Genomic DNA, 144,179 nt, shown 5'->3' with positions numbered 1-144,179 from the left:
TTTGCAACAGGTGACCAGAGTGAGGAACCCACCAAGAATGTGACAGTGACAATGATTCAATCAACTCGTGATAATCTCTGCTATCTCTGGAAGTCATCTGTCATGTGCTTTCTAGACCAAAAGGTGAAAGCATAGTAAGGCTTAGAGTGGAGGCTTGCGAGACTGCTAAAGAAAAAGGACAGCACAACCTAAACGAGAATTATATACCTTTTCTAAACAGTACTGTTTGCAAAAGGACAGTATAATCTGAAAAAAGAACAGAATCCAGTCAAAGGGAAAAATGCAAAGAGCAAGAATTTAGCAGCACTTTACCAGCATTACCCAGAGATCCTGCGGGGGGATGGGAGGAGACCTGACCTTCCAGACCCCTGCAGTAACAGGAATTGTTCCTTCATTAAATACTTGAGGCACGTTTGTTGCGTGCCTACACTGTGGCAGACACTGTACTAGGCAAGGCAGAGAGCGCTCACAGGCTAGTGAAAAGAAATAGAAAACAGACTTTACACAAATAAATACACAAAATCATTTCAGATAGTGATAATTGCTATGAAGGAAAAAAAGTGGTGAAGTAGCCTGACGCTGACTGGGGCAGGCAGCTTCCGACACATGACCAGGGAAGGATTAGTTGACCTGTCAGGGAGCTAACAGCCAAGAGAAAATACGGGGCGAAAGGGTCAAATCAGAGCAAATGGAATGTGAGGTCCCTAAGGAAGGAATGAGTTCATCCTGCTCAGAGACAGAAACGTCACAGGGGAGGCAGGACAGGGAATGGCTGGGAGTGGTGGAGCTGGAATCACAGAGGCAGCCAATCAGACCCCGCAGGGCCTTGTGGGCCAGAGTAAGAACAGTGGATTTTACCTTAAGTACATGTTGAAGCCAGTGTGAAGTGGTGATGCTGGTGGTTTTAAAGAAGGGAAGTGAGATGATCTGGTTTATATTTTTAAAAGATCACTCTGGCTGCTTTGTGCAAAAAACACTGAAAGGTGGGAAGGGGACAAGGAAAAAACCAGGGAACCTATTAGTGGTGGTGGCAAGGCTTCTCCACGACCCGGATGAAACACAGCCGGCCCGCTCTCCACCGGTTCCACATCTGTGCACCTTTTTTTTTTCCTTAAGTTATTTTTATTTATTTTTTTAATTGGGGTATAGTTGTTTTACAATGTTGTGTTAGTTTCCACCATACAGCGAAGTGGAGTTCCCTGTGCTATACAGCAGATTCTCATTAGTCATCTATTTTATTCATACTAGTGTATATATGTCAATCCCAATCTCCCAATTCATCCCACTACCTTTTCCGCCCTTGGTGTCCATGCATTTGTTCTCTACATCTGTGTCTCTATTTCTGCCTTGCAAACAGGTTCACCTGTACCATTTTTCTAAATTCCACATATATGCATTAATAGACGATATGTTTTTCTCTGACTTACTTCACTCTGTATGACAGCCTCTAGGTTCATCTGTGTCTCTACAAATGACCCATTTTTTATGGCTGAGTAATATTCCATTGTATATATGTACCACATCTTCTTTATCCATTCGCCTGTCAATGGGCATTTAGGTTGCTTCCATGACATGGCTATCGTAAATAGTGCTGCAATGAACATTGGGGTGCATGTGTCTTTTTTTTGGTACGTGGGCCTCTCACTGTTGTGGCCTCTCCCGTTGTGGAGCACAGGCTCCAGATGCGCAGGCTCAGCGGCCATGGCTCACGGGCCCAGCCGCTCCGCGGCACGCGGCGTCTTCCCAGACCGAGGCACGAACCCGTGTCCCCTGCATCGGCAGGCGGACTCTCAACCACTGCGCCACCAGGGAAGCCCACATGTGTCTTTTTAAGTTATGGTTTTCTCTGGATATATGCCCAGTAGTGGGATTGCTGGGTCATATGGTAATTCTATTTTTAGTTTTTAAAGGAACCTCCATACTGTTCTCCCTAGTAGCTGTATCAATTTACATTCCCACCAACAGTGCAAGAGGGTTCCCTTTTCTCCACACCCTCTCCAGCATTTGCTGTTTGTAGATTTTTTGATGATGGCCATTCTGACCAGTGTGAGGTGATATCTCATTGTAGTTTTGATTTGCATTTCTCTAATGATTAGTGATGTTGAGCATCCTTTCATGCGTTTGTTGGCCACCTGTATATCTTCTTTGGAGAAATGTCTATTTAGGTCTTCTGCCCATTTTTGGATTGGGTTGTTTTTTTGAAATTGAGCTGCATGAGCTGCTTGTAAATTTTGGAGATTAATCCTTTGTCCGTTGATTCGTTCACAAATATTTTCTCCCATTCTGAGGGTTGTCTTTTCATCTTATGGTTTCCTTTGCTGTGGAAAAGCTTTTAAGTTTCATTAGGTCCCATTTGCTTATTTTTATTTCCATTACTCTAGAAGATGGGTCAAAAAAGATCTCGCTGTAATTTATGTCAGAGAGGGTTCTTCCTGTTTTCCTCTAAGAGTTTGATAGTGTCTGCCCTTACATTTAGGTCTTTAATCCATTTTGAGTTTATTTTTGTGTATGGTGTTAGGGAGTGTTCTAATTTCATTCTTTTACGTGTAGCTGTCCAGTTTTCCCAGCACCACTTATTGAAGAGACTGTCTTTTCTCCATTGTATATTCTTGCCTCCTTTGTCATAGATTAGTTGACCACAGGTGCGTGGGTTTATCTCTGGGCTTTCTATCTTGTTCCACTGATCTATATTTCTGTTTTTGTGCCAGTACCATACTGTCTTGATTACGGTAGCTCTGTAGTACAGTCTGAAGTAATGGAGCCTGATCCCTCCAGCTCCATTTTTTTCCCTCAAGATTGCTTTGGCTATTCAGGGTCTTCTATGTCTCCATACAAATTTTAAGATTTTTTTTGGTTTTAGTTCTGTGAAGAATGCCATTGGTAATTTGATAGGAATTGCATTGATGAAATACAGCCGGCCCGCTATCCACAGGTTCCGCATTTGTGGATTTCAATCTGCAGCTTTCCACCCACGGTTGGTTGAGTCCACTGATGTGGAACCCATGGAGGGCCGACTGTATTGTGCCACTTTACATGAGGGAGCAACCACGGAGCGTGGTATCCGTGGGGGATCCTGGAAACAATCCCCCACAGGTACCAAGAGATGACTATACCTCTGGGGGTATCCAGCTTTCTTTCCTCCATGTTAATGCTGAGGAAGGCTGCATGAACCAAGGGATGGATCTAGTCAAGAACAGAGCAGTGTTTGCCCTGCATGAGAACAACAGGCCTAGAGGACAGGTCTCTGATGTCCCTAGAAGTCTCTCTGGAGGGCTAGAAATGGTAAATTTGTTCATTATAAAGGCAGAACTGGGTGACGGCCAAGTTCAAAGCTGTCCCCCTTGACCCATGTCCCCCTCCAGTACTGCCCCACTTCTCTGTTCCTTTTACCATACCACTCTGCCTCCTTCTTCCCTTTCCCTCCTGAACCATTCCAAGTAGGCTTTCATCCCCATCACTCCTCTGAACTTGCTCTGAAGACATTGCCGAAGCCAACGGTCATCTCAGTCCTCAGCTTACTCAACTGATCATCAACATCTGATGTGTCAGAGCCCTCTGTCCCTGCTGAATCACTTTCTTCTCTGAGCTTTCCTTGTCTTCTCTTCCCTCCCTGACCAACCCCTCCCTCTGTCCTCCTTCTGGTGTCCCTTCATCTCCTGACCTCTAAATGTAAAAGGTCCCAGGGCTATGTCCCCCTACTTCTTCTCTGTCTACACTCATTCTCGCAGTGATCTTCTGAGTCCTGTGCCTTTAAATACCGTCTATTAACTGAGGTCTCCCCATTTCATACTCCCAGCCTGAACATCTGCCCTGAATCCCAGTCTCCTTTATCCAACTCCTATCTGACATCTCCTCTTAGACATCGAACTGGCATCTCAAATTTAAGATTGTCCAAAATAAAACTCCTGACCTTCCTCCCCAGAAGCGGTCCACCCACCATCTTCTCCAATTCAGTAAACAGCAACCATTCTTCCACACACAGTATATGTCCATTGTCTGTCTTCTCCACCAGAATGTGAGCTCTATGAGTGCAGGGGCTTGTTTTCTTCACTGCTCAATCACCAGGGCAGGAACAGTGCTTGGCACCTAGTAGGAGCTATTTGTTTGAAAGGACAAAACACTTCCTCAAGAAGCCTCCCAACCCCCTTTAACCAGCTAATTTCCCCCATTACATGTTCTCATAGAACTGGTACCATTCCTTGACAGCACTTTCACAGTTGCAATTGTACAGCCATCTGTGTGTGATTCTTTGATTGATGTCAGTCTCCATCATCAGCCTATAAGCTACAAGAGAGCAAAAGCTATTCTGGTTTCAGTTACCAGCATCTAACCTGGAGCCTAAGGTTATAGAATAGGCCCTCAATAGATAAAAATAATAATAAATATTGTTAAATGAATAAATAGGTAATACAAGCTATGTGTCCTCTCTCCAGGAAAATATACTCATATACACACTCAATGTGTGTTAGGACTCCAGGTTAGGAACCCTTTGTCTTAGTCCATTTGGGCTGCTATAACAAAATACCACAGACTGGGTAGCTTATAAGCAACAGAAATTTATTGCTCACAGTTCTGGAGGCTGCAAGTCCAACCAGGGTGCCAGCACGGTTGGGTAAAATCACAGGTCGCAGACTTCTCGTTGTGTCCTCACAGAGCAGAAGGAGCTTCGGGGGATCTCTTTTCTAGCACCACTAACCCCATTCATGAGGGCCCCACCCTCCTAATCTAATCTAATCACTCACTCACACACACACACACACACACACACACACACACACACACACACACACACACACACACCACCTCCTAATACCACCACCTCTGGGGGTTAGGATTACACCATATGAATTCGGGGAGTGGGGTGGGGGGATACAAATATTCAAGCCATAGCACCCTTGCTATATTACAAGGGGCTAAATTTACTCTGCAGTTCACCATGGTGAAATACAGGGGTATGGTGTATCGTTCCTTCCCTCTGTTTCTTCAGTCATGGCCCACAGGGAAGTAGATACCCTGACAAAATGTTCTCATTAGTTGGGACACTTCTGAATCCTCTTCTTAGAAATGGCACAAATAATGTCCAAACAGGATTGGGAGGGAGCACAGTGGGACAAAGGGCAAAAGAATAGGCTGAGAGAGAAGCCCTCCCACAGCGCATTTCTGTCATTTCTCTGCCAAGAGAAAAAACGGTGGTAATAATTGTCTCACAACCAAATTCAACCTAATCGACTGACTGCAGCTGTTTTATGTGCACAACTACACATCATTTCATCGATTTTGTAACTAGCAGCGCTAATGGAAACACACTGAGAGAACCTCATAAATATATATTCGTTCATGTAGCAAATGTTTATTGAGCATCTACTGTGTGCCACATGCTGAAAGATAATGCAGTATGGGGGACTACTTAGCACCTTTTGCCCACACTGAGTATCAGAAGCTGGTCTATAATATTTACAGCACTCAGCCTGAACACCTCACTGCAGTTATAACTAGACAGCTTCTTTCACTCAGTGTCCTATGAAGGTGGCAAAAGGACTTGCTCAGAGAAACTGTCACTAGCCTCCAGAATGAGTACTATAGACTCAACTATGTATTACTGATATACACCTACAACTAACTACTACACAGAAGCAGCAATAGTGCCAACATAAGTCTCCAGCTCTTGCTCACTGAAGAGCTGATGGTAACCCCTAACTAGGGGAACTAAGTGAATAATTCTGGTTCAGGCTGGATTTGTCTTCCTGGTCCTAGGGATGCTCATGTGTTCCCAAATTTTCTGGTTCTGTACTGGAATAATCACTTCTTCCTTCAAGATCCTTTTAAATAATTACAGAAAAGTCCTTCATTTTGGCTTATACATTTGTTCAAAGTGCAATCTTTAAGTACCAAGTCTTTACCAAAAGATTTCTATACAACAGGCTCCTCAAAGGCTGGCCCTCTGCTTTACATGCTAATGAAAGTGAGGTAATAAAAGACATACTAATAAAGGACAGAGGTTCTGTCCCTTGAACCAGAGCACTCTGCATGTCTCCTCTTAGGACAGTTCTGCCTCATTCATCAGGGCCTAACTTTGCAAATAGCAGGCATGTAATACATGCTGGGTGGGTGGATAGAGGGAGGGAGGGAGGGAGGGAACCTGCCTGTAACTTCTAACTCTGTTCTCCAAATATATTCAAGGCAAATGACTATGACTTCCCCTTCCCCGAATGATAAGTACCTGGTATGTCCCAGGCTTCCAACCACCAGTGAGTACAAACTTTTCACTTTTACAGTAATCCCAACTCTTCATGATTTAAGCACATATTCACCAAAATTAAGTCCAGCTTTTTAATAAGCATTCTTCACCAAGAACTTCTATGAATTGTCAGGGGTGCTTGCTATTATAAACTGAATGTACGCAAGCCCCCCACTAGCTTGTGAATCCTATATAAGGTCATTTTCTACTTCGAAGTCCTGATGAGATGGAGACACGCTCAGCCTCCTCGCCTTCACAAGCCCCCGTGCTCCCCGCTGGCATCAGCATCCTGCTCAGGAAGGCCCTCCTCCCCTCTGCCGGGTTCACCCTGGCTGTGCCCAACCCCACACAACTCCCGGAATTCATCACACACCTAGAGTCGACCACTGACCGACCAGCCTTGACCCCTGATCAAGGCAGGCTTCACTGAAGATGAAGAAACTACCACTGACTTGTATTTGGAGAATGTGCAGACTTTCGCTTTATCTACTGAGGTGAAATTACACACCCTGAGCTCTGAGGAAGAAGTCACTGAGGCCACCGCTGATTATCACTCTCTTCCCACAGAGAACTTTTGGAGTAAAGATTGGAGTAAAGAACTTCGGAGTAAAGAAGACGTCATTGCTGGTTTTTCTAAAGAGCCTATGACTGAAGCCCCAGATGAGCCCAGCATCTTCATGGGAAGCAACAAGTCCAGCTCAGTGTTTTGTTTTTTTCAGAAAATGAAGCAGATTCTCCACTAGCTGTGACCATCACTCTACTAACAACTTTCTAAGAAGATTCTGAGCTTCTGAACAAGGTTACCATTCCATTGTAGGAGTTTGAATAACTGTACAAGAATAGTGAGACATATGAGGATAAACAGAGTGGCAGGAATTGTACACAGACAGAAGAGGTGCCTCTCTTAACCATGCCCCCATTTAACATAGGCTCAATAAGTGTTTATTTGAATTGAACAGCAACCAAAAAACAGTCCTGATGAAATGGGGATTCACAGAAAATCAGAGCCACAGCCTTCAGGCTTTATCATGCTTCTGCTCCATTGCTCTGAGCCAACCACTCAACCACCAGAATTCCAACCTCTCAGGCCACTGGCCTCCACTGTTCTCCTTTGATGCCCAAGACCAGCTACTTGCAAGGTTCCCACAGAGCCGTGTTGAGCCCCTAGTGACACAGTTCTTTCCCTTCATTCCCAGAGGACAGGGCTTTCAAGAGGGTGAGAGAGCAAGTAAAGGGGTGCACCGCACGAAGGGTGAGCAATAAGGAAGCACACCTCACACTGTACCTTCCACCAGTGGTCCCTCTAACCACCAGGCCTCGTTGCCAGGTCTGGTCCACTCAGCCAGGTGTCTTCCTCACTTAAGAGTGATTTTCCCTCAGGAATCTGTTTTCCTCTCCTCTAGCTAGGATAGCTCTGAGGACCCCTAGTCCATCAGACAGGCCCACACATGTCTGAACTGTAAATGAGGACAGGATTCATTTGGCTTCTTTCCCACAAGGCTCTCGAACCTCATGCAAAATAAGAGGTATGGATGGATATCTGCATTTGGTGTTCCTGAACATTCTGCAAAGGGCAATAATCCCACAAACACTCCAGGACACTTAAGGGGCAGCTTGCACGAAAACACCGCGGATCAACTCCACATGGAACATCACAAAGTCTCATTTCCAATCAGTGGAAATACCCTGTGACAAGTCCTGAATGGGCACTGTATTAACTGGGGAGGGCTAAAGACTCACCAATGACTCTGTGACTTAAAAAAATACACAAGTGTGTCTCTTATGGAACAGTTCTGCAATATGCTTTTCAGGCAGGCCTGCAGCTCGGCTCCATAGGGTCATTCAGGAACCCAGGTTGATGGTGGCTCTGCCATCTTCAGTGGGTGGCTTCCAAAGGTCATTCTAGTCACCATCATACCACCCAGCAGGAAAGGGGGGAGAGGTGTGAAGGAGTGGGTGGGCAACGTCCCACAAGTCAGCCCTGTAAGTGACACACACCCCTCCCCTTACATTCCTACGGTGAGAACCTGGTCACATGGCGATACCTAGCTGCAAAGGACACTGGGAAATGTAGTCCCTGGCAGAGCAGCCACAAGGCCAGCTGCACCTCTGTGACTCTGAAACAAGGGACAGCAAACTGTAGCCCAGGGGTCAAATCCTCAAGCCCCCACATCAAAGTTTTCCTGGAGCCCAGCTGCATCCATTCATTTACATATCGTCCATGGCTGCTTACCAGCTACAAAGTCCAAGTTGAGCAGCTACAGCAGAGACCTTATAGCCTGCAAAGCCTAAAATATTTACTGTTTGGCCCTTTATAGAAAATATTTGTATCCCTTTTTCTAGAAAAAAAGGAGAATGGATTCGGTGAGACAATTAGCAGTCTACACCTCCAAAATTTATCTCAGAAATTGCTATAAAGACACATGGCCAAAAATACTCCTGGAACCTTTTTTGGGGGGGGGGTCATACCAAAAGACTACAACAACTTCAGGACTGCTCAATTATGGACCATGCACACCACAAACTACAGTGTATCCCCCCTTAAAAGGAGAGAGGAAATTCAACATGTACTGATTGGAAAATATCCAAATATATTAACTTTAAAAAGTAAAATGCAGAACAATACTTTTAGAGTGTTACCATTTGTGGGAAGAAAAAACTCCCAGAATTTAATACATACATAATGCTATATGCTTCCATGGGCATAAAAAAATTCCTGTAAGGATAGAAAAGAAACTGAAAACAGGTTGTTTCTGGGTAGGGAAATCAGAAAACTGAAGGTAAGAACGGGAGGAAAGAGTACTTTTCACTATATACCTTTTTATATCTTTTGCGTTTGTACAATATGCATGTGCCATCTATTTTTAAATAATTAAAAATTAAACTGAGAAAAACCACACACAAAAAAGCGTTTGTCTTTACTTCCACTGCTAACAAACCCTTCCTCTGAAAGACACAATCACTTGTAAAAGCCACGGTAATACCCACAATCAGGTATGGTCAGTTCTATTGACCTGGGAGCCATTTTATATTGTGTATTTGCTTTCCCATCAGATTCTCAGAGATACCTTATTTCTCTTATTTTCATAGACAACTACAAATTCTATTTTAGTCCCCTGCTTTTCTTGAAAGTTCCTCTTTCCAAACAGCATTTATCAGTATTTATTCAGTTCTCTCACACATACTGAGTATAAAGAGAGGCAAACCTGACCTCAGAGAAAAATTAAGCACAGAGAGACAAAAGAAACAGTTCCTGATAAAATCAACAATTCTGAAGAAAAATCTTGCAAGGGAGCTTACATTTCAGTTAAAAATGACAGCGATCCAACTCACACAAACTGAAGAGAAAAAGGAACCCACTGGTTTGTATAACTGGCAAGTTCGAAATTGGGGCTGGTTTGAAGCAAAGAAAGATCCAGGCTCTCAGAAATGTCCTTGGGGCTCCCGCTCTGCTCGGGTGCATTATGCAGGCAGGCCTTTCTTCTGTGGCAGTCAAGATACCCACCAGCAGCCCCAAACTCCCAGTGGCCCTACCCCAGCAGTCCTGATGGACAGAGAATTATCCTCTCTTAATGTCAATACAGCAATTCCAGAGAACACTGTGACAGGCTATTACTAGACTTGTCCAGGGGTGGGGTCTAAGCCTGGCCCGGTTTAGGCTACATGCCTCTATTTATGGGCCACTAGGACTATATACAATATATGACATACACAAAGAAGAGTTCCCCAAAGGGTACTGTAGGAGTGGTAGGTAGAAATAACAGATGTCCTCTATTGCTTCTAACAAGTCATGACAACAGCCACTGGATATGTTAACATAACTATAAACCTTGCTCATCACACTGGTTAGAAGCAGGGGGTTTTCAATTTCAAGGCAAGGTGGCTGGAAAGTTCAAACTTACACACACAAGATTGTCTGACTGGTCTGCACTAGACATAATTTTGAATACCAGATTGGGAACTGCTCATAAATTGGCAGGGGAAAAAAAACAAAAACAAAAAACAAAGCTCCAAAAAATGCAATTTGTAAATCAGATCACAATCCTTTGGGGTCTCTGAATTCCTTTTGCTCAGGGCAAAGTATTTCTGTGGTACAACCTGCCAAAATCTATCTTCTTTAGTGTAGTCACATACTTTTTAAATGACCATCTGAAACTCAACAAAGTTATCTAAGTTTAGGGTCTGTATTTAACTCTAAATTATAAAAATAATTTAGGTTGTATTTGTATTCCTCTTACCGAAGTTGATTCACTTTCTCCCAGCATCTTCCAGGTCAGCCGAGCCAAATGGATATATGGTCTTTCCTTAGACTGACTAAGTGACTCCTGAGGAAATGATTGCAGGTGTCCCTCCAGAGCACAAGGCGGAGGATTTGAATGGAAGTTCCGGAGTAAGCAGAAGACTCATCTAAGAGCAAAAGTTTGCACAGCCCTGTTGTAAGAAACCCGCTCATTTTTACAACAGAACCATGGAGGACGTGAATGAGAGCTAGTGCTATATGCTGGTTTAATGCCAAACATCTTTTATCTGGAATTATATGATGAAAGCCAAATTTCCAAAACATCTTCAGGAAGGAAGACTGATCAAAGTATTTTAAAGCAATGGTTCCCATCTATAATTGAGACATTCTTGGGTATCCCAGATTATCAAAGAGGGACACAAAATCTTCAAAACAAAATTAATTTAGGTCAATTTTATTTAAAAACATATATAAATAGGCCAAGCAACACTTAAGCCTGAGAGGGCTGCAATCTTTGCTAAGAACAGAATGAATGGTCCAGAAAGACTAATACTCATTGCTGATTGGGCTCACAACGCCAGCCCTCTTCAGGCAGCAGCACAGTCACCAGCAAACATTTTACGGGCAACTTTTATGGGCATTAGAGATTCACAGAGCAACGGGCTACAGCCCTACCCTCAAGGAGCTTACAGTATAGCTGGAGAGACATGAACCATCCAAGACAGACACAAAGTCCACACATTTATCATAACAAAAGCAATTACTGGCATAAGTCTTCACATTTTTTAACAAAGGAGCAGTAGGAATATCTGAGCAACTACATCAAGTTTCAACCTGACATACCAAAAAAAAATTTTCTATCTATTCTTTTGTTCACTTATGCTTCAACTCAATTGAATTAAAAGAGGAAAGCATAATTCCAAGCCAAATGTACCATCATAACATTTGCTGTCTCAGATGAAGGGGTGGATTGTTCACGTCCTAGAATTTCTCCATGGCACTACATCCAGAGGTCAAGTTCAGTAGTTCTGACTGCCAAACCGATGTACAAATTCAGACAGTGAGTAGACGGCTCCCCATCCCACCTCAGGATCCATACTGATAAAATCATTCAGGTTCATTTTGGAATCTACAAAAATACATGAAAGAAATGTCCACTGAAAGCACAATTCTGGCTTAACAGCAATAAAACAACCCAGAAGACCAAAAGTAGGGAAAATTATTCAAATGTTTCATAAGGGGTCAATATCACTTCTCTGGTATTCTTGTCTCAAATGTATGACATCAATCTAATCATGACAAAACATCACACAAACCCAAACTGAGGGACACTATTCATAGTCAATGACCAGTACCCTTCAAAAGGGTAAAAGTTGTAAGGAAGAAAAAAAAAAATTGTCACAGATTGAAAGAGAATGAGATGAGGAGACATGACAACTACATGTAATATCCTGAGTTAGATTCTGGACCAGAAAACAGAAATAGGAGGAAAAGTTACAAAATTTAAGTAAGGTCTATACGTTAACAGTACTGTGCCAATATTTTCATACTGATTTATTATTTTCTTGATTTAGATAATTACACTATGGTTTTTCTCAGATCCCCCTGGAATCTGAGTAAGGGGTATATAGGAGCTCTCTGTACTGTTTTAACCAATTCCCTAGCAGTCTAAAGTTATTCCAAAATAAAAAGTTAAATGAAAAAATGCATAAATAAGCAAACTGCCAGTTTACTGGATACAGCTGCCAATTTACAGGAAATACAGAGGATACAAAAGGATACAATCAGCAAAATCCAGACCATTTCTCCCAGATTCATTTCTTCAACAAATAAATTACAAGAAAAAAAAAAAAAAAGAGTGGGACTAGGAATCTCTACATATTAAAAAAGACCCTAAAGAGACACATACCAACCAAGCACGACGGGGGGGCTTTATCTGGACCTTGATTCACATGAACAAACTACATGAAAAAAGATTATGACTTCATGAGATAACTGTGATAATCTCAACACTGACTACAGAGATATATGTTGATTTTAAAGAATTATTGTTAATTTTTTTAGATGTAATAATGGCATTGTGGTCACGTATTTTTTAAATTAATCCTTATATTTTAGAGATCCGTACTGAAATATTTAGAGTTGAAAGGATATAATATCTGGAATTTGCTTCAACATAATACAAGAAGGGGGAAAGTAGATGGGATATAAGTGGATGGGATATCAGCCATGAGCTGATAACTGCTGAAAGTCTACTGTTCTGCCTAGTTTTGTATATGATTAAAATTTTCCATACTACAAATTTTTAAGTGTATACAGGGATGCTTCTACTCATCAAGGAACTGTTATGGGAACTGCACTTCCACCATAAACTGCCAGAAAAGTGGACAAAATATATTTAGCAACTGTTTCCAGACACCAGACAATGGGCAACACATGACTGACTGCTAAGAAAAGAGAAACAAGGGCAGGAGCTGTAGGATCCCTCCAGCTCACTGCCCGGAGGGCTGTTTCCAGACCACAGCACGGAGGCAGGGACACAAACAGCATGGGAGTTTTTCCCGCCAATGGGAAGACAGAGATCTAAGTTCAGGAGGGCCTGGCAGCTACATGTGAGGGACATAGTGTGGGAGAGGAGAGGACTACGCAGAGAGTGTCCTGGATTTCTGCAGAGGGAACTCACTCCTCTACCCCTAAGTCTTTGGTTAAGGACTAATCTCATAAGGCCAGGAAAGAAGCACCGTAAAGCAGTCAGTCTAATAACTCCCAGAACTTCCATGGTCCCCACCAGCCAGGGTAGAGAGAACTCATAACACCTGGGCATTTGGTAGAATCCTCAGAAGGGTCACACCAAAGCAGTGGGGCTAAATTAGCCCTGGGTGAAAGGCTGCTTCAAACCTGCACTAAAAAAGCCTAAAACCAAGCCCTGAAAGGATCCAGCTGACCCCCAGGAATTTAAGTGCATGACAGAACCAAATCCAACACCGTTTTTAAAAGTACCTCAAATTCACAAAGCCCGGCACCCAACCAAGTATTACGAATCACACAAAGAAACAGGAAAATATGACTCAATGCCAGGAGAAAACTCAATCAACATTCACAGACAGAAACGACAGAGATAACAGAATCAGCAGACAAGGACCAGCTATTATAAACATGCTCTGTATACTCAAAAGGGTAGAGTAAAACATGAGCATGACAAAGAGGGAAATGGAAGATATTAAATCAGCCCCAAATGGAATGTCTAGAGATGAAAAAATAAAATATGTACAATGAAAAAAAAAAGCACTGGATGGGGTTAACAGCAAATGAGTTAATGAAGAAGATCAATAAATTTACAGACAAAATAATTATTCAAAATGAAGCACATACAGAAAAAGTCTGAAAAAAAATGAACATCATTGACCTAAGAGAAGTAACAAGCCATCTAACATACGTGTAGGGGAAGGACAAGAATTTTTTTAAAAAAGGGGGAGAGGTCAGAAAAAATATTTGAAGAGGTACTGGCCAAATGTTTCCAAATTCGATGAAAACTATAAATCCCGCAATCTAAGAATCTTAACAAACCCCAAGCTGAATAAGCCTAAAGCAAACTATGCTACAGTCCATCACAACCAAATCCCTGAAATCGAGAGATAGAAAGAAAACCTTAAAAAGCAGCCAGAGCACACTGCATTTAGAGAAGCAAACACAAGAACAACGGCATGCTCCTTGATCAGAAACTCAGCAAGCAGAAAACAAGTGAGACACCTTTAAAAAACGGAAAGAAAAAACATGTAAAACTAGCATACATTACCCAACAAATATATCTTTCAAATATGAAGGTAAGCACTTAGGATACAGGAAACTAGAAACAGAGTCACTCCCACCCTTACAACAAGAAAAACTAGATAATCAGCAAAAGCAGGACTTCTGTTGAAGTCATCAGAGGGCCAGGGATGCACGATGACCAAGGAATCCAAAATAAAGGAAAAACAGGCGCCTCCCAGGAGAGATGGGGCAAAAGTTCTTGCTTACCTGGGGTAGATGCCAGACTCCATGTAAGTCAGCTAAAATCTTTAACAAATGGCTAAAGGAAACCTCAACTTCTGAAATACAACTGTATTCATTTTCTAGGGCTTTTTAATGTAAGTAAATAAAAGAGGATTACGATCTGCAAGCATTCATTACCTAATAACATATAAAAATAAAATAAGAATTTTTTTAATTTTTAAAGATAAATGTATAACAAATCAGCACTTGCCTATAATCTCCCCAAGAGGCACTACAACATTTCTGTTTACATAACACTGGTCCTCCAGCTGGGCTCAAATTAGCCAGTGTTACTATAACACGTCATCTGAGACAAGGAGATGAGAGGTAAATGCGGACAAAAGGCAGCAAAGGGCTCAGAAAGAGAAGGGGACAAATATGGTAGACCCTATAACTCAGCCCAAGACTTGGGAAACGTCCTTAAGAACTGAACCATCTGTAGCTGGTACTGGAACTGAGCCTTCAGAGCAAGGCTGCAAGACTGTGAATCTCCATTTCCTTCTTTTCTCAGGGAGGGGAGGAAAAAAAAAAAGATTTCCTTTATTTAAAATACACTAAATGCTGAATTGAAAATAGTGAGCCTGCAGACACATGACCACCAAAATTATTAAATGTATAGGCTTAATTGTAATGTGCAACACATCAAATGTACTAAATTTTAAGCCCTAAAGGCCAATTCCATAACTAAATGCAGGGGACCAAGGAAAACTGCTATGAAAAAAACAAAGCTGCATCAGTTTAAAGTTTGATGTCTTCTTGAACCATTTTTTTTCTTTTTCAAGCTTTTTTTTTTATATAAAGCAATACTAATTAGCTAAAGGTAATTCCTCTGTCTCCTAACTTCAAATACATTCCTTTGATAAACACAGGGCTTGAAGTAATGGATTTACCACACGAGAGAACATGAACATGTGGTTAAATTACTACACGAGAAACCAGTATGTTTACCCCACATTCAGAGCAGATTCCTTTGAGTTCCAATATCAACCTCAGGAGGCCCCTGATGAGCTAGTTACATAGAAGGGGTTGGCACAAAGCCTGGCACCTTTGCCAGGCACCTCTTGGGAAGTAGTCATTAAAACCCAAAGGAACGACCGGGGCTGACAAGGTGTTTACTGAAGGTCCACGACATGTCAGGCTCTGTGTTAGTGCTCACATGTAAAAGAGAAACAGGGAGCCATGCAAGCATTGTCCAGACCACGCCGTGCAGCAGGGTGTGTGAGACTGAAAGCAAGACCCATGATGCCTTTTCCTGACCTGAGCTATCCCAATTCTAATAATGCTGAAGCTGGGAACCAGGTTGGTGAACCCAAAGAAACTCCAATATAAACTTTAAAAATCATGAGAGCTTTTCACAGAGAGCCTCAAAAATCAGAGCTGGAATCCTCTTTCAGTGTTCACTCACTTCAAATACACCAAATATATTTTTTACTTTCTCCCCTGCTGAACTCTGAACACTAATGTCCTATTTTTCTGGCATCCTTCACGGCTTACAGAGCATTTTGACTCAGAGGATGGTCACCAATAAGTGGCAATGTTTCAAATTAATTCTCACCATAAATAATGTTTCCAACTCAGGTGAATGCCAAACAATAGTAACACGGTGAAGAATCCTTTACCTACTTAAGTCTCAAGAAATTCGTAATTGGACTGATGCCTGAAAGCACAGAAATGAGACGAGTGGGGCAGTAAAACCTGCTAGCTCTCACCTCCTTCTAATGCAGATTTTGTCACAGTCAGTGAAACGACATTTCACATATCCCAAAGATGCACTGGGGACTTCCTTCACCATCACATGACACCCACCACGGCAAGGCGCTACTAGTCCCCCCGTTAAGCGGCACAAACACGCAGATCTCCCCAAGTCCAGGGCGCAAGCAGCAGGTACACCCAACATTCCAGCAACGGGGTCGTGGTTCGGCTCCCTCACGCCTTGCCTCTCCCATGAGTTCTGGTGCCTTCCAGTGCTGCTCTCTGTGCCTTAATTTCTGAATCTGATAAATATAAGAACTATACTCCCTCTTACCTCTTACCACTCAGGGAGTCTTACCCAAAGAACAATGCACTTCTTGTCCTTGGTTAAGGGAACACGCTCATCTGCACAGTGATGGGAAACCCCTCTGAGAGGGCGTCCTTGGCTCACCTCCAGTCTCAATGCAGGGATATGATGGAGGAGGTTCTCTCCAGTTCCCACTGGAGTCTTTCATGTGAGATCGGTCAGAAGCAAAGTTCTTCAAATATGAATCTGCGCGGATCACTCTAAATTTCCTGTACATAAACCAACATTCGTTTATATCACAGTTGAAATTCTAACTCAATTCTCATATAGACTCATTTTCTATGACATGCACAAAACTAGACAGGCATTTCTGTACTATTAGTGACACACAAATATATATATAGCTTTAATACCTGTTAAAGACGCCATGAGAAATGATCAGCTGAAATCCCAAACTACAAAGGCATGGAAGTACAGCCGGTTGCCTTTACTTGCTCAGTGTTATGTACGAGGGGCAGAGGGCGTAATGTCTGGGTGCTGCCGTCACAGCCCTCTGACTTCTGTCATCGCCAGGCATCCAGCTCCGCCACCAACCAACCACCCACCCAAAATGAAGAGTATGAGAGAAATGCCCAAAACGACTGTTGGAAAATGTTCTGGATCTCATCACACAAATTTTTAAAGACTGCCAACCTTTTATACAACGGACAACCTTTAAAACTTTAAAACATTTTGAATCTTCTGTAGAGCACATGATTCTCAAACATCAACTCAATGGTGAAGACAAGACAAGTGATCTTTACAAAACCAATGCAAAAACAAACACCCAAAGTAACTGTCTAATTGTCAAGGTCCAACTTCAGAAAGTAGGTAAATCCACCCTGAATTTCCTCACCTTCTGAACTGTGGATGGATGTCCTCATCAGACTTAAAGGCATCTTCCACATAAGTATCAAAGGGGCAGGGAAATGGCAGGACAGTGTCAAGATCATAAATGAAGCTCTGTCCTCCACTTGAAACATGAAGCAAGACAACATGGTAATCCTAGAAGTAAAAGTTGCTGAAGTTAACCAGGTTACCTTATGATGGTGTATTCCAAGGTTATAGTAATAATGCATATATATCATCAAAAACAGATACAAGGGACTTCCCTGGTGGTCCAGTGGTAAAGAATCCACCTTACAATGCAGGGGACGTGGGTTCAATCCCTGGTCAGGGAACTAAGATCCCACATGCTGCAGGGCAACTAAGCCCGTGCGCCACAACTACTGAGCTCGCACGCCCCAATTAGAGAGCCTGCATGCCACAAACTACAGAGCCCATGTGCTCTGGAACCTGTGCGCCACAGCTAGAGAGAGAAAACCCGCACACCACAACTAGAGAGAAGCCCGCATGCCCCAACAAAAGATCCCACATGCCTCAACGAAGATACCACGTACCGCAACTAAGACCCGACACAGCCAAAAATAAATAAAATAAATAATAAATCTTAAAAAAATAAAGTTGAAGGCTTAAAAACAAACAAAAAACTATATACAAGACTAAGACAGTCCTCCTTATAATAGCAAAATAAAGCAAACACAAAACCCTGAATACAGACCAAATGTCCAGCGACAGGGAACAGTCAAATAGTGGAAATGTTCATGTACATTAAATGTTCACCTTTCGATCCAGCAATTTTACCATCAGGGATCCAGCCTATAGAAAAATGGCCACATGCATGTAAAGGTATATAAACAAAGCAAATCTCTGCAGCACTGTTTATAACACTGAAAATTCAGAAACAACCAGAAGTCCACCAAGAGGGGAATGGTTAACAAACCACGATGCAGCCATAAGATGGAGTCCTACGCAGCTGCTAAAGAGAAGTAGGTAAATTTTTGTGGAAATTGGACTAAGTCCATGTTACACAGTTGGATGGAAAAAGCAAATTGCAGATTATGTATTATATATTATTTTATTATTTTTTTAATTTATGTGTATATAAAGACAGACATGTGCATTCAGAAGTACACATGCATGCATATGAGTACAGAGAAAAAAGTCTACAAGGATATCCTCCAAACCATTAACAAAGGGGACAGCTTGAGGTGAGCCTGGAGAGGGGAAGGACTTTAAAATGTGGTTGTTATTGGTTTTAAGTCAGCCAAGCCCTAATATGTAGCCATTAAGGAAGAAGAATACAGAGAGCTTCTCCTGCACAGCTGGGTCCCAGCGCACAGGTGAATTCTCACTCTCACTCCCGGACACGGGGCACTGCCGAAACCAGCTAAGGGCTGGAAGGGATGTCAGGGAGGTTCATCAATGGACATGAGGGCAGTGTGATGCTTAGAGCTCCTCAGAAGAAAAATGCTCTCACAGAGAACAGCACTGCGAGATAAAAAGTTCAATCACATCAATACAATGTTAGAAATACCATCTGATATTTCTAGTACTTCAGAGCTTACAAAGCACTTTCTCAAACGATGTTTCATTTGACCCTGTGAGGTGGGGAACATAATTGAGACTGGAGATGTTGTACCATCAGAGCTGAAAGTGCTTCCTTTGGCTCCAGTTCTATCTTAGAAATCAGAATAGCATCAGAAATGAAAGCTTATTCCCTGTCCTCCCCTTAATGCATCCTACCCTCCAGATACATGAACTAAGCGCTGCTCCCCCGGTAACAGTCCACGACTCCCTTCCCCCAGGCTTGCTCACGTTACTCGGCCCCATCTGCACCACCTTCTCCTCCGCTCTCCCCACATCTGTCACTCAAGCTCCAACTCAAATGTTTTCTTCCCCATGAGCCCATCTTTCATCTTTTCCCACCCCTGCCAGAAGCAGTCTCCGCCGTATCCAAAATTTGTTTCTCTCTTGACATCTTCTACCTTATATTACAGTTTTTTTTTAAATATGTACTCCTTATTTTTTTGTGGGAAACCATGCTATTAAAATACAGATACGAAGATGAGAAAGATAGGTCCTTACCCTCAAGGAGTTCCTAGAGAAGAGAGGGGGAAACACAGGTCAACTGCTGCAGAACGGTGAGATGATGAGGTAATTCAGCAGAGGTGGGAGAGCGTGCAGGCACAGGCGCCTGAAGCGGGGTCACCTGGCTCAGCCTCAGCCCCACCACTAGCCAGCTTCCTCCTCTACAGGACGGAGATAACTGTGGTGTCTACCTCACAGTATTACTGAGAGAATTAATGAGACTACTATGTAAATAATCAGCCTTATAAAAAGCCAACCAAGGGCTTCCCTGGTGGCGCAGTGGTTGAGAGTCCACCTGCCGATGCAGGGGACACGGGTTCGTGCCCCGGTCCGGGAAGATCCCACATGCCGCGGAGCAGCTGGGCCCGTGAGCCATGGCCGCTGAGCCTGCGCGTCCGGAGCCTGTGCTCCGCAAAGGGAGAGGCCACAGCAGTGAGAGGCCCGCGTACCACAAAAAAAAAAAAAAAAAAAGCCAACCAAGGCAGGGGGTGTGTGGGCGGGGAGGAAAAGGCAGGCAACTGCTAAGGAGCGTTTCACTGAGGAAAGGCTGCCGTCACTGCCTCTTGCCTGAAGGGGAGAGCTTCCCAGAAGGAGGACACAACTTGTGGAAAAGCACAAACAGGGACTCCCCTGGCGCTCCAGTGTTTAAGACCCCACACTTCCACTGCAGGGAACGTGTGTTCGTCCCCTGGTCAGGGAACTAAGACCAGGGAACGAGGCGCAGCCCAAAAAAAAAAGAGAGGAAAAGGCATAAACAAGGAATACCCTTCTGGTTAGCTCGGGTCCATATTCCTACATAACAGATGGCTGGTGAACTCGAGAGGGAAAGCAGGCCTCCACTAGGAGTCACCTTCACGGCAGAGATGCGGAACCAAGGAAGGCAGATTCCAGCAATAGCCTCACTCTCTGAGTTGGGTACAGAGCTTGTCCAAATGCCTGGAAAAGACCCAGTGGGGCTAGAGGCAGGGATGTCCACTTAGAAAGTGATCTGTTTCTCCGGGGATCGTGCCTCTACCCACTTAGGGAAGCCTACCCATTCCCTGCAACAGAACAGCAGTGAGGCCCAGATCAATCTGCCAGAGACTTGCTTCACATAGAAAATCTGTGGGGAGACTTCCTGAAACAAGGTTCCCCACACTGAGCCGCCATGAGCTGCTGTGTAAAGGGGGACAGGTCCTTTCCCTGCGAGTTTCCTGAAGACAGGAAGCAAGACCGTGACTCAAAATCAGCTGAGCACTTCAGCAATGGGCATGATTGCTAGGGCAGATGGACAGTCCGCAACTGGGGTTATTGTAGCTCTGCTAACAATAATAGCTAACTATTCTGGAGCACTGGTACCAGATACCAGGACAATGCTTCAAATGCATTATTTCACTAAAGCCTCCAGTGACCAGAGGAAGACACCGAAGAAAGAGCGTAAATAACCTGTCCAGCTCACACAGCCCACCAATGGGAGGACTGGGGTTTAACCCCCATGTGTCCAACTCAGCCTGCACTCCTAACCCAACACTGCTGGATTTGGGCTTCAATGTTAGAGCAGAGGATCCCCTGCTGGTGAAGGAAGCAAGAGCATGAGGCCAAGGATTTCAGTCTATTTTGTGCCTGGCATATAAGAGGCACTCAATAAATATATGTTAAGTAAATGAATGAAGCCAATTCAAATGATATCTTATTCTAAATAAGCATCAGAAACCTGATGTTTGTTGCATTATCATGAATGGAGTTTTACTTTATCTTCATGTTTCTTAGCATAAACAATTCCATTCTTCAGGGGACCAGTTTAAGGTGACATATGGATGTGTACTGGAAAGGACCCAGCCCTGCCAATGATCAGCTTAATGACCCTGAGCTATTCACTCTGCCTTTCTTGGCTTCTTTCTTCACCTGAAAAATGAAGGGGTTGGCGCAGATCCATGTTTTCCAAATGCCAGTCATGTTCACTCAGAAGTCTACTAAGAACACTAATTCCTGAACCTCTAGATCGACTAGATCAAAAGCCTGTATTTTTTTTTTCTTTTTTCTTTTTTTTTCTGCCATGTCGCACATCTTGCAGGATCTTAGCTCCCCGAACAGGGATTGAACCCAGGCCCCTGTCAGTGAAAACCCTGAGTCCTAAGCACTGGACTGCCAGGGAATTCCCAGAAACCTGTATTTTTAACAATCTCTGGATAATTCTACTGTGCAGCTGGACTAGATAATGCTCAAGTTCCTTCCAGTGCTAAATAGACAAGAGTCTAGATAACAAATATATCTGCTACATCAGCCATTTAAAATCATTCCTATAATAATTTCAAAATTAAAAGAAAACATGCCCATAAGTGCTTCTACCTTAGACCAAATAACATCTATCGTCAAGAAGTCAAATTATTAATAATTATCATAGTCTTTCTCTACTGCCCCATTATTTCTGCTCTACCAAAACATAAAGACCACTCATGGATTACAAGTACTATTGCATCAGAAGCTGTCTGTGTTGACCACCTTACCCAGATCACAGGTCCATCCCCAGGTCTTGCCTGTTGTTTCCAGATAGGTATCTACAAAATACAATAACTCTCCTAAGCCACAACTTCAGTTAAACCACTACTAAATTCTTTAAAGCAATACATACATGAAAAATAAAATATTTCTAGGCAACCAACAATCAAGGTGAAAGAATGAATGGATAAGAAGAAATCCAAATCCTTCCAAGTGTCCTTAACAATGAAGGAGCAATAATTAATTACAAGATGTTTTCTGGAGAGTAGAAAGAGACCTAAACTAGGAACTGGAATTCCTGGCAAGTTCAAATCTTGCTTTCCCACTTAATTATTCATGGGACCTCCCTGAGTCTCTATTTCCTCATCTATAAAACAGAGACAGCTGTCTGGACCTTGTCTACTTCACAGGGTTTCCACTGGGGTCAAACAAGATGATGTTCACAAAAGTGCTTTACAAAATATTAAGGGCTTACTTTTCTTAATACTTCATAGAAGTTTACTACAGTTCCATTAAAACTCCAGAAACAAAGAAACCTTTACTTCAAACCTGAGAATATGTGCCTCTAACTTAATTTAAAAATTAAGTTTAATTTTAAAAGCTCTAACTTAATACCTAAAGAAAGGGGATTTTATTTGCATAAACATACCATCACATATTTCCTTACCTGCAAGTAAGGGACTAAGCTCTACTAACTCAACCATGTCCTGGTAGGGAAAAAATCTCATTCAAAAACAAACTTTAAAATGTTGCTGTATTTTATAAGGCACATTTTAGAACAGTGCTAAACCCATGGTCTATTTAGCTTCTAATGTAATCCTAAATTTCCACAATCACTCCCCAACTTACCATCTTCCTCTCATTAGATATGAAGACAGCATAACACTCTTCTAAAGGATACTGGTCGTGGTTTTTGATGTATTCACAGAGCTTCCAAATATTTTCTTCACTGAAATAAAGTAATTGTTTAATCAATATAATTAAACAAGAACACTCTATGTCTTTCAAATTTGCCCAAAAGACTGATAATGACATTTAAAAAAATTGGTAGCGACCTGAAATACCATCTCATCCAACAACTGGCTAACAGTTGAACCTTCTCAAAAACATCCCCAGCAACGGACTTTGCTGGTAGCGCAGTGGTTAAGAATCCGCCTGCCAATGCAGAGGACACGGGTTCAATCCCCAGTCCGAGAAGATCCCACATGCCGCGAAGCGGCTGGGCCCGTGAGCCATGGTCGCTGAGCCTGCACGTCCAGGGCCTGTACTCCACAACGGGAGAGGCCACAACAGTGAGAAGCCCGCGTACCGCAAAAAAACAACAACGGATGGATGTGAGGGACAAGAACTAACAGGACTGAGGTGGGAGACAGGGCAGAAGAAGCATGGCTCCACCCTTACAGAGGTTCCAGGTTCAGCACCACCACTGGCTAGATGTGTGACCCTGGGCAAACAACAGGCCTCTCTGTGGCTCAGTCTTTTCATGAGGAGAATGATAACAAAAGACCTATCTCCTAAGCATGGATGGAAGTACTTGGCACTAGGCCTGACATGCAGTCAGAGCTGAACAAATGGTGAGCTCCACAGCATCGGTTTGGTGACCATCCGAAGGAGGGAAAGGTAAGTTATAGAGGACCCTAAGGTTTTTTGTGCAGGGACTGGAAAGTGGGGTTAGAAGTCATTATTCAAGCAAGGGAAAGGCAGGTGTGGGTATGAAAAGGACCAAGATAAGAGTGGTGATTCAGCCACAGAGGTGGCCTAGGACAGGGGTGCAGTGTGTGGACTCCAGAGCCGAACTCTCCGTGTAAATCCCCATTCCTTCACTCACAAGCTATGTGGCCTTAGGCAAATTACTTGCATCCCTCCATGCTCCAACGTGCTCACCTTTAAAATGGGGACAACAGTACCGACCTCCTCGTGTAACTGTGGGGCTCACATTACTTCGTTGACATAAACGTCTCAGAACAATTCTTGGCATGTATCAAGTGCTACGTGTAAATGTAACCACTATTATAATGACGACACGGCGGTTCAGATCCTGGTTTCTGGTACAAAAGGGACTGAATTGGATTCCGGGCTGCTATTAGCTGGGTGATCTTGGTAATGTTACTGTAGGATCTCTGCGCTTTCATTCTCTTCCAAAATTAAGATGACCTTCACATCAGTGTGAAACCACGCAGGCTTCAGCAGAATAATTTCCAAATGCTCTCTGCGGTCCACCCTCCGCCTCCAACTCCCCTTCCTGGCCGCCCAAGCCCTGAGATCTGCTGACAAACGTCCAAGCGAAAGAAGCCGGGCAGAAGTAACGTACCACCGACCCTACCACTCCGGGCGAATACCGCCCCCTCCACACCCAAACGCCCACGCTCGACTCAAGGAACAAGGGCTGCCACTCCCGCTCCCCCCTCCCCTCAAACCGGAACACTCGCCCGCCAAGGCCCAGAGCGGCCCCGGGGAGGGGTCGGGAAGAGGCGGGGCTCGGCTACGACGCCGCGGCCGGGCGGGCCAGGGAGACGCTGGGAGCCGACCACGCTCCCCCTCACCAGTAGCAGCTGTTGTAGACACAGGCGTCCCGCGGGGGGCTGGCCGGCTGGTAGTGGGCGGCTGCGGCGGCGGAGACGTCCCCTTCCATGGCGGGCCTCGGCACAGGCCTGAGGCGAACCGACTGGAAGAGCCCCGCGGGCGGGCTTCAGCGAAGGCGTCGGCGCACTAAGCGCAACGTGCGTTCGCGGGGCGGAGTGGGCGGAGCTCGAGGCCGCTGGTGGCGTCCCCGGGTGGTGGGGCCTGGGGCAGGGTAGGCGGAGCCTGGGCGAGCGGGCGCGAAGGATCCCCGCGCAAGAAGTTTGAGACGCGCGTTGCAGATTCCGGAAGGGTGGAGTCGGGGCGGGAGTGGGGGGGGTGTGGTCAGTGGGCGGACGAGAGCTGCCCTGGGTTGGTGGGGCATGTCCTGTTGGGCGGAGCCTGGGCGGGGCGAGCGACGCAATCTCTCGGCGTGCGAAGCTTGGGACGAGGTGGGCGGAGCTCGAGGCGCGCAGTGCTGGTCCCGTGAAGGTGGAGCCAGGGCAACGTAGGCGGATCGGGGTTGGGTGAGCGGCGTGAGTTCACAGTGGGCGGAGCCCAGGGGGAGGAGGACTGCGTGGTTTCTGGTGGGCGAGACCCCCCAGTTGGGTGGGGCCAGGGGCGGGGCGGGGTGGGCCAGGGGCGGGGCGGGGTGGGCCAGGGGCGGGGCGGGGTGGGCCAGGGGCGGGGCGGGGTGGGCCAGGGGCGGGGCGGGGTGGCACATGGTCCTGGGGCGGCACGTGGTCCTAGAGCGGCTGCGGCGCCAGGGTTGCTGGAGGTTTTGGGAACAGCGGGGTTGCAGTCAGCGTGGGGGAAAAGGGGGTCACCGGCTGGCCGCTTGAGACACGAGTCAGGGGAGGGCTTGGAGTTGGTGAACGGTGCTTCATGAGTCTCCGAGGAGTCCGAGACCCTGTAACCTGTTGCCAGCTGTGGCAGATGAGACTCGGAAGACTCCACGTGTGCAAGTGAAGTAAGAGGACCTCTGTGTGAAAAACAAAGGTTTAGTTTGAGTCTGGTGGGGAGGGGTAGCGGAGAGGATGATGAGGGGGGTTAATTCCAAATATATTGGCTCAGAAAGGTATGTTGATTTTTTTAACACAGTAAGAACAGTTTTGAGAGGGTCCTCATGATATCCTTTTTGTGTTAATCATATATTTGCTTATTTGCTGGCAGTCTGGAAGGAAAGACAGCAGATTGTTGCAAGTGTTTATCGCTGCATGCGCCACAATTCCTGAGCCTGCGCTCTAGAGCCCATGAGCGCGCCTAGATCCCGCGCTTTGCAGCGAGAGAAGCCACTGCAGTGAGAAGCCCGCGCACCACAACTAGAGAAAACACGTGTGCTGCGATGAAGACCCAACCCAGCCAATAAGAAAAAACTTTTTTTTAAAAAGTGTTTATCTCTGGTTAATGAGTGGTATGGAGGACTTTCACTTTAGATTTATATCCTTCTGAATGTTTAAATTTGCAAGTGACATATATAGCTGATCAGGGTATTTCCCATTATCAAAACTTAAATTGTTAGTTTATTTTATTGGTTTTTAGATTCTCTCAGTCTCATGAATTGTAAAGCCCAAAAGTCCTAAAGACTTTGAACATAAGTCATTGTGTCAGTTATCAGTGTATTACCTCTGAGGTCCAAATACATACTTCAACATAGGCTCTGTGATAAAAAACTGAATTCCTTTAAGCATTTCTTCTTTAAAGTGAGCACGATGTTAAGCCTTCTCAGTTAAGTTCGCTGGAGGAAGAAGCTTCGTGCAGTTTCTGGGACGTGACCAGAGTTAGGAGTGTGGTTAGGAGAGACCGGACCAGAGGTAGGAGTGTGGTCATGAAAACATCCAGTGGGGTCCACTCCAGCCACAGACCCAAACTTGGTCCTTCTGCAACCTTGCAGCTTCAGCCTGGCAATAACCTGTATGCAGCCCTCTTGACACAGAAACCAGAGCCCTGCGAGGCCTGCAGGCAACCACCTGCCCATTGTCCTTCAAGACTTTTGGGGGTCAGGGTCACACACTGAGCAGTCCTTCCGCCCCCCCACCCCAGTATTCCCCCCAGGCCTCTTGAAGGCCTTCTGTCCCTGCTGGCTCCCAGATTCCCGTGGTTCCCCACAGGGCCAGTTGGTGATTGCTCGCCTCCACCCGCTTCTCTGCCGTCTGCCTAGCAACTCCAGACTGCCTGCAGCCTGGCTAAACCAGCAAACTTCTCTGCTGTCTGGTAGCCAACCCTTGCTTTCTCCAACGAGATCCAGACCCCTCTCAAATTTGTCCTTGCATACTCTCCCTCAGCCCTAGTTACCATATAGTTTCCTTTTATCTTACAGTTCACTTTTATCATAGTTAATTCTTGACATTCAAATTCTCTTGTTTAACCTACCATGTGGTTTCTTCTTATTGGACCCAGACTACTGCAGGACTTTGAAGCCAAACTAGGTAGGTTCTACTACTTACTATTTGTGTGACCTTGGGCAAAATTACTTCACCTCTTTATGCCTCAATTTCTTCATCTAAAATGAAGTTAATGATAATACCACCTACCTCATAGGGTTGTCATGAGGGTTGACTAAATTTATGTATATAAAGCAGTTAGAATATGTGCTGACACATAATAATAAATGTTAGCTGGGACTTCCCTGGTGGCGCAGTGGTTAAGACTCCGCGTTCCCAATGCAGGGGGCCCGGGTTCGATCCCTGGTCAGGGAACTAGATCCCACATGCATGCTGCAACTAAGAGTTCTCATGCCGCAACTAAGGAGCCCGCCTGCTGCAACTAAGACCCGGCACAGTCAAATAAATAGGTTTTTTTTTAATTAAAAAAAAGTGTTAGCAACAACAATTTATGGTATAATTTCACTCCATTATCTCCAATATACCATATACTTCTGTCACTGAGTGTCTTACTACTCCTCAGACACACTAAAATTTTGCAAAAGGTATACATATCTTCTATCTAATGTGTGCTCTTTCACTTTCCTTACTTGCAGCTTTTCCCAGGGAAAATTCATTGCTGCCTTCCATTTTTGCACAGCTTTTTTTTTTCTGTTTTGTCATGACTTTTTAGTCATATGTCTTCAATACTATTATCATCTTAAGTAACTCAACTTGACTCTACCTCTGCCATGAGCAGTTCCATGACACAGTCTTGTCTTGGTGATACAAAATAATAGCTCCAGAGTCAGAGACTCTAGCTCAAATCCTTTCTCAGCTACTTACTATCCTGTATGACCTTGGACAAGTCACCAGCCTTTCTGTGTGTCAGTTTCTTTGTAAAATGAGAGTAATAAAAGTCGAGTGTCTACCTAATGAAGCTGTAGCGAGCATTAAATAAACTAATCTGTGCAAAAAGCATAGTACCTGGCACAACAGAAGTACCCTATGTAGTAAACAACTACAGAGTTTTGCAGTTATGATTATTATTATATTTCTCTGTGAACAGAGTATAAGCACTGTGACTGGGATAAATCCTTGTTGAATTAATGACTTTGTTTTATTAGGATACAGGTGAAGTTACTGTCACAAAGAAACTCAAAAATGTAGTGGTTTAAATGAGATACAAATGCATTTCTCATATAACACCCTGAACATTTACATTCCAGAGCTGATGTAGTGTCTCCACAGTGTCTGTTACCCAGGCTCCTGAGATTTGGATGGAAAGCCATATCTAGGGTGTTGCCCTGGTCCACATATTTCAAGAATGCTCACCACCATATCTGCTATAATTGCATGCTGGCCAGCAAAATCAGGAAAAAGCAGGAGCGGAAGGTTTAAGAACAAAATCCACAAGTTGTACACATCACTTCTGCTCACATTCCACTGCCTAAAAGATAGCCACAAGGTCACACCCAGGTGCAAGGGAGATCAGGAAATGTAGGGTTTATTTTGGGCAGCCCAGCTAACATCTGAGTATGTCAAGCAGAAGGAGGGAATGAATATTGAGAGAGCCAGCAGTCTCTGCCATCATGTGCTTTCTTTATGCTTCTAAACTTTGTCTCATAAGCAGGAATTACTCTTTAAATTGGAAAAAAACAGATCATATTTTTTAAATACATACAATTTCATGGTAAAGGCTATAAAAAAGGATATGGTTTCAGAGGAGTAGGAGGTGCATAGACCCAGATTCTGACCTACAAATCCCAGTGATCTGGCTGTGGAAGAAATAAGAGATGTACTCACACAGCCAACACCCAGTGAAATCAGGATGTTAAAGGGCAGGGGTTTGGAGGAGGAACACATAACAAAGGAAAATATTAAAAAGGGCCATGGATGTGAAAGGGGAGATTCAGGAAGTCTATAGCACACAATACAGTCAGGTTTAATAGCAAAAAGGGCTTTTATTTTTTATTGGGGGAGGGGGTATTTTATGCTCAATATCAAGAGCTAGAAGAAAAAGATATTCCCACTGCTTGAGACCACATGATACGATAATGATCAGACAACTGAAAGAACACAGAAATACCCAATGTCTGTCTATTTTGCTTGCATTTTCTATCAAAGAAAATGATCCTCAAACTGTAAAGAACAAAGAAAATAGCAGTAAGAAGAAATTAAAAGCCAAGATAGGTGCAGTGGTAGAAATCACCAAGTTGCCTTAAATGGGTTAAAAATCTTTAGACTCAAATGAGTTACATTCTAGCATACGGATAGTGCTTTAGATTATGACCCCAAAGCCTTTCTTAAGGATCTTTGAGAAAATATGTTGGAAGAGATAACATAAGACTAAATATGAATAGTTGCTGTCTTCAGTTTCATAAAAGGAAAAATATATATTCCAGACAGTATACCCTGATGAACTTGAGGTCTAGTCCCAGGATGATTTGTGACCATGAAAAAAAAGGTGATTATTTAGAGGCTTCTACTGGTTTGCCAAGCCCACTTCATGCCAAATGGACCTCATTTCATGCTGCTGGAAGAATTATTTGATCGTTAGAATAGGATTATAGCACAAACAGTATAATTTGATTCCCACAAAGCAGCTGTCCCAGTTATACTAGTCATGACTCAATCAGTTAAAAGTCAAGGGAAGAGAGGCTGTTTACTAGCCCATTGAACAGGAAGGACACTGAAGTGGCCCTCACAGTTAAAGGATGAGCTGCAGAAACCAGGGTCTCAAGGGACCAGAAGCAGAACTCACTTCCCCAGGCATTCTTGCTCCCCCCTCTGTCTGCTTCTCAGTGCTTGGCTTCATTCTGAGGTCACTTCACTTCTTGCTGTGGGAGGATGGCTGCTGGCAGCCCCATTTCGTACTTTCCAGGCTTGACAACCCTAGCAGAAAGAGAAAACTTCTTTTTCCTCATGGCAATCACACAGAGTGACTTGTACCTTTATTTTTTACATTTCTGTACTGCTTGAATTTTTCACATGGGTTACTTTCTAATAACAAATTTTTTAATAAAACATTTCTAAAAAGTCAAGTTTATCAACATCAGTATAAAAAGCTACATGGACAGACTATTGCTCACTTAACTTTTCCGCTACTGTTGTACATTTAGTTTGTTTTCAGATCCTACTATTATAAATAAAGCTGCAGTCAACATCTTTGTACATAAATCTTGGTCCATGCCTCTAATTATTTATGTTTGGAGGGAGTCCTAGAAGTGGAATTCCTGGGCCTAAGGTTTTAAATATTTTCCAGTTCTCTTGATACATGTTGCTATACTGCTTTTAAGAAACAAGCATATACCTCAATATCACATTGTTATTAAAAAACAAAAATATAGGCAAAAAACCTGGCATTCCCATTGTTATTTTATTTTGCACTTATCTGATTACTACTTTCCCGTGTTAAAGGGATAACTTCAACATAAAGCAGTAAATGCTAAGGCAGCAATGTGCTATGTGAGCTCTGGGGCGGGGTGGGCGGGGGAAGCACCTCATCATTGAGGGTGGGGAGTTGGGCTGGGTTGGAGCGCAATACGATTATTACTAATCTTACTTAGAATGCAGTGGGAGGGAGGCAATAGTCCCAGGGCCCATGCCTGTGGTATTAGACTGAGGGCTGTGCACCACACCTTACATGGGAAAATTGAGAAATTGAAGTATATTCAGGGGAGGCTGAAAAAGAGGGAAACTCTGAAAACCACATCATAAAATTGTGATGTGTCTTCTTGGCTCACTTCCTGTGCCAACATACCCCCTCTTCTGGTCCTCCATCCTCCAAATCTGATAGGGATATCTGTCTGACATGGCAGTGTCCATTATAGGAAACCACTGGTAAGGGACCTCTGGTCCAGTGGTTAAGATTCCACACCTCAACTGCCAGGGGCACATGTTTGATCCCTCGTCAGGGAACTAAGATCCCGCATGCTACCAAAACAAAATAAACAAAAAAGGAAACCACTGGTACAATTCCCTTTTCTGACCTGAAGCCTCTATACCAGATAGAGTTCTTGACTGTAAACAACAGAAACCGGGCTTCCCTGGTGGCACAGTGGTTGAGAGTCCGCCTGCTGATGCTAGGGGACATGGGTTCGTGCCCCGGTCTGGGAAGATCCCATATGCCGTGGAGCGGCTAGGCCCGTGAGCCGTGGCCGCTGAGCCTGCCCGTCCAGAGCCTGTGCTCCGCAACGGGAGAGGCCACAACAGTGAGAGGCCCGCATACCGCAAAAAAAAAAAAACAGAAACCATCTCTGGCTAACTTAAACAGGAAGTCAAATTTACTAGAAGAATGGGGATGAGGGAGGCTGGGTAGGACTTGGAGGGGAGGAAGCACAGCCAGGTCACACTGATAAAATGCTCCAACAATCCAAAAATCAGATGGTGAGAATGCCACCATTAAATGCCCCTGCCTCTGTACCCTCTGCTGCTGCCACCAAGAATAATCTCTGCCCCTGCATCTTTGGGTCACTTCTTTAAGATGTAATGCATGTCCCAGGTGGGAGCAACCTACTGATTGAGATGAGGTAACATGCCTGAGCCCTAGTTGCCAGATTAACAGGGAAATGAAGTATCCGTCCCTGTTGGATTTCCACTGAAGGAGGTAGGCCCTGCCTAACCCAAACCCACTCAAAGAGAAAATCTCTCAGGTAGGAGAGGTGTCTGTTTAAATTTGGAGTAGCTAAAAAATGGAAAATGTCGACTATGACCCCCACCTCCATGGGATTAATGATTTTCTCCTCTTTCATGTGAAATCAATGAGATTAGCTATCAAATTTAAGTAAGGTCAGATATACCACATTCTTGAAAGAAATCCCTGTTCAAACTGATGTTTACTTTCTATTTTTGTTACTAAACAGAAAGGGACCCACCTATGACCTCATCTCAAATGAGATAATGAATTATGATTAGCTCTTACTTCAGGCCTCTTTTCTGTCACATGTGAGGTAAGAACACTTGACCCTCTTTAGGAAGTCAGGGAGTACGGGAAAGAACTTCAGTTTCTACTGCCCCTCTTTTCCTACATCAAGACATTCCTGTCGACAATAGCTAAGGCTTCAGCAAAAGAAAGAAATGACCTGCCAAAGACCAATTCCAGACCAATTCTATAAGTTCCTAAGGCTGCTGTAACAAATTACCACAAATTGGGTGGCTTAAACCTCCCCCCCCCCGCCACACACACATGCGTGCACGCGCACACACACACACACGCACACAGAAATTTATTCTCTCACAGTTCAGGAGGCCAGAAGCCTGAAATCAAGGTGTCAGCAGGGCTGGTTCCTTCTGGAGGTTCTGAGGGAGAATGTTCCATACTTCTCTCCGAGCTTCTAGTGGTTGCTGGCAATCCTTGGTGGTCCTTGGCTTACAGATGCATCACTCCAATTTCTGCCTCCATCTTCACATGACCTTCTTCTCTGTGAGTCTGTGTGTCAGATCTTCCTCTCCTTTCTCTTATGACACCAGACTTGGATTTAGGGTCCACCGTATATCCAGGATGATATCATTTCAAGACCCTAATTACATCTGCAAAGGCCCTATTTCAAATTAGGTCATGTTTACAGACACCAGAGTTTAGGACTTGGATGTATCCTGTTGGGGTACACAGATCAACCCACTACATCAACTAAAGGCTGAAGCAAATATGGTAATTCTTAATGTTGTTGGAGAGAGAGTAAAGGAACAAAGAAAACCGTTTGGCTGGCTCCATCTCTTGGTGTTCTGAAATTTCTATTTCTTTGCTTATTAAAAAAAAACTATATGGGAACATATATATATGTGTAACTGATTCACTTTGTTATAAAGCAGAAACGAACACACCATTGTACAGCAATTATACTCCAATAAAGATGTTTAAAAAAAGATATTATATTTCTAACACCCTAAAAAAAAACCCCTAAAAACTAGAATGACAGCTATAACTTCTGTGGAGGTCAATTTGGTAATATATAACAAAATCACAAATGTATATGCCTTTTGGGTGGAAGTTCTTTCCATAAATGTTTATCGATGTATAATATGCATAAAGAAAAGTGGACATACCATAATGGTAGACTATGTTACTTTATTTTATTTTTATTTTTTTTGCAGTACGCGGGCCTGTCACTGTTGTGGCCTCTCCCGTTGCGGAGCACAGGCTCCGGATGCGCAGGCTCAGCGGCCATGGCTCACAGGCCCAGCTGCTCCGCGGCATGTGGGATCTTCCCAGACTGGGGCACGAACCAGTGTCCCCTGCATCGGCAGGCGGACTCTCAACCACTGCACCACTAGGGAAGCCCACTATGCTACTTTAAATATTGTTCTTTCTGCTTTCATTTATATTGGGTAAACAATCTTTTTATATATATATTTGAATTTTATTTTTTTATATAGCAGTTTCTTATTATTTATCAATTTTATACATATTGGTGCATATATGTCAGTCCCAATCTCCCAATTCATCCCACCACTACCATCCCCCTAAGCAATCATCTTAAAGCTTTCTTTTCCCTATTGTAAAAGTAATACATATTCAATGCAAAAAAAAAAATCAGAAAAATTGAGAAAAGTACAGAGAAACTACACAACAACCATACTATTACCATCCAGAAATTAACCATTAACATTTTGTTGTAGTTTCTTTGGGGGCTTTTCCGATGCAAGTATACACATATACTTCTTTTTTTTTTGAATTTTTGAATTTTATTTTATTTATTTTTTATACAGCAGGTTCTTATTAGTTATCAATTTTATACATATTGGTGCATATATGTCAGTCCCAATCTCCCAATTCATCCCACCACTACCATCCCCCTAAGCAATCATCTTAAAGCTTTCTTTTCCCTATTGTAAAAGTAATACATATTTAGTGCAAAAAAAAAACAGAAAAATTGAGAAAAGTACAGAGAAACTACACAACAACCATACTATTACCATCTATAAATTAAACATTAACATTTTGTTGTAGTTTCTTTGGGGGTTTTTCCGATGCAAGTATACACATATACTTTTTTTTAAACAAAGATGTAACTGTATGGTATCTATTTCTTTGTACATTCTTAACAAGTTACAATGCACTATGCACAACTTTCTATATAATTAAATTAACACAGAGTTGCATCATAATTTTTAATGACTATTCTTCTTAAGGTCCCACTGAGGGACATTCAAGTTGTTTTCAGCTTTTTGACATTATAAATAATGCTGTGGTAAATATAATTTTTTTAAACTCTTAAAAGGCCAAATTTTAAGTGCTGAATATATAGTAACTTCTGTATCTTAAATGTGCATGGAAAGGAATTCCTGATATTCCCTCCAAACTTACTTTAGCCAGAGCCGTCTCTAAGTTAGGTACAGCTCCATCTTGCCATTAGCTCGAGCAAACAAACAAGCAACCAAATATTGGAGTCATCTTTGACTCTTCTCTTTCCCTCATGCCTAAATCCAATTAATTAGCAAATTTATGTGCTCTTTCTTCCAAAAATACCTAGTATTTGACCATTTCTCATTACCTCCACAGCTCTCATACTGGTCTGTGTCACGTCATCGCTTGCCTGGATAATTGTAGTGGCCTCCTAACTAGAGTTGCCAGATTTAGCAAATAAAAATACAGGACAACCAGTTAAAGTTGAATTTCAGATTAACAACAATTTTTTTTAAGCATAAGTTTGTCCCCAATATTACATTCTCCATGCAGCAGCCAGACGGATTCTTTCAAAAAGTCAGAATAAGTCACTCCTCTGTTCAAAACCCTGTGATGTCTTTTCATCTCATAATAAAAAGCAAAAGCCTGAAAGCTGAGGCCTTGCAGGATCGGCTCCTAGCAGCTTTTTCCTCTTTGATCTCGTACGCCCACTGTCCTCTCCTTCCCTCTGCTTGCATCTCTCTTCTCCCAGTTATACCTAACCTGCTTTAGGTCTTTGTTTACACTTCGTGAGACCTTCCCTAATCGCCGTTTAAAACTGCACGCTTCCCTTCACCTTCCCTACTCTATATTTCTCTGTTAACACTTACTACCTTTTAACAAACGTATCATTTAGTTTGTTGTCTTTCTCCTTTTACCAGAATTTAAGTTCCCTGAGGGCATTTTTGCTCTCTTTGTTCACAGCTGCATCCCCAGTGCTTGGAATACTGCCTGGCACAAAACTGATGCTCAATCATGTCGAATTAAGGAAATGTGGTTATCCAAATCAATAAATAGCTTTTGTTTGTTTCAGTAGGGCTCCTCTCACATTCTGATCATTCAGCATGTTGCTATCTCTTTCAAAGTAGTCACGTTAACTGTTTTAATTTTTTAGAGAAGCCATCTTCTGTAATTCTGTAATGTTGGCAAACATTTATGTGTAGACACGGTTCTAAGGTATAATAAAATCTTAGAACCTCAGGTATTGTAATTAGAGTTAATACACAGATTAGGAAATTAAGACCCGGCGAGGTGAATCATTTGCTCAGGAGCGCGGGATCTGTTGGCTCTAGGTACAGAACCTGCGCTTTAACTATAATACTCTGCCCGCTCTCTTTTATCTCTCTTTTTCTTAACTTGTTTGGGTTAAGCTCTTAAGAATCAAAGTCAAGACCTGTCAAAAGCCAAGTGCTTTCTCCCACTCCAGTTAAGGACTCTGCAATTCGCATTTGAATCCCGCGTGGCGGGAAGCCGAAGGCAGGTGTCGGGAGCAGCGGGGAGGAGCCGCCAGGCCCCGCCAGCCAATCACAGCGGCCGGGAGCCTCCCTTCCCCCTACGGCGTCCAAGCGCCAAAATTCCAAACGGGACGCGCGCCACTACCTGCCGTCTCCCTCCGCCGAGCTCTGCGAGCCGGCACTATCTAAGAAAAAGGAGAGAGTGGTCTCACGTCACTGTCCGCTCGGGTCCTCTACCCTGTCGGTGTGGATTCTCTTCAAGTTCGGCCCAAAGTCCTTTGCTCTACAGATGGGAGGGAAGTTTCGAGCCCGCCGTGATAGGGTGGCGACGTGGGAGGGACAGGCGGCGGAGGGATTCCGGGCGCGCGCGCTGCGGCCGTCGGCGCGGAGCTTGTGGCGCCAGAATTCGGAGCGCGGAAGAGCCTGAGCGGCTGTCGCCTGGCATCGGGTTCGTCTCCCGCCACCGGGTTCGTCTCCCGCCACCGGGTTCGTCTCCCGCCGCGGACGCCCGGGCGAGGAAGGAGAGAAGATGGTGGTCCTCCGCAGCAGCCTAGAGCTGCACAGCCACCCCGCCGCCTCGGCCACGGACTCTCTGGACCTGTCCAGCGAGTTCCTGAGCCTGGAGCAGATCGGCCGGAGGCGGCTCCGCTCGGCCGGCGCCGCTGAGCAGTCCGCCGTCACCGTGGCCGCCGCGGGCGTGAGTACCGGCTTGGAGCGGGCCCCTCGGGGCCGGGCCTGGGGACTGCCGGCGGCCCTTTGCCCGGTGGGGCCCAGGATGGTGGGGTGGGTGGGCGAGCGGTCCGGGTGACAGTTGGCTGGGGGTGGAGGAAGGAGAGGGAGGTAGGTTGGGAGGAGTATTGTCGAGGACAAGTAAAATGGAAGGCTTCTCAAGATCCGAGCCCCGGAGGGGTGTGGGTCGGCTGGAAAGATGGACTGACTGCGGGAGGGTGAGCGGTGCGTTACCACCCACTTTTACTCGAGAGGAAACCGGAGCCCTCCGCATCCGAAGTGCAGCTGGAGGCCGAATCTCGGTTTGGGGCTGCCCCGCCCCCGACCTCACACACCTCCCTGTCCAGTCGCCCGGGCTCCCGCCCTAGGTTTGCAGCGATCGCGAGCCACACGCATTTACTGAGCGCTTCCTGTATGCATAACAAGTGTTTTAGGGGCCGCGGGGGATAGAAAGGTTGTAACTCAGGTTCCCTGACCTTCATTTACGATCCAGAGGGGTTCGGTAACCAGAACGCAGTGAATAATACCAGGTTGCATAATGTAGAGAGATGGAGAGCTACGTTTCATGTATGTCTTCTTCACTTAAGCCTCATAACAGCTCCATGAGAATGGATAGTTACGATATGGCTCTTACAGATGAAAAAACAGACTCAAGAAGCTAACCAGTAAGTGGTAGATCGAAAATTGGAACTTGGATTCTCTGCCGCCACCACCTTTCCCTTTCTGTTATTTCATGCTACGGTTATAAGCAAGGTCTGTAGGTTTCCAAGGAGGTGCAGGTCTTCCTGAAAAAAGTGCTTCTCCTCCCTTCACCTCCCCACCCCAGCTGCTGAAAGAGACACAGGTGGAGGAGACAGCGCTAACAAAGGGTTAGAGAAATTGAGGAAGCAACGTTAGTAAAGTTAAGGCAGCAGGAAGTAGTCTAGTTCTGTTGAAGGGAGGGTAGTCATGGGGGTGGGAAAACTAGGACCAGAGAGAGGGTTAGAACTGGGAAGTCAGAATGAGAGGCCAAGGGGAGGTAACCTGTGGTGGGAGAGAGGGACAAACCACAGGTAAGAGAGAGATCCCGATAGGAAATTAGTGGTATCTTTTGTAGAGGCCCTATACGAGTTGTTCCTCTACTGAGGGGAATGAAATGGTCCAGTCAGTCTCTGAAATTGTGATTCTGAATTGAAAAAACAATTTCCTGACTTTTAGGATCTGTTTCTCAATCACAGGCAGAAGTTGTTAAGGGATCTGGGGAGGCTGGACACTTCTTCAATAAACTCAGTCACTCGACTCACTAACCTATGTTCAGAAACAGCTAATTATTTCAGTAAATATTTGAGTGTTTATTATCTTCAGGAAAGCTAGTTCCTGGGACTGTAATGATGCATTGAATACTGGTTAAGAAACATAGGTGCTTAAAACAACTGTTACTTCTTCCTGTGATAAGCCATAATGGAAAAGAATATGAAAAAGAATGTATGTGTGTGTGTATATATATATACATATATGTATGTATAACTGAGTCACTTTGCTGTACAGCAGTAATTAACACAACATTGTAAATCAACTATACTTCAATAAAAAATTAATTTAAAAAAACAACAGTTAGTTATGAATATCAGTTTACCAATATCAGCAGGTTTCTATGCTTAAAAGGGGGTGATACCCACCACAAGGGTAGTGAGAATTAAATGTGATCAGGCATGTAAGGAGGTTACCTGAACACTTGGCTGATAGTTAGGACTCAGTCATTGTCAGCTGTTGAGACCACAGTCGATTTTAATGGCCACTCCATCTTTTAAGTTCCTCAAGCTAAAAACCTTAGAATCATCCTTAACTCTTCTCTCCGTTCATATTAGCAGATTCTGTTGGCTTTACTTTCAGAATTTTTTCAGAATCCGACCACGTCTCAGCTGCTCCATTGTTGCCATGCTGGTTCAAGCCATCATCTTTTGCCTGGATTATTAATATAGTGTTTTGGTTTTTGTGTGTGTGTTTTGGTTTGTTTTGGTTTTGTTTGTTTTGATCTAGCACTGTGGCTTGTGGGATCTTAGTTTCCCGACCAGGGATTGAACCCGGGCCCTGACAGTGAAAGCTCCGAGTCCTAACCACTGGACTGCCAGGGAATTCCCATGGATTATTAAAATAAATTCTTGACTAGCCTCCCTGTTTACCACCCTTATATGTAATGCCCTCCTCCCTTGAAAGTCAGTTCGCAGTATAGCTTACAGAGTGATCTTGTAAAAAGTCAAAACAGTTGATCACTCCTCTGCTCAAAAATCCCTATCTAAGAGTAAAAGTTTAAAAGTTGAGAAGCAGCCCTGTACCTCCTTGCCCCCTTCTCTTTATGATGACATCCTCTTCCATTCTCCCTTTTGCAAAACCCAGTCTGTTCTACCCTCTCTGGCCTAGCTGCTTCTTGAATCCCAGGGCCTTTGCAGTTGCTCTGCTTTCTTTTGGGAATACTCTTTCCCTGGATATCTGCATGAGCTATTCCTTTACCTTTTACATTTTTTTAATTAAAAAATAAAAAAAGCCTCAGAACTCGTAGTGCTTAATGTGTTCCAAGAATTTTACAAACATTAACTCGATCCTCATAACCTTATAAGGTAGGTGCGATTATCTTTGTTTTGCAGGTAAGAGGACTGAGGCACAGAGACTTTAAGTTGCTCAATTCACCTTTATAGTAAGCAATAGAGCTGCGAGTCCTACCTAGGAGAACCTATGAAACAGTCTCTTTAAAGTGTTTGCTAAAATTTTACCTTTTCAATGATGTTTATCCTAACCACCCTGTTTAACATTGCAAACCACTCATTGACAGGCCCCTTTGCTCTGTTTTATGGTCCCCAGCACTTACCACCTTCTAAATATCCTATAATTTCCTACTTCTAAAATATTTTTATGTCTCCCCAAATCAGAATGTAACTCCATAGGGGTTTGGATTTTGACCTTTTGTTCAGCTGTTATTCCTAGCACCTAGAGCACAGTAGGTGCATAATAAATACTTTGTTGTTGTTTGTCTTGCTGTATCAGTGGTATGTGGTGGTTGAGCAATTAGCACTCACCTGGTTGTTGTAGGGTTGAAAAGATTCTTTTCCAGACTAGGGTTTCCAGTAGGGATTATATCTTTTTGAGACATAGTACTCCTCTCTCAAATCCTCCGTAGAACAAATTGTAATCAGGGTGTTATTTAGTGAGCGTGGGATTGGGTCTTCAGGGGTAATGTATTCATGCTGACAAAGTCCACCAATACCAAAAATGAAACATACCTTTGTGATTGGAATATTTCCTAATTAGGGTTCTTTACATTCAATACATTTGATTTGATTATAGCTTGCTTTTTTACATCAATCATGCATTTCAGAAACTTAACTCCTTGATCCACCCTCATTGTATTTGGGTATTTCCTTGTCTCATTCACACATTTATTGACAGCATTTCTTAGAGTAGGTTCCTTTTAAAGATGGTTGGATTTATTCATATTAATTCATTAACTTGCATTTTTCTTCATCTAATCTTGGAGGCTGACTTTCAAGTTCTGAAGATACCTACAGTTACCTATTTATTAACCACATTTTACTTTTTTTTTTTTTTAAGTTTTTGGGTGCACTGCATGGCATGTGGGATCTTAGTTCCCTGACCAGGGATCGAACCCTCACCCCCTGAAGTGGAAGTGCAGAGTCTTAACCGCTGGACAGCTGGGGAAATTTCAACCACATTTTACTTTTACCTTTTGAATATGATCTCACTCAACTGTGCTTAAGGGTTTGTTTTCCCCCTGACTTGTATGGGTTCCCTGAAAATATTTTATTGTTGTTTTAAATCTGTTTCTTTGGTTTTTAAGCTTTTATTTTCTTCCTATTTATAAGTTTGGATGCCCTTTTCCTCCAGAGTCAGGCTAGCCATTGCCTATTTCTGTGTTTTCACAGGTCTGAGGCTCTTTGATTCATTAAATTTAGGGTTGTTTCTCATGCTGAAGAGATACTTAAGGATGGGTAGTAGGGGTTTTCTTGGTGATGATTGTACGTTACTTTTGGGTTGTGTTTATGTACGTTTTTATTCTTCGGTATGTTTTTAGGTAAAATGAAACACTGTAGTATGTAGAAGGTACTGTTTTTGGTTGTTTTTTTTCAATTGTATGTTTATTTACCCTGGAAAAATATCCCAAACTCGACACTGATATGTACAGCCTATGGGAGATACTTTAAAACTTGAAGCATATCACAACACAAAAATGACAAGTGTACAGTTCAGTGAAGTATGTCAAAGCATGGAGAGGGATATTTTGACAAGTGGCGATGACTATTGCTCCCTGGAGTGGGCTGCTCTGCATTTGAGAGAGTGTACTTGTTTTGTGACAATAATAGTCCATTATTTGTCCATTTTTGTTAGTTTGTGTTGAGCTGGTTCTTGATTTTAGGCTTAGAAGTTGCAACTTTTAGAACAGAGATCTGATGAGATAGTGTTTAGGATGGATTATAGTCAACAAATCCGGAGTTTGGAAGACCAGTTAAAAGATTATAATACTGATAGCTACCATTTACATAGCATTTGCTGTGTTCCAGGCAAGGTACCTAATATGCACACACATATTTCCCCTGTAAAGTAACTATTATTATTTTGTTTGTTTTCCCGAAATTATTATTTTTAAATTTTTATAAATTTATTTATATTTTTAATTTTGGCTGCGTTGGATCTTCATTGCTGTGCACGGGCTTCTCATTATAGTGGCTTCTCTTGTTACAGAGCACAGGCTCTAGGCGCGCGGGCTTCAGTAGTTGTGGCGCACGGGCTTAGTTGCTCCGTGGCATGTGGGATCTTCCTGGACCAGGACTCGAATCCGTGTCCCCTGCATTGGCAGGCAGATTCTTAACCACTGTGCCACCAGGAAAGTCCCTATTTTTAAATTGAAGTATAGTAATTTAAAAGTTTACAAATAAAGTATTATTATACTCATTACAGATATGGAAACTAAGGTCTCTATGTAACTTGGAGAAGATTATACAGTTCAATCGTAGGCAGTCTATCTTTAAAAGGTTGGGCTCTTAATTAGTACATTATTATCACAACAGACCAAAGGAGAGAAAACCAGAGCCTAAATTAAGGTGGTATTAAGAGGCACGGAGAGAAAAAGTCCAAAAGTACTACAAGGGGTCTGAGAGTTGTTCAGATAGAGGCAGCAAAGGCAGTGTTGTTTCCAGCTGAAGAGGTAAGCTGTACATCTTTGGGACTATGACACCAGCGTTCGGTGAGAGGTAAGGACTATTTTTCTTTGTGAGTCACCTATATAGAGTTGAGAGTTGAATCCTTGAAGGTGCATAGCAAAACACAAGAATATTTAAGATCTGGAGCAATGGCTTTATTTTAAGGGTGGGAAGAGGATGAATTAGGTTTTAAAAAAAAAGTATCATGGGCTTCCCTGGTGGCGCAGTGGTTGAGAGTCCGCCTACCGATGCAGGGGACGCAGGTTCGTGCCCCGGTCCGGGAGGATCCCACATGCTGCGGAGCGGCTGGGCCCGTGAGCCATGGCCGCTGAGCCTGCGCGTCTGGAGCCTGTGCTCCGCAACGGGAGAGGCCACAACAGTGAGAGGCCCGCATACCGCAAAAAAAAAAATTATGTAAACAAAGGATCAAAGCAAACAGCAGAGTGATCATAGAAGTGAATGAGGTAGAGAAGGCCATTGGCTTTAGCTATTTGGAGATTTAGATCTACTGGAAGAGCTGTATGGTTAGAAAGCAAATTGCTGGAACTTGTGGAGTAGATCCATGATGAGTAATTGACCACACCAGTGTTTAAATATGAAGCTAACGAGGGCTGTCACAACTATGTAATGTGGGTATAATGTGTATACCATTGTACATTAGAATACACTGCTTTTTAGGCTTCCAAGAAGCCCCAAGTCTGGATGAATACGTTTCATGTCAGTAATATAACTGTGATCTTAAAAATCCTGTTTAAATTTCATTTGTTGAATTGATAACTTGGTTTAACTCAACCAATATGACTCCCATACATATTTTTTATTAATTTAAAGCTTTACTAAGCTTGATCTTTTGTGGAAAAATAACATCAGAATATTTGTTTCTCAATCGTGTCCACTTTGAGGAAAAACTTTTCTTATTGTTGCATGCTCCCTGTTCTAACTTACTGATTCTGCAACATTATAACAGACTTAAAATCTAATGAACTATATTTTTTCTCCTTTTAAACTTCACTTTTAAGAACAATCAGTGCTCTCAATATTAAAGTGGATTTTAGCGAAATAAATGAGGACACTACATCACTAGGTTTAGTTTTCCGACTAAGTATGTTTTCTTTGTTTTTCACTTCTTAGGAAAATTTTTTCTTATAGTGTTGCAAAAATGTAAAAAATAGATAGTGAAAGTACCCATTTCTATCATCCAGTGTTAATTACTGTTACTAGTTGGTGTTTAACTTACCTCTTGAGAATTATTTTGATTAGCTGTATTAAAATGTGACTTCGGGGCTTCCCTGGTGGCGCAGTGGTTGAGAGTCCGCCTGCCGATGCAGGGGACACGGGTTCGTGCCCTGGTCCGGGAAGATCCCACATGCCGTGGAGCGGCTGGGCCCATGAGCCATGGCCGCTGAGCCTGCGCGTCCGGAGCCTGTGCTCCGCAACGGGAGAGGCCACAACAGTGAGAGGCCCACGTACCGAAAAAAAAAAAAAAAAAAAAAGATAATTCATCTAGAGGTATTTATAACACAAAAAATTGCAGATTACCTATACATGATACATTAAGCAGTTTGTTAAATTCATGTAATGGCTGAAATACTATTCATTCATGTAAAAAGATTTTTAGAATGGATTTTATGACATGGGAAAATGGTTGTATCACTAGAAAAAAGTAACAAAGAATAAATAATATTATCGCAATTTTAAAATTGTGTGAATGTGTTTGCAAAGGAAAAGAATGGTTTATGCACCAAAAGGTTAACTGTGGTTATCTGTGGGTAGCTTGGAATTAAGGGTGACAGTTTCATCTTTGTACATTTCTTCATTTTTCTGATTATAATGGGCACGTATTGCTTTTATTTTTATATTGCTTTTATAAAAACCATTTTTGAAAGTTATATTTTTAAATTCCCCAGTATGCGCCTTTATATAGGTGACTCTCAAAAAACCTGTTTTGTTTTTTTCTCCATGCTGTTAAGGAGAGCCTTTCTTGATGCTTAGTGCTTATTTAGGGACGATGAACTAAGCCACTCACTATGCAAATCAAAGATTCACTTATAAGATTAAATCTTCTAAGTTTCTCAAGGAATCTTTTTCCCGGTATTTAGCAACTTCCTCCTTTCTTTTTTCCTATGGAAACAAACTTTTTTTTTTTTATCCCCAGGAATATAGTGACATTTACTTTCTTTTTTTATTGTGATAACATATAGATAACATAAAATTATCATTTTAACCATTTTTAAGTGTATAGTTTTGTAATAAGTACATTCATTGTTCTGCAACCATCACCACCCTCTGCATGCAGAATTTTTCATCTTGCAAAACTGAAACTCTGTACCTATCAAACACTAACTCCCCTGGGAATTCCCTGGCAGTCCAGTGGTTAGGACTCAGCCCTTTCACTGCCGTGGCCCAGGTTCAATCCCTAGGCGGGAAACAGAGATCCCCCCAAAAAAAAACCCAACACCACACACACACACACACACACACACACACACACACACACACACACACACACACACACACACACACACACACACACACACACACACACACCATTTTCCCTCTTCCCAGCCCCTGGCAAGGAGCTTCATAAAAGGAACCTTACTTCTTCTGTGACTGACTTATTTCACTTACCATAACGTATTCAAGGTTCATTCATGTTATTTCAGTGTGTTTAAAATTTCCTTTATTTTAAAGACTGAATAATATTCCACTGTATGTACTATATATATGTATATATATATATTTTTTTTTTTAATCTGTTCATTTGTTGATGAACACTGGAATTGCTTCCACCTTTTGGCTGTTGTGAATATGCTGCTATAAACATGAGCGTTCAAATATCTCTTCAGGTCCCTGCTTTCACTTCTTTTGAGTATATACCCAGAAGCAACATTGCTGGATCATATGGTAATTCTATGTTGAATTTTTTGAGGAATTGCCATATCATTTTCCACAGTGTACACAAGGGTTCCAGTTTCTTCACATCCTTGCCAATACTTATTTTCTTTTTTTGTTTTTGATAATAGCCATCCTAATGAGTGTGAAGTGGTATCTCATTGGGTTTGATTTGCATTTCCTTATGACTACTTATGCTGAGCATCTTTTCATGTGTATTGACCATTTGTGTATATTCTTCAGAGGAATGTCTATTTAAATATTTTGCCCATTTTTATCTTTTTTTGTTGTTGGTGTTAAAAGTATAGGAGTTCTTTATATATTGTGGATATCAGTCCTTTGTCATTGTCAGATACATGATTTGCAAATATGTTCTCCTGTTCCAACAGTTTCCATTTCACTCTACTGATAATGTCCTTTGTACAAAAGTTCTTTAATTTTGATGAAGTTCAACTTATCTGTTTTTTCTTTTGTTATCTGTGCTTTTGGTGTCCTAAGAAATCATTGCCAAATCCAATGTCATGAAAGTTTTCCCCTGCATTTCCAAATTTTTTTAGCTCTATAATCTCTTTCACATTTTTTAAAAAGTCTTTATTGAATTTGTTACAATATTGCTTGTTTTATGTTTTGGTTTTTTGGCCCTGAGGCATGTAGGATCTTAACTTCCTGACCAGGGATCTAACCCGCACCCCCTGCATTGGAAGGTGAAGTCTTAACCACTGGACCGCCAGGGAAGTACCAGCTTTTACATTTTTAAGCTGACCTTAGATGTAAGGTCTCCCCCGCCCCCCCGCATAGGTTTAAGTAGTTACAAAGGGATCATTTCTGTCATTTTTTAAGGTTGACATTAAAAAATAAAACTATTACATCACACTTTTATAAGTATCCACTGGAATGTAAAAATTATAGTTATTTGATACCTGTCTTGAAACATTAAAAATTAATAAATGGGGCTTCCCTGGTGGCGCAGTGGTTGAGAGTCCGCCTGCTGATGCAGGGGACACGGGTTCATGCCCCGGTCCGGGAAGATCCCACGTGCCGCGGAGCCTGCGTGTCCGGAGCCTGTGCTCCGCAACGGGAGAGGCCACAACAGTGAGAGACCTGCGTACCGCAAAAAAAAAAAAAAAAAAAAAATTAATACCTGAACAAGTTCTCTTAGTAGTCAGAAATTTTACCTTCTTTTTTTTCCCTCTTTTCATTTGTATTTTCAATCCACTTAACCCACAGCATTTTATCTTGATATATTTTCATGCTTGAAAGTCAGTTATTAATTATCCTTTCATACTTATAAAACAAAAGTTGGATTTTTTTCCACTTTTCCATGATGACAGAGCTCCAAGAAATAAAATTTTTGTGTATTGAATTATCATTATTAACATTCAATTGATCAAAACAACAAAAAAGTATTTTGATTAAAAATGATTAAACATAGGAAGTAATCTTTTATTAGGATTTCATGTGGTTTAAGTCTCCCTGCCCACCCAGTTAGTTTAAGTATCTGTGGATGAATCTTTTTTTTTGTTTTTTGTTTTTTTGTCTTTTGATTTTTGTTTTACATCTTTATTGGAGTATAATTGCTTTACAATGGTGTGTTAGTTTCTGCTTTATAACAAAGGGAATTAGTTACACATATACATATGTTCCCATATCTCTTCCCTCTTGCGTCTCCCTCCCTCCCACCCCTCCAGGCGGTTACAAAGCACCGAGCTGATCTCCCTGTGCTATGCGGCTGCTTCCCACTAGCTATCTACCTTACGTTTGGTAGTGTATATATGTCCATGCCTCTCTCGCTTTGTCACAGCTTACCCTTCCCCCTACCCTGTGGATGAATCTTATTTATTGCTGAAGAGTGTTTTGTCATTAGTTTCATTGTTTTTATAAAGGTAAGCACTGAGAAACATTGTTCATATAAATAAGTAGATAGTAATGAAGGGAATTATATTTGCAGTGCCACTCAGTTTTTCTGGCTTATAAGCAGAAAATCACTTGCCAAACATTTTTAATGGGCTCTTAGCTTGATTAGATCTCCTTTCAATTTTGTTAAAAGCGGAAGAATTGGAAACCACCTAACAAAGGAAAGGATTTGTTGCCTAGCTTAGTCATTCATTCGCTTAACACCTACATTAGTGTTTTTCTTTGGCTTTAGGAAGGTTTTTAATGCCTTGAAGCAGCCCACAATAGTAAGATTCAGAATGAGTGAGAGTTATGACTTTCTTTTGTAAAATGGGAGAAAGGTAAATGAAAGAGGATGCCTTGTGTTAAGATGCCTTCTTAGATCCGTTTTTTTTTTTTTTGGTTTTTTGTGGGGTTTTTTTTTGTGGTACACGGGCCTCTTACTGTTGTGGCCTCTCCCGTTGCGGAGCACAGGCTCCGGACACGCAGGCTCAGCAGCCATGGCTCACGGGCCCAGCCGCTCCACGGCATGTGGGATCTTCCCAGACCAGGGCATGAACCCGTGTCCCCTGCATCGGCAGGCAGACTCTCAACCACTGCGCCACCAGGGAAGCCCTTAGGTCCATTTTAAGAAAAAAGTACACATGGAAGTTGAGAGAGTGGAAATAGATACCCTTACAATTTTCCTTGGAAAGTCTTATGTTACACTACACCCATCTAAGATGTAGGTAGGTATTCATCTAAAAAATAATACACCTACCTAAATGTATAGCTATTCTTTTTTGAAACATCCTGAAATATAGGTACACTGATAAAAGTAACAAATCATACGTATCACTTAATACCTTTTGAAGAAACTAATTTTTTTAATTGTCCTCTCGTGCCTTTAAGAACCTAATTCTTGCACAGATCCTTGTGGTGTAAATATCCTTACTTTACCTTTGAACCAATCAAATATTCTTCCTGAAACAAAATTCAATGACAAAATATCCTAATAAAATATAAGGAAATGACCAGGTAAAGCCAGCCTGAGGTGCATGGGGTAAGGGGGCACTGATGTTTTATTGTTTTTTAAAAAAAACACTGCCTGTTTTTCTAAAATTATAAGTTTTTAGAGTAGTAAGACATAGGATTATAGAGTTGTCAGGTACATTTGCCTTCTCTTCTAACGTAAAAGTATCCTCTGTATGATTTCTAAGAGGCATGTATGAAATTTTGAATACTTTATGACGGAACCTCTGTAGCTCATAAAGCAACCCAGTAACTTAGAGAGCCTGTAGTCTCTTGAGCAAAAATAAAGTTAAATAGAGCTCTGTGGTTTTTAGAAGAAATTAATGTACCTAAACAGTCTCTAAATTCATTTTTTACATTATGTGGGTGAAATTGGGTGAGATAGTAATAACTCCTTTTTGTCATCCAAGCCAAATTACACTTCTGACAGTCCAGTCATTTTAGGGTTTTTTCCAGTGGTTTCATGGTGTATGCGTATCTTTCTAATTACTGTAGCCTTAAAATAGAGGAGTACTTACCGTTATGAACTATTACAACTTTTTATCAGTGGTAGAAAATTTCACTGGAGACTACTTGTTGTGAAGTAGAACTATAAAACATTAATAAATCTTATACTAGCCGCCTCATAGACATTGCTCATATTTGTTCATTGTAAAATGATTATTCTAGAGATTAATTATTTTCGTTTCTTGGGGAGATGCAAAAATGATACTGTGCACCGAAAGCAGTTGTTAAAACTTTTAATCAGAGACAGATCTTAGGAGTTTAACTTGGGAATTTGACTGAAGAAAAACTTAGATGTCTTTCTTAATTTTTTTTTAAAGGATGGGTCTTCAGTTAAAGAAGTTGAAACCTACCACCGGACACGTGCTTTAAGGTGCTTGAGAAAAAATGCACAGAATTCTTCAGATTCTAGTTTTGATAAGAATATGGAAATAACGGAGAAACATACTAATGGCAGGCATTTTACAAGGTAATACAAGATGCTTAAATGCTAATGCAAAATAGTTTTAAAGTAATAATTTAAGTTCTGCATTTAATTTTTAAGTGTGTTCTTGACCGGTCATCAAGAGTCCAGATTGTAAAATGTAATTTATTTGAGATGAAATTGCACTAAATGAATGTTATTGAATTAAAAATTTAATATGTCCTCCGGTCAGGTTTGTTTTTATTTTCTTGTTCAAAGATTGTATCTGTGATATGTGTGAGTGCAACTGAAGAGGTTGGTTGATATAGGATGAGTTCTGGGTACTTGAGTAATCTAAAGAGAGTTTATGACTATAACTTATGATATGTGGTTCTACTTCATAGTCTGTAAAAAACCTTTATTCAAAATAGTAGTTATATTTCTGATTACTTACTGTCAAGTTTTTCATCAATTCTAAGTCATTTATGAATATCTCTATTGGTATGCTTCTAAGGCTTCACATAGGAGGCAGAACATGGCTTTGTTTTTGTTTTTTGACTTGTTTAGTGGTTCAATAGTTTTTTGACTAGGTGCTTTATACATATTTAAATTTTGTTTCTCAAGAACCCTGAGGTAGATGGCATGAATTACATTTTAATACTCAAGGAATTAATTTCAGTGAATTAGGAAGTATGTACTTCATGGAAATTGGGTTTATTTGGTCCAGGGCAAATTTAAATCTAACTTTAATTAGCTCAAAACCTTCACTTTTGTCCCCATTTTGGTGGGCTTAACAGGAATTGGGAGAGGGGTGCCAATTATAATAAAATTTGATGAAATAATTGTTTTTACATTAATTCTTCTCACAAAGAATTTACTCGTAATGACGTAGAAAACTAGAACCATCTTACTCTCAAATAGAATTTAAAAAAAAAATATTTGTTTATTTATTTTTGGCTGCGTTGGATCTTCGTTGCTGCGCAAGGGCTTTCTGTAGTTGCAGTGAGTGGGCACTACGCTTTGTTGCGGTGCGCAGGCCACTGTGGTGGCTTCTGTTGTTGCGGAGTGCGGGCTCTAGGGAGCCTGATTCCTCCAGCTCCGTTTTTTTCCCCAGCAAGATTGCTTTGGCTCGATTCTTATTTTGTGTAGCAGATTTTCCAGATAAGTGAGGTTGTGCCCTTTTAAGTTTCTTTTTGGTACTGTTATTTTTTTCAATTATATACTTGGTCTTTTATTGTATATATTTAAATCTGCATCTTGTTTCATCCACTATTCATGGAATACCTACTGTATTTCATGGAATCCAAGTTAGCAACAATTGAAACACACAGCATTATTTTATGAGACAGTAAGAAAGAAAAAAACACTGAAAGTTAAACTATGACATACCGTCAGTAGTAAGATATATCCCAATTTCAGAGATGGTAAAATGGGGGGGAAATGTACAATTTTTAGAATCAATGAAATACAATTTAAGCTACCCCAGTATTTCTGAAACTTGAAGTCTTCTTGGGGTGGGGTTGGATTGGTGGGTTCCGTGAATTCTCTATGAGAATTTAAAGATTATTTCATGATCTGAAGAAAAAATATTCTGAATCATCTAAATTGCTACCTCATAGAGAATAGCCATAAAATTTCAGGCACTATTTGGTACCAAGTAGTACTGCTTTAGTTATCTCGGGTTCTGGAGATAAGAACTGAGTCTGGGGACTTCCGTGGTGGTCCAGTGGGTAAGACTCTGCACTCCCAATGCAGGGGGCCCAGGCTCGATCCCTGGTCGGGGAACGAGATCCTGCATGCATGCCGCTACTAAGCAGTCCGCATACCGCAACCAAGAAGTTTGCATGCTGCAACCAAGAAGTCCACATGCCGCAGCAAAGGTCCCACATGCCACAACTAAGACCAAGCACAACCAAAATGAATAAATTAAAAAAAAAAAAAAAAAAAAACTGAGTCTGACCTTAATACATAAAGGATGCATCTGCTTCCAAGAGAAAGCCACGTGATGTGATGTCATGACGTGCTGTTCAAATGAAGATTTGGAGCACTTCAGATAAAGAGAAATGGATGAATTGAGTCATCATGTTACACGATAAACATAATACATAACATGCCAAACTCAAGAGAAACCCATAGCAGTCTGAACCACATTCACACAGCAAATGGCTCATTTGTTTCAGCAAAACCTCCAATGTATTACGTTAATATTTTTGTTGGTAGTTGTTTTTATAGTTTCATTTGTATAAAACCTAAATGAATTTATTTATATCTAGTTAGGCTTGTACATAATCATAAAAAACTTAATATTGGAAATCCTCAACAGTCTTTTTCTTTAAAAGGCTCTGTATGTTACTCAGGTCTGTGAAACACTGTGTTAGGTATTAAAGGAATGTATTAAAGTAAGTACTTTTTTAATCCTGATTTAAAGATGAGTGACTTGGTGGGACTTCCCTGGTGGTCCAGTGGTAAAGAATCCGCCTTCCAATGCAGGGGACTCAGGTTCGATCCCTGGTCAGGGAACTAAGATCCCACATGGCGCAGGGCAACTAAGCCTGCACGCTGCAACTACTGAGCCTGCACGCCGCAACTAGAGCCTGCTTGCTGCAAACTACAAAGCCCACGTGCTCTGGAGCCCGTGTGCCACAACTAGAGAGAGAGAAAACCTGCATGCCACAGCTAGAGAGAAGCCCGCGTGCTGCGACAAAGATCCCGCATGCCACAATGAAGATCCTGCGTGCTGCAACTAAGACCGACGCAGCCAAAAATATAAATAAATAAATAAACAAACAAAAATATTTTTTAAGATAATATTATTTTTAAAAATGAGTGACTTGGTGTTTTTAAATGAGGTTGCTTCTAAAATTTATTGAATTCCTATCTTTATTATTTTAAAATAACAATTCACGTACCATTAAAATTCATGATTTTAAAGTGTATCATTCAGTGGTTTTAGAATATTTGCAGTATTGTACAAGTATTGCTGCTATCTAATTTCAGTATATTTTCATCACCCCAAAAGAAACACCATACGCATTATCCCTCCATCCCCAGCCCCTTGGGAACCACAAGTCTACTTTCTATCTCTGTGGATTTGCCTATTCTGGATATTTTATACAAGTGGAATCATACGACATGTTCTTTCGTGTTTGGCTTCTTTTACTTGGTATGTTTTGAAGGTTCATGTATATTGTAGTATCTATCATCACTTCATTCTTTTTATTGCCAAGTAAGATTCCATTATATGAATATGTTACATTTTGTTTATCCACTCATTAGTTGATGAACATTGGTGTACAAATTTTTGTGTGAACATAGGGTTTTGGTTCTTTTGGGTATATACCTAGGAGTGAATTGCTGGGCTAAACGGTAACTCTGTTTTAACATTGTCCAAAGCAGCTGTACCATTTTACATTCCCACCAGCAGTGCATGAGGATTCCAATTTGTCTACATCCTCAGTAACACTTGCCATAGTCTGTCCTTTTGGTTTTAGCCATGTGGGTATGAAGTATCTCATTGTGGTTCTCATTTGCATTTCCTTGGTGGTTAATGATGTTGAATATTTTTTCATGTGCTTATTGGCTGGCCATTTATATTTCTTCCGATCTTTAAAAGAAGAATTACTATCTTTAAAAAAACTCCCTGTATTCACATCATTATTACAAAGACGATAATTTTATATAGTAGTAACACCAGGATCTGTTTGTATAAGACATATAAAGTGGTCTATAGTATTTTTGAATTCTGCCTTATGTAGTTTTCTTATTTCCTATCATGGTGACCCTTTTTGCTGTTGCCAGTTTGACTATAGTAATCTCTAACTTCCTTTCTATGTTTTTTTACCCCTCACCCCTTTATTTTAAATCTATTTGGGGCTCAAAGACCAGGGGACCAAGACTGTTAGAATAATAAAGATTTGAATAACTGTGCCTTGAGAGCAGGATATATATTTGTCTGGTCCTGGAGTTCTTAACTAGGTCCAGTAATCATGGTTTTCAGGGGGCATATGAAACCTCTGAAGTAATGTTTAAACTTGTATATGTATATGCAGTTTTCTAGGGAGAAAAGATCCATAGCTTTCATCAGATTCACAGGAGTTGACAAAAGTCCAGACTCCTGTTTTGGTAAATAGTTTCATTGGAACACAGCCATGCCCATTACTTCTGTCTATGGCTGCATTCCTGCTTCACTGTTAGAGTTGTATGAGTAGTTATGACAGAAACTGACAAGCCAAAAATATTTATTATCTAGCTGTTTAAGAACAAGTATAGCAACCCCTGCAAGGGTAAAAAGTGCTTCCCTTCCCCTACAGGCAAAAAAAAAAGAAAACCCAGAAAAAAAACACTGCTTTAGTCTTTGTATCCCTAGCACCTGATAGGGGGTCTGGTTTATAAAAGTGTAGACCTACATGGTATGGAGGGAGTGTCTCCTCTATGAGAAAAGTCTGTGAACAAACTAGACCTTGATCTGTAGATGGATTGCTGAAAGGTTTTTTTTGTTGTTCTTTGTTCTTACCTGTGTTCCAAAAGAGATAAGGAATTAATGATGACTTACATTGTTAGGAGGACACATGAGTTATCTCTTCTGGATAAGATGGTTTTGTTTTATTTTAAAGTGTCCCATTTGAAACTCCATGGGTTTAACCAGCACACTTGCAAATATTGCTTGATTCATAGGTTGATTAATATAGCCTATCCAAGTATGGAAAATTGAGCCCCTAAAAATAGGTTAATGAGACATACTGCTTTGTTGCTCAGTGGATTTGGGGAAAAAGATGAGAGAAGGATACTTTGTTTAAGCTTTGGAAGGTGTTCTTTGCAATTCAACAGATTCTGTATACCAGTTTGTAGGTGGGATATCTGATTCACAAATGTGACTCTTTCTACATGTCATGTAAAGATTGTAGCCAGCAAATGTTCGGAGAAGGAAATGAACATGTCACTAAGTTCTGTAACATGTTTATAGGTCCTCAAGGATGTGGGACCACTATATCCCTGTGGTATAAAACACATTGTCTTGTTTTTACTCAGTGCTTAATAGTTTAGTTATACCTAAATACTTAGGCTAAGGATTTCATTTCTTGTTTTAAGTAAGATACTTTGTTCTGATTAATTCTGTTTAGCTAAAAGTTAATGCATACAGTTGGCCCTCTGTATCCACTGGTTCTGCATGTGCAGATTCAACCAACAGTGGATTGAAAATATCCCCTCCCCCCAAATTCCAGAAATCTCCAAAAAGCAAAACTTGAATTTACCACTCACCAACAACTGTTTACATAGTATTTACATTGTATTAGGTATTATAAGTAAACTAGAGGTGATTTAAAGTATACAAGAGGACAGGCTTCCCTGATGGCACAGTGGTTAAGAATCTGCCTGCCAACGCAGGGGACACGTGTTCGAGCCCTGGTCCGGGAAGATTCCCACATGCGGCGGAACACCTAAGCCCATGCGCCACAACTACTGAGCCTGCGCTCTAGAGCCCATGTGCCACAACTACTGAGCCCACGTGCCACAACTACTGAAGCCCGCGTGCCTAGAGCCCGTGTTCTGCAACAAGAGAAGCCTGCGCACCTCAATGAAGAGTAGCCCCCACTTGCGGCAGCTAGAGAAAGCCCACGCACAGCAAGGAAGACACAACGCAGCCAAAAATAAATAAATTTATTAAAAAAAAAAATACAAGAGGATGGGGCTTCCCTGGTGGCGCAGTGGTTGAGAGTCCACCTGCCGATGCAGGGGACGCGGGTTCGTGCCCCGGTCCGGGAAGATCCCACGTGCCGCGGAGCGGCTGGGCCCGTGAGCCATGGCCGCTGAGCCTGCGCGTCTGGAGCCTGTGCTCCGCAACGGTAGAGGCCGCAACAGTGAGAGGCCCGCGTACCGCAAAAAAATAATAATAATAATAAAAAAAAAAAAAGAGGATGGGCAGAGGTTATATGCAAATACTATGCCATTTTATATAAGAGACTTGAGCATCCTCGGATTTTGGTATCCATGTGGGGTCCTGGAACCAATCCCCTGCTGTTACTGAGACACAGCTGTATATCATTGAATTTCACAACAGGGTTCTCAGCCTTTGTTTAGCCATAACAATATATAAGCATAGGTATTCTCACGCTATTTTTTCACTGGTTTTTAGGTAACTGTAAGTATTTACCCTACAAGCTGATTTAATTTTTGGTCCTAGTTTGTAGTATTATAAAATATAGGATTTAAAATTATTTTGAATTATTTGCTATATTTTTTTCATATAGGCAGTTGGCCAGACAGCAGGCTGATAAAAAAAAAGAAGAGTGCAAAGAAGGTAAGTAATGTTAAAGGCATTTAAATTTTTTAAAGCATGTATTTAGTATTTTGTTTACAGGCATATTGTGGTACATACAATAAACTCCATATTTGAAGTGTACAGTTTGTTTGGTTTTGATATAAGTGCATGCCGTCAAACCATCACCACGATAAGGTAGTAAAGATAACCATCACCCTCCAGGGTTTCCTCAGGCCCCTTTGTAATCGCTCCTGGCTCCTCTAGCTCCTCTCCATGACCCAAGATTCCTGAGCAGCCACCAATCTGCTTGCTGTCACTGTAGAGAGTGTGACAGCACTCTACAGAGTGCTGTAGAGTATGGTGAGTTTGTATTGTCTAGAGTTTTATATTAATGGAATTATACGGCATGCATTCTTCTTTGGCTTCTTTGACTCAGCATAATTACTTTGAGTATCATCCATGTTATTGCTTTTTATTGCTGAGTAGTATTCCATTATGTGGATATACCACAATTTTTTTTCCTTAGCTTTATTTTAATATAATTGGCATATAACATTGCCTTAACTTAAGGAGTACATTGCATTGTTGATTTGATACTTATATATTGCAAAATGATAATTACCGTGGCTTTATCTAACACCTGCATCATGTCACATAATTACCATTTCTTTTTTGTGCTGAGAACACTCAAGATCCACTCTCCCAGCAACTTTCAAGTATACACTATGGTAGCAGTCTCCATCCTGTTTGGCAGCAGGGACCAATTTCATGGAAGACAATTTTTCCACGGGCCGGGGGGCGGGGGTGTTGGGGGGATGGTTTGGGGATGATTCAAGAGCATTACATTTATTGTGCACCTTATTTCTGTTATTATTACATTGTAATATATAATGAAATAATTATACAACTCACCATAATGCAGAATCAGTGGGAGCCCTGAGCTTGTTTTCACTTGCCACTCACTGATAGGGTTTTGGTATGAGTCGGCAAGCAATTGATTTATTATGGTCTCTGTGCAGTCAAATCTCTCTGCTAATGATAATCTGTATTTGCACCTGCTCCCCAGCGCTAGCATCACTGCCTCAGCTCCACCTCAGATCATCGGGCATTAGGTTCTCATAAGGAGTGTGCAACCTAGATCCCTCGCATGCGCAGTTCACAGTAGGGTTTGAGCTCCTATGAGAATCTAATGCCACCACTGATCTGACAGGAGGCGGAGCTCAGGCGGTAATGCAAGTGATGGGGAGCAGCTGTAACTACAGATGAAGCTTCGCTTGATCACCTGCTGCTCACCTCCTGCTGTGTGGTCTGGTTCCTAACAGGCTCGTGGGTTGGGGACCCCTGCAATACAGTATTACTAACTATAGCCACTCTGCTGTACATTAGAGCCCCAGAACTTACTCATTTTATGGCTGAAAATTTGTACTCTTTGACTAACAATCTCCCCTTTTTCTCTCACTTCCCAGTCCTTTGTAACCATCATTCTAGTCTCTGTTTCTATGAGTTTGGTTTTTCTAGATTGAACATGTAAATGATATCATTCAGTATTTGTCTTTCTCTGACTTATTTCACTTAGTATAATGCCCTCAAGGTCCATCCATATTACTGCAAATAGCAGGATGTCCTTTCTCATGGCTAAATAATATTCTATTGTGTGTATATTCCACATCTTTATCCATTCACCTATTGATGGACACTTAGGTTGTTTCCCCCAGTTTCATCTTTTGATGGACATTTGGGTTGTTTCCATTTGGGGACTGTCACAAAACTGCTTTGAACATTGTGTACAAGTCTTTGTATTATATATATAGCTTTCATTTTTTCTTGAGAGTGGTATGGCTGGACCTACGGTAGGTGTATGTTGTAACTTTATTTTTGTTTTCTAGTATTTTTGAGAAGGGTAAGTTCAAGAAACTAAAATTTCGTTATATGAAAGTGTAGCTATTCAGTTGTTCATTTTAGAATTGTTTTATAAATGCTGTTATTTCAAATCTTTCTACTTGCTTTTATGTACACATCTATGAAGACAAAGTAATTACAGTTACTCGGTCATTGAGGACTAGAAACATAGTTCAAAAGACAGAACGCTTGCATGAAGAGAATGGTGATGTTGAAGTTCGCCGAAGTTGCAGGATTAGAAGTCGTTATGGTAGCGTGAACCAGTCTGTACTATTTGACAAACTTATAACAAAGTAAGTAAAAATTTAGATCAAGATTATTTAGCTGGCAAAAAACTTTTTGTTGGGGACTAAGTTTTGACTAGCAGGAGTATTTAATGCATTCAGTTTATGTAAAGTATAAAGGAGAGTAATTATTAGAGGACTTTGTAATCTGTATGTGTATTTAAATTCTTACAAAGAATATGAAATATTTTTACATTAGTAAATCAGTGCTTCTATTAAGGGTATTTAAAATCCCAGCACTCAGAGAATACAATGGAAGAAAAATGAAGTTTTTAAAAATATACTACTCTTTTATTTTTTAAATAAATTTCTTTATTTCTGGCTGCGTTGGGTCTTCGTTGCTGCATGCGAGCTTTCTCTAGTTGCATCGAGCTAGGGCTACTCTTCGTTGTGGTGCACAGGCTTCTCATTGTGGTGGCTTCTCTTGTTGCGGAGTGTGGGCTCTATAGAGTGTAGGCTCAGTAGCTGTGGCGCATGGGCTTAGTCGCTCCACGGCATGTGGGATCTTCCCGGACTAGGGCTCGAACCCGTGTCCCCTGCATTGGCAGGCGGATTCTTAACCACTACGCCACCAGGAAAGTCCTAAAATATACTACTCTTACAGTTTTAGCTTATTTTTATATCATTTTTTTTAAAGCACTGCTGAAGCTGTACTTCAAAAAATGGATGATATGAAGAAGATGCGTAGACAGCGAATGAGAGAACTTGAAGACTTGGGAGTGTTTAATGAAACAGAAGAAGTAAATATATTCTTCCACTAAGGGGATGATTTAATAATCTCCAGTTTAACCTTTTTTCTCTAGAACCTATCCATTTCTTGGTTAAATTATTCATCATTTTGTTCAGCATTTGTTTGATCAGTCACTAGTTATTGCTGGAGTTTTAAGAGTTTATAGCTGGAAATATCTTCATTTTCAGTAGGATTGGAAGGCCCTACTGGATTCTTTTAAATAAACATACTAAACTTTAATGGATTTTATTTACATATTTTTAGGGGAACCTTAATATGTACACAAGAGGAAAACAAAAAGGTATTCAAAGAACTGATGAAGAAACAACTGACAATCAAGAAGGCAGTGTGGGTTAGTCTTTTCTCTTGTTCTGTCTTCTGGGTTTTATTTAGCAGAATATAGCCTTTTTATTCAGAAGCTGTGACATTTATGGTAGTTTATGATAAGTTAGGGTTATCATAGTTTCAAAGAAAAAGTGAAGGCAGGGGAGATAAAAGGGTAATATGTTTTGTTGGGAAAGTACTTAAACATGCTAAAACAAATGAAACTGGTTTGCTTGTATAATACATCTACAGACAGCATATCTCTCTCTACCTGTTTGAGTTAAAAGTTAAAGTTGAGTTTTACTATTCTGTTTAGGACTTATTGCTGCAATTTCTTAGAACTTTTATTGAATGAAAAATCAGTTTTCCGAAATGCATTTTAAATGTTTGGTGAGGGTGTTTTACATTATCTTAAGTAGATTATTTGAGTTATACTGCATGTAACTCAGTGGCAGCCAGAAGTCCACTGTATCAATGAAATTAGCAGTAACGCTATAAACTTTAGTTTGGTATGTACTGGTAGTAGCCTTTAAACTACTTCTTTCCTTCCCCTAGTTGTTTTTAATTCTATAGTTTTTTACTTCATTTTTAAAAAATCTTCATTTGATGTTGCAGAATTACAGATTCTTTCTATGAACAACCTAGAAGTAAATAAATTTTAAAAGGAGAGTCTTTTTCTATTCCCCTATTTTAAAAATTGTTAGCATTTGGGTGAGAAGCCTGAAAGTAAATGTTTCTCAATTGTAGAGTCATCCGAAGAGGGTGAAGACCAGGAAGATGAAGATGATGGTGAAGATGAAGATGATGATGAAGAAGATGATGAAGAAGATGACGATGATGAAGATGATGACGATGATGAAGATGATGACGATGAAGATGAAGAGGATGGAGAAGAAGATAATCAGAAACGATATTATCTTAGACAGAGAAAAGCTACTGTTTGCTATCAGGCTCCATTGGAAAGTAAGTGCTATCTTTTTTTTTTTTTTCCAGGAGAAGATGTAAACAGGTTTCCTTTATCTTCACTGCCTTTCTTCTGTTATTCTTATTTTTCATGTTTTCATTTTGCAGAATACCCATGGCTGTTGTCTCTCATAACTTACCCAAGATGTGCAAGAAGTTATTTCTTCTAAAGAAAGTTAAATGTTAGCCTTGATGAAAGTAAATAATTGGATTATTTTGAAATTTCATGTCTGTTTTTAATTATTTTAGTTTTCACAGCTTTGTACTTTATTTTTTTTAACATCTTTATTGGAGTATAATTGCTTTACAACAAAATGAATCAGTTATATATATACATATGTTCCAATATCTCTTCCCTCTTGCGTCTCCCTCCCTCCCACCCTCCCTATCCCACCCCTCCAGGCAGTCACAAAGCACCGAGCGGATCTCCCTATGCCATGCGGCTGCTTCCCACTAGCTATCTACCTTACGTTTGGTAGTGTATATATGTCCATGCCTCTCTCTCGCTTTGTCACAGCTCACCCTTCCCCCTCCCTATATCCTCAAATCCATTCTCTCATAGGTCTGGGTCTTTATTCCTGTCTTACTCCTAGGCTCTTCATGACATTTATTTTTTCTTAAATTCCATATATATGTGTTAGCATACGGTATTTGTCTCTCTCTTCTGACTTACTTCACTCTGTATGACAGACTCTAGGTCTATCCACCTCATTACAAATAGTTCAATTTCATTTCTTTTTATGGCTGAGTAATATTCCATTGTATATATATGCCACATCTTCTTTATCCATTCATCCGATGATGGACACTTAGGTTGTTTCCATCTCCAGGCTATTGTAAATACAGCTGCAATGAACATTTTGGTACATGACTCTTTTTGAATTGTGGTTTTCTCAGGGTATATGCCCAGTAGTGGGATTGCTGGGTCATATGGTAGTTCTATTTGTAGTTTTTTAAGGACCTCCATACTGTTCTCCACAGTGGCTGTATCAATTTACATTCCCACCAACAGTGCAAGAGTGTTCCCTTTTATCCACACCCTCCCCAGCATTTATTGTTTCTAGATTTTTTGATGATGGCCATTCTGACTGGTGTGAGATGATATCTCATTGTAGTTTTGATTTGCATTTCTCTAATGATTAGTGATGTTGAGCATTCTTTCATGTGTTTGTTGGCAGTCCGCATATCTTCTTTAGAGAAATGTCTATTTAGGTCTTCTGTCCATTTTTGGACTGGGTTGTTTGTTTTTTTGTTATTAAGCTGCATGAGCTGCTTAAAAATCTTGAAGATTAATCCTTTGTCAGTTGCTTCATTTGCAAATATTTTCTCCTATTCTGAGGGTTGTCTTTTGGTCTTGTTTATGGTTTCCTTTGCTGTGCAAAAGCTTTGAAGTTTCATTAGGTCCCACTTGTTTATTTTTTGTTTGTTTGTTTTTTTAACATCTTTATTGGGGTATAATTGCTTTACAATGGTGTGTTAGTTTCTGCTTTATAACAAAGTGAATCACTTATACATATACATATGTTCCCATATCTCTTCCCTCTTGCATCTCCCTCCCTCCCACCATCCCTATCCCACCCCTCCAGGCGGTCACAAAGCACCGAGCCGATCCCCCTGTGCCATGCGGCTGCTTCCCACTAGCTATCTACCTTACGTTTGGTAGTGTATATATGTCCATGCCTCTCTCTCGCTTTGTCACAGCTCACCCTTCCCCCTCCCCATATCCTCAAGTCCATTCTCCAGTAGGTCTGTGTCTTTATTCCTGTCTTACCCCTAGGTTCTTCATGACATTTTTTTTCTTAAATTCCATATATATGTGTTAGCATACGGTATTTGTCTTTTGCTTTCTGACTTACTTCACTCTGTATGACAGACTCTAGGTCTATCCACCTCATTACAAATAGCTCAATTTCGTTTCTTTTTATGGCTGAGTAATATTCCATTGTATATATATGCCACATCTTCTTTATCCATTCATCTGATGATGGGCACTTAGGTTGTTTCCATCTCCGGGCTATTGTAAATAGAGCTGCAATGAACATTTTGGTACATGACTCTTTTTGAATTGTGGTTTTCTCAGGGTATATGCCCAGTAGTGGGATTGCTGGGTCATATGGTAGTTCTATTTTTAGCTTTTTAAGGAACCTCCATACTGTTCTCCACAGTGGCTGTATCAATTTACATTCCCACCAACAGTGTAAGAGGGTTCCCTTTTCTCCACACCCACTCCAGGATTTATTCTTTATAGATTTTTTGATGATGGCCATTCTGACTGGTATGAGGTGATACCTCATTGTAGTTTTGATTTGCATTTCTCTAATGATTAATGATGTTGAGCATCCTTTCACGTGTTTGTTGGCAGTCTGTATATCTTCTTTAGAGAAATGTCTATTTAGGTCTTCTGCCCATTTTTGGATTGGGTTGTCTGTTTTTTTGTTATTGAGCTGCATGAGCTGCTTGTAAATTTTGGAGATTCATCCTTTGTCAGTTGCTTCATTTGCAAATATTTTCTCCCATTCTGAGGGTTGTCTTTTGGTCTTGTTTATGGTTTCCTTTGCTGTGCAAAAGCTTTGAAGTTTCATTAGGTCCTGTTTGTTTATTTTTGTTTTTATTTCTTCTTCTCTAGGAGGTGGGTCAGAAAGGATCTTGCTGTGATTTATGTCATAGAGTGTTCTGCCTATGTTTTCCTCTAAGAGTTTGATAGTTTCTGGCCTTACATTTATGTCTTTAATCCATTTTGAGCTTATTTTTGTGTATGGTGTTAGGGAGTGATCTAATCTCATACTTTTACATGTACCTGTCCAGTTTTCCCAGCACCACTTATTGAAGAGGCTGTCTTTTCTCCACTGTACATTCCTGATACCTTTATCAAAGATAAGGTGTCCATATGTGCGTGGGTTTATCTCTGGGCTTTCTATCCTGTTCCATTGATCTATCTTTCTGTTTTTGTGCCAGTACCATTACTGTCTTGATTACTGTAGCTTTGTAGTATAGTCTGAAGTCAGGGAGCCTGATTCCTCCAGCTCCGTTTTTCGTTCTCAAGATTGCTTTGAAAAAAAAAACAGATTGCTTTGGCTATTCGGGGTCTTTTGTGTTTCCATACAAATTGTGAAATTTTTTGTTCTAGTTCTGTGACAAATGCCAGTGGTAGTTTGATAGGGATTGCATTGAATCTGTAGATTGCTTTGGGTAGTAGAGTCATTTTCACAATGTTGATTCTTCCAATCCAAGAACATGGTGTATCTCTCCATCTATTTGTATCGTCTTTAATTTCTTTCATCAGTGTCTTATAATTTTCTGCATACAGGTCTTTTGTCTCCTTAGGTAGGTTTATTCCTAGGTATTTTATTCTTTTTGTTGCAGTGGTAAATGGGAGTGTTTTCTTGATCTCACTTTCAGATTTTTCATCATTAGTGTATAGGAATGCCAGAGATTTCTGTGCATTAATTTTGTATCCTGCTACTTTACCAAATTCATTGATTAGCTCTAGCAGTTTTCTGGTAGCATCTTCAGGATTCTCTATGTATAGTATCATGTCATCTGCAAACAGTGACAGCTTTACTTCTTCTTTTCCGATTTGGATTCCTTTTATTTCCTTGTCTTCTCTGATTGCTGTGGCTAAAACTTCCAAAACTATGTTGAATAAGAGTGGTGAGAGTGGGCAACCTTGTCTTGTTCCTGATCTTAGTGGAAATGCTTTCAGTTTTTCACCATTGAGGACGATGTTGGCTGTGGGTTGGTCATATATGGCCTTTATTATGTTGAGGAAAGTTCCCTCTATGCCTACTTTCTGCAGGGTTTTTATCATAAATGGGTGATGAATTTTGTCGAAAGCTTTCTCTGCATCTATTGAGATGATCATATGGTTTTTCTCCTTCAGTTTGTTAATATGGTGTATCACGTTGATTGATTTGCGTATATTGAAGAATCCTTGCATTCCTGGAATAAACCCCACTTGATCATGGTGTATGATCCTTTTAATATGCTGTTGGATTCTGTTTGCTAGTATTTTGTTGGGGATTTTTGCATCTATGTTCATCAGTGATATTGGCCTATAGTTTTCTTTCTTTGTGACATCCTTGTCTGGTTTTGGTATCAGGGTGATGGTGGCCTCGTAGAATGAGTTTGGGAGTGTTCCTCCCTCTGCTATATTTTGGAAGAGTTTGAGAAGGATAGGTGTTAGCTCTTCTCTAAATGTTTGATAGAATTTGCCTGTGAAGCCATCTGGTCCTGGGCTTTTGTTTGTTGGAAGATTTTTAATCACAGTTTCAATTTCAGTGCTTGTGATTGGTCTGTTCATATTTTCTATTTCTTCCTGGTTCAGTCTTGGCAGGTTGTGCATTTCTAAGAACTTGTCCATTTCTTCCAGGTTGTCCATTTTATTGGCATAGAGTTGCTTGTAGTAATCTCTCATGATCTTTTGTATTTCTGCAGTGTCAGTTGTTACTTCTTTTTCATTTCTAATTCTATTGATTTGAGTCTTCTCCCTTTTTTTCTTGATGAGTCTGGCTAATGGTTTATCAATTTTGTTTATCTTCTCAAAGAACCAGCTTTTAGTATTATTGATCTTTGCTATTGTTTCCTTCATTTCTGTTTCATTTATTTCTGATCTGATTTTTATGATTTCTTTCCTTCTGCTAACTTTGGGGTTTTTCTGTTCTTCTTTCTCTAATTGCTTTAGGTGCAAGGTTAGGTTGTTTATTCGAGATGTTTCCTGTTTCTTAAAGTAGGCTTGTATTGCTGTAAACTTCCCTCTTAGAACTGCTTTTGCTGTATCCCATAGGTTTTGGGTTGTCGTGTCTCCATTGTCATTTGTTTCTAGGTATTTTTTAATTTCCTCTTTGATTTCTTCACTGATCACTTTGTTATTAAGTAGTGTATTGTTTAGCCTCCATGTGTTTGTATTTTTTACAGATCTTTTCCTGTAATTGATATCTAGTCTCATAGCGTTGTGGTTGGAAAAGATACTTGATACAACTTCGATTTTCTTAAATTTACCAAGGCTTGATTTGTGACCCAAGATATGATCTATCCTGGAGAATGTTCCATGAGCACTAGAGAAAAATGTGTATTCTGTTTTTTTGGATGGAATGTCCTATAGATATCAATTAAGTCCATCTTGTTTAATGTATCATTTAAAGCTTGTGTTTCCTTATTTATTTTCATTTTGGATGATCTGTCCATGGGTGAAAGTGGGGTGTTAAATTCCCCTACTATGAATGTGTTACTGTCGATATCCCCTTTTATGGCTGTTAGTATTTGCCTTATGTATTGAGGTGCTCCTATGTTGGGTGCATAAATATTTACAATTGTTATATCTTCTTCTTGGATCGATCCCTTGATCATTATGTAGTGTCCTTCTTTGTCTTTTGTAATAGTCTTTGTTTTAAAGTCTATTTTGTCTGATATGAGAATTGCTAGTCCAGCTTTCTTTTGATTTCCATTTGCATGGAATATCTTTTTCCATCCTCTCACTTTCAGTCTGTATGTGTCCCTAGGTCTGAAGTGGGTCTCTTGTAGACAGCATATATACGGGTCTCGTTTTTGTGTCCATTCGGCTAGTCTATGTCTTTTGGTTGGAGCATTTAATCCATTTACATTTAAGGTAATTATTGATATGTATGATCCTGTCACCATTTTCTTAATTGTTTTGGGTTTGTTATTGTAGGTCTTTTCCTTCTCTTGTGTTTTCTGCCTAGAGAAGTTCCTTTAGCGTTTGTTGTAAAGCTGGTTTGGTGGTGCTGAACTCTCTCAGCTTTTGCTTGTCTGTAAAGGTTTTAATTTCTCCATCAAATCTGAATGAGATCCTCGCTGGGTAGAGTAATCTTGGTTGCAGGTTTTTCTCCTTCATCACTTTAAATATGTCCTGCCAGTCCCTTCTGGCTTGCAGAGTTTCTGCTGAAAGATCAGCTGTTAACCTTATGGGGATTCCCTTGTGTGTTATTTGTTGTTTTCCCCTTGCTGCTTTTAATATGTTTTCTTTGTATTTAATTTTTGACAGTTGGATTAATATGTGTCTTGGCGTATTTCTCCTTGGATTTATCCTGTATGGGACTCTCTGTGCTTCCTGGACTTGATTAACTATTTCCTTTCCCATATTAGGGAAGTTTTCAGCTATAATCTCTTCAAATATTTTCTCAGTCCCTTTCTTTTTCTTTTCTTCTTCTGGAACCCCTATAATTCAAATGTTGGTGCATTTAATATTGTCCCAGAGGTCTCTGAGACTGTCCTCAGTTCGTTTCATTCTTTTTTCTTTATTCTGCTCTGCAGTAGTTATTTCCACTATTTTATCTTCCAGGTCACTCATCCGTTCTTCTGCCTCAGTTATTCTGCTATTGATCCCATCTAGAGTCTTTTTCATTTCATTTATTGTGTTGTTCATCGTTGTTTGTTTCATCTTTAGTTCTTCTCTTCTAGGTCCTTGTTAAATGTTTCTTGCATTTTGTCTATTCTATTTCCAAGATTTTGGATCATCTTTACTATCATTATTCTGAATTCTTTTTCAGGTAGACTGCCTATTTCCTCTTCATTTGTTAGGTCTGGTGGGTTTTTATCTTGCTCCTTCATCTGCTGTGTGTCTTTCTGTCTTCTCATTTTGCTTATCTTACTGTGTTTGGGGTCTCCTCTTTGCAGGCTGCAGGTTCGTAATTCCCGCTGTTTTTCGTGTCTGTCCCCAGTGGCTAAGGTTGGTTCAGTGGGTTGTGTAGTCTTCCTGGTGGAGGGGACTAGTGCCTGTGTTCTGGCGGATGAGGCTGGATCTTGTCTTTCTGGTGGGCTGGTCCACGTCTGGTGGTGTGTTTTGGGGTGTCTGTGGACTTATTATGATTTTAGGCAGCCTCTCTGCTAATGGGTGGGGTTGTGTTCCTGTCTTGCTAGTTGTTTGGCATAGGATGTTTAGCACTGTAGCTTGGTGGTCGCTGAGTGAAGCTGGGTGATAGTGTTGAGATGGAGATCTCTGGGAGATTTTCGCCGTTTGATATTATGTGGAGCTGGGAGGTCTCTTGTGGACCAATGTCCTGAAGTTGGCTCTCCCACCTCAGAGGCACAGCACTGACTCCTGGTTGCAGCACCAAGAGCCTTTCATCCACACAGCTCAGAATAAAAGGGAGAAAACGTAGAAAGAAAGAATTAGTAGAATAAGAAAGAAAGAAAGAAAGGAGGGAAGGAGGGAGGGAGGAAGGAAGGAGGGAAGGAAGGAAAAAAGAAAGAAAGAAGATAAAGTAAAATAAAATAATGTAAAGTAAAATATAATAAAGTTATTAAAATAAAAAAATAATTATTAAGAGAAAAAAACGGACGGATAGAGCCCTAGGACAAATGGTGGAAGCAAAGCTATACAGACAGAATCTCACATAGAAGCATACACATACACACTCACAAAAAAAGGAAAAGGGGAAAAAAATCATAAATCTTGCTCTCAAAGTCCACCTCGTCAATTTGGGATGATCGTTGTCTATTCATGTATTCCACAGATGCAGGGTACATCAAGTTGATTGTGGAGCTTTAATCCGCTGCTTCTGAGGCTGCTGGGAGAGATTTCCCTTTCTCTTCTTTGTTCTCACATTTCCCAGGGGCTCAGCTTTGGATTTGGCCCCACCTCTGCGTGTAGGTCGCCAGAGGGCATCTGTTCTTCACTCAGACAGGATGGGGTCAAAGGAGCCGCTGATTCGGGGGCTCCGGCTCACCCGGGCCGGGGGTGGGGGGAGGGGCACGGAGTGCGGGGCGAGCCTGCGGCGGCAGAGGCCGGCGTGACGTTGCACCAGCCTGAGGCGCGCCGTGCGTTCTCCCGGGGGAGTTGTCCCTGGTTACCGGGAACCTGGCAGTGGCGGGCTGCACAGGCTCTCCGGAAGTGGCGTGTGGATAGAGACCTGTGATCGCACAAAGGCTTCTTGGTGACGGCAGCAGCGGCGTTAGCGTTTCAGGCCCTTTTAGCCGCGGCTCACGCCCGTCTCTGGAGCTCAGTTACGGAGCATCCTTAATCCCCTCTCCTAGCGAATCAGGATACAAAGAAGGAAAAAAAGTCTCTTGCCTCTTCGGCAGGTCCAGACTTTTCCCCGGCCTCCCTCCCTGCAGGCTGTGTTCATGCCTCGAACCCCAGTCCGCCCCCGGCGCTCCGGCCGAAGCCGGAGCATCAGCTCCCAGCCCCACCCGCCCCGGCGGGGGAGAACACAAGCCTCTCAGGCTGGTGAGTGCCGGTCGGCACCGATCCTCTGTGCGGGAATCTCTCCTCTTTGACCCCCGCACCCTTGTTACTGGGGGTTTCTTGCCTTTTGGGAGGTCTGAGGTCTTCTGCCAGCGTTCAGTAGGTGTTCTGTAGGAGTTGTTCCACGTGTAGATGTATTTCTGGTGTATCTGTGGGGAGAAAGGTGATCTCCGCATTTTACTCTTCCGCCATCTTCCCGGAAGCCCTGTACTCTATTTTATAAGTTAGTATAAATAGGATCGCTTTTGATTTATGTTAAAGTTGTACCTCAATACATCTGAGCGTATATATGCAAAGCTGATAATCAGCTATTATGCATCAGTATAATCATAATGGTTGTTTATGGCCAGTGTGTGTTTTGGTTAGTTGTTGTTTATGCTACACATATATATTCAACAGCAACGTTGCAGGCATAAACGATTTAAAACATGAACAGTAAAATATTCTACAGTAGATATGTACTAGTATTTTCATGGAAAGTAGCATCATTGTAAATATTTAGGTGAAGAGCAAAATTGTCTTTATACATATTTATATGTCACATACATATAATTTTTTTTTTTAGAACCTCGTCATCAGAGAAAGCCCAACATATTTTATAGTGGCCCAGCTTCTCCCAAAAGACCAAGATATCGATTATCTTCTGCGGGACCAAGAAGTCCTTATTGTAAACGAATGAACAGGTTTGGTTCTGAAATAGTGACTGATTTATGACAACATAGTTGTCTGTATGTTAAGGTAGGATTGTAGAGTCTTAGGATTAGGTGTATCAGGATAGAATTCTAGAATTGTATATTTGGGAGAGTTAGCTCTATGCCTTTAGTGTTCTAATCCCCACTACCACTGACTAGTTTTTGGTTTTGCTTCCACTGATAGGAATTGTTAACAACTACCATGGTAAGGTAGTTTATTCCATTGTTCTACACTAATAATAGAGAGCTACCTTTGCTTCAGTGTTTACTGTATTCCTGGCTTGGTGTTAAGCATTTTACATAGATTGTTTCATTTAATTTTCACATTAAGTTAGAGTATAGGTTTAGTCTTCTCTTCACATACTATCCTAGATATATTTTCTTACCATGACAAATTCTAAGTTACATAGCTTCTAGACTTATGACTGTGACCATCCATTTTTGGATATATTTTTCAAATTTGCTCTTCTTACATACTGGGAAACATTAATTTTCTATGACTATTCAAATTATTTGTGGGTTTCTTTTCCTTTTACATCCTAACACTTGTTGCCTGTCTGTCATACTTAAGTCTAAAGAGGTAATTCTTGTTATTTCTTCATTCTCCTGAATAATAACAGATTTTCTGATGCATTAGAAATTTTCTGGGTAATAGTAGCATTATAGTAGTTCATGAATGAGAAAGCTTATAGGGTGAAGCCTAAAAAGGCAGAAAAAAATGACACTCATGTGGGGAATGGTGCTTTTTTCCTAGTATTATTAATGTGCTCAGAAGTAAGACTGAGGTCTTATGAGACTTCAACTATTCGAACAGTTTTTAGAAGCCTCCTCATTAGAAGCAGACTATATCTGATCATGTTTTGGCCATGGAAGGCAACACCTCTATAGGTACTGACAAATTTCTCTCTTCTAGGACAAATATGAACCCAGGGTCTTTTAATTTGATGTTCAGAGTCTCAAAATCACAAGTGTACGGTCTAGATTTCTTGTTTCATCATCCCTTTTCACACAACCAGAGCCCAGAAGCATAGAGAATCAGAAAGACAACCTGTCAGGGCTGCCCAAGATAAACTGCACTTGAAAAGAGGCCAGTCACAACTACTGAAGCCCGCGTGCCTAGAGCCCATGTTCCACAACAGGAGAAACCACCTCAGTGAGAAGCCTGCGCACTGCAACGAAGAGTAGCCCCCACTTGCCTCAACTAGAGAAAGCCTGCGTGCAGCAACGAAGACCCAACGCAGCCAAAAATAATAAATAAATTTTAAAATAAATAAATAAATAATAAAATAAAATAGGTAACCAACAAGGACCTGTATAGCACAGGGAACTATACTCAATATCTTGTAATAACCTATAAGGAAAAAGAATCTGAAAAAGAATATATACATATTCTTATATATATATGTATGTATAACTGAATCACTGTGCTGTACACCTGAAACTAACACAACATTGTAAATCAACTATACTTCAATTAAAAAAAAAAAGTTAAACACACACACAAAAAAAGAAAAGAGGCCAGGGACTTTTGTGATGGTCCAGTGGGTAAGACTCAGCGCTCCCAGTTCCGGGGGCCCGGGTTCGATAGCCGGTCAGGGAACTAGATCCCACATGCGTGCTGCAATTAAGAAGTCCACATGCCACAGCAAAGATCCTGTGTGCCACAACTAAGACCCAGTGCAGCCAAAATAAGTTAATAAATAATAAAAAAAAAAAAAAGGAGGCCATGCTGTCAGTACTTTTCATAGGCCCCATAGGATATTGTTAAAGACCAATATTTGGATAGTGTAATTTAATGATCTTCAGAAAAGGAGAGTAAGGTGTAGTGCTCCATGGAGTCCCCATCAAGCATAGGGCCCAGGGCAGCTGTCTTGGTTGACTGACTCACAAAACAGGTCTATGTTTGATCCCACAGAAGTGAGAGGCTGGCAGTTACTTTGAAATTTAATTTCTTTTCCCATATTTAATGTGTTTATATTTCTGGAATTAACATGCTTGTTGATTGACTTACCTCTGTAATCACCACCTACGATATATCTTGCAGTAGGAAGGAATTTTTTTTTCCTGTTTGGTGCTTGAGTTCCCATATTTGGTTCACAGGGTATACTCTTTCTCTGTGGAGAGTGTCTCATGTCATTGCATAGCTCCTTGGGTACAGGATTTTTTCCCCCTCCTATTATTTAACAAATGTTTGAGTACTACTATGTGCCAAGCACTATGGATATAAAAATGACTTAAGTCAGAATTCCTGCCCTTGGATCTCGGACTAGTGGAGGATTCTGACTCATTTAAACTATGAACCAAGAGGTTTAATCTGTACCCTGAGTCACATTATTTGGCTTAATTACCTTGGTGTTGGTTTTGATAATTCCCTTTAGACTTTTTCTTTTTGATAACAACTTTATTGTGATATAATTCACATGCCATATAGTTCGCCCATTTAAAGTATACAATTCAATGGTTTTTATTCACTGAGTTGTGCAACTATCACCACAATTTTGTTTTATTTTTTAATATTAATTTTATTTATTTATTTATTTTGGCTGCACCAGGTCTTAGTTGTGGCACGCGGGATCTTTGTTGCAGCATGTGGAATCTTTTAGTTGCAGCATGTGGACTTCTTAGTTGTGGCATGCAAACTCTTAGTTGCGGCATGCATGCGGGATCTAGTTCCCCTACCAGGGATCAAACCTGGGCCCCTTGCATTGCGAGAGTGGAATCTTACCCACTGGACCACCAGGGAAATCCCAACCACCACAATTTTAGAACATTTTTCTTGCCTCAAAAAGTAACCCTGGGGACTTACCTGGTGGTCCAGTGGTTAAGACTCAGCTCTCCCAATGTAGAGGGCACAGGTTCCATCCCTGACCAGGGAACTGAGATCCCGTACATGCACGGTGTGACCAAAAAAAAGAAAAAAGAAATGTAACCCCGTACTCTTTAGTTATCACTCCCCAATGCTTCCAGCCCTAACCTACCACTGTTCTATTTTCTGTCCATATAGATTCTGGGTATTTCATATAAGTGGAATTCTTTGTGACTGGCTTCTTTTGCTTGGTATAATATTTTCCAGGTTCATCCGCATTGTAGGATGTATTAGTACTTCATTCCTTTTTATTGCCAAATAAGATTCCATTGTATAAATATACTATACTTTGTTTATCCCTTTATTAGTTGATGGACATTTGGGTTGATTCTACTTTTTGGCTATTATGAGTAATGCTATTATGAACATTCATGTACAACTTTTTGTGTGAACAAATGTTTTCATTTCTCTTGGGTATATACCTAAAAGTGGAATTGCTAGATCAAATGCTAGCTATATTTAATGTTTTGAGGAATTGCCAGATTGTTTTTCCAAAATGGCTGCTGCACTTTACATTTCCACAAGCAATGTACTAGAGTTCCAATTTTTCTGCACCTTTACTAACACTTGTTATTACCTGATCTTTTGAATGTAGCCCTTTAAACCTTTTTTTTTTTTTTCAATTTCTTCACCATGGTGGAGTTAACATCTCATTCCTTCTAACAACTTTAATGGTAGTCATTTGGCTTATTAGTCTTTTTACTTTTTCTTGAAGAGACCAGCTTCTGTTTATCATTTATATCCTACTTAGGCAGGGAAAGAAAGCACACATCCAAAGAGTTGTTTGAACATTGCTCTTAGTGAAACTTGCAGCCACAATGTAGGATTTTTGAAGGGTCTTTGGCGTACTTACATAGCAGAACTTCAGAAATGCTGCCTTTAAGTAGGATTTTCTTTCTTCCTTGTGATTGCTAACCTCTAGTCATCTAAAGTTTACTCTTTAGCTTCAGTTTGGAGTTTCTGGAACAAGCCTAGCCCCTTTAAACAAGAAGGTAACATAAATAGCACAATTGCTTCACCGGTATTGCAAAGTACACGTTACTGGTTGTCAAGGAACTAGAACTGGCAACTCTAGACGCTCTGGTTAGGTTCAAAGTGCTGGTTCAGTGCTGTCTGTGCCAAATTTTTCAAAAGTTATTAGTAAAATGGAAAAACGAAAAAGTGAATGTGGGTATATGTATTTAGAATTTTTTTAAAAAACTGAAATAATGGCCTTTCTACAGTGTAATTTTGAAGAACTAGGACTGCCTAGGTTGTGAGTTCAGCTCTACCACTTATTAATGACCTTTTCCAAGTTATTTATCCTCTCCATGCTTTAGTTTTTTGATCTGTAGAATGGAGACAGTAGCACCTATCTCATAGAATTGTGCAAATTAGGTGAGTTAATACCTATAAAATGTTTAAAATAGTATCTGGCATATGTTAAGTTCTATATTCATTTGTAACTATAATGTTCAAAAATAATCCCTACTTTGCACATCAGACGTTGGAAACTTTCTCAGTCCACAAGGTTTTGTTGTTTGCTTATAACTTTATTGGTTTATGAAATAAACAACTGGAGATCATCAATGTGGTAGTGTACAGAAGGTGGATTTTTTTTTAAATAGACAAAGGTTTTGAATTATACCATCATTGACTAATTCTGATATTTTAAGCAAGTTCTTTAAACTATGAGCCACGTTGGCCCCAACTGTGTAATGAGCCTACTAATATGTACTTGTCCAATTTTAATTAAGTTTGATAATATGTCAACCACCTGGTACAAGAAACACTTAGTAAATGTTAGTCCTTTTTATTAATTGTTAGTCTTAATTATGTGAATACCCACTGAATTCACACACAATTATGTATATTACATAATTATAAGTAAGATTCTATTATAATATTAATGATAGTATTAAATAAGTTAGTCTTGCATATAAAACTGCAGACTTGTACTCGGTGGTTTTACAGGCAGATCACAAATATGGTCTTTGGACGTGTTTGAATGGGTAGATGGTGAAGGATTATTTTCTCACTTATATCTGTTTCCACAGCCCCTTATCAAAACCCTGGGGCTGCTTTATATTTCAGAATTCAGATTTGGGGGAGGGATTTACAAAGAAAACATACAACATATATAATGTGCAATATTAACATTTGTAGGTGTGTCTGGGCCAGCACTGTATAGTCAGATATATTAATTTTATAGTAAAATGTATGAATAACCATAGTAAGCAGGACAAATAGAGATTTTGAATTGCCTTTATGACATTTCAGGTCATGTTTTGCTGCTAAGTGAATAATGGAAAAAGTTGTTTTCAGAGGTTTTTTTTAGGTATAAGATTCTGGACCTCAATTTTTCAGATAATAGATTGTGAACCTTTTATATTTTTGGACATACCTACTTAACCATGATTGTACTCTGACTCAGGAAATGCTCTAGACCCTGAGCCAATAGAATGATTAAAGGTTTTCCCAGCCAGATTCTGTTTTTATTCTGTGAGTCTTTGCAACTGTCCAAAGGCAGAAGTGATTTTAAAACTTTTTGAGTATTTGCAGCACTCAGCATTGTATTTTTGTTTTGAATTTTATTTATTTTTTTATACAGCAGGTTCTTATTAGTTTCTATTTTATACATACTAGTGTATATATGTCAATCCCAATCTCCCAATTCATCCCACCACCACCACCCCACCCACCATTGTCCCCCCTTGGTGTCCATAAGTTTGTTCCCTACACCTGTGTCTCTATTTCTGACTTGCAAACAGGTTCATCTGTACCATTTTTCTAGATTCCACATATATCAGCATCGTATTGGATACTACCAACCAGCCTATGATTTTGATTATTTTTATCTTTTTTTTTTGATACGCGGGCCTCTCACTATTGCGGCCTCTCCCGTTGTGGAGCACAGGCTCCGGACGCACAGGCGGACTCTCAACCACTGCGCCACCAGGGAAGCCCTATTTTTGTCTTTTTTTTTTTTAATTAATTAATTTATTTTTGGCTGTGTTGGGTATTCGTTGCTGCGCACGGGCTTGCTCTAGTTGTGGTGAGTGGGGGCTACTCCTCGTTGCGGTGCGTGGGCTTCTCATTGCGGTGGCTTCTCTTGTTGCGGATCACAGGCTCTAGGCGCGTGGGCTTCAGGGGTTGTGGCTCGCGGACTCTAGAGCGCAGGCTCAGTAGTTGTGGCGCACGGGCTTAGTTGCTCCGCGGCATGTAGCATCTTTCTGGAACAGGGCTCAAACCCGTGTCCTCTGCATTGGCAGGCAGATTCTTAACCACTGCACCACCAGGGAAGTCCAATACCTTAATTTTTTAAATATTGATTTTGCATGATTAAATGATAATATTTTGGATATATTGGGATATATAAAATACATTATTAAAATTAATTTTACTCTGTTTAGTGTGGTTAATAGAAAATTTTAAATTACATCTTTGGCTTGCATTTCGTATCTATTGGACAGCAATGAGATCATTCAAAAGTTATGTACTTTGCCTTCATTTCATAAAAAAAAAAACCTTATGGCTTTTTTTTTTTTTTTTTGGCTGCCCTGGGTCTTAGCTGTGGCAGGTGGGCTGCTTAGTTGCGGCTCCCCGGCTCCTTAGTTGCAGCACGTTGGCCCCGTAGTTGCGGCTCCAGGGCTCCTTAGTTGTGGCTCACGGGCTCCTTAGTTGTGACATGCGAACTCTTAGTTGCGGCATGCATGTGGGTGTGGGATCGGAACCAGGCCCCCTGCATTGGGAGCACGGAGTCCCATCCACTGCGCCACCAGGGCAGTCCCAATCCTATGGTTTTTATTATTATGCAGTTCTATTAAGAATTGTTTAAGAAATATCTTTTTAAAAGCCACAGCTGAAAACTGTTCCATCTTAGACTTTACAGTATAAATTCCTTGTGGAGTTTGAGACTAGCAAGAATTGTCACTTGGGGTGAGCATGGTGTGCTTTTACTTGTGTTCAGTTGGAGCAGGCATTTTTTGCTTAGGCATTCTGCTACAAGCATCTTAACTTTTAACATAAGTGTGTTCATTCTTCCAGCTATAAAACAAGCAGGTTTTTCTAGGTATATTTTTTGTAACCTACCATAACTGTTTTTGAAAGTAATTAGGAAAGTAGTGATTCATTCTTGCTTGAAAGGATTGATATGGATCCAGGTGCTGGTAGACTGAGTATTTTGCTGAGAGGTATAGTAGCAGAGTTGTTGCAGATCTGGAGACATGCTGCTTGTATGTGATTCCTAGATTTGCCATTTCCTAGTTGCGTGATCTTGGGCATTACAGTTAACCTTTCTGTGCCTCGGCTTTCTTTTAAAATTGGGGAAAGAATAATACCTACTTCATAAGAATATTGTGAGGATTTAATGAATTTATACATGTAAATCTCCTAAACTAAAACAGTGTTTGACAAATGGTAAACTCTCTGTAGGTCAGACAAGATTATTATAATGTATATTGATACTTTCTGAATTCTCAACCATGAATTACTTTATGTTGCTGTGGTATCTTGAAAACTGGTATTTTCATTTGATTGTATATCTTTAATAATAAAGGTTGAGATATAAATATTACTAACACTTAAGTTCTCAACCTCTAAAGAAAATGAGGAACTTGAAATACATAATCTCATGATTTCCCCATTTGAAATTTTTTTAATTCTTAAGAAAAATGTATATATTCTAACATGGAATTTGGGGAAGGAAAGGGGGTTGATGAATGGGTTTTTTTTTTAATCTTTTTAAAATAGGTGCCTCCCACTAAATTTTCGGAAAGATGAATTAAAAGGAATTTATAAAGATGGAATGAAAATTGGAGGAAGCCTTGCTGATGTTGATCTAATGCAAGTAGATTCTTCAGTAAGTACAGTCTGAAATGTTATTTTTTGCTTCAGTTCAAAGTTAAAAAAGAAATCAATTGTTTTATCAGAAATTTTAATCTTTATAGATTCTTTTCTTTCTTCTTTTAATCTTTAGGCCACAACTAAGATCCTGTTACTCAGTTGACTGTGTGTGGCTTGGGTAGTTTGGGAATGGAGTAAGATTTTAGTTTTGATTCCAAATTTAAGAATGTCAATGTTTCCCTTCCATTACCAGGTGCGATTTGATAGTGTTGGTGGCTTGTCTAATCATATTGCAGCTCTAAAAGAGATGGTGGTGTTTCCACTACTTTATCCAGAAGTCTTTGAAAAATTCAAAATTCAACCTCCAAGGTAATTTAATTATACATTTTATTTTAGCCAAAATCTGAGCTATGCTATGTCCAGAAAGATAATGCTTCTCTGTTGAAAATTTTCAGGTCTACAGTAATTTGTTATATTTGCCCTGCAACATCCTGGGTGTTTCGAATATTTTACTTTCTTAATGTTTAACATGAAAAATGGTTTCAAAATTGATTCTCCATTAAAAAAAAAATCGTTTTCCATGGCTTTTCATACATTTAGTAGAATTCCTCTCATACATGCTCTTTACTTTTTTTCTTTCAGTTTTGTAATTTAGTTTTGAATTTATGTCAAAGTAATACATGTATGTAATTTTTAATATATTCTTTATTTTATAATGAAGTATAGTTGATTATATGTACATAATTTTAAAAGTTAAATAATACTATAAGTTTTACAAAGAAAAAATGGTAGTAGTCCCTTCTGTTTTTTCTATTTTAGACATAATATATAGACTTCCTGTGAACAATGACTATTTGACTCTTACTTTCCCCACCCTCCACATATACACATTTCCCCCTTCCATATTTCCAGTAGTTTATTTATATATAGATAAACTTGATTTTCACTGTTTGCTTTATGACTATGTAAATATTTCTTGCAGTTTAGCCATGTATTATGTAACTTCATTTCCTCTTTTATATCTCTCCTCTCCCCACCATAAAACTCCTAGAGGAAAACATAGGCAGAACACTCTTTAACATAAATCATAGCAAAATTTTTTTGCATCTGTTTCCTAAAACAAAGGAAATAAAAGCAAAATAAACAAATGAGACATAGTTATATTAAAAGCTTTTGCACAGCAAAGGAAACCATTGACAAAACACAAAAACAACATATGGGAGAAGATATTTGCAAATAATATGACTGACTGATAAGGGGTAAATATCCAACATATATAAACAGCTCATATAACTCAACATTAAAAAACAAAAAACCTGATTAAAAAATGGGCAAAAGAACTGAATAGATATTTTTCCAAAGGGGACATGCAGATGGCCAACAGGCAGTTGAAAAGATGCTCAGCATCATTAATCATCAGGGAAATGCAAATCAAAACCACAATGAGATATCACCTCACACCTGTCAGAATGGCTGTTATCAAAAAGAACACAAATATGGCTTCCCTGGTGGCACAGTGGTTAAGAATCCACCTGCCAATGCAGGAGACATGGGTTCGAGCCCTGGTCCGGGAAGATTCCACATGCCATGGAGCAACTAAGCCCGTGCACCACAACTACTCACCCTGCGCTCTAGAGCCTACAAGCCACAACTACCAAAGCCCATGCGCCTAGAGCCTGTACTCCACAACAAGAGAAGCCACCGCAATGAGAAGCCCACTCAGCGCAACGAAGAGTAGCCCCCGCTTGCCGCAACTAGAGAAAGCCTGCATGCAGCAACAAAGACCCAACACAGCCATAAATAAATAAATAAATAAATTTATTTTAAAAAGAACACAAATAACAAATGTGGGGAAAATGTGTAGAAAAGGGAGCCCTCATACATTGTTGGTGGGAGTGTAAATTGGTGCACTACTGTGGAAAACAGTATGGAGGTTTCTCAAAAAACTAAAGATAGAACTACCACCATATGCCCCAGTAATTCCACTCCTGGGTATATATCCGAAAAAAACAAAAACACTAATTCAAAAAGACACATGCAACCCAATGTTCATAGCAGCATTATTTACAGTTGCCAAGTTATGGAAGCAACCTAAGTGTCCATCAGCAGATGAATGGATAAAGAAGATGTGGTATGTATATACTCAATGGAATACTACTCAGCCATAGAAAAAGAATGAAATTTTGCCATTTGCAGCAACACTGATGGACTTGGAGGGCATTATGCTGAGTGAAATAAGTCAGACAGAGGAAGGCAGATACTGTATGATATCACTTATATGTGGAATACGAAAGTACAATACACTAGTGAATATAAGAAAAAAGAAGCAGACTCACAGATATGGAGGACAAACTAATGCTTACCAGTGGGGAGAGGGAACTGGGGAGGGGCAATATAGGGGTAGGGGATTAAGAGGTACAAACTATTAGGTATAAAATAAGCTACAAGGATATATTGTACAACATAGGGAATAGAGCACATATTTTCTAATTACTATAAATGGAATATAACCTTTAAAAATTGTGAATTACTATATTGTATGCCTGTAACTTAGTTAATATTTTATATCCACTATACTTGAATTTTAAAAATTAAAGTAAAAAAATTCAACAACAGATTCCTTCAATTTTTTCTCTTCATTTCCCCTCCCTTACATTTCCCCTTTCTTACATTTCTGCTCATAAAAAATCAATATATGACTATGTTAAACTATTTTCATATGGTATGTTCTCTTTCCATTTTAATGGCTGAATAATATTCCATTTTGTGGATGTATCACATTTTATTTAATTGATTCTGCTATTTCTGGCTATTTTGTTTTCTCCTGTTTTCATTATCACAGATGTCAATATCATGAACATCTCATTGCTTCCTCTTTATGGGAATCATTTTTTTCTTTAAGATACCACCTCACAAATAAGATTACTGTGAGATATATTTAAAAAAAAAAAAATATATATATATATATATATATTTTTTTTTTTACGGTATGCGGGCCTCTCACCACTGTGGCCTCTCCCGCTGCAGAGCACAGGCTCCGGATGCGCAGGCTCAGTGGCCATGGCTTACGGGCCCAGCTGCCCTGCAGCATGTGGGGTCCTCCCGGACCGGGGCACGAACCCACGTCCCCTGCATAGGCAGGCGGACTCTCAACCACTGCGCCACCAGGGAAGCCCAAAAATAGATATATTTTTAAAAATCTGTTTCTGTCTTGACTTTTGTACATTGAAATCACTGGTTTATTTCACTTGTCTGATTGTTTTCTTAACAATTGCTTTGTTTTTTTACCATTTGCATTTGATTATGTTCGTTTCTTATTATTTTTTATTTCTTTTGGCTGCAATGCGCGGCTTGTGGGATACTAGTTCCCTGACCAGGGATTGAACCCGTGCCCTGGCAGTGCAAGCACCAAGTCCTAAACACTGGACTGCCAGGGAATTCCCTTATTTTTCTTTTATTTTTTTCTTGACTTTGAATAGATTTTATCCATCACTTGTGATTTTTTTTTTTTTTTGCCATTCTTATTTTGTCATTTCTGTTTTTCTGGGATCTTCCTTAACTTTTCTTTTCAAGAGCAGTTATTTGATGATCATTTCTAGTAAGATTATGAATATAACCCATTTTCTCAGAATTCTGTCCTGAGAACAATGAATAACTTTGGAAATATGTGAAAAAGCTGTACATTACCCTATGACAGTGCAGTGATGTCACCAAAAATTATCTTGAATTCTTTGTGTTGTCCTAGTCCCTGTCACCCAGCCACTACTTCAAGTTCTCTCTTCTTTTATCTTATTTTCTCTTGTGTCCATTCCCACTGTTTTCTTGCAAAACTTTTGCTGTTATGTTACTGGTGCTCAGACCAAAGATTATACGTGAAATCTGCTGTTCTTTCCCCTGATATGTTATAAAATTAAACAGTCAGGTCTTTTCAATCATAACTTTTATGCAAGATAAGATAATATGATGAGCATGATGAATGAATGAAAGAAAATATGTTTCACATAAAGGGTTTTATTTAGTTTCAATATTAATTTTATAGTATGAATATTAATTCCTAGGTTTTAAGTTGTGCTTTGTGGATTGAAATGATATTTCACTTGTCTTAATTACATTCTTATTCATTAAATGTATCCATGAAATTGGTTTCTAAGTTTTTGTTTGGTCTGTTTTTCAGTATAGTACTAAAATAATACTTATTCTTTTACAGGGGTTGTTTGTTTTATGGTCCACCTGGAACTGGAAAAACTCTGGTTGCTAGAGCACTTGCCAATGAATGCAGTCAAGGGGATAAAAGAGTAGCATTTTTCATGAGGAAAGGTGCTGATGGTCTGAGTAAGTGGGTAGGAGAATCTGAAAGACAGCTGCGGTTGCTATTTGATCAGGTATGATATTAAAATTTACCTATATAGATCTGTAATCAGTGTAGATTAAGTATAAGGATTGGATAAACCTTGCATTTGATCACTTTTCATAGAAATAAACTCATAATAATTATACCAAATATATACTCTTCCTAGATTATTTTCCTTTGTCATGTCATGATTACACCAACGTATGATGAACAGTTTTATAGTAAAAAGAGGAAGGAATAATTGGGTCTAAGTTCTCTGGAGTCTTAGGTCTCATATCTAAAGACTAGAGACAGAGTGGTAGTCTCACTCTTAAAAGAGACGACAGTAGTGAGTTAGGTTTCAGTATACGAGCTGAAGATTAGCTCTGCCCTAGAGTGGCTTTCAGTTTCATATCCCAATTGTATTGACAGTAAGTTGTGAGATAATAGCATTCTTAGCTACTGAGACATATTGTTGCAAATGCTTTTATATCTCTTTGTAGAATTCACTGAGGTTTTTTTGTTTTAACTTTACTGAAATAGATTTTAAACTATGGCATCTTATTAAATAAATGTTTTTTTCCTCCTGACATGGAGGAAAGCTATGTCATTGTCTTCTATTCTTTGTCTTGTTTCGACAGTTGGTCTTCAGTAGATATTTTTTGTGTCCCAATAATTGTAGCTGTATGAAATCTGAGGGATATAACCAGTGGAGTATATTGAATGTTTCCAGCTGAAAATGCAAATAAACTTAAGTTGTATGCTGTTATAATTTATTATGTCTGAATCCTTAAAACATAGTTCTTGAGTTTATATTTTTAAAAACTTCTTATAAGCAAATAGGAATGAAAATGGATTAAAATGCTTTATACTAAGTCTATGTATTTGAAGTTTTTCATGATAACATGCAATCACTGGACTTGCTTCCTAGGCCTATCAGATGCGCCCATCAATTATTTTCTTTGATGAAATCGATGGTCTGGCTCCAGTACGATCAAGCAGGCAAGATCAAATTCACAGGTAAAACTTGCTTGATGGTACTTCTGCCTTTCTTCCTATATTCTGAGCAGTATTGATGTTGCATGAGGGATAGAATGTTAGATGGTGAAAGAAAGTTTATAAACCAGTGTTGTTTGGTAGTAGAAACCAATGTGTAGTACAGAAGAAAAAGAAAAAGTGAACCTGTTCTAAAGGGTAGGGTGTTCTCAAGCACAGTATTGGTTATAGATTTAACTTGTGATACAGACTTAAATGCCCATTGGCCAGTGAGGTAAGGCAAATAAAATGAGTGAGGCAGGCCAGTGATAAGGGTGGGTCTGGGAAATGTGGCTGAGTGTCCAATCATGAAGAGTGTGGCCAATTGTTTTTAGCTCCAGCCTATTACTGAAGTGCAAAAGCTGACTCAGACTTGAAAAATAAATTTTATTTCCTCAATTTTATATTCAGATTTTTGCATTAAATATCTTTTAGGTGTTGCCAACTAATTCAGATGCTTTTTTTTTTTTTACCCTAGTACTAGCCCAACTTCCTGGTTTTCAGAATGTGAAAGTTGCATCTCCCCTGTGATAATTGCTTACCCAAGGGAGCAGTTTTCACTAGTACCACTGACTCAACCTGAATCTAAATTCATTTTAGTCCTAGGTCATCTTCAGTTTTTCACAGCTTCTTTTTAAATGTAATTATTTAATTAATTTGGGTACCCAAAAGCAAATGTTTGCATGCTTTCATTATGCCAGTATTGTTTTTCATTGTAGATAATATAAAAGAGAAACGAGACATAAAATTATGAGTGATAGGTAGGTTTTGGCTTTTCTAACACCTAACAACATTTACTATATTCTGGTCCCCTTCTTTGACTTGATACTATAAAATTTTATTTGTTCTGAGTAAATTAAAATGTTTACTTCTATATAGTAAAAATAGTTGTGTGTGCACATACCCTACCAATAATCCTACACACTTTTTATATATATGACACATTTCATTATCAGCCATACTGTATTCATTGTGTTGATAGGGAAAAATATATTTAACAATACGACCATCACTTTGCAATCAAGTAATTGAGTACTTACTGTATTTTGGAACAGTTCTAAAAGGGATTAGAGAAATTTTAACAAGAAATATAGAATAATTTTAGCAAGCACTTATCATTTCAAATATATATTTTTAAGAGAACTTTAGTTTTTTGTTTTTTCCAAAGACTTAAAAAATCTGAGAGAAAAACATTTTTGTTAAATTAAGCTTATTTATTTATTTACTTTAAGGAAGTAAATCTTTTTCTTTTTTTTTTACAAATTTATTTATTTATATTTTTTATTTTTGGCTGTGTGGGTATTCGTTGCTGCGCGCGGGCTTTCTCTAGTTGCGGCGCTCAGGGGCTGCTTTTCATTGTGTTGCGTGGGCTTCTCATTGCGGCGGCTTCTCTTGTTGAGGAGCACGGGCTCTAGGTGCGCGGGCTTCAGTAGTTGTGGCTCACAGGCTTAGTTGCTCCGCGGCATGTGGGATCTTCCTGGACCAGGGCTCGAACCTATGTCCCCTGCACTGGCAGGTGGACCACTGCACCACTAGGGAAGTCCAAATTCAGCTTTTTTAGAAGTTAGCACATTGAACATGATTAAACTATCCTCTTTATCTTATTGTTGGTAATAATTGTAGGATAATGCAAATAAGTAAGTATGTGAATGCATTAGAAAATAAGATTTTTAGCCTCAGAAAAGAGGATACAAATATAAAGTAAATTAAATTAAAACCCTCAAATCGGGCTTCCCTGGTGGCACAGTGGTTGAGAGTCCGCCTGCCGATGCAGGGGACACGGGTTCGTGCCCTGGTCCGGGAGGACCCCGCATGGTGCGGAGCAGCTGGGCCCGTGAGCCATGGCCTCTGGGCCTGCGGGTCCGGAGCCTGTGCTCCGCAACGGGAGAGGCCACAGCAGTGAGAGGCCCACGTACCACAAAAAAAAAAAAACCCTCAAATCTTTACTTGAATTAGAAATACCAGTATGGACTTACGATGAATTTTATTTTTAAAGAAAAAAATGATTCCTATCTCTGGACACTAAAAAGGCCTAGAAACAATCACAGTCCAGTGGCAACTCATGCCCTTAGTAATCAGAGTGTGATCTCTAAATACTAGGATTCTTTAGTAGAGGAGGTGTTAGGCAGAACTGAGATGGGAAATAGCAAGACAAGCCTGGAACATATTGTAATTCCTGGAAGTGAAGAAGCAATCAGAGACTACTGGGGTCACATCAGAGTGACATAGCCAGTTTGAAGGGGTTTCCATTGGCCAAAGACGGGACAGTTTGAGACCCAGTATACTGAGTCTTTTAAATATGTATACACATATTTAAGAGACTCAGTATATTGAAGTGTATCAAGTACACAGAAATCATCAGTTTTTAATGATCTCTTTAAAAAAAGAACTTAATTGGTCACTCCAAAGGTTGCTAAGACAGTGACTCATTACTCTGAAAATTGATGAAGAGAATGAATCAAGCATTTCTTTTTCCTGTCCTGTAACCATGATTCAGAGTAATTTAATAATAATGATAAAGAGAACTTTGTTCTCTATAGAAAAATCACATTTAATAAATGCAAAGGAAATTATTGAATTAGAAAAATAACCATTTTGCAACCCCTTATGAAATAGTGGATCAAGAACTATGGTTTTCAACTGGGAGTGATTTTGCCCCCCAGGGGACACGTCTGGATATATTTTTGACTGTCACAACTGGGAGGGGGGAGTGCTCTACTGGCTTCAAGTGGGTGAAAACCATGGATGCTGTTAAATATCCTACAGTGGACAGGACAGCTCTCCACAACAAAGAATTATCTGGCCCAAAATGTCAATGGTGCCAAGATTGAGAAACCTTAATCTAAGCAATAGTTATCGGTGGCTGCTATGAAAGCAGATAAGTTGAAAAGGTTAATAGTAAAGTTTATGATGAGTGGAGTAAGCTGATAACACCTCAACTAAACCCAACCTACTGATCTTAAAAATGAAAATATGGTATGGCTTGCCTCCTGATGTATACAGTAGGAAATACATGGAATCTTCCTGTGAAATATGCTATCCCAAATAGTTTAATCTATATTTATTAAACTTGTAGATGTAACTACCAGTTTACAGGAAATATGAAAGCTAAAGGACAAGTTAAATGAGCCTATCAGGAAGCAATCAGCTCAATCCAGATGTGGGAGGGAAATTCTACAAAACAAATGAACCAGTTTCTTCAAAAAATAAATGGCATGGAGGAAGAAAAAAAAAGTGAGGGAAGGGTGATGGGGAACTGTTATGGATTTGAGGGTTGTTTGACCAAGTGCAATGTGTGTAGATCTTGGCTTGAACAAACCAAATGTAAAAAGATATTTTGAGACGATCAGGGAAATTGGAATTAGTGTCATTTACATTGGTGTCATAGTATTGTGGGAGTTTTTAAAAGTCCTTATCCTCAGAAATACATATGTGAAGCACTTAACATGAAATATTTATGGGTTAAATGACCTGAGATTTTTTTGTTTGGTTGGTTTTTTTAAAAGCTATTGGGTGAAGACAAAAAAGGAATACTGATAATTGTTGAAACTGAGTGATGAAGATGTGGAGACTGTTTTACTATTCTCTCTCCATAATGAAAAGTTTAAAATGTAATTAAAACTCTTTTTTTAAAAAATTAATTAATTTATTTATTTTATTTATTTATTTATTTTTGGCTGTGTTGGGTCTTCATTGCTGCGCCTGGGCTTTCTCTAGTTGCGGCGAGTGGGGGCTACTCTTTGTTGCGGTGTGCGGGCTTCTCATTGCAGTGGCTTCTCTTGTGGAGCACGGGCTCTAGGCACACAGGCTTCAGTAGCTGTGGCACGTGGGCTCAGTAGTTGTGGCTCACGGGCTGTAGAGCTCAGGCTCAGTAGCTGTGGCGCACGGGCTTAGTTGCTCCGCAGCATGTGGGATCTTCCCGGACCAGGGATTGAACCTGTGTCCCCTGCATTGGCAGGGGGGTTCTTAACCACTGTGCCAGCAGGGAAGTCCAAATCCTATGTTTTTATGCTTTATGTATATTCTGTTTTATTTTGGGGTCCTTTGATAATGTGTACACAATGAACCATTTTATTATTTTTACTTTCTGTTTGTCTGCCTAGTACTTGTATTTTTTTGATGTTGTATCCCTGTTTGAGAACTCTAAAGTTCCTATGTGAAATTATGCTTTATGAAATGGCTTCCAGGATCCATTTGTAGCATTCTAAAAACTGTGTTTTCCATTGACTTTAAATGTCTATGTGCCATGTAGTATGTTATTTTACAGATTTTCTTTTTAAAAAGCTTATTGAAAGTAGTGGAATGCTCTGAGAAAATTCAGTCACACATTTAATGTATTAAATCTTAGCAAAAAAAAGAAATGATGTGTTCAACTTCCATACAATTAATCTCTTCTCTCTTATTTTTAAATTTAGTTCAATTGTTTCCACCCTGCTAGCTCTTATGGATGGATTGGACAGCAGAGGAGAAATTGTCATCATTGGTGCTACCAACAGACTGGATTCTATCGATCCTGCTTTACGAAGGCCTGGTCGTTTTGACAGAGAATTCCTTTTTAGCCTACCTGATAAAGATGTAAGAATTTAACATCACTCAAATTTTGACAAAGTTGATTGCCTTTATCATGAACAAGTCTTGGTATAGCGAAAAATTGAAGATTGAGTTTTGTATGTTCTGAAGCGAAGTTGTATGATTAACATTCAAACATGTATGTATGTATTTTTAGGGAGGCATTATTTTATTTAAAGAAAATAACTTGGATAAATTTTTATTCTTTTTTTTTTTTTTTTTTGGTTCCCGCGGCTTGTGGGATCCTAGTTCCCCGACCAGGGATGAACCCAGGCCACAGCAGTGAGAGTGCCAAGCCCTAACCACTGGACAGCCAGGAAACTCCCCACCCCACCCCCCTCTTTTTTTTTTTGTAATAAAATAGTGCCTCCCTAGAAATACTCTTAAAATTCTTTCAATTTGAGCACAACATTTGCATGTTAATTATACAGCTTTATTTTGATTCAGAACACGTGGCCTAACAGTCAATCCTTAGCCAATTCATTAGCCTTGGCTTTTTTCACAGATACAACCATATAATCCTATGCAGTTATTTTAAAGCTGCCTAATATTTTGAGAACCAAGTAAGAAAATATGGGTAGAGCTGTCAGTACTCTTAAAAACAGTTCTTAATATGTACCAGAATAAACAATAGTCCAGTAGTTTCTTAATATCTCTCATTCACATTTATGATGACTAGAACTTGAGCTATAAATGTAGATCTGTTTAACATAAAATCCTCAAGCTCTTACAAATACATCTTTTTTTTTCATTTTTACTGTTTCATATTTCTGTTTATATTAGGTATTAAAATCTTTAAAATTTTAGATAAATTATTCTAAATTGAAATTAATCTGAATAATAAAAATTTAACTGTTTTTATTTGTAGGCTCGAAAAGAAATTCTAAAGATTCACACAAGGGATTGGAATCCTAAACCACTGGACATATTTCTAGAAGAACTAGCGGAAAACTGTGCTGGTAAACATTGCTTTAAGCATTAAAAGAAATATTACATGCATTTCAAAGATGGAATAAGTTGTAGTTTTGCCAAGGTTATGTTTAAAGAAATGCAAATTATATTTGTTTCTTATTTATAGTTGCTGGCATGTTTTCTTTTTTTTTTCTTTTGGCCGCGTTGGGTCTTCATTGCTGTGCGGGGTCTTTCTCTAGCTGCAATGAGCTGGGGCTACTCTTTGTTGCGGTGCACGGACTTCTCATTGCGGTGGCTTCTCTTGTTGCGGAGCACGGGCTCTAGGCGTGCGGGCTCAATAGTTGCGGCGTGCGAGTGTGCAGGCTTTCAGTAGTTGTGGTGCATGGGCTCAGTAGTTGTGGCTCACAGGCTCTAGAGCGCAGGATCAGTAGTTGTGGCGCACAGGCGTAGTTGCTCCGCGGCATGTGGGATCTTCCTGGACTGGGGCTCGAGCCCGTGTCCCCTGCATTGGCAGGCGGATTCTTAACCACTGCGCCACCAGGGAAGTCCTGTTTTCTTCGTATAAAGTCCTAGATATTATATAGAGGTAATTGATATTTTGACTGTCAGGGAATATCAGAATGAAGTTAGATCTTTTACTAACTGTTCACATTTTTCTAATTATCCTATTAAGCATTCTACATGTATTATTTCAGGTAATTCTTACATCAGTCCTGCGAAGTAGGTAGCTTTATCCCCATTTTACAGATGTAGAAATGGCTGAGAGAGCATAAATGAATAAAGAGAGCATAAATCTCTAAAGATCACACGTCTAGTAAATGACAAACTGGAATTTGAACCTGATTGATTTCAAAAGTCATGCTCTTGACCCTTGTGCTCTACTTCATGCCTGCATATTTCACTCTCAAAAGTTGATTGATTTGTTAAGGGTTATTATCAACCATGTAAGTTCACTGGGGGAATGAGAGACATTTTAGCCTTATTACTCCTAAATATTTTACTACTATATTGCTAGGCTGATTTTTAATTTTCTTTTAACCATGGTCAAGCTAATAGGGCGGTGGTTTACTTAAAAAAATTTTTTTTGGTTGCCTTGGATAGGATACTGTGGTGCAGATATTAAGTCAATATGTTCTGAGGCTGCTCTGTGTGCTCTGCGTCGACGCTACCCACAGATCTATACCACCAGTGAGAAACTACAGTTGGATCTCTCTTCAATTAATATCTCAGCTAAAGACTTCGAAGTAGCTATGCAAAAGATGATACCAGCCTCCCGAAGAGCTGTGACATCACCTGGGCAGGCACTGTCCGCCATTGTGAAACCACTCCTGCAAAGCACAGTTGACAAGATCTTAGAAGCTCTGCAGAGAGTATTTCCACATGTGGAAATCGGAACTAAAAAGGCATTAGATTCAGGTATGAAACTTGATTGACCATTTAGTTTTCATAATCTGTAAAACTAAATGTTTTGTACATCCCTGTACAGTAATGTTTCTTTATAAAAGAGCCTCTTGAAAGGAATTTGGCCATGCTTTGCCTAGATATTTGAAAGAAATTTACTTCACAGATTGCCCTAGACTTAATCTAAGTTTGGAATGCATTATTTTAATTTACTTGTTATTTATATCTACACAAACATTTTTGATTCTTAAAAAAATGTCATTGAAGTTCCTTGGTTTGCTAACTGAGGCATTACATGAAGATTTACTTTGTAATTCAGAAAAGTTACTAATGCACACTTTTTTGTTTACTTTATAGATATTTCTTGTCCTCTTTTAGAAAGTGACTTGGCATACAGTGATGACGATGTTCCTTCAGTATATGAAAATGGACTTTCTCAAAAATCCTTTAATAAGGGAAAAGAAAATGTTAATTTTCTTCATTTGAATAGGTACACTTCCCTTGAAAATTAATATATTTTTTTCTTGTGTAAATTCCCTAAAACTAAATGAAATGACGTTTGAAAAGATAAAAGATGCCAGCCAATTGACTTTTTTAAAAAGTTAAAATATTAGAAAATTTTTTGTTGTTACAGTTGTCATGATGGTAGAAACTATACTGTATGAAGTATTCCTAAAAATCTGTAGGGGTTGATTCTTTCCAAAAGCCATATGAACCATGATGTTATGACTGGCCATATTGTCAAAACTTTTGACTTCTAAAGTTCATAGTTGGTAATTGGGAGGGAAATTTAAACTTTTTTTCCCTAAATCATAGGTTATTACTCATTTCTTTCAGAAATACTTGTTATCAACCTATGTCTTTTCGACCAAGAATATTGATAGTAGGAGAACCAGGATTTGGGCAAGGTTCTCATTTAGCACCAGCTGTCATCCATGCTTTGGAAAAATTTGCAGTGTACACATTAGACATTCCTGTTCTTTTTGGAGTCAGTGCTACATCTCCTGAAGAAACATGTGCCCAGGTAATTCATTGTTGCCCAGACACATAAGTTGTAAGTCAAAGTAGTCTTCCAAAGACAAAATCTAGAATTGCCTCGTTCTTTTTGTACTGTGTTTTTTGTCTTTCTGATTTCTAACTTCAGGTTTTCAAAATAGAACTATGCGTAAGTGCTTAGTTATTGAAGAGTGTGAGTTTAAATCCCTTTTCCACCACTTACTTGCTATGTGACTTAGAAAAGTTATTAGATCTCTCTGCCCCATTTTCCCCATTTGCAAAATGGAGATAATAATAGTCCTTACCTTGTATGGCTGTTGTGAGAAATGAGTAAAATACTTAAAACAGTGACGGCTATGCAAAATAAAATTTTAATTTTCTTCATTTGAATAGGTACATTTCCCTTGAAAATTAGTATATATATATTTTTTGTGTGTGTGTAAATTCCCTAAAACTAAATGAAATGATGTTTGAAAAGATAAAAGATGCCAGCTAATTGATTTTTTTTAAAGTTAAAATATTAGAAAATTTTTTGTTGTTACAGTTGTCATGATGGTAGAAACTATACTGTATGAAGTATTCCTAAAAATCTGTAGGGGTTGATTCTTTCCAAAAACCATATGAACCTTGCTGCTTCTGTTTTTGCTATATTAAAATTTTTTAAATGTAAAAGTGTTTTATATTTGTATTTTTATATTTAACCTTGGTTGCCATAACAGAAAAGTCTTCTAGATTTCTTGAGCTGTCTTCTAATTGCTTGAAGCAATTATGTTTTTCTAAAAACGAGACTTTTTGTGTGTGTGTGGTACGCGGGCCTCTCACTGTTGTGGCCGGATCTTCCCGGTCCGGGGCACGAACCCATGTCCGCTGCCTCAGCAGGCAGACTCTCAACCACTGCGCCACCAGGGAAGCCAAGCCCTAAAAATGAGACTTTTATAAAACATTTAAAAACAAGATTGTGGGATTGGGGAAGCATTTTTAAAACTTGAGGGTTTTATATGACAATTCCGGGAAATTAAACATTGTTCCAGATTAATAAAGCATATAACTAATGTGCTGACTCTCTAATTGAATGTAATTTTTTTCTCTCTCTACTAGATGATTCATGAAGCTAAGAAAACAGCACCAAGTATAGTGTATATTCCTCATATTCACTTGTGGTGGGAAATAGTTGGACCAACACTTAAAGCCACATTTACCACATTATTACAGAATATTCCTTCTTTTGCTCCAGTTTTACTACTTGCAACTTCTGACAAACCCCATTCCACTCTACCAGAAGAGGTAATTTGGGAGAAATTATTATATTTTAAAAAGAGATATACTTAAGTAATAAGAATTTATGGAAAAAATTCTAAGTGCTACAGAGGTTAATAAAATTAGAAGGAAAAGTTTTCCTATTAAAGATACCATTGTTAGCTATTTGATACATGTGCTTGTTGGGCAGGATGGTATATGTATATGTGTATGTATATTGTAAGACCATATTGTAAATTTTTTTTCTCTAAATGGAATATGATGCATACTATTCTGTAACTTACTTTATATATCTTATGTGTTTTTTAATACATAAGTCTTATTTCTTTTAAGAGCAGCATAGCTTTTTCTGTTTTCTTGATATACCATAATTTATTTATCCAAATCCTTATTAATAGGATTTTAGTTATTTTCCAGTTTTTTTCCTGTTGAACTGCTACAGTGAGCATTCTTGGGTTTTAAATTACATGAGCATTACTATGTGGATTTTTTTTAACATGTATTCCTAAAAGTGGAATAACTATAGCTTAGCCAAAGAGTATGCACATTTGACATTTTTGATAGTACCAAATTACTGTCCTTCAAATTTGTGCCAATTTAGACAACTACCAGTGACAAAGTTCATTCTGCTTCTGCCTGTAATACTCTTCTCCTAGATACATAGAAAATAAAGGTGTGATCCTTTATTTTTCTCAGATGTCTGCCTAGATATCACCTCAGAGGTCTTCCTGATCAGTTTCTCAATTACAGCAGTACCACCTCTGCCTATCACTGTCTTCTCCCTTACTCTGCTTTGTTTTTATCACTACTTGACATTAAGTATTAATTTGTTTGACTCTATCTCTACTAGCAGAATGTAAAATACGTGAAGTCAGGGACATTTTTCCACCTCTCCGTCCCCAGAATACATAATAAGCATGTTGTAGTCTTGTGTGTGTGTTTTTAGAACATTAGTAGGAAGATAATTCAAATATTTTATTTTAAATATATTTACTGAGCACTTATTCTGTGACAGACATGGTTATAGGCATTGGGAATATAGCATTGAACAATATAGAGAAAAATCTGTATCCTCCTAGGGCTTACATTTTAGTTGAGGGAGAGACAAGCAAAAATAAAATATAATACCAAGCTACCAGTATGGGGAAAAATTTAGCTAAGCAATGCCAAAAGAGTGTGGTAGGGCCACAGTGTTAAATCCACTAGGTTAGCCTCACCAAGAAGATGACATTTGAGCAAATACCTGGAGTAGGTAAGGTAGTGACCCATTTGAGTATCTGAGGGACAGAGGCTCCTGGCAGAGGAAAAGCAAGTGCGAAAGCGCTGAAGGAAGAGTGTGGTGTGTTGAAAAAATCGCAGAAAGTCTAGAGTGGCTAGAACAGAGTGAATAAAGGACGGAGTAGAAGGAAATGATGTCAGGGAGTTATCAAAGGACCAGATTGTGTCCCTGATGGCAGTTTTGTAGTTGTTAATTCTTCAACTAAAACTTAAGTAAACTGGGAAATGAACATTAAGTATATATTAATTACAGATTCTTAGGGTGGGAAGAGTCCTTAAAGTTTTCTACTTTAGTCATCTAGTTCTGGACTCTAAGTCTTTCTTTTGTATAGAACACCTTCACAATTCATTTTGTTAGTTCTGACTCCTTAGAAAAATCAACTTATTTTGAGAGGCTTCCATTTCTTAATCTCCATTTGTTTCCCACATAAAATAGAGAGCCCGTCTATTCTGTCTTCATCATGACAAGCTCTTTGTATGTTTGAATATGGTTTTGTGTTCATTTCTATCTCCTTACTCTGACCCAGTCTTCTTCACACTAAAAATTTCTTCTTCTATGATAAGATATATTCCTTAGGACTATTAAATACAATAAAAGTTTATTTCTTGCTCACTTAACAATACCAGGCAGATGAGTAGGTTGGCGGGTCCACCCTCCACCATGTAGTCATACCAGACACTCAGGCTGAGAGAGCTTTCTCATTTTCATCATGTGACTTTCCAGGTTACTTTCATTCCACCCAGCTGAAAGGATTGGCCTTCTTGTGCCTGGTCTGAAAGTGATACATATCATTTCCTTTCACATTCCATTGGCTAAAACTCACATAGCCGTACCTAACTGCAAGGGAGACCAGGAAATATGATATAGCAGTGTGCCCAAAAGGAAGAGAACATGGAGTGTGATAATAGCAGGCTCTGCTACATGTCACACATATTTTTAGTTTCTTCAAAATTCTAGTCACTCTCTTGAATGTCTTTCTCTTTATATTCCTTTTGAAAGGCTGTACTCAGAATGAATTAAGTACTCTAGCAATGTTCTGATTAACAGAGTAAAGAATTGCTATTTAGTAGCCCCATTAACCATTGATTTATTGTACTCACTGTCAATTAAAACTTTGTTAATTATTTCAAAGTTTAAAACAAAGATAAGTTTATACTCTTGGTAATAAGTAAGGCAAACTAGCTGAACTTTATAAAGACGTAGGGAGGTTGAAAAGCTGTCATCAGTTTAATCTTGGATAACTTTATCAAGAATGTGGAAATTTTGGGGCTTCCCTGGTGGCACAGTGGTTGAGAGTCCGCCTGCCGATGCAGGGAACACGGGTTCGTGCCCCGGTCCGGGAAGATCCCACATGCCGTGGAGCAGCTGGGCCCGTGAGCCACGGCCGCTGAGCCTGCGTGTCCGGAGCCTGTGCTCCGCAACAGGAGAGACCACAACAGTGAGAGGCCCGCGTACAGCAAAAAAAAAGAATGTGGGAATTTTGTACTTAAAAAAAATTTTTTTAAAGATAGCTTCTTTGTTTTCTTATGGTAATATTTCCTAAGCATATCACTGTAAACTGAGTAAAGTATCCCAGTATCACACTGTACTGTAGGGTGGAATGGGCACTGGACCAGGAATTGCTCATTTTATAAAATGAATAGTCTATGTGGATACAAATAAGCAAGTCCGCTTTGAGCCTTATATAGTCTATGTAGTCCTTAGTGATCCAGTGATATTGTCTATATAGCATTGGACTATAATATGTGAGAAGTACTGTGTATACCATTATTAGCTACATTAAAGTTTGTCCATCTCAAAACTGCAGTCAGAGTATCTATATGTATGAGTACTAGTGGACCCTAACAACACAGCAGTATGGAAAAATGAGAAAGAAAGTCATCAGTGGATTAGAAACTTTGATGAATCGTGAAAGACAAGCAGTGGGGATTAGATTGATACAGGTAACCACATTTTAAAGCATGTGCATGAAAGGACTGCTTTGAAAGATGGGAGTGGTTTCTAGCTCTGGTTTGGTGCTAGGAGGGAATTGAAAGAGCCTTTGGACAACTTTGGATTTTTTGGCTTTCTTCACTTCTGGCCATTGCCAGACAGCAGTCAGCTGAGTTGTTTGTCCTCAGCTAGAGCAGTGAAGGTGGGCCCAAGGACTAGTGTGGCAGAGCAGTGACTTATGTATAGGTACTGAATGGGAGAAGTAGGGAGACCCTGTGCCCAGAAGACAAATTACAGGCACATTCTGTGTCTAACATAGGCAAGCTTCTTTCATAATCACTGGAAGTAGAAGCTAGAATAAACAGAAAAGGCATCTGTGGACAGTTGAAGATTTCAAAGGCAAAGATAAATTTATAAGTAAGCTTTTGAGGAAGGACAGCTCCATGGAAAATCATATCCATGCATCAGCAACAGATTGTTGTGGAAAATAACCACTGAAGACATTATACATGAAATAACTCCCCCCAAATAAAAAACCCCACAGGGCTAAAAAGAAGCAAACACAGATAAGAGTGAATTAGCAAGATGGAAGATCATGAGATCAGAAATTCTTATAGTAAATAATAAAAACAAGACAAAGATTTGAAAAGTGAGGAAGAAGTTAAAGGAAACAGAGGACATAGATTCAGGTCTAACATCTGTTTAATGGGATTTATGGGAGGAGAAAAATGTACAAGAGAAAAATAGTCACATAATAGAACATTTCATAGAATTAAAGAATACCATAATGTTCAGATTTAAAAGGTCCCCTGTTCTAACTGATGGGTATAAAAAGGCCCACATCTAGATAAAATTTCAGAACTCCAAAAGTATAGAGAAAAATCTAAAAATCTTCCAAGAGAATAAAACATTACTAGAAAGGACTGAAAATCAAATTGCTTCTACATTCTCACTGGTATAATACCAGCTACTAAGGAGGCAACTGAGCAATATTTTCAAAGTTAGAAGGAAAATAATTTTGCACCTGTAATTTTCTTCCCAGCAAAGTTAGCATTTGAGTGAAAGAACAAAATAAAGATATTTTTGAACATGCAGTGCCTAAGAAACTATTACCCATAAACCCGTGACTGAAATAATTATTAAGGGATTATTTCTCCTCTTGGTTTTTTTTTATTTTGCAGAAGTTGCATATAAGAAGCAGTGAGCAAAGAAAACAGTAAAACTCGTCACAAAACTGTGCTAGTAACATTTTTTTAAGGACTGTAAATCTAAGTTGATCTTGGTTCTGAACTCAGAACGGCAGGAAGGACATAGTGAAAGAGAATGAGGAAGTAAAAGCACATTCAGATTTGTATCTGGTATGTAGATATTATTAACTTCACAGTTTGGTAGGAAAAGAAGCTTAGAGATATGTCTGTTAAAACTTGTAACAATAAAAGAATAGAAATACAACATACAACTTCCAGGCCACCAGAAAGGGGGAAAAGGTACATACTGCAATAGAAATATCAAAAAAATAGATTCTAAAATTTAATGTAGAAGAAGAAACTGCTTGAGGGACTTCGCTGCTGGTCCAGTAGTTAAGACTCCATGCTTCTACTGTACAGGGCACAGGTTCAATCCCTGGTTGGGGAACTAAGATCCTGCATGCCACGTGGCATGGCTAAAAAAAAGTTCTTGAATTTCCAAGAAAATTTTGAAAAAGTCCTCCAAATATGGTAAAGCATACCACAATGTTAGTGATTAAAACTGTGCATTTGGGCCAGAAATGACAAATTAATGTAATACAGTTCATTAGTAGACTCTTGTATACATAGTAGTTTAGTAAATGGATTAGCAAAAGGAGAAACTTATTTCATAAATGATGTTGTGTATGTAGTCTTCATAAGTTTGGAGCATGGAAGAACCTACAAAGCAGAAAATGCAAAAGCTGTGAATGTAAATTTCTCTGTATCAGAGGTAGGCTGAACAAAGTACACAAACATCATACAAGGAATAAACATTATCATCCTCTAATAATTCTTGGAAAGATCTAGAGGTTTGTTTAGAAACATCCTTTTGAGACCTGTTTTGCCTTTATTCTTTTTTTGGTGGTAAAATATACCTAATTTACCATTTTAACCATTTTTAAGTGTACAATTCAGTGACATCAAGTACATTGCTTTAAGTTCATTCATGATGTTGTGCAGCCATCACCACTATCCATTTCCAGAACTTTTTCATCATCTCAAACAGAAACTCTGTATCCATTAAACAATTATTCCCCATTCCTTCCTCTCCCAGCCCTTGGACACCTCTAGTAACTTCTGGTCTCTTTGAATTTACCTATTCTAGGTATCCTCATATAAGTGGAACATAAAGTATCTGTCCTTTTGTGACTGGCTTATTTCATTTAGCATAATGTTTTCATTGTTCATCCATGTTGTAGCAGGTGTTCAAATTTCATTCCTTTTTAGGCTGAATAATATTCCATTGTAAGTACATACCACATTTTCTTTATCTCTTCATCTGGTGATGAACATTTGGATTGTCTCTACCTCCTGCCTACTGTAAATAATTCTGCTATGATTATTGGTATACAAGTATCTGTTGAGTCTTTTATTTTTTTTTTCTTGCAGTTTTTTTGCATATACTGGGTTACATGATAATTTTGGGTTTAACTTTTTGAGGAACCATCATACTGTTTTCTACAGTGGCTGCACCCTTTTACATTCCTACCAGCACAAGGGGTCTAACTTCTCCACATCCTTACCAATACTTATTATTTTCCAGCCTTTATTCTTACTGAAGAACCACTCATTCTCATATCTCACTTTGGGTTGTGAAGGTGAATTACTTGATCTCAACAAAACCCATTAAGTAAAATATCACCATATCAGTTATTGTATGAATTATAGTTTGGAGCCTTGAGTTCTAAAGAAGATCCCATGTTTTTAGTTCCTTATCTATTGCATACATGGTTTATATAATACATAAGTTCAATATAAGTAAAAGATTTAAGAAATTATTTCTTTATTACACAATTTAGATTGTCATTAAAAACGTGTACAGTAACCTACTGTGGCATTGAATGATTGATACATAGTAATGTGTGTATATACATACATATGTATATAAAATGCATCTGTTTTCTTTTTTAAGGTACAAGAATTATTTGTCCATGATTATGGAGAAATTTTTAATGTCCAGTTGCCTAATAAAGAAGAACGGACACAATTTTTTGAAGATTTAATTCTAAAGCAAGCTGCTAAGCCTCCTATATCAAAAAAGAAAGCAGGTTAGTTCTTGTATCGAAGTTAATATGTAATAATTTTGAGAAAGTGGAAATGAAATATCAGTTAATGGCATTGCCATCTTCTAATATCAGAAGCTCAAAACCTCAGTTGAGGTTGATACCTCTTACTTACCTCTTAAAATCCCTATGTTTCCCATTAAAATAGACTAAAGTTCTTATTTATTTATTTGTTTGTTTGTTTATTTAGGCTACGTCGGGTCTTAGTTGCAGCATGCAGACTCTTAGTTGCTGTATGCATGCGGGATCTAGTTCCCAGAGATTGAACCCCAGCCCCCTGCATTGGGAGCTCAGAGTCTTACCCAGTGGGCCACCAGGGAAGTCCCTAGACTCAAGTTCTTGAAGCATACAAGGCCTTTCGTAGTGTAGCCCTAATCTATGTGGAATTGGGACTAGAATTCATAGCATAGCCCCAATCTGTCTTTCCAAGCACACCTTTGGCACTTTTCTTTCCCCCACCTTTTTCCTTCCAAAGCACTCTATCTTTAAACCATATACAGCATATTGTGTCTTTTCATAATTTCATTCATACTTCTTTCCAGTATAACTTATTATTTCTTCCCTAACATCTAGACAAAATTAATTTATTACCTTTATGATGCACTGTACTTTTTTCATACTACTAATATGATATTACAGTGATGTTATAATTATGTCTCTTACTCCCTTAATTGATTGCCAACTTATTGGGGCAGCACTCTCATATTCCCTTTTTTATCCTTATTACTTATTAGTGCATATCTGTTTAAACAAAATTAAATTTTTGTTATATTTGAAACATACCACAATTTTTTGTTAGTTTAAAAGTTAACTAGTAAAAATGACTTTTTAAAAAATTAGAATATTCTTGTCTTGGAAATATGCATTTTCAAAATTTTAATAGCCTCTTAAATGATCTTAAAATGGTAATGATTTAGGAATTAGCACTCCAAATTACAAGTTAGCGATTATTGCTGGGGGTGTTGTAGAGGTCGAGATTATGATAGCTGTTTAGTATTCCAAATCCTCTGATTCCTGGCAAATACAAGGAGGATAATCCCTGAGAGCCTGTCTACTTTGTGTACTGAATTGTTTATTACCCTTGATACGGTGGGAGAGTGGTAACTAAAATCTTCCATTCATGTAAAGTTTTGCAGGCCTTGGAGGTACTCCCTGTAGCACCACCACCTGAACCAAGACCATTGACAGCAGAAGAAGTGAAACGACTAGAAGAACAAGAAGAAGATACATTTAGAGAACTAAGGATTTTTTTAAGAAATGTTACACATAGGCTTGCTATTGACAAGCGATTCAGAATATTTACTAAACCTGTTGACCCTGATGAGGTATTAATTTAATCTTTGGATCAAAATGCTTCAGAATTAGAGACTATTTGACTAGTTTATGTGGTTCCCTCTGTATACTGTGATCTTGTTTTCTGTATTTGGAAACATACCAAGTAGTATCCTAAGCACATAGAGGCTTCAAGAGCTATGTAAAGCATTTTCCTTTCCTGCAGAGCATAGACAATTAACTTTGCCCAACTCAAATGTTGTAGAAGTAATTTGAGAATGTCTTAACACTACATGATATTACTGTGACCTACACAGTTAAGAATGAGGTCCTAAGTTGACATTGAAGGGTGGGTGGCATTTGGATGAGGAAAGAGGTTTAGAATGTTACTGGAGATATTGGTGACCAAGAATAAGAATGAATACAAAACAAAACTCGCCTTAAATTGAGTCACAGTTTTGTATTAATATATTTTCATTATATCTTATGTATTTATTCTCTCTCCTTTATTTTGCCTGGTAGAAAAACTTGACTCAAATTTTTTACTGTTCAGAGTTAATTTAGTGATTTGGTCATTTGCTTGAATTTTAGGTTCCTGATTATGTCACTGTAATAAAGCAACCAATGGACCTTTCATCTGTAATCAGTAAAATTGATCTCCACAAGTATCTGACTGTGAAAGACTATTTGAGTGATATTGATCTAATCTGTAGTAATGCTTTAGAATACAATCCAGATAGAGATCCTGGAGGTGAGCATTACTGGTTTTGTTTTTCTTCCTCAGAGGGTGGAATGGGGGCTGCTAATGCTTAGTGGTGGGTGATTTCATACTAGGTGCTATATTATAAACATTTCATATTCACAGTGCCATTCAGTCCTCAACAACAATATCCTCATTTTACAGATGAGAAAAATGGAAGTTTAGAGAGGTTAAAAAACTTACTCAAGGTCATACTATCAGGAAGTGGCAGAGGCAGAATTCAAATGCAGGTTTCTTTCACTCCAAAACAATTATATGATATAGCCTCTAATGAAACACAAAATTGCATAACAACTTCGCTTGTTTCCTTTGTTTATCAATGTTCTTTCTCAAAGTAGAAAAATTAAAGCTCTCTGTAATAAAATAAGTTTGAAAGGATTTTCTTAGTTAAGACCATTATAAATTTTATTACAAAAGTAATACAGCATAATTCTTGCTAACAGTAATACTTAAAAAACTAAGTCACCCATTTCCTTTCTCCGAGGGTGGACACTGTTAAGTTTGGGGATATCTTTCCAGATCTTTTCTATGCGTAGAATGCATTCACGTTCTACCTCACATACCCAGTCCGTTAAATAAAATGTATAAAGTAAGGGATTTTTAAGTGATATATTTGTTCATATTTATAATGATATATTCAAATATCTATATGTTTGTTATAAACGTGTTCATTTCCAAAAAATATTCTCTCAGGTGCTTTTTCCTAGCTTCCTATTCTTGCTTTATGGATGCCGTGCTCTTAACTGTCTTAGTGGATAATTTTTTTTAATAGTTCTATTTCCTGCATTGGCTCTCTCCTCCAGTACATTGGCATTCTGTTTTTAAATTTGTAGTCCTTATGAATTAGATTGATTTCCACCACTAAGCGTTTCCTCAACAATTTAAAAGCTCACTGTTCTTCCCTTGCCAGTCTTCTGCCCACACCTTCCCTAGACTTTATCCTGTAGTTCAGAGTTCTGGAGGTAAGCAGTGGGAAACAGCCTACCATGTTGGGAATACCCCTTAACTGTAGAAAGAAGGACGCATTTATCCTGGAGGAAGAGGGCTTTTTCTGTTTCATTGCAGTCATACTGCCGCTGCTTCCCTTTTCGTCCACTGTGACAACCTAAAATTACTGTAGAGCAGTGGTGTTCACACTTTAGCTACCATCAGTATCTCCTACAGGACATGTTAAGATGCAGCTTGCTGGGCCTCACCTCCACAATTTCTGATTCTGTAGATGCAGGGCCTGAGAGTGATGTGCATTCTGACAGATTCCAAGGTTTTGCCGATGCTGCCACACTCCAGGAACCAATGAACGTCGCCTGGCCTTTCTTCAGGCCATGTTAAAAGCCCCCAGCAACATCCCTTCTGTTATTATAGCTGTTCCTGTCACCTATAAACTGAATATTGTGTGAATTTTGCAGCCTACTGCCCTGTGAGGGGGACTGATCCAGCAGTTCAAGCAAATTTACATTCACTTATTATCTGCCTGTTGCCTCAAGGCATTTTCCAGTTAACAGTGCTTAGGCTCAGTTTTGGATTTTTTTCTAGTGTTTCCTATGTAGAGTTGCTGTTTCATTGTCTTTGTTTAGTTTCTCTGTCAATGTAATAACATCCTCTATATCTCTTCCAAAATTATTTTACATCCCTGGTTCACTCATGACACTGATAGCCTTCCTTGCTGTTTTTGTGTCATTATGTTGTTTAGTTTTGCTACTGATTCTTATAATTTCTCTGGTATTTCAAAGGGATCTGGATAGGACAGGGCCATGAAATTAGGTTGAGTCTGCCATGTTGAATCAGATGTCCAGAACATTAGATTAACATCAAAAACAGAAATAACACAATTCCAGTAACTTTTACTATTCATGGTAGAAGTAAAAAAGGAATTGTAACAGCTATAATCTTAGCCCAATATATGGTGTTAATTTTTGTTACATTAGCAAAAGGAAAACATTTTAAAATTCTTTATTCATTCCATAGATCGTCTTATTAGACATAGAGCCTGTGCTTTAAGAGATACTGCCTATGCAATAATTAAAGAAGAACTTGATGAAGACTTTGAGCGGCTTTGTGAAGAAATTCAGGAATCTAGGAAGAAGAGAGGTAGGAAAATGATTGGATATCAGAAAAAGATGCTTTAGATGTATTGAGTCTTTTTAATTAATTGTTCATGTAATTTTCAAATCTGGAAATTTGATTTGATATTCCACATGTCTGTTTATAAGGTTGTAGCTCTTCCAAATATGCTCCATCTTACTACCATGTAATGCCAAAGCAAAATTCCACTCCTGCTGGTGAAAGAAGACCAGATCCAGAGAAAAATGAAAAGCTGAAGACCCCCAGTACTCCTGTGGCTTGCAGCACTCCTGGTAAGTGCACTTACGTAATTTTTACTTACGAAACTATAGCCTTTATTCTCCTCTAATGCTGTTTACTTTTTCCATCAGTTTCCTTTGTCTATATTGATGCAGCGAATTATGTTGATTTCATTAACAGTAAGACTTTTCATTCTTGAAATAAATCCAGGCTTGCAATAAAGTACCACTTGCAATCCCAGTTTACCTGTCACCTCTCAGGTCACAATCTAATTGTGGTATGACTTGATTTGAAACTGACTTTTATTTCCTATAAATCCTAGTCTGTTTCCTGTTCCTCTTTATTCTTAGAGTATAATTCCATGGAGTACCAACCCAAATCCTGTGGGGTTCCTGAGGCCTCTCTTCTTTGGCAAGCTCTTAATTCCAGTTTTTGCCCTTTAAGCTTCATGAATTTCAGACTGTCCTCAGCTTCTTAGCCTCTCAGCTATTCCTTTGTTTTCCCAGATTTTGGTGCCATAATTCCTCAATGCTTTTAAACAGAATGTTCATAGAGGCAGTATTCAATGGGAGCAACCCAATGCAGATCAACAGCAGAATATGGAAAAATACAGATTATTGTACAAAAGTGAAAATTATTAAACTTCAAGTACATACAACAGTATGGATGAGTCTCCCAAACATAAGGTTGCAGTGTGGTTACACTACATCTAGTCTAGGCAGAATGTTGAATCTCTGTATACTGTAGTTTCTTCATCTGTAAAATGATGTCGATAATGGTAGCAAACCTGATCAGGTTAAAGTGGAATGTCAGTGAGTTAGTACATATAAAGGCCTTAGAAGAGTTCCTACTATACGGTAAGCACTCAGGAAGTGTAAGCTATTTTTAGTCTCACCCTTCCTTCAGTTCATTCCTTATACTACTGCCAAAGCGACCTTTGTAAAATATGCATCAGACAATTCATGTCATTGCCCTCCTCAAAGTTATTTGATTTTTTAAAAAATTATTCAAGATAAAATCCAAATTCCTTAGAATGACAGGTCATTGACCACTTTCTACCTTCTCACAGAACTCTCTACTTTTGTTTGTGTATTCCAACCATACAATACTATGGTGATATCTCAGATTCTCCCCTTAATATCGCAGGAGGTATTTTTTTCTCCCACTTACTTAGACTTTAAAAAATTGTTTAATGTTCTCTTACCCTTCTTCTTTAAATTATTTGAAGCTCCGTTGAAGAGAAAAATCCGCAGAAAGTCGAAGTGGTACTTAGGCACCATAACAAAACGAAGGAGGATTTCACGGGCAAAAGATGATGGCCAAAATGTCGTAGATGACAAAATTGAGAATGATACAGAGGAAAATCAAGACACAAGCGTAGACCACAATGCGGCTGGAGACATAGGGGAGTCTTCAATAGAGGAAAACGAAAAGCAGCAAAATGCCTCTGAAAGCAAAATGGAATTGGGAAATAATTATTCAAGTACTTGTTTTGAAAATCAAGTTGAAGAATCTGGAAAGACTATAGCATGTACAGAATTGAGGAAAGATAGGATCACTTGCAATGGAGATGCTTCTGGCTCTGAGATAGCAGATACTTCTGATGAAAATGAAGCAAAAGGTAAGTCTCAGTCAAGCAACTTACTAAGTTTAAAAGATGTTTCATTCAAAGTTCTTAAATAGTTAATTACCATCTCAGTTTACTCCTTTTTCCTTGTCTTTCAGAGTACAGGAGTTAATTAGGGAAAATAGCATTATCTTTAATAACTATTGAGCTAGTAAATCACTGTTGTTAAAAGCACACTACAGCATCAAACAGTAGTTTACTGCTTAGTAGCTTGTGACCTCGGTCAAGATTCTTGACCCATCAGCGTCAGTTTTCTCATTTGCAAAATTGGGGTAGATAGTTGCTGGGTAATAAGATATTCTGAGGATTGAATAAAGTAATTCATCTAAAGCATGTTGCAAAGTGCTTGGCTATACAATTTTTAAAAGCTGGCAGGATACCCTCTCATTTTTAAGCAAGATAAGCAGTTTCTTATCCTGCGATTTCTTGCTGAGTGATGTAGAACAACTGTTACCCACCCCCATCATTCCTCTATTCCTACTGTAGGTTTAGCCCAAGGTTATTTATATTTATTCTAACGATCCTGCTCCCAAAGTCTTTCATGTAGAATTGTTTCCTGTCTGCACCTTTTTGGACCTTGGGCATTAGATTTGTTTGGTTTTTGGAAAAGCCAAACATTATTTAGTCTTACAAAGCAAAAAAAGGGTAACAGGGTCAAAAATTTATTTTGGTCAAAAACAAGTATTGACTAAGTTAATGAGACTGGTTTTCTTCAGTGGCTTATATGCTGTAGATAAATCTTTTCCAAGGACTCCCTTAAAATGAGTTCTCGTGTGTTTGTGTAATCTTAGAATGGTCTATTTTAAATGTTAATCCTCTGGCTGTATAATTTAGTATGTTTTGTTTAGGTTCGAAGTTTATTTTTTCTTTTATCATTATCTTTTTTAAAAGGACACTATTTAGTGAGACAGGTACCTGTTTCCATGTCAGGAGATTTGGGTTCTTGTCCTGGCTCTTAGAACAGTTAGGTATGTTGACCATAGAAAAGTCTTCACCTTTCTTTGGCCTCATTTTTCTCATCTCTCAGTGAATAGATTGTTCTAGATCAGGGATAGGCAAACTTTGTCTGTAAAGGACCAGATAGTCACAACTATTCAACCCTGCTGGAAAAGCCACATTGACACACATATGTAAAATGGGCATGGTTGTGTTCTAAGAAGACTTTAATTATGCATTAATTAAATCCATATTTAGCCTATGCGTAGTAGTTTGCAACTCCTATTCGAGATTACTGAAGCCCCTTCCAGCTCTTAAATTCTGAGTTTTATGCCTAAGTAGGAGACAGTCTAATCTGTTGAGGATCCCTTGAAATACTCTTATTTGAGAAAATATTTCTGAAATGTCCTTAATTTTTTTTTTTTTTTTGGCCACGCTGTGCGGCATGCAGGTTCTTAGTTCCCCGACCAGGGATTGAACCTGTGCCCCCTGCAGTGGAAGCTCAGACTCCTAACCACTTGGACCACCAGGGAATTCCCTGTCCTTAATTTCTGAGTGTGTAAATGGCAGCATCTTAATCTTACAGCAGAGTCAGTAAACCAGAACAGGGGTTTGTGTCTAAGTAAATATGTCCTGCTATTTAATCTGCCTAATATTTATTTTAGGTATTATAAAATGTCTATGAAACAAATAATAGTTATTTATTTTTTCATTCTAGAAATGTGTGTTCTGCGAATGACTCGAGCTAGACGTTCCCAAGTAGAGCAACAGCAGCTCATCAGTGTTGAAAAGGCTTTGGCAATTCTTTCTCAGCCTACACCCTCACTTGTTGTGGACCATAAGCAATTAAAAGTATGTAAATTGAAATCATAATGCTTTCATTGTGCAGGTTAGAAACATAACCCACCAAAAGAGGGGTTGTAATAGTACATTGCATAAATTTGGCATGTAATAAATAATGATCTTATGAAAGGATAAACTTGGTATAGAATAACTTTCATAAAGGCAGTGGTTGGAGATGGCTAGTATGTTGATATTATTGTTTTTAACATACTTATCTATGTCACTGATCCCATACATTGTTTTTATGACCATTACATATGGCCATTTTAGTTGGTTTTTACTTAACAAAAACATGCAACCGTGGTTAACTATGAGGTAATGGAATATCAAGGTAAGACCAGACTTGAAGAATCACAGAAATTTATCAATAGTAAGTCCATTTCAGTCATGACAAAAAAACACTGAGTGGATGGAAATTCCTTTTTGTAAGAAAAGAACCCTGACGTGGTGAGGTCATTTATGTACTGTCTCTTTTTATTTCACATAACAGAATTGATTATAATGTACTCATAGTGCCATAAAATATTCTGCAAAAATGTTGCCTTTTTTCCTGTTAGTCTAATTTGAGATTATTTTTAAATTTGTCTCTAGTGATGTATGGCTAGAATTGAAATTGGCAACCTCCTCAGCTGTAGTTTTTAGGATGAGAGGCCAGAGTCATAGAATATTGATAACATTAACTTACAGCTGAATGTCAGAGTCATTATCAGAGGCTGCAGTGTCTCATTAGATGACTTGGCCTGCCTTCTCTCTGGCTTATATTCTAAAAATGCCCCCACATCTTCAAAATTAAAATATCTCAGGGAATTTCTCTCACATATGTAACACTTACGTTTTCTTTTAGAATCTTTTGAAGACTGTTGTTAGAAAAAGTCAAGAATACAATATTTCTCAGTTGGAAAATTTGTATGCTGTAATCAGCCAGTGTATTTATCAGCATCGCAGGGATTATGACAAAACAACACTTATTCAGGTAAACTAATATATATAAGTTAACACATTATAAAAATTTTTAAATACCATTTTTTAATGTGTGGCTTATGGATTATTTCTAGGTATAACTGTGTTCTGTGCTTTTTTAAATCTAGCACTTAAATTAGTTTGTGTTTCTTTAATAAGCAATGGAACACTGTAGTATCTGTAAACTATGAAAAATCTATTTTGTGTGTATATTGATGAAGATATATAGTTCCTTTTTAAGACAGACTTAACATAGACCTATTTGTCTTTACTTAATCCTGCTTTACAGTGGGCATTCAAGTACTAATGTTTAAAAATAGAGTTTGGCTGATACCTATATAGTATTTTATATATATATATATATATATAACTGGTATCTACTATATACCTATTAGCATGTAATATATATAGTATTTATTATATCTAATAAAGTATACTATGGTACCTACACAGAATAATATATATGTAACAGTAGTACCTATAAAATATAAAGTATTAATATCTATATGTACACCAGTGCCTTGATTAATAACTGTATGAATTTAATGTAAGATGAAAGCATCTCAGACTTACTTCAAAGAGGTTTAAATAATGAAGTCCCATCAGTGATACCAGTCTATGTGATAGTCATAAACACTGGACAAAGTTTCTGTTTCACTATCAGATATATACATGGATAATAATATCCTTAAGGTTGTTTACTGCAAAAAAAAAACCCCAGCAATGGAGTCATGTTTCTTTGATTTTTTCCATATTGAAACTTACTATTTTTCCTTCCTACCCTTTATCTAGAAAATGGAGCAAGAAATAGAAAACTACAGTTGTTCCAGATCATGAGGTTATGGTACCAAATATTCTTTATATTCCGTTCCTATTTAATTCACCTTTGTCATGCTGACATAACTGATGCAAGATGAAATCCTGTATCTTTAAGGAAAAGATTAAAATAGTAAATAAAAATATTTAAACTTTTCTGGTATTTATGTACATGTGTAAGATAAATTACAGAGATAACTGATAAATATTGGAATTTTCATTGAGTCACTGTAGTATAGTATTCCTGTGCTTATCAGTAGTTAAAGTGTGGCCAACTCTTAATAAAGTTATTTTGATAACTAATGTTTATGGCACTTAAGAGTAATTAGTGGGCTTCCCTGGTGGCGCAGTGGTTGAGAATCTGCCTGCCAATGCAGGGGACACGGGTTCGAGCCCTGGTCTGGGAAGATCCCACATGCCACGGAGCAACTGGGCCCGTGAGCCACAATTACTGAACCTGTGCGTCTGGAGCCTGTGCTCCGCAATAAGAGAGGCGGTGATAGTGAGAGGCCCGCGCACCGTGATGAAGAGTGGCCCCCGTTTGCCACAACTAGAGAAAGCCCTCACACAGAAACGAAGACCCAACACAGCCATAAATAAATAAATAAAGCAAACTGTCAACAAGTAAAAATAAATAGACACTATTATATTTAAGGGCAGTCTGTTCCTTTAAAAAGAAAAAAGAGTAATTAGTGACATTGACATTCTTTTGTTTTAAGCACTTTTAATTTTATCCTTCCTAAAAATAGTTTATTGTGTCAGACTAGAAACTTATTTAACCATTGTCTCTTTGCCATCCTTTGTCATCTTTGTTTTCTTCAATGCCCATCTCCCATCTGCCTTTAGCGTCCCCGCCTGTTCACTTAAAAGCTAGTGTTCGAGTAGTGATTTGCAGGAGGGCCCTTGAACAACTTCTAGCTGCACCACAATTCTGTACTTGAAGGTCAAAATTAATGCTTTTTAGATAAACATTTTTTATAATTCTCATTTGGATTAATAAAAATTTTAAATATTTTTCTGTTTACTTTTATGATATATACAACAAATGTATTAATGACTACTTTGTTAAACATCTTTTTAATAGCACGAAATTTTTATATTTGAAAACTATTTATATCCTTCTAAATGTGTTTAGGTTGTATTCTATAGATACCTTTTATATACAATTATGTAAATATTATAAATTTTGTATTAATGATACCAAAAATACATTTCTTTCTTAAAGAAATAAAAACATTCACTGCCATGCATATTCACTCCCTTCCCCCCCTGCCCATGTTTTTCCTTTTTAGGAGACATTCTACTATTAGTTTGTGAAATAGCTTCTGTTAGAAACTTCTTTTGAGGGGAATAGGGGATAATGATCTCACATGAGAGATTCTGGATTCTAATACAGTTTCTGAGTTAAACTGCCTTTTGTTGTCATTTTATCTGGATATTGTATTTAAAGCCTTCTAAAACTCAACTCAGATACCTTAATTAGTAGATACTGTCTTATGTAATGCGTGATGCAATGCAAGTCACTGAAAACGTTTAAGTACCTGTATATTCCTGGATTCGCATACACACACACGTACTCATTTTTAGTGAAGTTTATTATAACTTATTCTAGATGCATTTTTTATAACTAGGATTTTATTTTATATTTATAGCTTCTGTAATAAATTTTAAAGGTGAAAATTGCTTCTCAATGTTGTTTCTGTTTCTTAATTATTTTAAAATAATTCAGTGCAAAACAGTTGCAAAAATCTGTTTTATTACTGTGCGTAATTTAAAATGCTGTTGACACTGAAATGTGTATATTCTTTAGCTACAAAGACTAATCTGCTTCCTGTCCTTTTCATGACATACTGTCTGCAGACGTGGGAAGTAATATATCTACATTCCTATGTAGACTTTCAAAACCATGCTGAAATTGCAAACCTAGAATTTTTTTTCTCATTTTTTTGCTTAAAAGTGCAATCAGGCTATAGTAATTAGGCAAGAAAAAGAAATAAAAGGCATATTCACAGATGATCTTATATATAGAAAATCCTAAAGAATCCACAAAACATCGGTTAGAGCCAATAAATACCAAAAAGTTTCAGGATAGAATATCAGCATAAAAATCAGTTGTATTTCTGTATACTAGCAATGAACGATCCAAAAAAGGAAACTAAGAAAGCAGGTCCATTTACAATAACACCTAAGACAGTGGAACACCTAGGAATGAACTTAACCAAGGCAGTGTAAACTTGTACACTCATGAGTAAAAAATGTTGCTGAAAGAAATTAAATGAGACCTAAATAAATGGAAAGAGATCCTGTATTCATGTATTGGAAGACTTAATGTTGTTAAAATGGCAATGTTCCCGAAAGCAATCCGCAGATTCAGTGCAATACCTTTCAAAGTCCCAATGGCCCTTTTTGCAGAAATGGGAAAGTCAGTCCTAAATTCATAACGGAACTGCAAGGGACCCTGACTGGCCAAAACAATCTTGAAAAAGAAGAGAAAGTTGGAAGACTCATACTTTCTTTATTCCAAAACTTACACGAAGTTACATTCACAAAACAGTGTGGTACTGGCATAAAGGACAGACAAATTTAAGAGCTAAAACTATAAAATCCTTAGAAGAAAACATGACCTTGAATTTGGTGATGATTTCTTAAATATGGCACAAAAAATACTCTAGCAACTAAAGGAAAGTTGGATAAATGGTATTTCATCAAAATTCAAAACCTTCATACTACTTCTGCAGATAGTATGTATACTATAATTATTATATAATTATGTAATTTAATATGATACTATCTTAAAACTCAACAAGAAAAAGACAATCCAGCAACGGATGTTTCTGATGACTTAACAGTTTTGAGGAGTACTGGTCAGGTATTTTGGAAGATCTCCCTCTGTTGGAATTAGTCTGTTTTTCTCATGATTAGACTGGGATTATGGGTTTTGCGGAGGAAGATCACAGAAGTAAAGTGATCATATCAAGGTTACTTACTATCATGGTGAGTTATGACTGTTGATTGACCTTGATCACCTGGCAGAAGCAGCGTTTCTCAGGTTTCTCCATTGTAAAATTACTCTTTGGGTACTGTGCTCTGGAGGAAGGTCACTGTATACAGCCCAGTCTTAAGGAACGAGAAGTTATGCTCCCCCTTCGCCTTTTTTTTTTTTTTTTTTTTTTTTTTTTTCTGTTTCTATCAGGGATCCCTGTAAGTGTACACCGTGGGATCAACTGAGATTATTTCAGTCTCACTTATCTTCTCTTCAGTACAACCTCCCTGCCACATAACACACAAAGAATACATATTTGCTCAAAGTAATGCAATTGAGAGATTTCCCCATAATAAGAGGGACTTTATTAGGACTTGAGTGTAAGGTAAGTACTTGCTGAGAGACACTATATGTGGGGGTAAAAACTCTATTTATTTTTTACTGACGTAGAGTTGATTTACAAAGTTATGTTAGTTTCTGGTGTAAAGCAAAGTGATTAAGTTATATATATATTTCTGTGCATCTGTGTTTCCTTTTACCTGGTGCCTGGAAAAAATTCATATTTATAGTTTTTCATATAAATTCATATTTCATATAAATAAATTCATATTTATAGTTTTAAAATATATTTATATATTATTATATGTATTAAATATATATATAAGCAGAGAAGGGCAGAAAATGCTCTCACCCCTTTCCTTCCAGAGACCTTTCCTAGAAATTGTGCACACTTCCCTTTTTTATCTCACTGGCTGGAACTTAGTCACATGGCCCCATTTTGTTGAGAGAGAGAGAGAGGGAGAGGGAGGGAGAAAGGAAATAGCTGGAATTCCAGAAGCTATCTTGGACTGTGAGGTGACCTTAAAGATGGCAAGATTCAGGGACTATAATATTTTTAAATTCAGGACTTGTTGCTTATAGGAAGTAACAGCTGAAAAAGTAAGGAGCCACTGAGTCCTTGAGCACACAAGTGGCATGGTCAAATGGACTTGAAAGCTTTTCTTAGATGGCCTAGAAAAGTGACAGGCTAGAGGCAGGAAAGTCGAAAGAAAGACTTACAAGGCATATTTGTAAAGGCTTAGTAAGACCTTGATTAGTAGTACAGTGCATATTAAAGATAATTCCATAGTTGTATACATAAGCCCCTGGGGATTGGTGGGGATATTCACAGTAATACAGAAAAGTTGCCAGTTTCAGAGATGAGTTGAATACAATTAAAAACATTTTGATTTTCAGGTAATATGGGGAGGCAGAAGACAGTACAGTCTTTTTTTTTTTTTTTAACATAATTGATTTTTTTTTTTTTTCTTTTTTTTGCGGTACGCGGGCCTCTCACTGTTGTGGCCTCTCCCGTTGCGGAGTACAGGCTCCGGACGCGCAGGCTCAGCGACCGTGGCTCGCAGGCCCAGCCGCTCCGCGGCATGTGGGATCCTCGCGGACCGGGACACGAACCTGCGTCCCCTGCATCGACAGGCGGACTCTCAACCACTGCGCCACCAGGGAAGCCCCCGAGAGTACAGTCTTTGTAAGTCCATATTTTGAACATAATTGTTGTGGCAGGCTGAAAAACGGCCACCAGAAAGATATCTTCATCCTAATCCCTGGAACCTGTGAATGTTTCCTTCTATGGCAAAACAAAAAAGGAAAGGGTTCTTTAGATATAATTAAGGATCTTGAGATGGGGAGATTATTCTCGATTGTGTGGACCCTAAATGCAATTATGTATCCTGATGAAAGGGAGACAGAGGGAGATTTTAAAGAGAAGGCAGTGTGACCATCAAGTCAAAACTTGACATCAGGGACTTCCCTGGTGGCACAGTGGTTAAGAATCTGCCTGCCAATGCAGGGGACACGGGTTCGAGCCCTGCTCCGGGAAGTTCCCACATGCCGCTCTGAGCCTGCGCTCTAGAGCCCGTGAGCCACAGCTACTGAGCCCACGTGCCACAACTACTGGAGCCCACATGCCTAGAGCCTGTGCTCCGCAACAAGAGAAGCCACCGCAATGAGAAGCCCACGCACCATATCAAAGAGTAGCCCCTGCTCACCGCAACTAGAGAAAGCCCGTGTGCAGCAATGAAGACCCAGCGCAGCCCAAAAAAATGAAAGAAAGAAATTGACATCATGTGGCCACAAGCAAGAAAATGCTGGCAGCCAGCCACCAGAAGCTAGACAAAGCAAGGAACAGATTCTCCCCTCGTTCCTCTAGAGGAGTGCAGCCCTGCCAACATTTTGATTTGGGCCTAGTGATATTGATTTTGTACTTCTTGCCTCCAGAATTGTAGGAGTTATAAGTAAATGATGGTGAGAGGGGCTTCCCTGGTGGTGCAGTGGTTAAGAATCCGCCTGCCAGTGCAGGGGACACGGGTTCGAGCCCTGGTCCGGGAAGATCCCACATGCTGCGGAGCAACTGAGCCTGTGCTCAGCAACAAGAGAAGCCCTCAGTGAGAAGCCCGCGCACCTCAATGAAGAGTAGCCCCCGCTCGCCGCGACTAGAGAAAGCCCTCACGCAGCAATGAAGACCCAACGCAGCCAAAACTAAAGTAGAATTAAAAAAAAAAAATGATGGTGAGAAAGAGCAACTCATCTCCTCTTGAGATGCGTCTTCCTCAGAAGATGAGGTGGTCATAGGAGAGTAAGATGAGGAAGGAAATTAAAGAGGTTCTGAATCAATTTTATATGAAGGGGAATTTCTCACCTTGGAATAGGAGTGCTACAAGTTTCAAAGCAAAAGGAAGGAGGTTTCTGCATTTTAAAAAAATGTTTGTTCAGGGAGAAGGGCATGATTGGAATAGGGCATAGCTGGCTGCTAAAATGCTTCTTCCGACTGCACTCACTAAGGGGACGAGTGACTGCCTTTTTGCTGAATCAAATGTGCACTTCTTGGTCTTTTTCTTACTCTACTTCTCAGCACCATTCTATGTGATAGAACACGTATATGTTTTGAAACAATTTTTTTCTCCTGCCTGTTGGACACTACACCCATGTGGTTTTCTTTCCAGATTCCAGAGCTGCTCCTTTTTTTTTTTTTTTTTTTCCCTTGTGGTGGCCTTCTTTCTCTACCCTTACTCTTCATGTTCTCTAGAGCTTGGTGCCAGGCTCTCTTTTCACTCTGCACTCTTTCTCCACATGGTGTTCCTTGCTCTTAAGGCTTTGAATATCACCTGTATACTACCAACTACTCCCAAATTTATATCTCCAGGCCGTATCACTTTTCTGAACTAAAGACCAATATTTCTTGATCTTTCCTTGAAACCTGCTGCTCCTCCAGAGTTCCTTTTATCAATAACTGCCGCTAGCATCCATCCCAATGCCAAAACCAGAAACCTCAAGCTTCCTTCCCCTTCAGCTTCCAGTCCATTGCCAAGTCCTGATTTTCTGCCTCCCAAATATCTCTCAATTCTTTCCGCTTCCTCTAGTAGCTCTCTCAACCCACTGAAATCACACGCCTGTACTACTGCAAGAGCCTCCTGATTGGTCTGGCTTCTAATCTTGCCGCCTGCCATCCGTTCTCCACTCAGTAGCCAAAATATTCTTTTAAGGAACTCAAATCTGATACCATCATTTTTTCATACTCAGTGTTTCCCATTGCAGATCTTTGTTATGGCCCCTGCCTGCCTCTCAGCTTCCTCTCTCCACTCCTCCCCTGGCTCACGACACTTTAGCCACAATTAGACTTTTTTCACTTCTTTTTTCCTACCTCTGGGCTATTTCATGTATTGTTCCCTTTGTCTAGAATGCCCTTCCCTTCCCCAGTGCATGTCTAACTCCTACTCCTATCCTTTACTTCTCAGCGTGAAAGTAACTGTTTTAGAGAAGGTTTCCTGACCCCCCTCAATCTAAATGCAGTTTCCTATGTTAATCTATCATTTAATCTCTAATAGTCTTACATGACACTTACAATTTTTGCTGTATATTTTCTACTGTTTATTTAATGTTTATCTCACCACAGATCATAGGCTTTTTAAAGTCAGGAGCTAAGTTTGTTTCGTTTTTATGATTATAGATCTAGCACTTACATAATAGGTTCATGGTTGACAATAAATAATCAGTTGACTTAATGATTGTGTAATGGATAAGCAGAGCAGAAGATCTGGGAGCAGAATAGGAAGATATGAAGTTGTTAGAAATAGAGGCCCAGGGGGGCTACGGTAAGGGGAAGCCTACACTTCAGAAAAGGAGAGGGATCTAGCTAATAGCATCTAATTTTTAGAAAGATAAAATCAGGTTTGTATTTTTAGAAGCTGCTTCTGTTAGATTTATCCAATTTCAAGGCTATAAAAAGAGCAGATTTTCACTTCAATTTGCTGGTAGTTAATTGTCCACATATTGGGCACCCTCATGAGATTGAAACCCATCTAATTAACGATTGTATATTCTTAGCTTTGCATAGTCAGAATAAAGAAACTGAATACAGAAACTGAGGTTTAGATTAGGTAATTTATTCAATTTCACACGTAAGTGGGAGAAGCAGGACTCCACTAGGTCTGTTTGATCGAAATCCATGTTCTTAGTCACTTTCCCTGAACACATACTGTAGGTGCCCTACTCATAGGCTCTTGGCATTCAACATTCTGGTATATGCCATGGTTGGCAACCTGCAAATATCTATAACCCCACCTGAGGGTGTTCTCATGATCCATGCTGGATGTAGGCTGGAAGTGACAGGAAGTTAACATCCCTGGGAATAGCTGCCAGCCACACAAAAGTAGGAGTCAGTGAATAATACCCCAGCTCCCTTGCCCCTTGGGTGGGACAACTCTGAGGTGTGTTCTACACTTTGTCTCTAAGTTCTCCATGGAGGTTGAGCCCTAGGTCTCAGAGCAACAACCTGCTTGAAACTGACTCTGTTAACTTTCTTCCCTTCTCTGTCTCACTTCACTCCCCTGCCTGTACTTCTTGGCATCACCTCCCAAATAACCACTTACATCCTTTACTCCAAGTCTGCTTTAGGAAGAATCCAACATAAGACACTCGCTCCATTTATAAAGTAAAGGAGAAAATGTGAAATGCCCCAACAATAGCTATAAATTTTTTTTAGTTTTCTCCACTATTATTGAACCTCACAAACCAACATTAATTTCCTCAGTATTTATTGTGATAGCCTAAACAATTTTATTTTCAAATTCCTTCCCATTTTAAAGATTGTCTTAGTTATCTTGTAGCAATGTTAAATTATGTTTTTACTCTGTTTTTAACAGGAGAAATCTGGAAGCGTCATGTTTAGGCTATGTAATTTTAGTATGCAAAGGTTGGAATTGAAATCACTATATTTGAGCAATCAACCCTGCCAACATCCGAGCTCTGGCTGAGAGTCAGAGACTAGCACTTAACATGCAGCGAGAGGACTCTTGGAATACTACTACCTTCAGAGCACATGCCAAATCAAAATGATTTAAACGTCCAAAAGATACGGGACTAAAACATTTCATGGGTCAAAAAGTGCCAAACGTGGGTACCCTGGACATGCAGACGTTGTGAGCTACAAGTACCATTGTGAAACTTCAACTGGCTTAAAGATTGACTTGGGGAGAAGGCGGGTGTTGCTCATTGCAATAGATAATGTATTCATGAAATAATTTGGAAACTGATTACGTGTGATGAATCCTAATTATAGCTATTTACTGTGGTGACTATTTAAGAAAATCAGGGTCTTAAAAAAAGACACTAGCATCTGCTTTAATTATTTAGGAAGAAAAATAAGTTACCCCCCAATCTTATGTTCTGTAATTATTTTTTACATTCAGTTTACGTGTTTTATATTTAGGACCACAGCATATGTCCCTTTTCTGTTTCTTCCTTAAATTTTCCTTAAGACTCCTTCCCCAACCCATCAAGGAGAAAATGTAAATTACCACCATCACTCAAATAAATTCCCTGGTTTCTTCTGAACCTTCACCTCACAGCTGTTGCATGAAGTATAATCACTAAAGTACTAGCTAAATGAAATTGTCTATCCAAAATGACAGTTTTCTAATATTCTTATACCAAATAACTTTTCAGGAGAAGAAACAGATTATTAAACACATTTTTTTTCCATCTAAAAATAGCTGATCTGGAAATACAACAAAATGCTAATAGTGGTTAGGAAGGGAGAAGCATGAATGAATTCTTATCTTTCTTAAGTTTCTGTGAAGTGATTATTTTATATTGTCCCGCTACTGTCTTTGGGCAAATAGTTCTCAGAAAAGTTGTTAAAAGTCTGCAGATCTTATCTGTGTGATCAGAAAGGAGGTATTCAACCTTTGGGTACATGCATAATATAAGCATAGCATTATATCACCTCGCTGGCTGCAAACTGCATACCTCTCACCCAGCTATGAAACAGGAGGGAAATGTGAAAGGAAGAAGTAAATTACAAAATACCTGAGCTACAAAGTAACTGAAAAGTTAACAATGAGAAATCCAAGCTAATTGGCCTACATTTTCAATTTATAACATTCATAATTAAAATGAGATAATGATAGTTAAACTACATTACAAATGACAAGACACAAAATGAAGATGTTATTAGGATATTTTAATTGTAGTCATGAGGGCAGGGACTATGTGTCTTGTCCAATTAATATTTGCTGAATTTATATATTTATGTATGTATCCTAATACCTATAAGGTATTTGCTGAATTTATATATTTATGTATGTATCCTAATACCTATAAGGCATTAGGGAGATTTTTTTAAAAAAGAATGAGATATGGTCCCTGCCCCCTAAGGAATGTGTAATATGGTGAAATTACATGTTAACACACCCAAATTGCCTCATACCTCACTAAAGAATATGGGTTTGCCTTTACCTTATCCTCCATGGCACAGAAGCACAGACTGTAGGCTTCACTGTGCAGTGGAGAAGCAGAGACTGTGGAGTCAAACATGGGCTTCAATCTTCTTGAAGATGTTCTCCAAAAAGGAAGCCTTTTGTTACAGTAACATGGCAGAGACATTTACCGCTCACCAAAATGTCCTTGTGCTCCCTCACATTTCCTGTGACTAGGGCTGATCAAAGAGCTCTAAGCAGAAGTGCTATGTGTCACTTCTAAACCAAAGCATTTAATAGCTGGCAGAAATCTCTCTTCCCTCTGCCTCGGCAACCTAGAAGAAGGGTATTCCAAATGATATAGCCAAAGAGAGGAAGCAGCCTGGATCCCTGAGTCACTTTTTGGTAAACATTGCCCCGGAGAGTCACTAAGAGCTATAAGAAACCTTGATGAATAATGAATAAATCATTATATGTTAAACAGAGGGTATTTGGGTTTGTTACAGCAGCATCGCCTAGTCTGTTCTGATAAATAGAGATAATACGTTCACTTGATAATTGGTGAGCCAGTGATGGAAGAATCAGTATGAAGGCAAGACTATGAGATCTGCTTTTTAAAAGTAGCCAAGGGATTCCCTGGTGGCGCAGTAGTTAAGAATCCGCCTGCCAATGCAGAGGACAGGGGTTTGAGCTCCGGTCCGGGAAGATCCCATATGCTGCGGAGCAACAAAGCCCATGCACCGCAACTACTGAGCCTGCGCTCTAGAGCCCGCGAGCCACAACTACTTTAGCCCGCACGCCTAGAGCCCGTGCTCCGCAAAAAGAGAAACCACTGCAATAAGAAGCCCGCGCACCACAACGATCAGTAGCCCCCATTCACTGCAACTAGAGAAAGCCCTCGCGCAACAACAAAGACCCAACACAGCCAAAAGTAAATATATAAATTTGTTTAAAAAATTGAAAGTAGCCAAAACTGCTGTGTCTTTCTGTGCTGATTCACTTCACAACAGTGAAAAAGGCCTGACCAACCTCCAGACCTAGACAGGCCCCTGCTACCCAATATTTAAACCCAAATAAACTTTTGGCCTCCACAACTTTTGGGATTTTATCAAAGCAAACAAAGACCCAACGCAGCCATAAATGATAGGATAGGTGGATGGATAAAATCATGAGAGTTTTGTTTTGTTTTGTTTTGTTTAAGTTATTTATTTGGCTGTACCGGGCCGTAGTTGTAGCATGTGGGATCTTCCTTGCAGCATGTGGAATCTTTAGTTGTGACATGTGGGATCTAGTTCCCTGACCAGGGATGGAACCTGGTCCCCCTGCATTGGGAGCACGGAGCCTTAGCCACTGGACCACCAGGGAAGTCCCTGTGAAGCTCTTTTTTTTTTTTTTTTTTTAAAAACCCTGGACACATGTGTGTCTTTTTCTTTTTTAACAAATGTATCTTATTTATTTTTGGCTGTGTTGGGTTTTCATTGCTGTGCACAGGCTTTCTCTAATTGCATCAAGTGGGGGCTACTCTTCATTGCGGTGCACAGGCTTCTCATTGCAGTGGCTTCTCTTGTTGCAGAACACGGACTCTAGGCACGCAGGCTCCAGTAGTTGTGGAGCGCGGGCTCAGTAGTTGTGGCTTGCAGGCTCTAGAGAGCAGGCTCAGTAGTTGTGGCGCACAGGCTTAGTTGCTCCGCGGCATGTGGGATCTTCCCGGACCAGGGCTCAAAACTGTGTCCCCTGCATTGGCAGACAGATTCTTAACCACTGTGCCACCAGGGAAGCCCTGGGAAGCTATTTTTTTAAAAAAAATAATACCTGTATCCCACCCTAAAACAAGTAATCAGAATCTGTGGAGGTGAGGCTGGGGCAGATGGTTTTTAAAAGCACCACGTGATTCTGTTGTCCAACCACGGTTGAGAACTATTGCCTTAGGCAATGTGTAGGCAAAATATTTGATTACACATAATTTAAAATAAAGCCTTCATCATCGGGCTTCATCATCATCTTAATAATAGAAAAAAAAACTTCAAACAATACAGAGAATGGCCACTTTTTCACAGACTTGGAGCTTTAAAAAAGGCTTATTTATAAATGACAGACACGGAGTCAATAAGTAGTTACTAGATGCTGTCGGGACTGAAGGACCTTCTGATAAGCCCAGCGATGTTGCAATGGAAAGAACAGGCTCGAGATACCATTTATGTTGTTTATAGTGATGACTGTTTTTCTGCTGTTATGGGCTGAATTGTGTCTCTCTCTGAATTCATATGTTGAAGTCCTAGCCCCAGTACCTCCTAATTTGTATCTAGACGTAGAGTCTTTGCAGAGGGAATTAAATTAAAATGAGGTCATTAGGGTGGGCCCTAATCCTATATGATTGGTGTCCTTATAAGAGGAAGTTGAACACAGACACGTACAGATGGAAGATGATATGAAGACACTGGGTGAAGATAGCCATCTGCACGTCAAGGAGAGAGACCTGGGACAAATCCTTCCCTTACAGCCCTCTGAAGGAACCACCCCTAACAATGCCTTGATCTCGGACTTATAGCCTCTGGAACTATGAGAAAAATAAATTTCTGTCACCCAGCCTGTAGTACTTTATTACAGCAGCCATAGCAAACTAATATACCTGTGTTATAGCTAAAGTGTGTGGTAGGTTTTTGGTGAGTGGGTGGGAGAAATAGCCACCCTGCCTCTGTTTTATTAAGAGATGTTCAGAGAGAAGATGGGGTTTTTGTAAGGTTCTTGAAGTTGAGTACTTCGAATATTTGATAGGAAGGTAGTTTTAATTAGAGAAGGCCAGGAAATGTGAATCATTGTGTCTTCTGGCTCAAAGCCTCTGTTGCCCACATAAAGCTGCCCTTTTCCCCCACAAGAGTGCCTACCCCTCCTGCCATGGCAGATTGGACTAAGCTGACCTTTCAAGAAAAGATGTGCTGGACCAATCAGATTCTCTCTTTAGATTTTGGAATTGCAACACTGAGAACCAGACCATTTAGCTCTAATGAACAGAGTTGAAAGTCATATTGGACTCCCTGGCCAAGGCCACTTGGCTGGGCCATATTCTAGAAGAGTCTTAAAAGGTGAGTCGAGGGAGGAGAGGATAAAGTAGACATGCAGGGACAAACAGTAGATTTGACTTCTTTAGTGGAGCTAGCTTGAATGGGTTTCTGTACCACAAACAGAAGAGTGTTAACTGGAACATCATGAAATCAAGAGTGAGAACCTTGAGGCCAAAGCCCTGCCTTGAGGGGCCACCAAAAAATCAGCCTAATCTCTTCTGTGCAGATACAGAAGATTTTCAGGCTGGGAAAACCCTAGAGGACAGCATCAGCAGCACCATGGCTACTATTTTCTGAGAAATTAAGATAAGCCAGGTCCTTTGCATGAACTATCAGCTTTTGAGATAGGGCATGACAACAGATGAGTAAAAACAGAGAGGTTAAGAAACCTGCCCTTAGTTGTATAGTTATTGTGGTAAATTGAATACAAAAATGGCCACAATTATTTGCCCTTCCTGTATCCTCCCCCTTTGCAATGTGACTTTATAGCTGCTGTCATCAAGAGGAAGAATCTGGGCTGGCCCTGTGACTTGCTCTGGGCCAGTAGAATGTGGCATAAATGACATTGTCAGTTCTGAGGCTAGGCTTAAGAGGTCTAATGCTGCTTCTTGATTTCTTAGAACCCTGTACATGTGAAGGAGTCCAGGCTACTCTAATGAAGGGTGAGACACATGTGGTCCAGTAACCCCTGTGATCAATAGCCAGCCGACCACTGAAGGTGTGACTGAGGCCATCCTAGATGAGTCAGCCCCTAGGTGATCCCCTGACACTCGGCCGACTAACAGACGTATGAATGAGGCCACGCAGCTCTGGGACAACCCACCTGCTGACTGTGGATGCATGAGTGAGTCCAGCGAAGATCAGCCGAGCCACCCAGCCAACTTCACAGAGTTATGAGCTAAATAATTACCTTAGACTTTTAAGCCACTAAGCTTTGGTGGGTTTGTTATGCAGCAACAACTGCTGGTGCTGAGGGTCTGGGACCTGAACAGAAGAGCATCTGACTTCCACATCAGTGTATGCTCTCAAATCCTGTGCACACTGTAGCCTGGCCAATGCATTACCTTCCTTCTGAGAAGCCCGATACGTAGCATCTTCATTAGATTGCAGGATTGGTCTGAGTGAGTTCAAAACCCACTTTACTTTGCAGGTTACTGGGCAACTGTCTGGGAAGATTAACTTGTCCAAACCTTGGCTTCCTCATTTTGTTAACTGCGAACAATACCAACTACCTCACAGAGATACCAGGAAGGTAAAATGAGATAGTACATCTAAAGTGTCCAGAGTTTAGCAGGCCATGAGGTTTCCTGGAAGATGGAAGTTTGCAATGGGGGTGGGAGCATCAAAAATTTCTTAGTAGCTGAAGTAGAATTTCACTTTCAGTGTTGATGTTCAACCAAGTGGCAGTTTTAGGAATGGAAATCTCTTCTTAGAGATACTGACTCTTGTGGGGGGAACTTCCCTGGCAGTCCAGTGGTTAAGAATCCATGCTTCCACTGGTTTGATCCCTGGTTGGGGAACTAAGATCGCACATGCCGCGTGGTGAGTCCAAAAAACACAAAAAACAACCGACAGATACTGACTTTGATGTAGCTTGTAACCCTTAATTCTAAAAGAATGCAGTAAGTTTTTCCCCCAATTATAAGCTTTTTTCTAGCTCAGCATTTCTCAAAGTAAAATCTACAGGTCACTCACATAAGAGTCACCAGCTGCCTGTCAAATGCAGATTTACAGCCTCATCCCAGACCTACTGAATGAGACACTCCTGGGAGCAGGGTCTGAGAATCTACATTTTAAACAAAGTGCCCCTTTTCTTTGCGGTACGCGGGCCTCTCACTGCCGTGGCCTCTCCTGTTGCGGAGCACAGGCTCCGGACGCGCAGGCCCAGTGGCCATGGCTCACAGGCCCAGCCGCTCTGCGGCATGTGGGATCTTCCCCGGTGGAGGCACGACCCCGCATCCCCCGCATCAGCAGGCGGACCCCCAACCACTGCGCCACCAGGGAAGCCCCCTCTACTAAGACTTTAAAAACAGGGACGCAATGCAAACACATATATATGGAATCTAAAAAAAAAAAAAAATGGTACTGATGAACCTAGTGGCAGGGCAGGAATAAAGACGTAGACATAGAGAATGGACTTGAGGACACGGAGGGGCGGGGTGGGGAAGCTGGGGTGAAGTGAGAGTGACATCGACATATATACACTACCGAATTAAAATAGATAGCTAGTGAGAAGCAGCAGCATAGCACAGGGAGATCAGCTCGGTGCTTTGCCATGACCTAGAGGGGTGGGATAGGGAGGGAGGGAGGGAGGCTCAAGAGGGAGGGGACATATGTATGCATATGGCTGATTCATTTTGTTGTACAACAGTAACTAACACAGTATTATGAAGCAATTATAATCCAATAAAGATCTATTTTATAAAAAATGTTACATTGGAAAAAAAAACAAAAACAGACGCATTGCATGTTCTCACTCTAGTATTGCTTTCTAGTTGGGTGTTCCCCTAGGGTTGTTTGTGTCCTAAGATTTTAGGTCAAAAACTAATACCTTTTTTGCAGAAGTAGTGTTGACATAGCCACTAACTTTTTGGTGGAAATAGAGTACACACCAATGAATGACCCAACCCAGATGACACCATGATTTTTTTTTTTTTGCGGTACACGGGCCTCTCACTGTTGTGGCCTCTCCTGTTGCGGAGCACAGGCTCCGGATGCGCAGGCTCAGCGGCCATGGCTTACGGGCCTAGCCACTCTGCGGCACGTGGGATCTTCCCGGACCGGGGCATGAACCCGTGTCTCCTGCATCGGCAGGCGGACTCTCAACCACTGCGCCACCAGGGAAGCCCCGACACCATGATTTTTTTTAAGTGTATCAACATATTACTCTCTGAATAAATACTGGGAAATCAGTTTTTCCTGTTTTTCTTGTTTTGCATCTATAATCTTTATATATGGACTTATGCTAGTTACAGAAATAGGGGAGGAGAAGAGTGGGGAGGGCATTTACCAAAATACTAACTTGTTAACAAAATTAACTTATTTTTACTGTTCTTATCAATTACATTATTATTTTCACAAAACAAGCACTAAGAGGAATAGGAAACGACTTGACCTTAAATTGACTTTGAAAGTTTGTGCAGTCTGAACTAGCTTTAAGCAGGAATGTTTTTGTTCACCTTCTGAATGTAGGCATTAGAGGGACTTCCCTGGAGGCGCATCGGGTAAGAATCCACCTGCCAATGCAGGGGACACAGGTTCGATCCCTGAACCGGGAAGATCCCACATGCTGCGGAGCAACTAAGCCCACAACTACTGAGCCCACACACCGCGTCTACTGAAGCCCGCGTGCTCTAGAGCCCGTGCTCCGCAACAAGAGAAGCCACCACAATGAGAAGAGTAGACCCCCGATCGGCGCAACTAGAGAAAGCCCGCACACAGCAACAAAGACCCAAAGCAGCCAAAAAAAAAAAAAAATCGTTTGTAAGTAGCCATTAGAGAGAGTAGTGGGAGTATTTGACTAGGGCTAAATTTTCAGGTTCACCTAGCTCTAGTTAAAAGTGTCTCAGTTTGATGTCTTTTTGGCTGATCTGTTTCATGGTAGCATGTTTTTTAGAAACCTTTTCACCAAAAGTAGAAAAAGGAAAAATAATAACAGAAGGAAACAACTTCAATAAGTAGTGGTGGAAGTCTATTCCTCTTCAGATGACACCAGTGCTTAGAACTTTTGATTCAGAGCTTTTCATTTCCTACAAATATTTTTTTTTTCACTGTTCCAAAGGTAGAAGTGGCTCTGAATAGCAAAAATTCTGTGCTTTTTAAAACCTGCTGGACAACTTCTTATCTCTAAGAGTACTGAAGTTTTGCCACACCAGACTGTGTATGACAAATCACAAAACATATGCATAAAGAAATCTAGACTCTTCTAATTGTGCCGATCCGTGGGTAAAAAACTTACTTCTGGAGCCACACAGCTGTTGAAATCAGTCATATTTACAATTTTTACAAATGAGTTTATTTTAATAAAAACAAGTTACTCTGTGAACATGATCTCTAAACAGATTTATGTGGGCTGGCACAATCTGCTATGCTAAACATATATTCATATTGCTTAGGTCTGCAACCAGTTTTTCGCTTTGGGGGTTTTTGGGTTTTTTTATTTTTTTTGTTTTTTTGAGTGATGATGATAACAGTCTTGCTTTGTACAAGGATACAAATAATTGGCAGCAATTCAGCTAAGGACACTGTTCTCAGCACTGAGCTGTTGAAATTGTTTTCCTGGACAGAACTGCCCTCTGGGCATGGCCCTAAATTGGGAGGACTCTGGGCTGCTGGCACTGGGCAGTGAACCAGGCAGACAGCTTATAGACAGAAGAAGATGACTATAAACTGATGCTAAATAAGAGGAGGGGGAGGGGGAGGGGGAAGGGGAGGATGGGTCGGAGGAAAGGAAGAAAGGAAAAAAGAGTGGGAGAAGGAGAGAGAGGAAGGGAGAGGTGAGATTTACATTCATTAGTCCATACCCTTAAGGGGTCTCTATGTATTTCTCCTTGATCTTTCTGACTGCCCACATTGCTTGAGGTTTTTATGCTCATGTATTTTGCTTGGTTGTTAGACTGTAATCTCCTTGAAGACAGAAATATTGCCTGACTCAGCTTTGCATCTTCCACAGTGCCTGGTGCTCAAAAAACTAGTTGTTAAATGCATGAACAAAAGAATAAATTTCCATATCTAAAGCCTTTCCTTTCCTTAGAGATAAATCCTAAGCAGTTCTCAGTGGGCACAGCAGTGCCCCTAGGGGGCATATTGAAATTTTGTTGGGGCAGTTTTTGTACTGTAGTTCTCGTATTGGTGCCAGTTTTTCCATAGTGAAAAACACGTTATTATTTTTATTGATATTAGTATAGTATTTTTAATAAATTTATTTATTTATTATTTTTGGTTGTGTTGGGTCTTCGTTGCTGCTTGCAGGCTTTCACTAGTTGCGGCGAGCGGGGGCTACTCTTCGTTGCGGTGCGAGGGCTTCTCTTGTTGCCAAGCACAGGCTCTAGAGCGCGCGGGCTTCAGTAGATGTGGTGCGTGGGCTCAGTAGTTGTGGCTCGTGGGCTCTAGAGCGCAGGCTCAGTAGTTGTGGTGCACGGACTTAGTTGCTCCGCGGCATGTGGGATCTTCCCGGACCAGGGCTCCAACCCGTGTCCCCCTGCATTGGTAGGCAGATTCTTAACCACTATGCCACCAGGGAAGCCCAATATTAATACAGTATTTTAAAAGACATTACTTTCGCTTATTTCACATTTGTATTATTAGAATATTACAGTGTTTTCTTGCAGATAGTTTACATTATCAATAAATTTAATTCCGGGAGAGTAAAGTGGTGTTAAATTTTTGTTGTGTTGAGTAATATACAGGGTGTTGAGTATGGCAGGATTGAATACTTACGTTTACAAGACTAAGCTTTGCTTGCTTCTGCTTCCACACGTTCTAGGATTCTAGTACGAAACATGCAAGTAAAAGGAAGCTTGTGTACATTGATTTCAACCATCAGGCTTTCACTTTAAGCAACTGCATGTTTTAGGATTCAAGTGGCTCAGTGGAGCGCTGTTGTCAAAGCACAGAGGGTCCGTGACTGGGATGGGGGCTGGGAATGAACATCAGGGCACCAGAGAGTTCTCACACGTCCTGGCCCGTGAATCTATGCAGAGTAGCTTGAAGGGTGAGACGTTTTCTTTTTGCTTTGGTCTGTACTTTTCTCCATTTTAAAAATGATGGGGGTGGGGGCTGCAGAGGGAAGGAGAGAGGTGGGAAGGGGCCATTTTCCCCAAAGCCTGGGTCCTTCGCTGGCCTCTGCGGGGCTGGTTCACATTGACGCTATCTGGATTTGAAGAACACAGCTTGAAGAGAAAACCCTCCAGAAGAGTGACTCGTAAGGGGGAAAAGGAAGGTTTTCGGGGAGCAGAGGGCGGCTCCGTCTTGCACCGCGGTTCGAAGTGAAGTTGAACCGAACTTTTGCTGTCCGCGAGTGGAGCGGCTGCTTTTGGTGGAGTAGGAGGTGAGAGGAGGCGGGACGGCAGTTGACAGGAGGTGGGGCTTCGGGGTAGAATCAAGAAGGGTCTCAGGAAGGCGGGGCTTCTGTTGACAGTGGGGGCGGTCTCCCGCCTAAAGGGGCGGGGCTTGGATCGTACTGCCGCCAAATGGGGCTTATGATGACAAGGGGCGTTTCTCACGATCTGGCGGTGACATTAGAAAAGCGGAGCGCTCAAAGGGCAGGGCCACAACTAACAGAGGGCCGGGTGCCTTCTGGATTGACCTGAGTGAAGACCAGGCTTCTGCCAGTAGCGGGCGGAGCTATCACCGGCAAGGGGCGGGGCCACTTCGAGACCGGGAGAAGGCGGGGCTTCTGTTGACATAAGGCGGGGCTTCCGTAGACCTGGGCGGGGCTTCTGTTGACAGAGGGGCGGGACGGTTCCCTACCTCCCGCCGTGAGGCAGAGGCCTGCAGAGGGCCGGGTCGGACCCCAGGGAAGCAGGAGGGTCCGGGAGTGGAGAGCCAGGCACGGAGCGGGGTGGGGGCGCGCGGAGGGCGCGCGCGCGCGCACGTGGGAGGGCGCCGCCTGGGCCGGCTCTTCCCCTACCCCCGCTCCCGCCCCCGGTCGGCTGCTGGGGCGCGCGCCTCGCCTCGCACCCCCACCCCCGACTCCCTACGCTCCGCGGAGTTCGCAGAGCTTCCGAAGCCGTGAGCCGACCCGCCGAGCGGTTCCGGGTGTAGGGTTCACAGGTCAAAGTTGACTCCCTGAAGAGTGCAGCCGGTTTGAAATGCAAGATGGCGGCGGCGGGGCTCTGAGAGGCACGGCGGCCCCTGCAGGTAGCTGCGCGAGCGGGCTCCGCGACCAGCGGCCCAGGGCGTCCGGGGCTACGGGTGGGGACCGGCGGCGCAGAGTCCGCGGCGGGCCGGACGGGGGAGGGCGGCCCCGGGGCAGAGACCCCGGAGAGCTAAGCGCGCTCGGCGCGGCGGGTGGCCAGGCGGATGGGCGCGGGGCGTCCAAGGGGCAGGGACCCGGCCTTCCTGGGCCTGGATCGCCGCCAGGGGACAGACCCTGAGCCTCCTTTGCGCTCTCGGGGTCTCTGCGGCCGCGGAAGGAGCTGGGGTGGGCTCTGTAAGGGGAAATTTCAGCCCTCCTGCCTACGAGAGGGCTGAGCAACTTGGGATTGTTGAAGGAAGTGAGGACTGGGTCTCCCTAGAAGGGGGGCAGGCGCCGCAGTGATGGAACACCCTAGCAATGTTGAGGGTCCTGGGGGAGGTCGGGAGCCCTGCTGCAGGGGCGTGTGGCCTCGTGGGGACTTAGTCTCCCTGAGAGTCAGGAGAGATTCTCTTGCTGGAGCTGAGCGCACTGGTATTGGGGTTGGAGCCCGGAGAGATCCTTCGGGGAAGGGCTGTACCTCACTTCGGGTAAGGCTGGGCACCCATTTCGGGGCAAGACTCAGAGCTGAGTCCTTAAGAACTATATTAGCTTTTGAGGGAGCCCTGGGACTTAGGGAGAAGTTGATTAGAGAGAATGTAAATGTTATCCGTCCCTTTCAGGAGGGAGAGAGGGAGGCTGACCATGGACCGCTCCAAGCCTTAGGGCCTGAAGGGAACAACCTCCCGGTCTTTGCAGGGAATGAAGGGCTAGGAAGGAGCTGTGAGAGGAAGGGGGTCTAATGGCAGCAAAGAAGAGCCCTGGCGGATGCTCTTTCCCTGCGTATTTACACCAAAGTTCTAGGAAACAGGACTTGAAATTCTTTGTTTCAATACGTCTCTCCCCACCTCTCTGTGGGTAACACTAAGGGAAAAGCAAAACCCTGGAGAAGAAGAAGGAAAACAAAAAAGATAAATTAAAAAAAATACAAGAAAGAAAGAAAAAAATAAAATAAAGAGAAGAAAAAGGTTCCGTTGGATATCCTTAGCTTATGTTAGCGCAGGATCCAGCTCTCTGGCAGGTTTCAGTGAGAGACTCGGGTAGGAGAATTAGGAAGCGGGAGAGGGGATGGATAGAGGAGGCATATGGGGAAGAGATTGGGCAGAGCGGGAATTCCACAGGGCTTTTCTGTCATCTCACCCCAGCTCTAAAGAAAAACATGAGAAGAGGCTAATCTTTGTGGGGAGAAAAAAATGTCAGGAAAACTAACTGATAGAGAATTTGTAATGTGTTTAGGTTGGGATTGCATGTAACTTGAAACGAAGAAGCAATTCTCTTGGAGAGTGAGAGGATAGCAAAAAAGGGAAAATCACAGGATTGGGAAATAGAGTAGTTCCCAGTTAGGGAGGAAGAAGCAGCTTTATCCCAGGAATAGTGACTATTTGTTGGGTTGGAGTATATGTTTGTGTATAACCTACATGAGTGCACCTTAAGATTTGTCGGTATTGGTCACTGTTTCTCAGTCTTTGTCTGAAAGCTTTAACTTGTGTTATATGGTGCTACGTGAATTATCCTTGCTTCTGAAAAATCATCCTGAAAAAGTCGTTTGTTTTTATGCCAGTGGTGAGGATGAACAGGATTTGGTGTTAACAAAGATACTGACCCTAGCATATCTCATAGATTTTTTAAAAAAAATTCTTAAGTAGAAATTCTGACTCTTGATTTTAAGCGAAAGAAATGTGAGTGCTGCCAAAAACAATAATGCTGTAACAGGATATAAAAGAAAAAGGGCTTTCATGAATATTTTTTCCTCTTAGTTTTTCCCTTCTTACTCTAAGCATTTTAGGGCTAAGCAGACTAATTTTGTGCAAAATAAGTTGTCAAACCTTGGGTCCTTTCAATATAGAATTGATAGCATTTCATTTTTCAAGGACTCTTTTTGTAGAAGAATCTCTTCAAATGCTTTATTTAGTGATCAGGATTAAAATGAAAAAAAAAGAATTAAAGGAAGACTTGGATAACTGATGACAGCTCTGATTCATATAGATTTCTTGAACCATTCTAGTATTTTTTAAAAGAGCTTTAACGTCTTCAATAGAAATGTTTTTAAAAACACATTTCAAGTATAAACTAGTTTAGAGCTGCATGTTTGGAACATTGTTATTCATGTGTGCTGTTCTTTGGTTTCCCCAAAGTGCACGTAGGTCTAGTTTTATATTCAATTCTGACCAGATTAGGCTGGATGAACCAGAAAGGCATTGCTGCCAGATGGTTTGAAAATATGCTAAGGCTGAAAACATAAATGTGCCTGTGCTGGTGAGCGCTCATTAGTAGATGTCTCTCCCTTATAGTGAGCTGATTATTTCACTGGATTGGAGGACAGTTCACGAATGATGCAGCAATTATTTCACCTTTAATGATACTTGTGTTATAAGTTCTTTTTTTCAATAAATGTGAAAAAAAGTTTTACAATTATTTTATTTATGAACTTGATAGCATAGGTGAGGTGGATCATTTTGGAGATTTTCTCCCTTTTGTTATTATATTTCACATTGAGACTGAAAGGTGATGTTATGATATACTATACATTTTCCTTCTTGTAATGGTAAATAGGCACAAAAATGTGATATTTGGGACTTACTTAAATGGAAGTACTCTTAAAATTACTAAAATGATTACAAGTGTAGCTGAGGAAATAACCTTTTTATGTACGTTGCAGCATTGTGGATTTGGGCTCAAAAGACTCTATTTAGGGCTTCCCTGGTGGCGCAGTGGTTAAGAGTCTGCCTGATGATGCAGGGGACGCGAGTTCGTGCCCTGGTCTGGGAAGATCTCACATGCCGCGGAGCGGCTGGGCCCGTGAGCCATGGCCGCTGAGCCTGTGCGTCCGGAGCCTGTGCTCCGCAACAGGAGAGGCCACAACAGTGAGAGGCCCGCGTACCGCAAAAAAAAAAAAAAAAAAAAAAAAGGCTCTATTTATTTGAATATTAACAGTTTTGAAATTTCAGTACCTAAGCTAGTTTTTAATCTAATATCATATTCAGTCAATTCAGGGAGGTGTCCAGAAATATCTATTGCACTGTTTGTGGTAATAGCCAGTATAGCACATTCACTTTTATGTCTAAATTTTTTCTAACTTAAAATCCTCTTAAGTCATCCTATGTAATTTCAAAAGTAATTTAAATTACATTTATTTGAAGGGAAAAAAAACTATGGCACTAGCCTTTGAATAATAGCCAGTGTTTCCCTAATATGATTGTATACTGTTGCTCTGATATATTAATAGTTGTAGTCCGTGAGTAACCAGATTTGCATGACTCAGCTGCTGATTAAATTACTAATCAGGATATACATTTGCATTTACATTTTGGAGATCTGTGTTTTATACAGTTAATTTTTTTTAATATAGATTTATTTATTTATTGGCTGCGTTGGGTCTTCCATGGCTGTGTGCAGGCTTTCTCTAGTTGCTGAGGGCTTCTCATTGCGGTGGCTTCTCTTGTTGCGGAGTACAGGCTCCAGGCGTGCAGGCTTCAGCAGTTGTGGCACACGGGCTTCAGTAGTTGTGGCACACAGGCTTAGTTGCTCTGCGGCATGTAGGATCTTCCCGGACCAGGGCTCGAACCCATGTCCCCTGCATTGGCAGGTGGATTCTTAACCACTGTGCCACCAGTGAAGCCCTATACATTTAATTTTTTTTTTTTTTTTTTTTTGGTACGCGGGCCTCTCACTGTTGTGGCCTCTCCTGTTGCGGAGCACAGGCTCCGGACGCGCAGGCTCAGCGGCCATGGCTCATGGGCCCATGTGGGATATTCCCGGACCGGGGCACGAATCCGTGTCCCCTGCATCGGCAGGCGGACTCTCAACCACTGCGCCACCAGGGAAGACCTATACAGTAAATTTTTAAAGTAAATATTTATGTAAATTTTTATGTAGGTTGCCAGGTTTTGGTCTTAAAGGGTACTTAATCTTTTCAGTTTATATAATCAGTATCCCATAATGTATTTGAAAGGTATAAAGATGGTCTTATGTACCTTTGGTCTGAACAAATATGATGATATACTTTGGAAAACAAGTATATATGAGCAGTTTAAGAGTGACGTTTTTTCAAGGGAGTAAAAACTGAGTAAACCACTTTTTACACAGGATTTTTGTTTTCCGTTTTAAATTTAGATTTTTTAAAAATCATTTTATCAAAGCTTATGTAAAAAATTAAACCATTAAAATGGTAGACATATCATATACATATTTATCATTTAAAATAAAATAACTTTGTCATTAAATTTTAGTGATTTAATATTTCCCTTAGGACTTCTGACTCCCTTTTTCCCCTTCCTAAAGGTTTTTCTCTTTTTTTGATTGTTGTGAGGAATGAAGGGACATAGGAATATTCTGATATTTCTAAGCACTTCACCCATAATTATGTTTTTCTTCTTTACTAAGTTTATTCCCTTTTACCTTCCGATATTGTGAAAAAGAAGTTTGTTAAAATTTGTCTGGGGGCTTCTCTGGTGGCGCAGTGGTTAAGAATCTGCCTGCCAATGCAGGGGACACTGGTTCGAGCCCTGGTCCGGGAAGATCCCACATGCCGTGGAGCAGCTAAGCCCGCGAGCCACAGCTACTGAAGCCCGCGGACCTAGAGCCTGTGCCTCACAACAAGAGAAGCCACCGCAATGGGAAGCCCTCACACCGCAACGAAGGGTAGCCCCCACTCTCCGCAACTGGAGAAGAGCCCACGCACAGCAACGAAGACCCAATGCAGCCAAAATAAATAAATAAATAAATAAATAAAATAATAATAAAAAAACTTGGCTGGGCTTGGACTCTACTTGGGAGTGGGGGTTGGAAAAAAAGAACACTCACTGTATTACTATGATAAGATTTATATCAGAAGTTTTTGAGTTCTATGAAACACCCCTTAAAACGTGTCATATATTAGTGATTTATCTTGAAGCTAAGGTCAGAGAAACTATGTGCATGTTGGGGTGGGGGGTATAAATTATGATTGATTAATGTCTACCTGCTAAAGCCAGCCTATTCTATCATTGCTTAATATGCTCAGAGGTATGAAATGGAAAATAAAATGGATTGTTTTGTGGACTTTTAAAATATTTTATAATGTTTCAACATTTAGCAAATTGTATGTGTGTGTGATAAGAACTCCTAGGATTTAGTCTTTTGACAACTTTCGTATATAACATAGAACAGTGTTAATTATATTTATCGTGCTGTACAGTACATCCTTAGTACTTATTTATCTTATAACTGCAAGTTTGTACCTTTTGACCACCTTCATCCAATTCCCCCACCCCCCAGTCCTGTATCCTGCCTCAGTAACCACAAATCTCATCTCTTTTTCTATGAGTTTGTTTGTTTTTTGAAGTATAACTGACCCAGAACACTATGCTAGTTCTCAACATTCAGCAAAATTTAAACAAAGACTTTCTTTGTTGTATAACTTAGTTAATACCTTAAATAAGAGTCAGAAAAATCTAATTGCAGACTTACCATGGGCCAGGAAATAGTCCAAGCACTTTACATGTGTTATTTCTTTCAATACTTACAGCAACCCTATTAAATAGGTACTATCATTAGCCCCATTTTACAGATGACAGGGCTATGGCACAGTCAGGCTAAGTGGCTTATCCAGGACCACACAGCTAGTAAGTGACAGAGCTGGGACTTGAACCCATGCACTCTGGTTCCAAAACCCAAATTCTTCATCTTTATTTCCAGTCTGTCCTCTACTGCCAAAATAACTGATCTGTTTTATTACATAATGTATATGGTTGAGATGACTTATTTAATTTTCTAAGTTCACTCTATTCCTAAATTTTAAAATGATACTTTGAATTTGAGAGGTGTCCTAAAGTACTCCCAGTATCAGGACCTGAACTAACATCAGGCAAGTATGCTTTTCATCCAGAAATGCTGAGGAACTCATTTGTTGCTCCTCTAGTTGCCTTGTGCCTTTGCATGTCTTGGCAGCTCTTCTCAGAGACTCTGGTTCAGTAAAACATCTTGCAATTACTGTGTGATTTAAGAATGGATTCAAATAGGTTACCAATTTCCTATAATATTAATAATTCATTTTGGAAAATAACCTCCCCGCTTTGACAGCTGTTTCCTATCCTCTCTTCTAGTCCACATCTTGTAGATGGATGGCTAAGGAGTGTCCAAACAAGGAGATACCAGGAAATGAAATTGTAGAATCCCAGGCTGCAGACAGTACAGGATGCTCCACTGGGTCTACCAAGAAAATGCTCTTTTGCTTTTCATGAAAATAGTGTAATTATTCAGCCTAAGCTTTAACTTACCCTACAAGTATTTTACTAAAGAACTGGTATATTTACATGATTTCTCGATTTAAGTGGGCTCTTCATAAGCAATGCTAGAATAGGCTGGCTCTAGCAGGTAGACATTAATCAACATGCACCCCAACACCCATCCCAACATGCACATAGTTTCTCTGACCTTAGCTTCAAGATGAATCACTAATATATGACACGTTTTAAGGGGTGTTTCATAGAACTCACAAACTTCTGATATAAATAATCTTATCATAGTAATACAGTGAGATTGTTCTTTTTTCACCAACCCCCACTCCCAAGTAGAGTCCAAGCCCAGCTAAGTTTTTTTTCTTTTTTTTCTAACTTTTGGCTGCGTTAGGTCTTCGTTGCTGTGTGCGGCTTTTCTCTAGTTGCGGCAAGCTGGGGCTACTCTTTGTTGCGGTGCGCGGGCTTCTCATTGCGGTGACTTCTCTTGTTGTGGAGCACAGGCTCTAGGCGCGCGGGTTTCAGTAGTTGCAGCACGTGGGCTCAGTAGTTGTGGCTCGCGGGCTCTAGAGTGCAGGCTCAGTAGTTGTGGCGCACGGGCTTAGTTGCTCCACAGCATGTGGGATCCTGCTGGACCAGGTATCGAGTCCATGTCCCCCGCATTGGCAGGTGGATTCTTAACCACTGCGCCACCAGGGAAGTTCCCAGTCAAGTTTTAACAAACTTCTTCATAAAAGTTGTATGTAGTAATAGCAGGAATCAAAGGATAAGGTACTGAGGGAAATCATCTTCCTTAATATTCATTCACTATGGTTTTCAGAGTTTCTCTGCTTAAAGAACAATTATAAAAATGCTTCAACCCTTCAAAAGCATTATTTACTTTTATTTAATAAGACAAACAATTATAGTTTTTACTTAATTTTCCTGACTGGTTTAACAACTCTGAATAATATACCACAACATTTTTAGACACAAATCTGAGTTTTCAGAGAATTTTCAGTTTGCTTGATTTTGTACCATCTAATGCTTCACAATGCACTGATTGAAAAACCATTCAGTAGTAGCTTTCTTGCAAAAATGAAATAACCACCAGTCATTCTAATACCATATGTTTAGGGGTAGAATACCACTAATTTATTTAAGTAGTATTGGCATGTCCCCAGCATTAATGATCCACTTCATTCCAATTAATATGTAGTAGATTAGGGTACAAATATCACTAGGCTTACATGTAAACATACAAACACACACCTCCTCCCAACTCTTAGTTTAACTAAGTTGTCTATAGTAACTTTTGTGTACTAATTTTTTACAATCCCCAATTTCTTCATCTCAGCTTTCATATTATAGACTGCATATATTCACCTTTTGAAAACTTTTATTGAAAATAGTACAATAGTGACTTGGTTGTTTTATAAAATATAAAGATATTTTGAAATGTAGTTTTCAGTTTTGAATTTCTTACTAAGATTGAGTTTGGCATTTCGATGATTCTTTTAAAAGTTCTGTGAGGAAATGAAATTTTTTAAAAATTACATTTATTTTTAAAAAGCCAAAGCATAAGCTTAAAGTTTCCGAATAAGACTGAATCGTATCTAGAATAATAAAGCGATATTACTTTTTTTGTAGGAGATGGCAGATAGGTACTTTGGACCTGTTGGTAATGATGGCCTGAGCTAAACATCTCCTAATTTGAGGGGACACCCTTCTGTGTCAAAGAACAGAATGCGAAGGAAGCTATGGCAAGTATGTGTTTCATCATTTTGGTATGGTAAAAACTCAGATACTGAATGTGCTCACTTAATATAGTGATACTATATTTGGCTAAAGTTTTAAAAGCTTTTCTTAAAAAAGCAGCAGATATATTCTTAACTCTTTTTCAAGAAATGTACTTTCAAACTTGAAAAATATAGAAGTATTGTCTGCTTTAATTTCAAAGGAAACAGCATCACACTTCATAATAAATCTATGTGGTATATTTAGAATTGAGTTTTCAATCTATTCAATACATTTGCTGACATCCACTGTGTATCAGGCACTGTACCAGGTGCTGTGGTAATAGTGGTGAAACAGACAAATGAAGGTCATGAGGGTAGAGACCTTTTCTGTGGGGAAATTGATCTAGAAATTTTACTGTTCTTTTGCCTATATCCAGAAAAATGCTTCAAGACTTACAAGAACAACTTCTGAAAATATGTTTTCAGTATACAGTCCTCTAAGAATAATTACAATTATAAAATTTAAGATATTAATAATTAAATACTTTGATTTAGGTTAGGCATACCACTATTTAAATATTTGAATATATTTTTACTTAATTACTTATTATATTTTATTTACCTGATATAACTTGGCTTTTATAAGAAGCATTAGATTACATACTATACTGTTGGAAATATTTATTTAGTCCAATTGTTATTGTATATGATTCCAGAAAGTACTAGGAAAGATTCCATAACCATTAATTTGGTGGTTCACTTTCATTTTTTGTGTTCTTACAAGTTGACATTACCAATACTAATTACTGTTATCCTTCAAAGTATTTTTTTAATTAATTAATTAATTTTATTTATTTACTTTTGGCTGTGTTGTGTCTCGGTTGCTCCGCGTGGGCTTTCTCTAGTTGCGGCGAGCGGGGGCTACTCTTCGTTGCTCTGCGTGGGCTTCTCATTGCGGTGGCTTCTCTTGTTGCAGAGCACAGGCTGTAGGCGCGCGGGCTTCAGTAGTTGTAGCACGCAGGCTCAGTAGTTGTGGCTTGTGGGCTCTAGAGCGCAGGCTCAGTAGTTGTTGCGCACAGGCTTAGTTGCTCTGCGGCATGTGGGATCTTCCTGGACCAGGGCTTGAACCCGTGTCCCCTGCATTGGCAGGCGGATTCTTAACCACTGCGCCACCAGGGAAGCCCCCTTTAAAGTATTTTTAAAAATTGAATGATTATATCCTGAGTGAAATAGGTAACAGTTACTTTATTTTATAAATGGGGAAGATAATGGACAGATGAATGGCTTTTCAGCCTTTCAATGATAATCTCACTTAGAATCAAGAATAGCATTCTTGTGTTAGATTGTCTGTGAAAGATTTAATACGCTTCCTTGAGAAAAGTAGGGGAAAATTATTTTCAGCCGAAAATTACTTTTGGATCATATTCACAAACTTGAATAATAAAGACAGGAGATTTCATTATAGGGCTAGTTTGTATATCACTCTCATTATGTTACATACCGACCTACATGCCAGCAGAAGGTAGAACACCAGGATGTTAGTGTCCTAGAGACCATTCAAAAAGACATTTCACTCCTCAAATCTGGGGTCAGAGCTTACCAGGAGAAATCTGTCTAGCTTAGATTCTTCTTTTAATCTTTAGCAGCGTTAAAGTTGGCTTTCTTTCTCGGGTAGAAAAAAAAAACAGGTAGAGAGGATAGAATTTCTAACCCTTTAAGCCTTAATTAGCATTAGCAAAGGGATCTTCTGAAATTAGATAATCTTTGGCCACAGTTTCTTAGATGCTGTTACTTGGATCACATTCACTCCCGTCTGTATTCACCTTGATACTTGAAGTTTTATTATTTTGAGACCATTTTGGCAATTTTCTTGAGACTTATCTCTTAGGTAATAATTCTAGGTTACAGTAATTTTTACAAACGTTTGTTGTGGGTACAAATTTGGGTTGACAAATCGCTCATTTAATTTTTTTTTTGAGAACTTGACTCTTGTTTCTAAATATTTTTATATTTTAGCTTTGAAAAATGCCTCAAGTTTGTAAAGACCAAAGAAAAATTTTGTAATTAAAAAAAGTATCCTCTTGGACACTTTTTTTTTGAAAAAACATGGTAGATAGCATTTGTTTTAATTTGAGTCCATTATTCTTTGTTCCTACTGTTATTTCAGGCATTCTGTGATTTTGGTGGATTTGTAACTTTTAGTTTGAATACAAACATGTAAAAATAAGTATTTTCAGCTGGCTAAACAGAACTCTGACTCAGAGAGGGAGAAGTGAAACTAAATAGAATACAGAGTCCTAAGAGTTCTCAGGATAGGTATAAATACACATTTCAAAGGATTCTTCGTTTGTATATTTTAGTTGTCCTAAGAACAGTTTTACTTAGTTGGTACTTGGTCAAAACTAACACAGTACTTAAAAATCATAGTTATCTTCTAAATGTTCTTATTTGACCCAGAATTGGCCTAAAAACAAAATTTGTTTTTATTCGCATAAAATCTTACCAAAATAACATGCCTTTGTGGCTAACTAGGCCAATAAACTGTTAATCATTTAATTTAAAGTACAAGACAGTCAGAAAAATAGAGGCTTGGAAATTCAGTGTAGCTATGGACCTACTTAGTTATAAAATTTTTTAAACTTTTTTTTTAGCACTAAGCATAGAATTTGAAACAATTCACTAACTTTTTATAGTGTATTACATTGAGAACCTGTTTTTAAATCTCTTTAAAAATATAGAATATCATTAAAATATAGTTTTCTCTTATAGAGAAATAATGATTCTAAGTTCAAATTTGCATTTGCTATCTCTATAAGAACTGTGCCTTTTCTTCTGAATTCTACTGCAGGACTAATTCTTTGAATGAATTTATCATCCTTGTTTCATTTTTATATAGTCTACAAATTTAGATATACACTATAATTTAGATATAAAACTGATTTGTTATGGTAGAATTATAGATATTGGTAAATATTTGTTGAATATCCATTGCTGTGTTTTAATAAATAGTGTTTTATATTTGAGCATGTTTTCGTATTCTAGGGACTAAGGTAATTTTATTAGTAAGGATTTTACCAGTGAAAGTACTGTAAAGCGAGCACAGCTGTTCTTTATAGCTCCTCTATAAATGAGTGCTTAATGAAGTAGAATGTAGGTTATAATACACAATACACATATATTTTAAAGCTTGTTTTTTCCCCAGCAAATATTATTGGAGTCTTAATAGGCGCTGTTTGGCCCTGAGAATATAGTGGAGAGCCATGTAAGAAGAACTACTCTTAGAACTGCTCCAGATTTTTATTCTGTGATGAAATAAATTTTGCTTTCACTAAATGCTTTTCTGCAGAGAAAATTTCATGTAATTATTTTCATGAGTTAAGAATCATGAATTGATTAAGGAGCACCCTACCCTCCGGAGAAGAACCAGTGCGCAGACAGAACCATGGAAATTGGCTTGGCCTATATCTACACCCTGGAGATTATGTGTGGTCTTGCGGGCTCTTAGAACCAGTCTGACTTCTCTACCGTGGGGCAGCAGTCCCCAAAGACGTCTGGAATACCCCTGAATGCTGTACACACTCATTCTTCTTCCTCCTGAAAAAACCTTTATGTAGCACATGTTTTTGCTTTAAAAATAGAAAGTAAGCTTTGTTTCCAGCTTGAGACAAATGACCATAGAAATATTTTAGTCTATTTGCAGTTTTAAGGCCTTGAAACTATTGTTTGTTGTATTTACAGTAAAGCAATATCATAACAATATTAAAGAAAACTTGTAAATACCACACATAAAAAAATTTCACCCATAATCTCATGTGAAAATTTCATTTTTTATGTTCTCATCTAGTCTTTGTCCACATGCATACATATTTTCCCATAGTTATTTTATAATCAATATACAAATTTTGTTCTGATTTTTAAAAATTTAACAGTAAATGGATACTTTACCATATTCCTTAATTACTTTTTTGAATATCTTTTTTTTTTTTTTTTTGCGGTACGCGGGCCTGTCCCTGCTGTGGCCTCTCCCGTTGCGGAGCACAGGCTCTGGACGCGCAGGCCCAGTGGCCATGGCTCACAGGCCCAGCCACTCCGCGGCACGTGGGATCTTCCTGGACCGGGGCACGAACCCATGTCCTCTGCATCGGCAGGCGGACTCTCAACCACTGCGCCACCAGGGAAGCCCTGAATATCATTTTTAATGGCAGTGTAATGGATTTGATCATTTATTTTTTTAACGTATTTCTCTACTGAAAGAGTAACTGAAAATAGCATTCAAATATAATTATATTTACAGTGCTGGATGCATTTAGAGCATGATTTTTTCTTTTATTGGCAGACTTCACTTTAATTATGTTTTAACTGCAAAGCCACCTAGCTCCTCAGTTGTGCAACTAAACTCTAACCCTCTTTTATAGGTAAATAGTGCAAGCTTCTGCAAATTGATTTTAAGCTTTTTTGAGTTGACTTTCAAAGGGAGGATGAGATGCCTGTCAGCTAATAGAAATTTTTATATGGCAGTTTTCCTGTTTCAGCTCCACTGCACTGTAATGATGAAAGGAGATGAATTGAAACCACACCATGGAAATTCTTATTCTGTATTTTTAACCCCTTTTGCTTTTTCGTTCAACTTGTGTGCCTTGTCAGCTGATTATGTTGCTTGAGAGATAGAAAGAAAGAGAATAATAGTAAATAAATGGTATTTATTTATTCCGAAAAGAATTTTTCAGGGACTGGGGGAAAAAGCATTAGTTAGGCACCTGCTGTATATCAGAGTGTGTGAAGCATTTTTATTTGATCAGCCTCTGAGGTAGGATACCAGTATTCTTATTTTCTCCAGGGCAGCATTCTCTGCTTCTTTTCTAGAAGCCTCCTGTAGTGTGCTTATATAGTTCCCGATACTTCGTCTCTCATTGCGTTGATCATAGTTAGTCTAAGTAATTGTTTACTGCCTGTTTTCCTTGCTCAACTGCTAGAATCTGGCAGACCAGAGATGATCTGTCCTGGTCACTGCTGTAATCCAAGTGCCCAACACAGTGCCTGGCACGTGGTTGACCTTCAACAAATAGTTGTTCAGTAGATTTGTTGAACTGAAGAATTTTGGTTTTATAGGTGAGAAAACTGAGGTTGATATGAAGTTGATATTGGGTAACTTTTCCAGTCACCTAACTACTAAGTGACAGAGGAGACTCTAAAACCTGTGGTTTTACCCTACACCACAAAGCCTCTGTGAACTTATCCCCCTGGGCCTGGGTTTCTTCTTCCATAAAAAATGGGACGATTGGGCTTCCCTGGTGGCGCAGTGGTTGAGAGTCCGCCTGCCGATGCAGGGGACACGGGTTCGTGCCCCGGTTTGGGAAGATCCCACATGCCATGGAGCGGCTGGGCCCGTGAGCCATGGCCGCTGAGCCTGCGCGTCCGGAGCCTGTGCTCCACAACGGGAGAGGCCACAGCAGTGAGAGGCCCGCGTACTGGTAAAAAAGAAAAAAAAAAAAAGGGACGGTTGTGCTGAGGTCCCTGCTTACCCCCCAGAACATGACTTTATAATAAGGACCACGAGGATGCCCTTGTTTGTGCTTTGATTTATTTTTAGGTTATATCATAATAATAGAATTGAGCCATTGGACCAAATCTTGAGGCTCTTTTGGAAACTCTTAGTCTCCCTTTGGAAATATGTTAAATAATATATTGACTCTGGTTTTGTTAGCAAAATGTGAGCAAACAGTTTTAGAAGTGAAGAGGAAAGAGTATTTCTCAGGTCTATGTAGTTGAGTATAGAAGTAATCCAGGTTGAGGCAACCTAGGCTACTCAAAATAATCAGATTTTTAGTCTTTTGCATTACTGAAGATTTTTTTTTAAGCCTTTCTTTTTTTTTCTTTTTGCGATACGCGGGCCTCTCACTGTTGTGGCCTCTCCCGTTGCGGAGCACAGGCTCCGGACGTGCAGGCTCAGTGGCCATGGCTTACGAGCCCAGCCGCCCCGCGGCATGTGGGATCTTCCCAGACCGAGGCACAAACCCATGTCCCCTGCATCGGCAGGCGGACTCTCAACCACTGCGCCACCAGGGTAGCCCTTAAGCCTTTCTTTTAAGTAGCTTATTTAAATTTAATTATAATTTTCAAATTATACATTTAAGTTAAAATATTTAATTTAAATAAATTTAATTTATAATTTAAAATTTTCAAATTCCTTTCAAAGACCAGTGCTTTCAAAGGAAAAAGCACAATTGTGTGTATATATCATTAGATAATAATACATGAATATTTTGTAATTTTCATGACTTTAGCAAAAAATAATTAACGTTTTAAAATTTTATCTGTTTCAGTTCTTACAAACTGACCATCCTGAGCTAGTGAACTATAAGGAAAAGAAATAAAAGTAATAATTTCATAGCATGTTCCTATTTTTATACTAGATAGGATAAAAAGTAAGAAGTTTAACCCAAGAGCTAGAGAACCAGAATAATAAAGGGATCTGAGCTCCTCAGGTTTCTCTTCTGTATCTTTTTATTAGTATGGGTTACTCTGTTCTACTCCTGGGCGCTCCAGTCCTGCCTTTTAGAGTGAAACAACCTGAAAGTACACATTAAATTCACTTTAGCTTTCACATTTCACTTAGCACTGGCAAGCTGAGGATTTTTGATAAAAGTATTTACGTTTTTTTTTTTTTTTTTTTGCGGTACGCGGGCCCCTCACTGTTGTGGCCTCTCCCGTTGCGGAGCACAGGCTCCGGACGCGCAGGCCCAGTGGCCATGGCTCATGGGCCCAGCCGCTCCACGGCACGTGGGATCTTCCCGGACCAGGGCACGAACCCGTGTCCCCTGCATCGGCAGGCGGACTCTCAACCACTGCGCCACCAGGGAAGCCCCAGTATTTACATTTTTAAGGCAAAGACTTCAGACACATCTCAGAACCCATCAGAGGTGGAAGTAGGGATTGTGGGGTCCGTGGGATGGGGTCAGGAAGTAGTTTAGCTTCTATACTTCTCCGACCAGTGGCTATATTCTTTAATCAGTTTTGCACTTAGGCTTCTCATAGAATTTTGTTTGAAGAAAGGGCTGTCCTGCTTACAACAAAAAGTTTGAAAACCACCATTTTCAGGAAATGTAGTTTCAAGAAAAACCCCGCTATCTTTGACTTCTGGCTGTTAATATACCCTAACTAAATATAATCTAAGATTCTATGAGAATAACAGTCACAAAATAGCTTACTCCCCTGCCTTTCAGCAATTCTCCTTCACTGTTAAAAATGTGGGTGCTGCTCATTGGTTACTGTTCTGCTTAAAGTCTTATTTGAGGAATTCCCTGTTTCTAATGAGGAAAAAATGATAAAAACAGTGGTGTTCCTTATTAAACTGAGTAGGAGAGATGGTATTATCTTAGTTTATAACATTTAGTTAAGAAATCATTTTAAATTTCAGTGATTTCTTTATGTTCCCTTAGAAATCAAAGTTGTTTTTTTTTTTTTTTTTTTTTTGTGGTACGCGGGCCTCTCACTGTTGTAGCCTCTCCCACCGCGGAGCACAGGCTCTGGACGTGCAGGCCCAGCGGCCATGGCTCACGGGCCCAGCCGCTCCGCGGCATGTGGGATCTTCCCGGACCGGGGATCGAACCCGTGTCTCCTGCATCGGCAGGTGAACTCTCAACCACTGCGCCACCAGGGAATCCCCAAAGATTTTTTATAGAAAAAAAAGAACACTAACACTTTTGAGAGTGGGGTTTGGATTGTTGATACCATTATTATTACTAAGCTGATGCTCTTTATTGTGTAATATGGGAAATCAGGACATTTAGTCTGACTTTTGGTCCAACTTTCCACCTGTTGCTTGGATCCATCAAATGGATATGTAGTATATATTTGAATAATCCCAGTGAGGAGGATCTTACCACCTTCAAAGGCAGGACATTCTCTCTTTGGACAGCTCTGTTTCCTAAAAATGTTTCTCCCTTTACTGAGTCATGGAGACCTAGTTTTGCTATAATCTTTGAAATAAACTTTTTCTCCTCAGTTCAGCTAGGACAAGGATTATGCTAGTAAATGAAAATAGTTCCAATTCGTGGTACAAAATAAGTGATACCACTTACTGTATTCATTTTCATTTGGTTTAGAATTTAGAAGCACGCCAACTTTGATTTAGCATGAAAATTGTATTTTAACTATTTTGGGTGCAAAAGTATTAAAATGTATTTGTATGAACATAACTCACTTTTTCTTGATGATTCAAGGTCATTCTTGTGAATTTCAGCTACGTTTTCCATGGTGATGCCCTTAGGGCATTTTGAATTTTACAGGACTCTTTTCCTATTCATTCTAGTTCAGGTTGGAAGTGGTTTTTTGTGTGTGTGTGTTGAGGGGGGGGTGGATCTTAGTTCCCCAACCAGGGATTGAACCCCGGGGCACAACAGTGAAAGCCTGCAACCTAACCACTAGACCACCAGGGAAATCCCTAGTTCAGGTTAATAAGCATTTAGTGAGTCTCTACTTCCAGGCTTCTGTATGCAAAAGGAGATATAGAAATGTATGAGAAGTCAGCCAAGATAGCTCAGCTGGGAGAGCTTAGATTGAAGACATAAAGGAAGTTGCCTCCATCCACAGTTTCAGGAGCTTTGCTATGTCTCAAAAAAGCTATTACTTTAAAAAAGAAGGAAAAAATGAATAAGGAAACTGTAGGTTTCGGGACAGAAGTGTAACATTCCTCTGGTACAATATGGTAAGTTCTAGACTAGAAAATAAGCCGGGGAGGAGGTTGGGCCGAGCTAAGGGGAGAAGGTGATCTATCAGGCAGATTTATAGAGAGGTCATCACACCCAGCGCACAAACAAGTGTCCTGGCACAAGGAATGGCCTGCACTGAGAGTCCTTAGAATAGCAATCGTTTTTGCTCTGTGCCTAAAACATAAAGAAATAGGAGATGGTAGGAAATTGAGGTTGCAGCCAGGATGTGAAGAGAACTACATGTGGCTTAAGGAGTTTGAACTTCATTCTTTCAGCACTGGGGACCCATCATAAGCTTGAAGTCAGGAGACTGACATGATTAGATACGTTTTACCAATTTTGATAGCATTGTGGAGAATGATTAAGATAATGTTTCTGAAAACTTTGATCATTTATATTCTGCCTTTGTTGCTTTTGCCATACTTGGGCATGCTTTGGGGATAAGACAGACCAGGAGGAAGAAGCGGGCATAACTGATGGATTGAATTTCTTATACACTTAGTGGTCATAGTCTTGAGTATCTGTGGCTGCTTTTATAGTTTTAAAGTTCCTCCCCTGTTAACAGATTATCATTTCACACTGATATTAGTATGCCTGCCGAAGCAGACTCTTTTTCCCCCTTCCCTTCCAATGTATAGCTGGCTACCTAAAAAATCCAAATAAACAAGCCCGTGGGCTGACCCATGAGGTACAGTACATGACCTAAAGTGAGTTGGCTTGGAGACATCTATTTTGACCCTTAGAGGACTTTTTTCCTGGTCTGGTCTTATTCTACATCTTTATAACTGAGCTCTCCAACAACTTCATGTAAGTGAAATATAACTGTAATTTGCTTAATAGATCATAATCACTCATTTAAAAACATTTTTTAATTTATCTTAATGTAGGTGATTGGAGTTGTGCTTCAAAAATTTCAGCAGTTCAGCAGTATTTTATTTGCCAACCATAAGCTCTTTACTTGATAGCACCATGAAAAAGCTGCTAATGAGACTTGTTGAGCACAAAGACAGACTTGAAGAACCAAAAGCCATTGTTTTCAAATGAAGAATACTGAACAGTTTTAAGCCCCAATGCTTTTTAATCACCACTGAGATTTCCCCCATAACATCAGAATGGCAAGCAGGCGAAAATCCACAACACCCTGCATGGTCCTTGCCAGTGAACAGGATCCAGACCTCGAGCTGATATCAGATTTGGATGAAGGTCCTCCTGTACTTACACCTGTAGAAAACACCAGAGCAGAGAGTATCTCAAGTGATGAAGAAGTTCATGAATCCGTAGACTCTGACAATCAGCAAAATAAAAAAGTTGAAGGTGGCTATGAATGTAAATATTGTACTTTTCAAACTCCAGATCTAAATATGTTTACTTTTCATGTGGATTCAGAACATCCCAATGTAGTGCTAAATTCATCCTATGTTTGTGTCGAATGCAATTTTCTTACCAAAAGGTATGATGCACTTTCCGAGCATAATCTGAAATATCACCCGGGAGAAGAAAATTTCAAGTTGACTATGGTGAAACGAAATAACCAGACAATCTTTGAACAAACAATAAATGATCTGACTTTTGATGGTAGTTTTGTTAAAGAGGAGAATTCAGAGCAAGCTGAATCGACAGAAGTTTCTTCTTCGGGAATATCTATCAGTAAAACTCCTATCATGAAAATGATGAAAAATAAAGTGGAGAACAAACGGATTACAGTTCATCATAATTCAGTTGAGGACGTTCCGGAAGAGAAAGAGAATGAAATCAAACCAGACCGTGAAGGAACTGTGGAAAATCCAAGTTCTTCAGCTTCTGAATCGAATACAAGTACTTCCATTGTAAACAGAATACATCCAAATACTGCCAGCACAGTTGTGACCCCGGCAGCAGTTCTTCCTGGGTTAGCACAGGTTATCACTGCTGTATCAGCTCAGCAGAATTCCAATTTGATTCCCAAAGTCCTCATCCCTGTTAATAGCATTCCTACCTACAATGCTGCATTGGATAACAACCCCCTTTTGCTTAACACCTACAACAAATTCCCTTATCCAACAATGTCAGAAATTACTGTTCTTTCTGCCCAAGCAAAATATACGGAGGAACAGATC

At 39.8% G+C, this 144,179-nt stretch overlaps 3 protein-coding genes across 5 annotated transcripts in view; 2 read left to right on the top strand and 1 right to left on the bottom strand.

Moving 5' to 3' along the window:
- Nucleotides 1-11,030: 11,030 nt before the first annotated feature.
- On the bottom strand, nt 11,031-24,695 carry NTAQ1 (N-terminal glutamine amidase 1). Of its 2 annotated transcripts, XM_082858497.1 has the most exons (6): nt 24,501-24,695; nt 22,807-22,906; nt 21,966-22,016; nt 17,405-17,553; nt 16,654-16,778; nt 11,031-11,607 (listed from the first exon to the last, which is right to left on the bottom strand). In XM_082858497.1, exons 1-6 carry the CDS (start codon nt 24,587-24,589, stop codon nt 11,498-11,500), a joined length of 624 nt encoding a protein of 207 aa, XP_082714623.1. In that variant the 5' UTR covers nt 24,590-24,695; the 3' UTR covers nt 11,031-11,497. The 2 variants fall into 2 exon arrangements, with proteins under 2 accessions (XP_082714623.1, XP_082714624.1); XM_082858498.1 differs by lacking the exon at nt 21,966-22,016.
- An 11,320-nt stretch (nt 24,696-36,015) lies between these two features.
- Nucleotides 36,016-105,812, top strand: ATAD2 (ATPase family AAA domain containing 2). The gene is made up of 27 exons (XM_082858490.1): nt 36,016-36,198; nt 48,043-48,191; nt 54,374-54,423; nt 56,411-56,576; nt 57,205-57,307; nt 57,562-57,649; nt 58,369-58,584; nt 67,353-67,470; nt 75,077-75,185; nt 75,423-75,538; nt 79,377-79,551; nt 80,431-80,519; nt 84,950-85,109; nt 85,972-86,062; nt 87,117-87,431; nt 87,774-87,906; nt 88,254-88,440; nt 89,511-89,696; nt 96,022-96,157; nt 97,301-97,497; nt 98,036-98,195; nt 100,170-100,292; nt 100,415-100,558; nt 101,734-102,126; nt 103,787-103,920; nt 104,756-104,884; nt 105,664-105,812. Exons 1-27 carry the CDS (start codon nt 36,031-36,033, stop codon nt 105,706-105,708), a joined length of 4,080 nt encoding a protein of 1,359 aa, XP_082714616.1. The 5' UTR covers nt 36,016-36,030; the 3' UTR covers nt 105,709-105,812.
- Nucleotides 105,813-125,037: 19,225 nt separating this feature from the next.
- ZHX1 (zinc fingers and homeoboxes 1) overlaps nt 125,038-144,179 on the top strand; it is a 25,144-nt gene continuing 6,002 nt past the window's right edge. For both annotated transcript variants that reach the window (XR_014326880.1, XM_082858982.1), the window contains exons 1-3: nt 125,038-125,345; nt 133,284-133,400; nt 142,971-144,179. The exon at nt 142,971-144,179 is cut by the window's right edge and continues 1,641 nt beyond it. Coding sequence is in view for 1 of the 2 variants with exons in the window: in XM_082858982.1 (XP_082715108.1) it covers nt 143,196-144,179 (984 nt within the window). In the remaining variant the exon portion in view is untranslated. The remainder of the gene's footprint in view (nt 125,346-133,283; nt 133,401-142,970) is intronic.

The sequence above is a fragment of the Leucopleurus acutus genome, assembly GCF_964270905.1.
Source record: "Leucopleurus acutus genome assembly, chromosome: 17".
Taxonomy (NCBI): domain Eukaryota; kingdom Metazoa; phylum Chordata; class Mammalia; order Artiodactyla; family Delphinidae; genus Leucopleurus; species Leucopleurus acutus.
The sequence above is the reverse complement of the archived record's forward strand: the minus strand, read 5'-3'. Positions and strand labels throughout refer to the sequence as shown.

Coding starts and splice junctions, on each gene's coding strand:
- NTAQ1 (XM_082858497.1), bottom strand. CDS start 24,589: ATGGAAGGGGACGTCTCCGCCGCCGCAGCCGCCCACTACCAGCCGGCC. Junction 22,907..24,500: donor GTCTACAACAGCTGCTACTG/GTGAGGGGGAGC, acceptor ACTTTATTTCAG/TGAAGAAAATATTTGGAAGC. Junction 17,554..21,965: donor GGGATGGACCTGTGATCTGG/GTAAGGTGGTCA, acceptor TTTTACTTCTAG/GATTACCATGTTGTCTTGCT.
- ATAD2 (XM_082858490.1), top strand. CDS start 36,031: ATGGTGGTCCTCCGCAGCAGCCTAGAGCTGCACAGCCACCCCGCCGCC. Junction 56,577..57,204: donor TTTGACAAACTTATAACAAA/GTAAGTAAAAAT, acceptor TTTTTTTTAAAG/CACTGCTGAAGCTGTACTTC. Junction 75,186..75,422: donor TAATGCAAGTAGATTCTTCA/GTAAGTACAGTC, acceptor TTCCATTACCAG/GTGCGATTTGATAGTGTTGG.